Raw genomic sequence first — 144,179 nt, 5'->3', positions numbered from 1 at the left:
TGACTCACGTCAGTGGCAGCTGAATCAGGTTCAGGATCTGATGAGACAGATGATGCAGGGGAAGGAGGTGGGGGGGGGGGGGAGGTCACGCTTTTTGCTAGCCTGTCACCCGAAAACCACCTCCACCTGGGACACAAAGGACTCCAGGACCACCATCAGTGCATTGGGGAAATGTGCTTTAAAGACTCCATAGGTCACCAGAGGGACCCCACAAAAAGTGTATAACACTGCAGGGGACAACCCCCACCGCGCACAGGCACCTGCAGCCACCAGGATAATCTGCACTCCACGTGCGGCAATCGGGAATTTAAAGGATCCAGGAGTCAGCATCAGGGGATGAGGAGGGGCTCCCACTGCCGAAATCGCCACCCACAGGGCTTCACTGTCAAGGTTACCACTAATTTCAATGGCAAAACACCGCAAAATGGCTGCAAGACTACACAAACATGGCCGCTGTGTATAGAAACACACAGGCTACAACAAAATGGCGGCCCCATGCAGCACCACAAGACTTACAGGGACCCAGAAGGGAACTCAGGCCTCAAGGACAAACCCAGGCAGGATGGAGGGCCTTGGCAGGACTCCCCATCCATATAGTCGATCGTCCGGTCCCTGGCGGTGCACCCCCCTGCCCCCATCATCGCCAGCATATCACCCTGCCCCCACCCCAGTAAGTGGATCAGACCACCCAAGCATATGTGGAGGGGGGGTAGAATGGGGGACAGATGACAAGGGGGGGTTCCTGACGGGAAGAAGGGGAACCAAGAGGTCCAACTGTCCCAAGGAGGGGCCCATGCCCACCCCAAGGACAGCTACTCACCATACCAGGAAACTGGCAGGCACCACTCCAGACAGAACCCCTTATGGAAATGGAGGGCTGTCAGCCAGGAGGAACACTGAGATACGGGCCGAGACCCGGTCGTGTGTGACCTCGCAAGGCGTTTAACTGGCAGCCCAGCCCCCATCCAGCGGCGCTACGTCGCGGCCGACTTAGCACGGAGCTGAGGTCTGAGCGCGCTCGCTGGCCAGACTGGGGTGACCACTGGATCTAGATTATCAAGCCCGTCGCCGAGTCCGGCAAAATAAATTGCCAGGACCAAAGATCCCAGTAAGGAACTAGGTCCTTACTCCTAACTAGGCAGAAAAAACTGAGTGCCGATAGCAGAGAGAGTAAGTATACCTCCTGGGACTGCCCATGGGCGTAGCCAGACTTTTTTCTGCCTAGTTAAATAGTTAGTCAGGTTGAAAAAAGACACAAGTCCATCCGGTTCAACCATAAAAAAAAAAAAAAAAAAAAAAAAAACAGTATTGAAAACCCTACCATACAATCCCATATACACAATCCTATACCCGCTGTTGATCCAGAGGAAGGCGAAAATAAACCCCAGCAAAGCATGATCCAATTTGCTACAGCAGGGGGAAAAAATTCCTTCTTGATCCCCCAGAGAGGCAATAGGATATTCCCTGGATCAACTTTACCTAAAAAAATTTTAGTACCCATTTATATTATGTACACCTAGGAAAGAATCCAAGCCTTTTTTAAAGCAATCTAGTAGGGGGCAGTATAACCCAACAGTTATGAAGATCTGAAGCTGTGTCCATCAATGAACGAAAGAGAAAACTTGCTTTTTCATGCCCGCTGAGAGACAGAAATCCTAAAATGTATGACTAGCCTAATTCCCTGCAATTTCCAGGGATTTACTTTCACTTTCGGTTTATCTCTGGGACATGAAGTAAAGGGAAATCTCCCCAATGAGACACAAACTGCAAAATAACGGGAGGTTTTTAACCTTTCCTTACTCTATCAAAAATAAAAGTTTTAGCAATACATATATATTAGAGCATGTAAAGGCAAAAAACGTGTTAAAATCAATCAGGTTATTGCATTATCTGTATCCCGGTTGTTGTCTATATCTCAATTGGAAAGATTACCACTTTAATTTATTTTGGTGAACATTGTTTCCAGTACAAAAGTATTTGCACAGTAAGGGCTCTTTCACACAGCCGCTCCGTGTGAAAGCTCCGCTGCGGGACTTTTTTTTTTCACGGAGCGGATGACATTTGTGTCATCTGCTCCGTGTGCCCGCATATCATCCCATCCGTTTGTGGATGATATGCGGACATAATGTAAGTCTATGGGCATTGCGGATGTCAGCGGGTGACACCGCTGACATCCGATTTTCCTTCCTTTCTGTTTTTTGAACGGATGAAAAAATAGGGTTCTGTTCCGTTCTAAAAAACGGAACAGAACTGAAAGGAAGAAAATCGGATGTCAGCGGATGGTATTCCGCTGACATCCGCAATGCCATAGACTTATATTATGTCCGCAAAAAAATAGGATGATTTGCGGACACACGGAGCGGCCGTGTGAAAGAGCCCTAACAGAAGTGAGGAGAATTTCTCCTATGGGGACAAACGTCTAAGAGAGGATACTAATCTGCTTTAGAGAAAATTCCTTACTTTCTGTTGGGTTCTTTGGACAGAAAGTGAAGGCACATGTAAAGCAAAAACACAGCCTGACAGGGGGCTTTAAACATTCCCTACTCAATACATGCAAAAATAAAAGCTTTTTGCAGCTAGGGTCAATCGGCAAACCTACCAATCATTTTGCATTAATTGGCTGGATTGAGATTCTTTGTTTATAAATATGATCATATCACATTCGCTCAGATTATGAGATTACTTGGTGGAAACAGGAATGTAGTCAATAATTCATTAAGCAGAATTATGATCATATCTTAACTATCGATTGAAATCAACTTGCTTGTGTGTGGCATATTGATCGAATGGGTTGTAGCATATGCACTTATTATTCCTATCGGGGGGGGGGGGGTTATTATTCCTATCGGGGGGGGGGGGGGTTATCGCAGCATGTAGGGGCCATCTTAACATGCATGAACAGATAAACCACCCCAACCTACTTATATATAGAAGAACTAATGGCTAATATATATTTATAGAAGTTATGGCTGATATCTTCAGCCATAACCCTGGTACTTGCAAACCGCAACATACGGTATATACAGTGGGTATGGAAAGTATTCAGACCCCCTTAAATTTTTCACTCTTTGTTATATTGCAGCCATTTGCTAAAATCATTTAAGTTCATTCTTCTTCCTCATGAATGTACACATAGCACCCCATACTGACAGAAAAACACAGAATTGTTGACATTGTTGCAGATTTATTAAAAAAGAAAAACTGAAATATCACATGGTCCTAAGTATTCAGACCCTTTGCTGTGACACTCATATATTTAACTCAGGCGCTTTCCATTTCTTCTGATCATCCTTGAGATGGTTCTACACCTTCATTTGAGTCCAGCTGTGTTTGATTATACTGATTGGACTTGATTAGGAAAGCCACACTCCTGTCTATATAAGACCTTCCAGATCACAATGCATGTCAGAGCAAATGAGAATCATGAGGTCAAAGGAACTGCCTGAAGAGCTCAGAGACAGAATTGTGGCAAGGCACAGATATGGCCAATTTTACAAAAAGATTTCTGCTGCACTTAAGGTTCCTAAGAGCACAGTGGCCTCCATAATCCTCAAATGGAAGACGTTTGGGACGACCAGAACTCTTCCTAGAGCTGGCCGTCCGGCCAAACTGAGCTATCGGGGAGAAGAGCCTTGGTGAGAGAGGTAAAGAAGAACCCAAAGATCACTGTGGCTGAGCTCCAGAGATGCAGTCAGGAGATGGGAGAAAGTTGTAGAAAGTCAACCATCACTGCAGCCCTCCACCAGTCGGGGCTTAATGGCAGAGTGGCCCGACGGAAGCCTCTCCTCAGTGTTAGACACATGAAAGCCTGCATGGAGTTTGCTAAAAAACACCTGAAGGACTCCAAGATGGTGAGAAATAAGATTCTCTGGTCTGATGAGACCAAAATAGAACTTTTTGGCCTTAATTCTAAGCGGTATGTGTGGAGAAAACCAGGCACTGCTCATCACCTGTCCAATACAGTCCCAACAGTGAAGCATGGTGGTGGCAGCATCATGCTGTGGGGGTGTTTTTCAGCTGCAGGGACAGGACGACTGGTTGCAATCGAGGGAAAGATGAATGCGGCCAAGTACAGGGATATCCTGGACAAAAACCTTCTCCAGAGTGCTCTGGACCTCAGACTGGGCCGAAGGTTTACCTTCCAACAAGACAATGACCCTAAGCACACAGCTAAAATAACGAAGGAGTGGCTTCACAACAACTCTGTGACTGTTTTTGAATGGCCCAACAAGAGCCCTGACTTAAACCCAATTGAGCATCTCTGGAGAGACCTAAAAATGGCTGTCCACCAACGTTTACCATCCAACCTGACAGAACTGGAGAGGATCTGCAAGGAGGAATGGTAGAGGATCCCCAAATCCAGGTGTGAAAGACTTGTTGCATCTTTCCCAAAAAGACTCCTGGCTGTATTAGATCAAAAGGGGGCTTCTACTAAATACTGAGCAAAGGGTCTGAATACTTAGGACCATGTGATATTTCAGTTTTTCTTTTTTAATAAATCTGCAACAATGTCAACAATCCTGTGTTTTTCTGTCAGTATGGGGTGCTATGTGTACATTCATGAGGAAGAAGAATGAACTTAAATGATTTTAGCAAATGGCTGCAATATAACAAAGAGTGAAAAATTTAAGGGGGGTCTGAATACTTTCCGTACCCACTGTATGTATGGCAGTCGGCAAGTGGTTAAATCAGCTGCTCTGACTGCTTAAAGGGGAACGTTAGTCAGCCCTTTAGCAGGTATAGCTAATGTAACCTGGGGTAACTCTGCAATGACCGCCAGTCAGTTTAGTAAAAGCAAAATAGTTCATTTATTTGAATTGCAGCAAAACAAGACAGCTTACTTCAGCCAAAGTAAAAACAGTCCAGATCCTGGTATTGGTAATAAAGCAACAGGCTCACTGCTAGTCTTTGGTCCCATACAGGTGTCAGGCTCCTCCAAAGTCAGGGTGCCAGGCAGGCCACACTGGGGGGTAGCAGCCTGTGTCTCAGCTTGTCTAAGAGCTTCCGCTCACTACACAGCTTGACACGGGTGCTGATTTCCTTCTGCTGCCTTTCAAGCCTCCCTCATCTGGGACTTACCCCTGAGTACCACAAAAGCTCTGCAACGGTCCCCATTAAAGGGACCACAACTCACGTATCAGGGAAATGTACCTGCCATCCAGGACACATTCCGGGTGTCCTGTACACTAAGTAAAACATTAAAAATAAGTGCCTATGCTGTTTAAAATCCAGTAATACACTGTCTCGCCCTGCTTTGAACATGCTCCATTGCCCTTCATTTTTAGGCACTGCCATATTTGTAGAGGCCGATCTGCTGGCAGCCTTAAGGGGTAAATAAACCCTCCTATCCTTTAAAGCCAAGGAAGCTTCTTCTGTTTGATCTGCACATGTGATCAGTTATAACACCAGACTAAATCGATGGGTTTGGTTCCGCTTTATGATTTACTGCTGTTTGGGTGCTCTGGGCTTCAGTAAAATGGCAGCCTCCAGAAAGAAGAAACAAAAGCAATGCTGGAGGCAATTTACAGCTCACGCTAATTTTGGTACTATAATTATTAATGTGGAATGTGTGTTCCTGCTAATGAACATTATTTTTATCAAGTTGTTATGGGTAAAGTTCTGGTTTAAAAAAAAAAAAGTAAACCCAATATTTCCTATTCTTTATATGTGCCTGCTGTACCATGTACTTGTATGAAAAGTTTTCCTGTTCTCTTTGTATTGCTTCCTTTGTGTAAAACCCCTGGTGTTCTCCTGACAGTCCTCTGCTTTCCTAATAAAATCTCACCACACCAGACATGGGAGCACAGTGTGGTCAGTTTTCTAGCTATGCTAAGCCTGCTCTCCTCCAATGATTCTCCCTGCTGAGCCATTCACTGGGAAGACCAGTGTACTGCTATTTCTCCTCCCTTCCTCTTATGCTGCTAAGAACAGAGGGAATGCGATCACTTATTTATAGTATTTTTTTGTTTGTTTTAATGTATACAATTATGTAAATGTTTTCCTTTTATTTTAAACAGAATGGGTTGTTTTACCAGGTGAGGGTTTACATACACTTAAAAAAAAAAAAAAAAAGGAGGGTTTAATATGACTTTAATCCCTTGGAGCCTAAGCTTTTTCTGACACTTGTTGCTTACAATTTAAAATCAGTATTTTTTGCTAGAAAATTACTTAAAACCCCCAAACATTATATACACTGCTCAAAAAAAATTCAAGGAACACTTTTTATTCAGAGTATAGCATCAAGTCAATTAAACCCCTGGGATATTGATCTGATCAGTTAAGTAGCAGAAGGGGTTGTTAATCAGTTTCGGCTGCTTTGGTGTTGAAATTAACAACAGGTCCACTAGATGGGCAACTATGAGACAACCTACAAAACAGGAATAGTTTTAAAAGGTGTACATTTTTTTCCCTCCTCATCTCTTCTGACTGTTTTTCACTAGTTTTGCATTTGGCTAGGGTCAGTATCACTACTGGTAGCATGAGGAGATACCTGGACCCTATAGAGGTTGCACAGGCAGTCCAACTCCTCCAGGATGGCAAATCAATATGTGCCATTGCCAGAAGGTTTGCTGTGTCTCCTAGCACAGTCTCAAGAGCATGAAGGAGATTCCAGGAGACAGGCAGTTATTCTAGGAGAGCTGGACAGGACCGTAGAAGGTCCTTAACCCATCAGCAGGACCGGTATCTGCTCTTTTGTGCAAGGAGGAACAGGATGAGCACTGCCAGAGCCCTACAAAATTACCTCCAGCAGGCCACTGTTGTGAATATCTCTGACCAAACAATCAGAAAAAGACTTCATACGGGTGGCCTGAAGGCCGACTTCTTCTAGTGGGCCCTGTGCTCACTGCCCGGCACCGTGGAGTTCAATTGGCATTAGCCAGTGAACACCAGACTTGGCAGGTACACCACTATAGCACCATGTGCTTTTCACAAATGAGAGAAGGGTCACCCTGAGCACATGTGACAGACTTGAAAGGTTCTGGAGAAGCCGTGGAGAACAATATGCTGCCTGTAACATTGTTCAGCATGACCGGTTTGGCGGTGGGTCAGTGATAGTCTGGGGAGGCATATCCATGGAGGGATGCACAGACCTCTACAGGCTACACAATGGCACCCCGACTGCCATTAGGTACTGGGATGAAATCCTTGGACCCATCGTCAGACCCTACACTGGCACAGCGTGTCCTGGGTTCCTCCTGGTGCACAACAATGCCCGGCCTCATGTGGCGAGATTATGCAGCCAATTCCTGGAGGATGAGGGAATTGATAACATTTAATGGCCCCCATGCTTGCCTGACCTAAATCCAATAGAACAGCTCTGGGACATTGTTTTGGTCCATCCAATGCCACTAAGTTACACCTTAGTGTGTTCAGGAGCTCAGTGATGCCCTGGTCCATATCTTGGAGGAAATGCCCCAGGACACCATTCGTCCTCTCACTAGGAGCATGCCCAGATGTTGTCAGGCACGCATACAAGCACATGGGGCCATACAAACTACTGAGTACCATTTTGAGTTGCTGCAATGAAATTTCAGCAAAATTAACTAGCCTGCTGCATCCTTTTTCACTTTGATTTTCGGGGTGTCTTTGAATTTATCACTCAGTAGGTTGATAATTTTATTTCCATCAAAAAATGTGGCATCCTTTCATTCCTAACACATTACCCAGTCATTATCAGTATAGATATCCAGCGTGATATTTTTCCCCATTGAGATCTGATGCGTTTTCAAAGTGTTCCTTTAATTTTTTTTTAACATTGTATATATATCTTTAGCAGAGACCTTAGAGAATAAAATGGCAGTCGTTACACTGTATTTGCAAAGTGGTCTCTCAAACCCAATTTTTTTTTTTTTTAGAAGAAATACACTTTCATGAAATTAAAAAAAACACAAAACAGTAAAGTTAGCCCAATTTTTTTTATATAATGTGAAAGATGATGTTAACCGAGTAAATAGATACCAAACATATCATTCTTTAAAATTTTGCACACGCTTGTGGAATGTTGCCAAGTCAAAGTACTTACAAATCTCCATAGGCGACGCTTTCAATAATTTTGACGGTTACCAGTTTAGCGTTACAGAGGTCTTGTGCTAGAATTATTTCTCTCGCTCAAACGATCATCATGGTGATACCTCACATGTGTGGTTTGAACACTATTTATATTTCCTGGTGTGACTTACAAATGCTCCTGCTCACGTGAACGGAGGGATGGGGCGATTTACAGTTTTAATTCTTATTTATTTTTACACTGACTTTTTTAACACTTTTACTGCTGTCACAAGGAATGTCAACATCCCTTGTGACAGTAATAGGCAGTGACAGGTACTCTTTATGGGGTTATCTGGGATCTATAAGACCCCAAATCCCTCCTTTAATTTTAAAACAGGCCTTGACAAATTTTCTTTGAATCTCGGAGCCAGCTCAAAAGGTTAGAAGCCAGTTTTTCAAATCAGCTGCCTAGCGCCCATAAAAAAAAAAGAAAAGAGGAAAAAGAGGAGCGGGAGGTATAAGAAGAGGAGATAGAAGGGGGGGTTGGAGAATGGGAGAGCAAGAGGGGGATGAGAGAGAAGGAAAGAGAGGGATGGATGGGGGGAGAGGGAGGGAGATAGAGGGTGAGAGTCAAAGTCTTAGACTGATGTGTATATGTACAGTGAAGTCCCCTCAGTTCTATGATGTGTCCAGAGAAATCCTCCTGCCACTCTCCCACCTCCACCTTCCTCGCATACATCCATAAAATGGACTGATCTGCTCCACCACACACGTGTCTATGGGGGGGGGGGGGGGCAGAGCCCAGGCCCGTTGCACCATTCCCCCACCTCATGCACCGCTCAGCCGCGGACCTGGCATTCTTACCCAATGTCAGATAAATGTGTGCCAGGTAACCGCAACACGGAGGGCTTACAGTGGCAGAAGTCAAGCAGTGCATTCTATGGATGTGCTTAAAGTGGAGAAGAGGCAGCCAGTTCTGATTGGTCAGCACTGTCGATGTGACGGTGCTAACCAACTAGAACACCTCTTGTCCATACACTGAGAAGTATGGATAGGAGCCGCAGGGATTTCAAATCTCTGCATCAGTGAAGTAGCGTCCCGATGCCTGACAGCAGACGGCTGAGATCCTAGGCACACAGACTCAGTTTCTAGTCGCCAATGCGACCTGGCATTTGACAAGCCCTGACTAAAGCATTTAAAAAGCCAAGTTTGGCTGTTTTGTTGAATACTGTCATTTTTTTTCAAATCTAGCTCCTTTAAGGCTCCAATAAACAGGAAGTGATGTCATGACATTGCTTCCTGGTTACTAGATCAGAGACCCAATCAAAGCCGATTTCAGCTTTGTTCAGATCTCCGGCCACCCGGTGGACATGACAGCTGGTTGCTTGAGCCTCCAGGTGGGACGGGAGAGCCCAGGTGAGCCATTGAAGGTGGGGAGATTTTCCCTCCTGCTTTTTGAAATAACCACCAAGCAGCTGATTAGCCACATCGGTTGTTTTAAAAACAATGCCGACCATCAGCTCTTAAAAACGGTCCTGGGGTGATGCCTGCAGTTGCACCGGTACACCCCCTTGAAGCCGAAGGTCACATATTTGCGTTAGGTTGGTGTTAAGGGGTTAGATTCTGCTTTTATCACCACAGCAGATATAACCAGCGATAGAGAACAGTGCTCACAGCTCCCTCAGCCTAGGCTCACACTGATGTGGTTGGTGCATGCCATGTTTTCTCTGGAACAGCGACCCGTTCATTTGAAGGGGTTGCTGTACTAGCGTTTCCAGCAGCAAGAAAAATTCCCAGACCTTTTTTATTTTTCTAAATGTGGCCACACGGAAACCGCATGACACTTTTGCAACATGGGGGATCGCAAGATTTCCTATGTGTTGGTTGCCATTCAATCATGGAATCAATGGAACCCCTGAGCGTTTGCAAAAAAGCGGAGTGTTTTGGCTGTGGGTGCAGGGACAAATGAGATTTACATGCATTCTGCCCCCCCCCCAATAATGTGACCCTCGTCTAAGGCCTCATTCACACCTGGCGTAGGCAGAATGCATGTCGCTGCGCTTATTTGTCGCACAATGCGAATCGGGCCCCCTGTTTACTTAAAAGACACGGTGCAGTTCCCCTCAGGTGAAGCAGCCCTGGCCTCAGGTTGTACTAGGAGACCACCACACAATGCTGAGGCCTGCTCTGTCCCAGCTCCCGGCACTGACACACACCCCCCTCCCTCACCTCGCCGTACAGCACTTACCTGCAATTCCACAGGGGCCGTACTGCGGGGTACAGAGACTGGGGGTGTCAGGGGGCGCACCTGGGACTCCTCACCACAACAACCGCCGCCTCCTCCATCGAATACACTCCACTTCCGGGAACCGTACGTCACGGCGACGTCGCCTGGACGTAAAGAAACCCCGCCTCCTGTACGGGTCAATTCACTCACAGGGATTCCCTGACGTCACGTGGCGGGAAAGCGGCGTGGTTTTGGATTGCGGTGTACAGGCGGCGCTCCAATTGTTGTACAGCTCCAGGTCCCATGTGTGTAGCCAGAAAATGCTGGGACTTGTGGTTCCACAGCAGCTGGGGAGATACAGAATAACCTTTAGTGCCCGGGGACAGTGAGTGTAGTGACAACGTAGCGTAGTGACACTGAAATTAAAATTGCCATGCCAAGAACGAAACCGAAAGTTCACGATGTATTTAGCCGAAAACCGAAACGGACTGATTTTCAAAAATCGATTTAAATTTGATCTCGATTTAGATGTGGCTGGCTTTTTTACATTTAAGTCACTTGGGGGGTATTTTTGCATTGAAATCACTAGGGGGCGTTTTTTGCATAGAAGTCAATTGGGACGCGATTTTGCATTGAAGTCTATGTGATGCAATTATGCTTTGAAGTTATTAGGGGGCGTTTTTGCATTAAAGCGGTTGTAAACCCGAAAAAAAAAAACCTGCAAGACAAAGCCATAATGAGCTAGTATGCATCGCATACTAGCTTATTATGCATTACTTACCTTAGAACAAAGCCCTGACACGGACCCCCGGACATCGCTGCGGGCGCCGCCATGATCCCTCGGCGTCTCTTCCGGGTTCGGCGGCTCCGGCATGCGCGCGGGAGTTATTTTCTGGCAAGCTGCCGGCTAGGAAAACTGAAGGTCCCCCCGGACCTTCAGAGCGCATGCACCGCTCGCGTGAGCGGCTGCATGCACTGCAAATATCTCCTAAACCGCGCCGGTTTAGGAGATATTAATTATACCAACAGGTAAGCCTTATTATAGGGTTACCTGTAGGTAAAAGTGTCAAAAAGCGGGATACTACCGCTTTAAAGTTAAAATGGTTGTTAAAGTGGAGTTCCGCCCCCCCTTAAAAAATAAAAGTCAGCAGCTACAAATACTGTAGCTGCTGACATTGAAATAATAGAACTTACCTGTCCAGGGAGCCTGCGATGACGGCACCCGATGCCGATTTACATATCGGCTCTCGGCTGACGCTGCCACCATCCGGAGGAAGGGAACCCGGCTGGTTCCCTACTGCTCATGCGCAAAGCGCACTGCGGCGTAGGAAAAAGGAGGGGCCGAACTTTTGAGGGACAGCGCCGCGGTGCTGTCTCCCAGTAAGTGGGGAAGGGTACCTGACAAAAACACATACTCATTCCCCCCTGAAAAGTGCCAAATGGGGCACATAGGAAGCAGATTAGCGGAGTTCCACTTTTGAGTGGAATTCCGCTTTAAGTCACTGTGTTATCTTCACACCATCCCCTCTGTTAGATTTAGGGATGCACCGAAATGAAAATTTTGGGCCGAAACCGAAAATGCAGGATGCCATTGGCCGAAAACCGAAAATGACTTTCCCCCAAAAAAAATTAAAATAGATAGAAGAGGGGCATACACCAAAAAACAGGCAGCAACGTACACCTGTCGCTGCCACCCTGTCACAGTATATGTACTGTGACGGGTTGGCAAGAGGTTAATTTAATTACCAATAGTATTTCTATTATGCAGCATGAGGGGGTTAATGTATTGTCACTGATGCATTAGTGACCGACCAGTGGCAGGTAATTAACCCTTTTGTGCTGCATTAGTGCAACCAGTATCAGTGTTAATTAACACTGGTTGCACTGATACTGGTTGCACTAAATACCAATGGTAAGCTGCCTCAGCTATCACCCCTCCTCTCTCAGCCTCAGCGTCCCTCTCCAACTCACTCAGCTCCTCCAGTCACTGTGTCCATTATTTAAAAGTCCCGCCTCTGGCCGGCCGCCCGCCTCCCGGTGATGTCACTACTACTAGGATCTGTACATGAATGAACTGACACACCGGGCGGGCGAGCGGCCTCTAATAGCTGTCACTATGAGCCGTTCACTTCTCTTCAATTCCCTGACAGTCCGAGCGGCCGCTAATACATAGTACTATGTGATCCTTCCTGTCAGCTCAGCGGGATTATGACTATGTGTGAATGTGTGAATCGCTTCTCGGCCTTTTGGCTAAGATCAAGTGTAGTATCTGTTCTTATCAGTTGGTATGGGCCTTAGCTAGTACCAGTATGACCGAAACCCGGAGCGCTCTGAGTATTGAGGTATGGGGAGTAGGTCATCTGGGAAAGCATGTGGGGCCCGCCGCCTTCTGATTTGAATGGGTTGAACTGTCCTAACCAGTTTGAAGGGAGCAGGAAAGCCGGTCTGGAGGGTGAGCCCGGTGGAACTGCTCCTGGACGTAATGGGCTGAGGAACAGGATGGCGAGGGGAGGGCTTTCTCTCCTGGGTTTTGATCTGGCTTTGTGGCGAGCCTGTCCCCAGTTGTAGGTAAGCTCTCTCTAAGCTGTCCAGGTTCTGATGTCTGCTGGTGGGGATTGGCTACACTCGGTCTGGCCGGGGGCTGAGATTGAAAAAGCCCGTAGTGTAAGTGCCCCTGGGGTGGCAGCCCAGGGGTGCCTTAATTTCTCACTGGTGAGGGGCAGCTCGCTGTGAGTTCTTTTGGCACCTTGGTCACTGCACTATGCACACCTTTTTCACACCTGCCTCTTGGGACAGGCCTTTTGGCTTGCACCAGAGGAATTTTTTATTCCGGCTGGAAGGCCTGCCTTGGTCCCTCACATGGCACCATCGCACTTTCCCCACTTCCCTTTCCCCACTTTTATGTTTTGTCTGTCTTTTTATTTGGAGTCCGTCACCTGCACTTTCACCTTTTTTCTTTATTTGCACAGACTGGAGTGTGTGGGTCCTCGGGCCCAGCCTTAAGTCTTGGGAGGGGGTGGATATGGCCTTTTGGCTTAGTTCGCCCTCTCCCATGGGGTCTCCCTTCGGGGGAGCCCTACTTAGTACTCGGTGGGGGCTGTTTCGGCAGTCCCCCTGAAGAACGGGGTCGGTCTGGTTTCGGCCAGACAGACCATGAGTACCTTATGTCCCTGTCAGGAGCCTTGCGCCCCGGGGGATTGAGGTTTCGGGTCCTACCTCTTCGGAGGGAAGACCATACGTTGTCGCACACCCTGTGCTTTTTTGTGTTACTCACTTTGTGTGTGTGCACTTTTTTATGCACCGGGTGGAGTCTTTTGAGTGTGTTGCACACGCTACGGGCTTTAAAAAAAAATGACTATGTGTGAATGAGATCTGATCTGAGCTGACACCGGGCGGGGGGGCGGGTTGGAGCGGCCGCTATTAGCTGTAACTATGCAAGCGCTTCACTTCCTTGTCAGGCATGTATCTCCACTGACAAGGAAGTGAAAGGCTCACATAGTTACAGCTAATAGCGGCCGCTCCAACCCGCCCCCCCGCCCGGTGTCAGGTCAGATCAGATCTCATTCACACATAGTCATAGTCCCGCTGAGCTGACAGGAAGGATCACATAGTACTATGTATTAGCGGCCGCTCGCCCCGCCCTCCTGCCTGGTATGTCCATTCACTAATGCAGAGATCATAGTAACAGGGACGTCATTGAGAGGCGGACGGCCGGCCAGAGGCGGGACTTTTAAAACCTGTGCTGCGCTGCGCCCTCCTCCTTCCTCACGGCGGCCATATTAATTTTGGCACCGTTAACCCATTATCGGCCGAAATGAGAGAGGCTCATTTTCGGCCGATAATTTCAGTGGCCGAAATTTCGGTGAATCCCTAGTTAGATTACAACCTGTATCCTAGTTCCTGTGCTTTATTTTTAAAAAAGCTAATTTCTACCTGTTTTCACAGTGTCTACTATCGGCACTCACGTGACTCCCGACTCTCCCCATCTGACATCTCTAGCAGACAGGACCAAGAAATACCTCTGACGTCAGCTGGGGAGGCGGGGAAAGGAGAGAGTCACGTGAGCGCCGATACCGTGTTTCCCCGAAAATAAGACTGGCTCTTATATTTATTGTGGCTACAAAAAACACACTAGGGCTTATTTTCAGGGGATGTCTTTGTACGTATTTGTTGTACGTACAATAATTTTAATTTATTTAAAGCAATCATGTCACCAGGACGATCTTAAAGTGGTTAAAACCCTAACAAAAAAAAAATCCTGATCCTTTAGGGCATGATAGACAGCACAGTGCTTGTACTGTGTCATTTACCCCACTCTTTGTTCTAAAAAAAATCCTGGAATAAAACAATAAAAAAAATTTTAAAAACTTCCTGTGTCCCATGTCTTCTCTCCCCCTGTCAGGGGGAACATTCTGTAATCCCAAAAATAAATCTTGGTCAAAATTAGTTTTGTAAAAAGATTATAGAATGTGCAGTGTGTCTCCTTTTTGTAAGTTTATAGTGGAAAATACCTTATTTACAGCACCGTTGGGTGCTCACATGACCCACCGGCACTCTTCTTCCCAACTTTGAGCACTGCAGAGTAAGGGGGCGCTGACGTCAACCGGGAGGAGAGCAGAAGATCTACGGCGGGTCATGTGAGCACCCAGCGGCACTGTAAATAAGGTATATTCCACAATAAAGTTACAAAAGGAGACACACTGCACATTATATAATCTTTTTACAAAATGGATTGCATGTTTTTACGACTTTAGCTAGGGCTTATTTTCAGGGTAGGGCTTATATTGCAGCCATCCCCAAAATTAAAGCTAGGTCTTATTTTTCGGGGTAGGGCTTATTTTCAGGGAAACAGGGTAGGCGCTGTAAATACAGGTAGAAATCTGCTTTCTTTTTTTTTTTATAAAGCACAGGCATTAGGATACAGGTTTCTAACAGAAGGGATGGTGTAAAGATAACATACTTTTGTAGCAGCTGGGAGGGGAGCAGAGTGGTGCTAGTGAGAGCTGACAGGCAGGGAGGGTGACAGAGGAGAGCTGCAGATAGCAGCGGATGACGGAGACACATACACTCACCGGGGTGTCAGGTCTCAGCAGCCATGATATACCATGATCAGTGTACGGGGGAAGGTAGAAACTGGCAGGACCAGCCAGGTATTTTAGGTTATACGGGGGGCCAAATTACAAAAGCACAAGCACTGTGCTGTATATCATGCTGTATGTAAGGGAACAGGATCCATTTTTTTTTCAGGGTAAGAAATGCTTTAATAGGACTTCATTTTGCAATGAAGTTAATGGGATGCGATTTTGCATTAAAGTCACTAGGGGGCTTTTTGTATAGAAGTCAATGGGACATGATTTTGCATTGAAATCTATGTGATGCGATTTTGCATTGAAGTCACTGGGGGGGAGGGGGCGATTTTGCACTATGGGACATGGTTTTGCACTGAAGTTTATGGGATGCTATTTTGAAATCAAGTTTATGGGATGCAACTTTGCATTGAAGTCCGTGGGACGTGACTTTGCATTGAAGTCAATGGGACGTGACTTTGCATGAAGTCAATGGGACGTGACTTTGTATTTAAGTCTGTGGGACGTGACTTTGTATTGAAGTCTGTGGGTCGCCACTTTGCCATTAAGTCACTAGGGAGCGTTTTATATTGAAGTCTATAGGACGTGATTTTGAATTGAAGTCTATGGGACGCAGCATACCATCATCAGCACCATTTCTTTTATGTCAGCAAACTGCCAATAACCTTATTTGCAGATAAATCAGTGCATCCCTAATTTCTACCATCTCTTTGTTGTGCCCCAATGGGGAGATTTCACTTCATTTTCTCTCCTGGGGACAACAGGAAATAAGTAAAAAAATTCCCCTGAGGTAACAGGAATTTCCTCTTAGGCCTCTTACACCTAGGCATTTCGACAGTCCAGATTTGACCTATGATCATAGAGATGGAAGAGGGTCTGTAATATATTTCTATGTAGGGATGTGTCTGTCCATTTATATCATCCCACATCCAGCTCTGTTCAGGTTCAGTGGACAGAAGGCTGTGTCCAGGACCCACTTGATGTGAGTGGATATACTGTAGGTGGAGAGAATTATTTCCAACATAAGCGTTGCCGGAAATAGCTGCAAAGTAAGTGGGTGCTGCATTGTCCACCAACTGGAAACCAAGAACACCACAGAACAGGAGAAATGTTCTTATTGAACAATTACAGCAAAATACGATGACGTTTCAGGGCCACGCAGAACCTCTTCTTCATGCATGCTATACGTAACTGCAGAAGGGATTCTGCATGGACCTGAAACATTGCTATTTTATGCTGTGCTGTATTTGTTTAATAAAACCTTTCAATGCTTTTTTTTTTTTGGAAATCCTTGGTCTGCTAGCAAAATATTTTTGGTTTTGGATAAAGGACACACATCCGCCCACCTGCCCATAGGGGTTACATCGGGTCTCTTTTTCCTTCATCACATGATGGAAGAAAAATCAGGACAGGCACAAATCTCAAATATATTAACAAAAAGTGCAGCGCTAAATATAATTAATGATAAAAACAATGAATAAAAGTTCATTCAAAAAAACATTTAAAGGGACGTGAAGAAATAAGGAGTGACTAAGAATCTCAAAGAAAAGTCCAAAATAAAACAAATCCAGGAATATAAATGTGATAATAGTCCTTCCTTCCTGTGACACCCAGGGATTGTGCAGAGTGGGGACACCTCAGTGTACTAGTGTGAGAAGCAGCTTACCAAAAAGCCGTGGCTACTCAAATGAATGAGACAGCCTCGCCAGATACAGCATAAATCTCAGGAACTCCAAGAGACCATGGGTAGCGCCGTGGAATGATAAATTCCGCAAAGTAGCTCCATAATGATCAGATGGGAGTATGGAAAAGAATTGTATAAAAGACCATAGCGTAATCCCGTAAAATAACAATGGTGACGTTTATTCAAAAAACTACTCGCATGGATGAAGTACAAACAGGCACATAGAAATAGAAAATGGTGGCTGGAGATTCAATTGCGGCGTCCCGCATGTATCCAGTCAGCATAAAAGATAATAGCCGGCTCATAGAAGGGGCGTGTGGACGTTGCGTCTGGAGTCGCCAACTTTTCGTCATCAAAAGACGTTGTTTTGGTGTGGTTAATTATTAATAATTTTAGCGCAGAAATATCCCAGTTTTTTACAAATCTCACATATGCCACTTCTCCTGACTTCTCTGTCAGGATCGATGACACAACTGGTAACCTGTCCCCCATGTCAGGGTCCTCGGTGTAATCCTGGACTCTCAACCCTCCTTTTGGCCTCACATCTAATCACTGTCCAAAGCTTGCCGCCTCAACCTCTGCAACATCTCAAAAATATGCCCCTTTTTAACCAATGACACCACAAAACTGATTCACTCCCTGGTTATCTTTCGACTCGACTTCTGCAACTCCTTTCTCATAGGCTTACCTATACGCAGGCTATCCCCGATTTAGTCTAATCATGGATGCTGCTGCCAGACTCATTCACCTTAACCACTCAGTGTCTGCTACCCCTCTCTGCCAATTCCTATACTGGCTTCCTATTGCCCAAAGAATTACATTAAAAATACTAAAAACAACTACAAAGCCATCCACAACTCTGCCCCCAGCTACATTCCTAACCTAGTCTCAAAATACCAAGCCGGTTATTCTCTTCATTCCTCCCAAGACCTCCTGCTCTCTAGCTCTCTTGTCGTCTCTCCGATGCTCACCTCCTGGACTTTTTTGCAAACTTCTTCCATCCTGTGGAACTCCCTACCCCAATCTGTCCGATTATCTCAAACTCTCTTCACTTTTAGGCGATCCCTGAAAACCCTTTTCTTTAGAGAAGCCTATCCTCCCTCCACCTAACAACTGTACTTTTATTTTCTCCAACAGCTCATTCCCCACAGTTATTAACTTTTGTATCGCTTGACCCTCCCTTTTAGATTGTAAGCTCTAACGAGCAGGCCTCACTGATTCCTCCTGTATTGAATTGTACTGTAACTGTACTGCTTACTCTCATGTTGTAAAGTGCTGAATAAACAGTTTGGCGCTAAATAAATCCTGTATGATAATATGTGACATCCATTTCTGCTCTGAGTCGACCCAACAGGGGATAGAAGATGCCCATGTAAAAGGGGCTCCTTCCGGGTTTCCTCATTTGATGATTTTCCTCCTGTTCTGGTGACAACTGTAACGTTTTGGATTTCCAGTCACCCTATGTCCTGGTGACTGTTCGAAATAGACTTCTCAGCTGTCACAATACTTTAGGAAAGTTGTTTATTCTCTTAGACTCAGTTCACACTGGGGCGGCTTCAAAGTCGCCCGACTCTGAAGCCGCCCTGTGCAGCGCAACTTCACAGTGGCTTGCAAAGTCGCCCCCAAAGTATTGCAGGAACCTTTTTCTAAGTTGGAGCGACTTGAGTTGCTCCAATTAGAACAGTTCGAGTGCACTGAATGGAGCGCAACTTGTCAGGCGGCCAAGTAACCGGGACTTAAAGTAAAGCAAAACATACAATACAAAATAGAAGAGTTTTCACGCATCGAAAGGAGAGAAAGAGAGGTAATACGTGTCATCAGAGTGTAAGATGTCCTTTTGTCTTCTCTGTTTAATCTCAACTATATAAAAACGTATGAATTTTATTGAATAGGAGTTAAAAGAATTCTCCAATTGGTGGAGATTTTAAGTATAAGAACAATACACATCATAAAAGTCAAATGGAACAAATGAAGTAACCCGTTGTGCAGCCCCCCTCTTTCAAGAAATGTAGATAGGGGAAGCTTAGGGATACCACCTCGATGACCATCAACCACACGTGCAGATTATCTGAAGACTTTTGTCTGCAGACTTACCTTTTCTATGTAGTGCAAGGGCCTGCCGGATTGCATACAAATTGAAAGTGTTTAGGTTTGACCTCATATTATATGGTTTTGGTAAGTCTGCAGACAAAAGTCTGCAGATAATCTGCACGTGTGTATGGGGCATAAGGTTTATATATATTTCTCCTTTCATCCTTCCAGGACGGCCTACATATGAGAGATTGTGGCTCCGCCTCACAGGAAACACAACTAACTTGCAGCTGTTAAAAGGGTCCCACCCATCCTTGAGCTACAGTTCAGTTGTGTTTCCAACCTCACATCGGAACGTTTGTTTTTTTTTTACTAACCTAAGGCAAATGACTGTCTGAGAGGTACCCCTGGAAGGCAGCTTCGGTCGGCCTAATAGCAGGTTCCTCCCTAGCTGTGTCCTGGAAACAGCTTTCAGGTCGCCAAACATGCCAGGTAGTGCGGTTTGCCTTACAGAGAAGGTCCCTCATACCTGAAGTCCTGTTGTCTCTGCAGGAAAGTCTCCTCCATTGCTACATTGGCGGTAAGGATTTCGAAATTCCAACCAGTAGGTGAGCCTCAAGCCTCGCTATGGAGACCGGAAGTTCCGACGGAAAGGGCGGAGCGGGTGATACCCGGAAGAGGCGCAGCATGGAGGAGACGCCGGGTCCATGTGAGCTCAGCGCTTGTGACATGGCTGATTCTCCGGCTACGAGAGGGCTGAAGCCCCAGAAAGAGACACGAGTTTCCGCAATCCCTACAGAGGAAAAAGCGGCAACGCAGGTGGCGTCAGGAACGGGTAAGTGATACCGGCGGCGGGCCAACTCCTGTCTATTGCAACGACAGGCATGCCTTGCCATTTTCCTGAATGTTGGCCGTAGTGGTGGACAAGAAGGCTATTGTGTCACATTACGGTGTCTCTTTTTTCTTGTCTTCTTGTGTTTACACAGGTCTGCCACCGGCACAGGAAGCCCCTGCCAGACCCCCTTCCACTGTTAGCACTAGCATGTCTAGGAAATGTGGGAACTGTGGGGTCAGATTGTCTAAGTCTTACTTAAAGCCCTTATGCCATACTTGTATTAATAAGTTAGCAGGGCAAGAAGCATCATTCCTTATGAAAGATTTTCTTAAATCTATGCAAGAGGAAATGTTAGCTACTATTCAGTCATTCAGGACTACAGCAGCTATCCCTCAAGTCCCAGTAGAGGAAGTATCCAAAGATAGCTTATCCTCCCAGGACAGTGGGTGGTCAAGAGGACCCTCATCCCTCTGGTCAGAGTCTCAAACCATTCCCTCAACACAAGTTAGGGAACAAGAGAATCCAGGGGAAGGCACTAGTTACATAGGAGATCCTTCCAGTTCGGATAAGGACTCAGAAAGTAACAGTGAGGCGGAAAAAGGAAAAAAAAATCTTTTTTCCTTGGAATATATGCAGGGTCTACTTAAAGTGGTACATGACACTGAAGGAATCCCTACCCCAGTGAAGGAGTCTTCCTGTAAAGACAAGGTGTACAGAGGCTTGAAAAAAGCCCAGTACAGAACCATTCCCATTCACCAGTCATTAAAGGACATAATACACCAAGAATGGAAATTCCCTACACATGCCTTATCCAGACCAAAAAGCTGGAAGAGAAGGTATCCTTTTGAGCCTCAAGAATTGGAAATATTTACAAAAAATCCTAAACTTGATGCTCCCCTGGCACAACTATCAAAAGGAACAGACTTATCCTTTGAAAGTGCCGCATCCTACCTAGTAGACTCAGCTGTGGAGTCATTAGTAGCATCTGCAAAAACAGCAGCATTAGTAAATTCTGCTAGAAGGGCGCTTTGGGTCAAAGCTTGGGAAGGTGATATAACCTCCAAAGTAAGACTCTGTGCATTACCCTTTGAAGGTTCATTACTGTTCGGTTCAGGACTAGATGATACCTTGTCCAGATCTGCAGAGAAGGGGAAAAAATTTCCCACTAAGAAGGACAAAACAGGAAGATATTCCTTTCGGAACTTCAAGGACAAAAATCAAAAAAGGCCGTTCAAGGCCAGGAAAGGTGGTCCTGAAAAGGGAAAACAAGGAAACAAATTGTTGTTCCTTAAACCTGGACCTAAGTCCAAAGAATCCAACTGACGCCAGCATCAGGGTAGGGGGCAGACTGACCCATTTTGCTTCCCAATGGGAAAACATCTCTGCCAGCCCCTACATTCTTCAGATATTCTGGGAAGGGTACCGACTGGAGCTTGTCTCACAACCGGTACCGGATATAACAGTGACCTATCCCTCAAAAATAGTACAAAAGAGGAAGGCACTGTTAGACGGTATTCAGGAACCTGTACCAAAAAGTCAGGAATTACAAGGCTTTTATTCCCACATAATTGTGGTGCCAAAGCCCTCAGGGAAAAATCTGTACCAAAATGTCTTAAAGACAACGTTGGATTTAAGAGATGCTTACCTACATGTTCCAATTTATCCAGAACATCAAGCATTTCTCAGATTCGCCATTGTAACCGAAGAAGGTCCTGCACATTGGCAGTTCAGAGCTCTTCCTTTTGGCTTGGCAGCAAGTCCAAGGATCTTTACAAAAATCTTGGCCGAGGTAGTAGGCCATCTCCACCTACAAGGCCTAAAGTTGATCCTGTATCTGGACGACATGTTGATCTTTGCAAGATCAGAAAGACAGGCGATGGCAGACACCCAAAAGGTGATGTCAGTTCTGCAAGCGGTAGGATGGCTATTAAATTTGGAGAAATCCTCAATACAGCCAGCACAGGTCCAAGTGTATCTAGGGTACAAAATAGATACCAGACTCAAAAAACTCTTTCTCCCAAGGGAAAAGGTGGAAAAAGTGGTCTCGGCAGTAAGAAACATCTGCTCTCATCTCTGCTGCCCCAGGAGACAGATCATGCAGGTTTTAGGGCTAATGACAGCATGTATTCCGGCTGTAGAATGGGCCCAACTACATTTAAGAGACCTCCAATTCTTTCACCTGGCCTCTTGGAACAAGAGACAGGACTCCATAGACGAAAAAATTACATCGTCCCCACAAGTAATTGGGACACTAAAAAGAGTAATTTTCCAACGTCTAGTCCAAAAATTTGGTCAACCGGAAGTGGACATGTTTGCCACTCGGCAGAACCGAAAAGTGGAACAGTTCTTGTCTCTGACAAAACAGAAGGATATGCTGGGCTTGGATGCCCTAGCACAACCTTGGCCCTTCAGGCTAGCCTATGCCTTTCCCCCACAGAATCTAATATCGAGAATTCTGCAGAAACTCAGCAGATGGCCGCAACTACGCCACATCCTAGTCACACCTGGGTGGGCATAAAGAACGTGGTTTGCAACCCTGGTATCCCTATCAGTGACAGTACCATGGGAACTACCAAAAATTCCAGAACTGTTACTACAAGGACTTCTGATTCACCCCAGACTGCAGTTTTTTCAGTTAACAGCCTGGGTAGTGAACGCCAAATATTGAAAGAAAAAGGATGCTCAGACAAGGTCATTGAGACCCTGCTTTTAAGTAGAAAGCCAGTAACCAGAAAAATTTATTCCAAAATCTGGAAAACATTCTGTACTTGGCAGAGTCAGAAGAAGGATTCCTCTGCCTCAATCCCAAGGATCCTGGATTTTTTACAGGATGGGGTAGATAAGGGGGTGGCGGTGAACACCCTTAAAGTACAGGTAGCGGCACTTTCTGTTTTTTTAGACAAAAGTTTGGCCAAAGAACCTTTAATTAAGAGGTTTCTGTTAGCCCGGGGAAGAATATCTCCAATTAACAGAACCAATGTTCCTGCCTGGAACTTAACGCTAGTACTAGAGACGTTATCTAGTGAAGCATTTGAACCTTTAAACAAAATTAGTTTAAACATTTTGTCAATTAAGATAACATTTCTGTTGGCAATCACCACAGTCAGGAGAGTGGGAGATTTACAGAGCTTATCCATAAAAGAGCCTTTTATGCGGATTCTCCAAGACAGGGTGATTCTTAAACCAGATCCACTGTACCTACCCAAGGTGGTGTCATCTTTTCATAGGAATCAAGAGATGGTTCTCCCATCATTCTGTGAGAAGCCTAAATGTGCAAAAGAACAAAAATTCCATTGCTTAGATGTAAGAAGGTGCCTTCTAGCATATTTAGAAAGAACCAAGGGCTTTAGAAGATCTAGCCACCTATTGGTTCTACATTCTGGACCAAGGAGGGGATTACAAGCATCAAAACCCTCAATCTCTAGGTGGATTAAACAAGCCATTAGTATGTCATATAAGGTGTCAGGTACCCCCACACCGACAAGTCTAAAGGCACATTCCACAAGGGGCATGGCAACTTCCTGGGCCGAAAAAGCCGGAGCATCCTGGGAGCAGATCCGCCATGCCGCCACCTGGTCCAGCCAAGATACCTGCCTAAAGCACTATCGTGTGGAAGTACTGTCGCAACAAGACCTTGCCTTTGGCAGAAAGGTTTTACAGGCAGTGGTCCCGCCCTAAGGTAGGCCAGTATGGATTCCTTTATTATCCTCTCATATGTAGGCCGTCCTGGAAGGATGAAAGGAGAAAACTTACCGTTAGTATACTGGTAACGGCCTATCTCTTAATCCTTCCAGGACGGCCGGCCTACTTCCCGCCCCAGATGGTGGTGAGTTTTTAAAAATATGTATATATATATATATATATATATGTATATATGTGTAGCTGTATGTTATTGAATAACTATATTCCTTGAAAGTTCGGTTGGAAACTACTTTTCTATTACTGAAGCTCAAGGATGGGTGGGACCCTTTTAACAGCTGCAAATTAGTTGTGTTTCCTGTGAGGCGGAGCCACAATCTCTCATATGTAGGCCATCCTGGAAGGATTAAGAGAAAGGCCGTTACCAGTATACTAACGGTAAGTTTTTTTATATATATTTTTTTTCTCCGTCCCCCACTGGGTTCTTTTGGGGACCTGAGAAGTATTCCTCTGTGCCCTAGAACCTTTTTTAGTCATTAGATATGGCTGTGGTTGTCCTTACCTGCATGCAGTGATCTTTGTTTTCTTCGTGGCTGAACGCAATACTGTTTACACATTTGTAAGTTCCTTTTCTGTGTAATGTTTTCTTCATCAAATATTATCCAGTATGTGATATATCTATGTTAAAGAACTAGTTGATGATGATTTTTTTTCTTATATTTGTAGTAGTAACCTATGTGCAAATACACCTGAAAAAGCCACAAGGCGAAACGCGTCGTATGGAGTCCCGTCCCCTTGTATCCAGCCCCCATGGTTGATGGTAATCGGGGCAGTACCCCTAAGCTTCCCCTATGTATATTTCTTTAAAGAGGGGCTGCACAATGGGTTACTTAATTTGTTCTTATTGTGACTTTTATGATGTGTATTGTTCTTATACATAAAATCTCCACCAACTGGAGAAATCTTTTAACTTATATTCAATAAAATTCATAAGTTTTTATATAGTTGTGATTTATTAGTATCTGACGGGAGAGTTCAACACCTTCAAAATCCCGGCTTTCCTTCCTTTTATACATTTTTTTTAAATGACTCTTTTTGGGATGTAGTGTTGACAGAATAGGCTGTGGCATATTTTTTCTCTTCTCTGTTTAATCTATAGATATAGCTATCTTTTATACTTTATATAACGAAAATGTCAGCAAAAATTGTGTCCCAAGAAGGTAGTAGTTCTAAATATAAATGTAACACCCACTCTTGCATATATGGTTTTTACTCTATAGTTGACACATAACCCTTCCCAACATACTAACATAGAAACTCAGAATAGAAATACATACATAGCAAAATGGCTTTTCTGTCCTTGACAAAGGGACATATGAAATAACCCTCAAACAAACATCATTACATTATATATTTCAGAGACTTTTATCATTTAAACTCTAAATCTTTAACAGTGACAATCTCTCCAACAGGCACTCAGTCATTAAAGCAGATCTTCACTCAAAAATAATAGTTTTAAGCCTTCTAGTCCTCCCCCCTCCACTTTAAAAACATCTGATCTTTATTTAAACAATGACACACAGTTGAATGTCAGTCAGAGAAAGAAGGCCCCAGTCTTTAAAGTCAATGAACTGAAAGGTGTCATAGTGCTGATAGTGGGAGGAAAAATGCCACATAGTTTGTAGTCAGTGGGAGGAAGTATGCTTTAGAGTTGGTGGAAGGTGAGAGAAAAAAAAATACCTCAGCATAGGTTTCATTGGTCAGTGGGAGGAATAAAGCACCAGTGCTTGAAAAAAAGCGCTCCGCTGTTGATAGTCAGTGGGAGGAAGAATGCCCCAGTGTTGGTAGTCAGAGGGAAGAAAGGTGACTCAGAGTTGGTCTTCAGTGGGAGGAAAGTGTGCCTCAGATTTGGTGGTCAGTGGGAGGAAAATGCCCCAGTGTTGGTGGTCAGTGGGGAAAAAAGGTGCCACGGAGTTGACGGTCAGTGGGAGGTAAGTGTGCCCCAAAGTTAATGGTCATTGAGAGGAAGAATGCCCTAGTATTGGTATTCAGTGAGAAGTAAGGTGCCCCAGAATAGTCAGAGGGAGGAAAGGTGCCCTAATGTTGATAGTCAGTGGGAAGAAAGGTACCCCGGAGTTGGTGGTCAGTATGAAGAAGAATGCACAAGAGTTGGTGGGCAGTGGGAGGAAAAATGCCATAGAGTTTTGGTCAGTGGAAAAAAGAGTGTCCAAGAGATGTGGTTAGTGAGAGAAAAATATACCACAGCATTGGAGGTCATGTAAAGTACAAAACACCCTGGTATCAGGGTTCAGTGGGAGGAATAATACACCAGTGTTGGTGGTCAGTGGGAGGACGAATTCCCCAGTGTAGGTAGTCAGTGGGAGGAAAGTTGCCCCAAAGTTGGTGGTAAGTGGGAGGGAAGGTTCCCCAGTTTTGATAGTCAGTGGAAGGGAGAATGCCCCAGTATTCGTAGTCAGTGGGAGGAAAGATGTCCCAGAGTTAGTGATCATTGGGATGAAGAATTGTCCAGAGTTGGTAATCCTTGGGAGTAAGAATATTCCAAAGTTGGTGGTCAGTAAGAGAATGAAACAACCCAGCATTAGAGGTAAGTAAAATCACCCTGGTATTAGTGGTCAGTGGGAGGACTCGTGTAGATGATCAGTGTGACAAAAGATTCCCAAGAGTTGGTGGGCAGTGTGATGAAAAATCATTCAGAGTTAGTGGTCAGTGAGATAAAAATACCCCAGCATTAGAGATCCTATAAATTACAACATCTTCCCATGATACCCATAATAGGTATAGATGTAAACAAGAGAAACTTATTTGAAATAATTTTCCTGGCAACCAGTAAATTGTTGCATCAGTCTATTAAAGCACAGGGATGGATGAGAGGAGGAAAAACAAACATAACCGGTCCTCTATTTTCCCTTTATACAGGCATCACTGGCTTCTCCATTGTAGTTTCCGTCACAGCATCCACCCATGGACAGGTGTGAGTGACTGGCTGCCTTGTAGAGAATTTCTACCAACTGCCGCTGGCATAACTCATTGTTCCACTCCCAAAGATGCTTTGGCTTCCTCCTCTCTGGCAGTAGCGGTGGGAGTAGTGAATGCCTCGGGCATTGTTGTACTTAGATTAAGTCTGATGCCTCCGCACAGTAACTGGTGCTCCACTTCACCAGAAGGACACTGGGCAGCAGATCGAGCAGTGCCTCACCACAACGCTCATATTGTCTCCAAACTTTAATCACAGTGGTTAGCTTTCTGGCACCTTCCACACACAATCCCCAAGTACTCAGCTGCTCTCAGAGTACATAGAGCCAGATATTCATTGTGTGCCAATAAGCCCCCACTGGTAAATAGCTGGTTTTTACCTAAGCCCTGGTTCACACCAGTGCAATTTGTAATGTGATTTGACAGTGGGAAGAAAGGTTCAAAAACACATGACAAATCGCACCCCATTGCCAGCAATGGAAGCATTAAAATTGTTACGACTCAAGTCGCAGTTCCTTTGAAAAAGGTTCCTGCACTACTTTTTTTGTGATTTCATTGTGACTTGCATTGACTTCTGTTAAAGTGGTTGTATAGCCTTAAGGTTTCTCACCCCAATGCCTTCTAGGCTTTAAGATGAAAAACCTTCTTAGCTGCAGCTCCCCCAGACCCCGCCCCCCTTTTTTTCCTGAGCCCCGATCCAATCCAGTGATATGCACGAGCGCCATGACTCCGGCCACTGTTGCTTTCCTCATTGGACAGATTGATAGGAGCAGGAGCCTCTGGCTCCCCCTGCTGTCAAACTGTGATGCGGGGGAAGGCAATGTCAATGGACGCAGAAGCAGGACTAAGGAGCGAGCCCACAAGGATGCCCCAATGGAAAGCAGCTTTCCGTGGGGCCATCCACTGAAGAAGAGGGGCCTGGAGTGCTGGTGGGGAACCCCAGAAGAAGAGGATAGAGGCTGCTCTGTGCAAAACAATTGCACAGAGCAAATAAGAATAGGCATGTTTGTTATTTTTTTTAAAAATCGAAAGTTTACAACCACTTTAAATGAAGTCACAAGCCACATTGAAATCAGGGGTCCAAATTGCACTGATCTGTGGCTTTGAAATCACACTGAAGTAGCGCAATTTCAAAACTGCATTGGTGTGAACCAGGGCTTATAGTATAGAGACCCACCACCACAAGCACCAATCAACACACACTGGCTCCAGTAACTCAAGGTATAGTACAAGGCACAAGAATTTTTACATTCATGTCCTCAGCCCCCCTTAATAATTACCTGACATCATTGTGATCCAGCAATGTGCATAAGAGCCTCAGCCCTCCCCCTCCTCATTTGCTACGACAGCAGCGGAAGTCGTTAAATCACAGCCAGTGAGCCAATGAGGAGGGAGAGGGGGTGTATCCACTCACACACAGTGCCTGCTTGGGTTCCCTCATAGCAAGCTGCTTGCTCTGGGGGCACTTAGCAGGAGAGAGGGGCCAGGAGCACCGGCTAAGGTCCAAAGAAGAAGAGGATCAGGGCTTCTTTGTGCAAAACAATTACACAGAGCAGGTAAGTATACCATGTTTTTTATTTAAAACATATATACAGTATATCACTTTGAGACCAAGTGCATTAAAGCTAACTGTGGCATTTGATGAAAATGCATGTGTTTGAACTAATTTATTTTTAAATCATTTATCTTGGTAGGCATAAGTGAGGAAATTACATCTAGGCCCGTGTTTCCCAACCTTTTTTCAGTCAAGGCACGCTTTAAAATTATGAACAATCTCAAGGCATCCCATTCTAAAATGGAAAAAAAAATGATAGTTTTACATAATGCAGCATAAGGCAGGACATCCACACTCATAGGACACCCAACATTAGAGGCGGTTTATTCCTACAAAGAAAACATACCTTTGCACCCTGGTACTGACTAGTGTCCTAGGACTCCTAATATTTCTCTTCTCTCTCAGTTTCTCCCCCTCACTCAGCTAATGTGATCCCAGTGAGGATGGAGTGGGGCTGGGAAGTGGCAAACAAGGATACTGTGTACTGTGTAGGTGCCTAATATCTTCCTTATCAATAGGTGATGTCATTGGTTTTAAGAACCCTGGTGGCTAGAAGGTTGTAATGGTGCACATTGAAAACCTCTGGCTAGATCCATTGGCTGGCTTGTATAATATTTTTGGGTACATTTTAGGGATTTTATCAAGGCATCCCGGAAAAAAATCTGAAGGCACCCCAGGGTGAATGGGCACCCTAGTTGAAAAAGGCTGATCTAGGATCATCTAATATTTTAGGAATAATCATGCGTATGAAGTCTGGTTTAGTGACATACGCCAATAGACAATTCACCTTATTCCCAAATTCAAAAATATAATGTTCAGTCGAGAGCATTTTTGTGAGTTTGGCCCATAAGAAATAGTGCGCTCTCCTCAGCCCCATCCAGACCCAAAGAGCAGGGTCTTGTGAGACATATTGTTCTTTGCACACAACATAGTAGCCTTTGTAGTAGCACTGTTGCACAGTATGAATGCCACTAAATCAAGGGTGAGGAGACACACATATTGTCTACACAAAATTGATCAATGGCTATTTGACTCACATGGCAAACTCTAGAGTCCATTAACCACCCAGGAGCCAATCTCCAGGTTTGAAGACCCCTAGGGGAGAAAGTGTGGATAGACAGGAGGAGAGGCATATGGTCAGAAATCACATAGGGGGATATTTACCATCCACCAACAAAGATAACCTTCAGGGAGAACAGAGGGGAGAACTAAAACAATGGGGGAAAATGTGCCATGGGCATTTGAGTGGCATAAAATAGGCTCTAGAGTCTGGGTATTTTCAACTCCACACATCAGTCAGATCATGTTTATCCATCCATTATGATAGCTATACATTCTGTTTATATGTTCTCTCTACCCTAACCAGTACTACATTGGAGCAGTGGTAAAGTCACCCATACTTATACACTTACTTTCCAAGGCTATTGCTTTCAGAAGAACAGTTTCCAGCAACAAAATATGAAAAGGAGGTAAACTGTATAAGTTAAAGAAGTAAGGCCAAATTCCTTTTTGACCCTACTTCTTCTGTGGGTCACAGGAGTGCACTTTTTTGACTCATGTTCAGCCAACAGCAGGATAAATTCCTTTGTCAGATGACATCACTCAGACGGTCCAGGCTTTGGAGTTATCCCAACTTTAATGTCAGGATCCACCCAGATGCCTGGACCAACAGTTTATTCAGCCTCTCAGTGTGCTACTGAGAACAGGAGCCATCCGGTCCTGCCCCCTCCATAACCTGGCACTTCAGTGAGCACTGAAAGGGCACAGCACAGAGCCAGTTTCTGTCAGCTCACTGAAGACCAAGAACTGAGCGATCAGTGGTCTTTGATCTCGATCTTAAAGGCAATGGGGAACAGAAACACCATCGGACTGATGCTGCATCCACCTATTTGAAAAAAAAGTGTTTTTTTTTTTTAATTCCCATAATTCTTTTTAAACCAGAGCAAGTGTAGTATGATGCATGACTAATTTTAATATCATTATTGTGACCCTCCATGTCCATTTTTAATTCTAACCCCTTGGTAAAGATTTGGCATTCTAAACTAAAAACAACCCTTAAAGAGGAAGTAAACCCTCCTCTGCAAGTTGTACCTATAGGTAAGCCTATGATAAGGCTTACCTATAGGTACTGTAAATATCTCCTAAACATGCACCGTTTAGGATATATTTACCTTACATGCAGCCAGTGACATCACTGGCGCATGCGCTCTGAAGGAACGGCCGCTGGTGCCGTTCCTTCAGAGCCCCGTGCCGTGACCGTCGGCTCCCCCGCGCGTGCGCAGGAGTGACGTCACCGCGGCTCCGCCCAATCAGATGGCCGGATGCCGCGATCCCGGAAGACAGGCGACTGAACATGTCGCCCGTCATAGAGGTAAGCGGACGGCGCGGCGGGGGCTCCTTCTAAGGTAAGTATTTCATAATGAGCTAGTATGCGATGCATACTAGCTCATTATGGGTTTCTCTTTCAGGTTGAAAAAAAATAATTTGGGTTTACAACCTCTTTAAGTACTGTAGGAGGTAAAAGTAATTTATTTAAGAGCAACAATCTTAGCACCTGAAAAGTGGGTTTCCTGTAGACACACTATAGATTATGTGATCCAGGCAACTATGCCGCCACCCATTGATAAATCAAACATATATTTACACATATATATATATATATATATATTATTTACATATATTTGCCACAAAACTGTTTAAAAAATACACTAACAAGTCCCACCATTCCTTCCCCTCTGCTCAACACTTAAAACTGCGATGAGCTTAACTCCCTAAACAGATGAACTGCAAGAATATCAACAAGCGATAACTTGATATAGGGATCACATTGGCCGCCAACATGGCAAGATCACCAATCAGGGTCGCTCCTTAGCACATTCAGCAGGAATTAGAGAAAGGAACAGGTGGATTAAACATAGTGGCACACACATGTACAAATCAAAGGAGCCAGTCCTGCACACCAATAGATATCCACACAAACAAAATGTTCTGATACATTGAAAAAGGTGCAAATGTTAGTGCATCAGATAGTACTAAGATCATCAACTAGGGATTACAAGCTATTAACACCACAGGATGAAAGTAAATCTTTTCTGAAGAAAGTCTTTGAGGACAACCTAGCCCGCCACAACCAAGTGCAACAGTAGAGTGACATTAAGGCTTTGTCATAAGCAGAGTGGAGATCTGTAGTATACATTACGGGTGGCAGTGGCCTATTTGCAGAATATATAGTAGATATTGGATGACAGAAGACAGGGAATGCTCAGGGATTGACTGCACAGTGTCCCTAAAGTTGAAGCGATAGAAAAATGGCAGGAGTAGGATAATACTTATCTGTTCTGACAGTATGAAGCCTTACAGCCTGAATGAGCAGCCTGTCGCTGCTGCCATTCTGATGCCTCCAGAGGGGTTGCAAAGAAAATGTTTTTTTCTGCCATTAATAATGCAAAGCCTTGCTTGGTGTTGCATTAGAAGATGAAATCTGGAAGGGATCTGGAAACATCTACATACAAGCATCATTGTACTGCAGCTCCTCCACATTTCCTAGCTACACACAGGATTGTGACTTTGTCTCTTTAATATCTTCGCAAAAATTGATCCTGGGTTTGCACCAGGGATCGGAGGCTTGGATAAGGAACAACGTGCCATTTCAATAGTAAAACCAAGAGAAATATGCAAAGATTATCCTTTTTCCAGGTCCCAAAAAACAAAAATGGATGGGAATCCCTTAGCCCCTTATTGAAGCGGACATGAGGAGACCTCTGCCCTGGTGGTCAGGGGGGAACTCCATTTATAATATGCTGTTAATATAATCGGATTATTTAGAACATACACCTGGGAACTGCCTGCCTCATGAGGACAGTGGGCTATGTTAAGTAGGTTCCATCATTACTGATATAGAATGTTGAGAGGGACCTCCCCATTATAAGTGCATTAAGTTGCAGGTATATTGTGACACCTAAAGAACTGATTGGAACGCCTCTGGGATTTGCATGAATGTAGTTATTTTCAGCGTACGCCTCCCTGTTCTGTCACCTTTGGTGATCTGCCCTCAACGCATGTGTTCGTACTGGTCTCTGTCGCAGTGGGAAATATCGGTCTGTTTTGGTCTCTCTGGCCCTGAGGAGGCCTTGCTACGAAACACGTCGGCTTGCTGGGGACCCTTGACTGTGCTACAAAGAGACCGTACCATCCTTTGATACACAGTATAAGCATTCCCTAAGGGAATATATTTCTACACATGCATTTTTCTTTTTATATTCTTAATTGGATAAGTCTACATGATATATATATATATTTTTCTTACATGTGGTTTTTGTCTAATAAAGATGTATCTTTTACCATAATTGTGTGATACCTGTGATTCCCCTCTTCCCATTAGCCTACAAAGCCCCATCTTTTTCTTTGTTTTTTTTTGTTTCGATTCTCAAGTTCCTGACTTTTAGCAACTCAGGTGATTGTTGGGCTGCTCTGTAACTGCATCTTCTGATAATTGAGGGTCATGATCTTCCATATTCTAAACAGAAGAATAAAGGATCCAAATTACCATGGACACACTGCTGTCAATTTTAGGTGAGGATCACTGTGTGAGGACAAGCAGATGTGTGTCCATCTGATGTTCTTGGGAAAAAATCTGTTCATCGATAACCAGCATTTGGCTAGTGATACCTGGCTCAAATTTCACTGATTCCTGCTGAATCTGCAAAAATTCAAGCCATGGGTGTCCCTGTCCCATTCAATTTGGCAAACTTTAATTGAAAAATCAAAGGTGGAACATTGTTGGCTGAACAGTGACTGCATCCTATCAGATGCATTCAGTGTTTGGTAATTTAGAGAGCCGCTGGTTCTGTGGCTTTCTGACAACAGCCAACAGTACATATTCTAGTTGATTTCAAAATGAGTGATATTTCTCTTTCAGCCACATAAAAGTACATTTTGTGTCATTTCACAATGAGCTCATTCTGGCAGATCAACAGGTATGTTTCTGTATTTGTAGAGTCTTTAATCACTTCAGCTCCAGAAGGTTTTACCCCCTTAATTACCAGGCCATTTTTTGTGATTCAGTACTGCGTTATTTTAACGAACAATTGATGTAATTTTTTCCCACAAATAGAGCTTTCTTTTGGTGGTATTTGATCACCTCTTCGGTTTTTACATTTTGCGCTATAAACACATTTTGAAAAAAACACCATATTTTTTACTTTCTGCTATAAAACATTCCCAATAAAAAAATTAAAAAAAAAAAAAGTTTTATCAATTTAGGCCAATTTGTATTCTGCTACATGTTTTTGGTAAAAAAAAATCCCAAAAAGTCTATTTTAATTGGTTTGCAAAAAAGTTATAGCGTTTACAAACTACTGGATAGTATTTTGGACTTTTTTTTTTTGTTTGTTTTCTTTAGTAATGGCGGCGATCAGCGATTTTTAGTGGGACTGCGACATTGCAGCAGACAGATCTGACCCCTAACTGACATTTTTGACACTTTTTGGGGACCAGTGGCATTAATACAGTAATCCGTGCTAAATAATATGCACTGTCACTGTATAAATGACTCTGGCAGGGAAGGGATTAACACAGGGTGATCAAAGGGTTAAATGTATGCCTGTTTGTGCTTACTGACTGTGGGGGGGAAGGGCTCTGTGACAGGCACAGAGAGATCGGGGTTTCAGCTTAGCTGAAACTCATAATCTCTCTCTCTGCCTGTGTGACAGAAGACTTGTCTGCTTTGTTTACATAGGCAGGTGGGTGTTCTGTCAGTTTCTGTGAAGATCGCAGGAGGCCGGCGGTAAAGGCTCCCGCTGTGACTAATCGTGTGCCGTCGATTCCACGTGCACATAATCAAGTGATTATACGCAGCCGAGCAGTCCTGCCACAGTAATCTGTGTGGGGCGGTCAGCAAGTGGTTAAATGGATAAAACATGGGGTGCAAGTTTTGCAGATATGTAGTAAATTTTTTTACTTTGCCCTGACATGGAGATGCAACAGTTATGCCTCGTACACACGCACCGATTGTTGGCCGTGAATTTTCGGCCAACGTCCGATAGGCCGATTGTCGGCTTGTTAGTATGATGCTTCAGACAACCGACTGCGACTTTTCGGCCGAACAAAATCTGGTGTGCATGCTATAAAATTTTTGTTGGCCGTCACCAGAACGGCCGCTTGTTCTTCAGTCAGTACAGATTTCGGCAGACAAAAATGTGATGAGCAAGACTGGGCATGCTCAGAGAAGGAAAAACACACGAAAAGTTAACCAGCACATGACATCACTTCTGCAGTTGGTTGTTGTTGGCCGACAAAATTCGTGTGCAGTCTAGAGCACATTTCAACCAACACAACAACACTGGACAAAAATGAAAGCTGACCGCTGGCTGTAAACAAAATGATACCAGAAAGTGTGTGGTATGCTCACCATTAGACCTCCCAGCAGAGGCGTAACTAGAACCTTCAGGGCCCCGATGCAAGAAACCATGAAGGGCCCCCCAGTCCTCTGCCCGGGGCCCTTCCCTTCAAGCCCGGGGCTCGTCCCACTAATCCTGGGGCTCTTTACTCTCGTTGCATGGCCTTTTATTATGGTCCCGCAGCAGGATCCTTTCACAAGTTCTGCAGTGGGCCCCCTTCCTGCAATCTTGGGGCCTCCCCACAGTGGTGCAATGCCAGGGCCCGGTCGCAAGTGTGACCTTTGAGATCCTGGAAGTTCACCCACTGGTTTGCTACCGGGCCCCCTGGAGCATGGGGCCCGGTAGCAATTGCAACCCCTGCAACCCCTGTAGTTACGCCCCTGCCTCCCAGCATCCACCCACTTCTAATGATGTGCATACATGCAGTGCTCTTTTTTTTTTTTTTTCATGGACTGAAGGAAAAAAAAGGAACATAGCAGATTCCTCCATTCGCATCGATCAATGTGGATGAAGAAATCTCTGCCAAGAAAAGTGTTAAAAAAAAAAACATGGCGAAGCATGGGGGGGAGATCCACACTCTGTGTCCACCCCATCCTCTATGCTTCGCCATATATGCTCTTTTTTTAACTGCGATGGTGAAATCACCTCCCACAGTGCTACAATCATTGACAACATATATTGTGAGAGCAAACACTGTTGCTGTCAGAATAAACAAATCAGTGCTGCAGCTGATGGACGTACCTGACAAGCAAACAATGGTTAACAATAAAACATGACTTTATAACAGTATACAGTATTATAAAGTACGGTAAAAGTAGAAAAGTAGAGTAAGAACTGAAAATTTAATTAGGAAAACAACTGTTATGGCTTTATTTTTTATTTATTTTTTTACACTTTTTTTTATGTAACTGTTATGTAGTCAGGTTGAAAAAAAGACACAAGTCCATCTGGCTCAACCAATAAAAAACAAAAACAGTAAAAAAAACCCAATCATACAATCCCATATACACAATCCTATACCCGCAGTTGATCCAGAGGAAGGCGAAAAACCCCAGCAAAGCATGATCCAATTTGCTACAGCAGGGGAAAAAATTCCTTCCTGATCCCCCGAGAGGCAATCGGATATTCCCTGGATCAACTTTACATATAAATATTAGTACCCATTTATATTATGTACACCTAGGAAAGAAACCAGGACTTTTTTAAAGCAATTTAGTGAGCTAGCCAGAACCACCTCCTGGGGGGAATCTATTCTACATTTTCACAGCTCTTACAGTAAAGAACTCTTTCCGTATTTGGAGACTATATCTGTTTTCCTTTAGACGTAAAGAGTGCCCCCCTTGTCCTCTGTCCCCCTCTCTCTCTCCTCCCTCTCTCTCTCTACTCCCTCTCTCTCTCTCTCCCCCCCTCTTTCTCTCTCCCCTCCCCCCTCTCTCCTCCTCCCCGCTCTGTCCCTCTCTCCTCCCCCCTCTGTCCCCCTCCCCCCCTTCCCCTCCCTCCCTCCTCCCCCCCCTCCCTCGCTCTCCTCCCCCTCTCTTCCCCCCCACTCCCCCCCTCTCTCTCTCTCCTCCCCTCTCTCTCTCTCCTCCCCCTCTCTTTCTCTCTCTCCTCCCCCCTCTCTCTCCTCCCCCCTCTCTCTCTCCTCCCCCTCTCTCTCTCTCTCCCCCCCCTCTCTCTCTCTCCCCCCCTCTCTCTCTCTCCCCCCCTCTCTCTCTCCCCCCCCTCTCTCTCTCTCCCCCCCTCTCTCTCTCTCCCCCCCTCTCTCTCTCCCCCCCCTCTCTCTCTCTCCCCCCTTTCTCTCCTCTCCCTCTCCTCTCTCTCTCTCTATTCCTCCCCCTCTCCTCTCTCTCTCTATTCCTCCCCCCTCTCCTCTCTCTAACTCTATTCCTCCCCCTCTCCTCTCTCTCTATTCCTCCCCCCTCTCCTCTCTCTAACTCTATTCCTCCCCCTCTCCTCTCTCTATCTCTATTCCTCCCCCTCTCCTCTCTCTTTCTATTCCCCCCCCCCTTTCTCTGTGTCTCCCCTTGTCCCTCTTCCTTTTATCGCTCTTCTCCCCTCACATGCTCTTTGTACTTGATCCTCCATGGTCCCAGGGCTCAAATTAAGTTCTGTGCGAAAAATGTTGTATCACTGCTATATATATTTTTTTTTTGTCCTGGTTCTGGTCTTGCACTTAAATCGACAACCATCGTCAAGAATTGTTCCTACTAACATTTCATCCAGTGTTTCATGATTCAATTAGTTGTATATGGAGTTAGTGGCGCAAGTCTTTTGCTCCCCCTTTTTACGGATAGTTCTTATAGAAATTGCACACATCTCCCAATGCATTTGTTTTTTGTTGCTCCTCTTCCATCTCAATGTTTATGACGACACTGGGGCTGTACACAGGTGACTTCTGAGAAGCATCCTCTTGCCTTTTGCTTGTAGGTGATGCTGGATTTGGTTCCTCAGTCATGCAGGCAATTAACGCTTTGATCAGGGAATACATGATCAAAATGAGTAGAACTGTTCCCAGGATTACAGTTAGCGGAATCCAACCTCTCCGCAAGACACAGAAAAAAAACAGCCACATTAGGCAGAAGATTGGAGCTGCCATGGACAATCTCACTGCGGCTTCATGTACACTTCTGTCTTGTTTGGTTGGAAGATGCACATAATAGAGGTTGTTTGTGTCTATAAAATGCTTTACTAACATGTAAAGTAAACCACAGGGTACCACCAAGGGGGAAATGTTACTGTATGCCATTACAACTGTGATGACGCACAGTATCCTGGCATACATCTCTCCATATGAAAAATCCTTAGCCTGAGTCTGCATTTTGCGTAGCCTGTCTGGGGTGGATTTTGCAGAAGCCATGCGTGCGATATACCATAGGAATTCTGGAATTCGCACCAAGTCCATTGCATTGGCAATAAAAGTGGCAATGATCACATAATGGATAACAACGGCTCCTCGGCTAGGCCAAAATAGACATTCCAGTCTAATGGCGGCATTAGGATCTTGTATTCCTGCCGCCAGCCACTGGAAGAATGCATGTACGCTGTTGAGGCCCAGTGATGGTGATATGAGAACTATAAATAAAAGGTAGAAGAACATTTTGTACATCATCGCTTTGTTCTGCTCCGATTTAAACCAATGTGCCTCATATGGAGTGGAAAAATAAACCATGGCCCGAAGTATTACAGAAAATATCCACAGCGGCAAAGCTGGGAAATGTTTGAGAACCCTATTAAACAAATAGAATGGTTTTGTTATTTGCCACGTGTTCAGATTAGAGACAATCATTTCTGGAGTTGTCAGGTATAATAGCAGGGCAAAAAGTAATCCGTTAATACACCAGAATCGGGCCCACCACTTCCAGCCACAAACAGACATGTTTCTCCATAATATATCTTCTGGGTAGTGTGCATGAGAGACATACCAGCAGGAGATTTTTAGTTGGTCACTTACACTTGATTTGGGTCTTCTGTGACATAAAATGGCACTAAAGTCTGCGAGAATCAAGTTGGCCATTGATTTCTTAGAAAATGTCACATAGGCCGATCCAGTATGTGACTGGCAGGTGACTTTTAGTTCTTTTTTATATTCCCCCCCGCACAGATGAATTCTCTCCACTTTACAGGAAGGATAGGCTTCATTGAAGTGCTTCATGATTGTTTCCTCATCTGCATTATGTGGTAGTCCATGTATAAAAACAGTGTATTTTACTTCATCCTCATCCTGATAGTGTATGGTGGAGGAGTGTTTTCTTATGAAGCCTATCATACAAGCCGATAGAATGACCCCAATTATAAAATGGGGCCACAAGAATTCATCTTGATCACGTATATTTGACATTGTTGTCGTTATAAAAAGTACTTTTCCCGTGGATGCAGTCCCCGTCGTGTTGAGCGGTATCAGCACACATGGCGAGATGATACTTGCAACAACGAGAAAGTAAATCAGGTGTCTTTGAAAAGACAAATAATGTTGGGCGTCTTGACCACATCGCTTATAGATGTCGCTATTTTGCAACTGGAAGACAGCCGGGATCCATGAGTAAAAGCGCTTGTCTTCATGAGGTTCCTTGTTGACACTATAGGGCATTTGATATGTGCCGTTCAGAGAGCTGTCAGCATCATACACCCAGGCCACATAGCCGAAGTTCCACACCTTTCGGATCCATAAGAAAGCCAGCAGTAATAAAATGAAAATGGTGACTGATAGCATTGCCACAGCAACAATTCCTGGAAATCCCATATTATCCAGCTGCGAGCTGGTTATACGGTTAAAAGAACATTGCATAATGTTCTCCCTCACCCACTTGGGGTTATCAACAAAGCGATTAAAATAATCCTGAAGCAGCATGATTACTGTTTCTTGTCGTATTCAGAAGTAAACTGATCAAACACAGCTGAAAGCTAAGCTACAACTGCTCCCTGTAACTGCCAGAGGTAACTGACCATCGTCTGCTGGAAGCTCAGCTTTATATTTGTCAGTTGGGTCCTCCCTCAGACTAGAGCAACCAATCAGCTTCTAGCTTTTCAATAGGCTAGAATGTGATTGGTTACTCTGTACTCAGCTGATATTGTCTGTTCTATTTTTAGTAACTCCTTGTTTATCTTTAAGTGGAACTAAACCACCAATTCATTTTTTTTTAAAGTAAGCTTTAAATTGTTAATAAATCTTTAAACATACTATTTTCTGTAGCTGTTAAATTTACAAACACCATTCAAGGCATGTCTCTAGTGATACATGTGCTGATTTTCCCAGTTCTTAATGGGCTGCTTTCTTAGTTTGTAATTGTAAAGAGTAATATTTGAGGGCTAATGTAATATTAAATCTTTCAATGTTTGTTCCTACAATATGACCTTTTACTGATAACCAGAGCATTACTTCAAGTGGGGTAGATACTATACAGGGAGTACCCAGGTCAAGCGGATTGATAGAGGCAGCGCGCTAGACAATGGTTGCGCTAAATTATTCAACTTTTTGAGCTTTTCCATTAACTTGTATTTATTTTTATTATTATTATTTTTTTTTTTTTTTTCGTTAGGATTAGGAGTTGGGGTTAGGATTAGGGTTATATATTATTTATTTCTTGTTAGGTTGTTATTAATACTACTACTAATACTACTACTACTAATAACAATAATAAATACACATAAATGAAAATAATCATAATTAATGATGTACATTCAGTAAATGAGTACTAAGTAATAATACGTAAATAAATAACCCCCAATTTAAACCTCTAACCCTTAAAAAAAAAAAAAAATAATAGCAAAACACACTAACACAAAATAAAAAAATACATTATTATTATTATTATTTTTATTATAGTAAGTTTTTTTTCAATGGGTTAGGTGTTTATGTATAATTTTTTTACAATAGTTTTTTTTATAATTTTTTTAAGGTTAGGAGTTATTTATTAATTTATTTTATTATTTATAATTTTTGTTATTTCCGTATTTATTTTACAATTATTTATATATATATATATATATATATATATATATATATATATATATATATATATATATATAGATATATATATATATATATATATATTTTTTTTTTTTTTTTTTACATTTTTTCATTTAAGCAGAAAATCACGCACATACGCTTGTCAAAACACGCAATTGCACACAAAAACGCAGAACTTTTTGAGCTTCAGGTGAATTGGAGTGGAGATCAGAACCGTTTCCATAGAGAGTAATCGATTTTTTTCTCCTCCAGTATTTTGAAGCTTCAAGCTTCAAAACGCAGAGATGTGAATGGGGCCTTAGTTAAGGTAAGAAGAAGATGGTAATTACAGCAGAACTAAAGGCAAAACTTTTACATTTCTCTTTCGTTCATTGACTGACACAGCTCTTCATCTTGAACGTATGGTTATACTGCCGCCTACAGGAGTATGCAGAGAAAAAGATTGAACATGCCTATGGGGCAGTCCCTTGGGGTATACTCCCACTTCCTGCTATAGGTATTTCATTTTTTTTTTCTGCCTGGTGAGGAGGAAGGCCCTAGTTCCTTGCTGGGATCTCTGGTCCTGGCATTTTTTTTTCTTTTTACATGGATTTTGTTTTTCTTTTTATTATTTTGTACCTGTGAGAGGACAATCAAGTGCTGGACTAGGCGAAAAACTGAATAATGTAGATCCTTCAGGTCCCCCCAGTCTGGCCAGCGAGCGCATGCAGAGCGCATCTCTGCGCTAGGTCGGCTGCGACCTAGCCCCCCTAGATAGGGGCTGGCCTGCTAGTGAAACGTCTCACGAGGGAGCATACGAACTGGCTTTGGCTTGAGTCGCAACGTTTCATTCTGGTGGACAGCAGCCACATTACGATGGAACGGTGTTTTGTCCGGAAAGATTCTTTCCTTCCAACCTGCACTTATCCCCAGATCGCTTAAAGGATCTCTATGGGGCGGTGCAAGATTTGTTACTTCAAGGTGATTGTTCTGGCTCCAAAGTTGGAACGTTTTTTTACTCAAACCTGTTTACAGTTCCTAGGAAAGAGGTCAAGGTGCGCCCAATACTGAACCTCAAGGCACAAAACTGCTATGTGTGGTCACAGAAGTTCCACAGTGGAGTCAGTGCGCACGGTGGTGGCGTCCCTACATCAGCATATAGTGTTATTCCTGCGATCAAAAATTCGGGTCTATATAATGCAGCAGGCACACTACTCTCTCATAAGTGTAATGTAGGAAAAAAACAAAAAAAAAAAGTGTCGCGCAAAACAAATGGGGAAAATAAATGATGAACAATATTAATAAATCCAAAAAATGTGTGCAATAAATGCAATGCAAGTTGCAATAGTGCTTAATACAGCAAATGTGGATCAATGAAAAACATAAAGATATTAAACAATATTCACAATGATGAGAATAAGGTGCGAATCGTGCACGTATGAATAGTAACAGATATGACAATAAATCATGCACACCAAAATAAGTGAATAAAAATGTAAAACAATAATATTAAAAAGTGCTGTGTGTGCAGAAGTGAACACAATTAGATATAGCTGTATAAAACCAAGTGAGTAAATGGCGACTGTGACTAAGCAGATATAAACAACTATCGCTTATTAAAGTGCTGATGGCGTTTTCCCGTGGTATAAAAAATATTGCACTCTCCAGAGGTGCACTCTATCAAGTCCGCTGTGAGTGATCCAATGATATCCTTTGCAGTGAATAGTGCCTTCACCTCTCCACCCTATGTGACTGGGTACTCAACTCCGCTCCTGCGACCTAGCGGCTAAGCATAGGTCTAAAAGCGCGATATGCCCCTCAAGGGCCACCTTTCCTGGAGCCAGAGAGTATGCGTCAGCCCCTCAGTAAAGCGTCACTCTTCAGATAACACCCCTCATGGAAATCGCTAGTTGTAACATGAAAGAGGGACCTCCCCATTATAAGTGCATTAAGTTGCAGGTATATTGTGACACCTAAAGAACTGATTGGAACGCCTCTGGGATTTGCATGAATGTAGTTATTTTCAGCGTACGCCTCCCTGTTCTGTCACCTTTGGTGATCTGCCCTCAACGCATGTGTTCGTACTGGTCTCTGTCGCAGTGGGAAATATCGGTCTGTTTTGGTCTCTCTGGCCCTGAGGAGGCCTTGCTACGAAACACGCTGGGGACCCTTGACTGTGCTACAAAGAGACCGTACCATCCTTTGATACACAGTATAAGCATTCCCTAAGGGAATATATTTCTACACATGCATTTTTCTTTTTATATTCTTAATTGGATAAGTCTACATGATATATATATATTTTTTCTTACATGTGGTTTTTGTCTAATAAAGATGTATCTTTTACCATAATTGTGTGATACCTGTGATTCCCCTCTTCCCATTAGCCTACAAAGCCCCATCTTTTTCTTTGTTTTTTTTTGTTTCGATTCTCAAGTTCCTGACTTTTAGCAACTCAGGTGATTGTTGGGCTGCTCTGTAACTGCATCTTCTGATAATTGAGGGTCATGATCTTCCATATTCTAAACAGAAGAATAAAGGATCCAAATTACCATGGACACACTGCTGTCAATTTTAGGTGAGGATCACTGTGTGAGGACAAGCAGATGTGTGTCCATCTGATGTTCTTGGGAAAAAATCTGTTCATCGATAACCAGCATTTGGCTAGTGATACCTGGCTCAAATTTCACTGATTCCTGCTGAATCTGCAAAAATTCAAGCCATGGGTGTCCCTGTCCCATTCAATTTGGCAAACTTTAATTGAAAAATCAAAGGTGGAACATTGTTGGCTGAACAGTGACTGCATCCTATCAGATGCATTCAGTGTTTGGTAATTTAGAGAGCCGCTGGTTCTGTGGCTTTCTGACAACAGCCAACAGTACATATTCTAGTTGATTTCAAAATGAGTGATATTTCTCTTTCAGCCACATAAAAGTACATTTTGTGTCATTTCACAATGAGCTCATTCTGGCAGATCAACAGGTATGTTTCTGTATTTGTAGAGTCTTTAATCACTTCAGCTCCAGAAGGTTTTACCCCCTTAATTACCAGGCCATTTTTTGTGATTCAGTACTGCGTTATTTTAACGAACAATTGATGTAATTTTTTCCCACAAATAGAGCTTTCTTTTGGTGGTATTTGATCACCTCTTCGGTTTTTACATTTTGCGCTATAAACACATTTTGAAAAAAACACCATATTTTTTACTTTCTGCTATAAAACATTCCCAATAAAAAAATTAAAAAAAAAAAAAGTTTTATCAATTTAGGCCAATTTGTATTCTGCTACATGTTTTTGGTAAAAAAAAATCCCAAAAAGTCTATTTTAATTGGTTTGCAAAAAAGTTATAGCGTTTACAAACTACTGGATAGTATTTTGGACTTTTTTTTTTTGTTTGTTTTCTTTAGTAATGGCGGCGATCAGCGATTTTTAGTGGGACTGCGACATTGCAGCAGACAGATCTGACCCCTAACTGACATTTTTGACACTTTTTGGGGACCAGTGGCATTAATACAGTAATCCGTGCTAAATAATATGCACTGTCACTGTATAAATGACTCTGGCAGGGAAGGGATTAACACAGGGTGATCAAAGGGTTAAATGTATGCCTGTTTGTGCTTACTGACTGTGGGGGGGAAGGGCTCTGTGACAGGCACAGAGAGATCGGGGTTTCAGCTTAGCTGAAACTCATAATCTCTCTCTCTGCCTGTGTGACAGAAGACTTGTCTGCTTTGTTTACATAGGCAGGTGGGTGTTCTGTCAGTTTCTGTGAAGATCGCAGGAGGCCGGCGGTAAAGGCTCCCGCTGTGACTAATCGTGTGCCGTCGATTCCACGTGCACATAATCAAGTGATTATACGCAGCCGAGCAGTCCTGCCACAGTAATCTGTGTGGGGCGGTCAGCAAGTGGTTAAATGGATAAAACATGGGGTGCAAGTTTTGCAGATATGTAGTAAATTTTTTTACTTTGCCCTGACATGGAGATGCAACAGTTATGCCTCGTACACACGCACCGATTGTTGGCCGTGAATTTTCGGCCAACGTCCGATAGGCCGATTGTCGGCTTGTTAGTATGATGCTTCAGACAACCGACTGCGACTTTTCGGCCGAACAAAATCTGGTGTGCATGCTATAAAATTTTTGTTGGCCGTCACCAGAACGGCCGCTTGTTCTTCAGTCAGTACAGATTTCGGCAGACAAAAATGTGATGAGCAAGACTGGGCATGCTCAGAGAAGGAAAAACACACGAAAAGTTAACCAGCACATGACATCACTTCTGCAGTTGGTTGTTGTTGGCCGACAAAATTCGTGTGCAGTCTAGAGCACATTTCAACCAACACAACAACACTGGACAAAAATGAAAGCTGACCGCTGGCTGTAAACAAAATGATACCAGAAAGTGTGTGGTATGCTCACCATTAGACCTCCCAGCATCCACCCACTTCTAATGATGTGCATACATGCAGTGCTCTTTTTTTTTTTTTTTCATGGACTGAAGGAAAAAAAAGGAACATAGCAGATTCCTCCATTCGCATCGATCAATGTGGATGAAGAAATCTCTGCCAAGAAAAGTGTTAAAAAAAAAAACATGGCGAAGCATGGGGGGGAGATCCACACTCTGTGTCCACCCCATCCTCTATGCTTCGCCATATATGCTCTTTTTTTAACTGCGATGGTGAAATCACCTCCCACAGTGCTACAATCATTGACAACATATATTGTGAGAGCAAACACTGTTGCTGTCAGAATAAACAAATCAGTGCTGCAGCTGATGGACGTACCTGACAAGCAAACAATGGTTAACAATAAAACATGACTTTATAACAGTATACAGTATTATAAAGTACGGTAAAAGTAGAAAAGTAGAGTAAGAACTGAAAATTTAATTAGGAAAACAACTGTTATGGCTTTATTTTTTATTTATTTTTTTACACTTTTTTTTATGTAACTGTTATGTAGTCAGGTTGAAAAAAAGACACAAGTCCATCTGGCTCAACCAATAAAAAACAAAAACAGTAAAAAAAACCCAATCATACAATCCCATATACACAATCCTATACCCGCAGTTGATCCAGAGGAAGGCGAAAAACCCCAGCAAAGCATGATCCAATTTGCTACAGCAGGGGAAAAAATTCCTTCCTGATCCCCCGAGAGGCAATCGGATATTCCCTGGATCAACTTTACATATAAATATTAGTACCCATTTATATTATGTACACCTAGGAAAGAAACCAGGACTTTTTTAAAGCAATTTAGTGAGCTAGCCAGAACCACCTCCTGGGGGGAATCTATTCTACATTTTCACAGCTCTTACAGTAAAGAACTCTTTCCGTATTTGGAGACTATATCTGTTTTCCTTTAGACGTAAAGAGTGCCCCCCTTGTCCTCTGTCCCCCTCTCTCTCTCCTCCCTCTCTCTCTCTACTCCCTCTCTCTCTCTCTCCCCCCCCTCTCTCTCTCTCCCCTCCCCCCTCTCTCCTCCTCCCCGCTCTGTCCCTCTCTCCTCCCCCCTCTGTCCCCCTCTCCTCCCCCTCCCCCCCCTCCCTCTCTCTCCTCCCCCTCTCTTCCCCCCCACTCCCCCCCCCTCTCTCTCTCTCCTCCCCTCTCTCTCTCTCCTCCCCCTCTCTCTCTCTCCTCCCCCCTCTCTTTCTCTCTCTCACCCCCCCTCTCTTCTCTCCTCCCCCCTCTCTTCTCTCCTCCCCCCTCTCTCTCTCCTCCCCCCTCTCTCTCTCCTCTCCCTCTCTCTCTCCTCCCCCTCTCTCTCTCCCCCCCCTCTCTCTCTCCCCCCCCCTCTCTCTCTCCCCCCCCTCTCTCTCTCTCCCCCCTTTCTCTCCTCTCCCTCTCCTCTCTCTCTCTCTATTCCTCCCCCTCTCCTCTCTCTCTCTATTCCTCCCCCTCTCCTCTCTCTCTATTCCTCCCCCCTCTCCTCTCTCTAACTCTATTCCTCCCCCTCTCCTCTCTCTCTATTCCTCCCCCCTCTCCTCTCTCTAACTCTATTCCTCCCCCTCTCCTCTCTCTATCTCTATTCCTCCCCCTCTCCTCTCTCTTTCTATTCCCCCCCCCCCTTTCTCTGTGTCTCCCCTTGTCCCTCTTCCTTTTATCGCTCTTCTCCCCTCACATGCTCTTTGTACTTGATCCTCCATGGTCCCAGGGCTCAAATTAAGTTCTGTGCGAAAAATGTTGTATCACTGCAATATATATTTTTTTTTTGTCCTGGTTCTGGTCTTGCACTTAAATCGACAACCATCGTCAAGAATTGTTCCTACTAACATTTCATCCAGTGTTTCATGATTCAATTAGTTGTATATGGAGTTAGTGGCGCAAGTCTTTTGCTCCCCCTTTTTACGGATAGTTCTTATAGAAATTGCACACATCTCCCAATGCATTTGTTTTTTGTTGCTCCTCTTCCATCTCAATGTTTATGACGACACTGGGGCTGTACACAGGTGACTTCTGAGAAGCATCCTCTTGCCTTTTGCTTGTAGGTGATGCTGGATTTGGTTCCTCAGTCATGCAGGCAATTAACGCTTTGATCAGGGAATACATGATCAAAATGAGTAGAACTGTTCCCAGGATTACAGTTAGCGGAATCCAACCTCTCCGCAAGACACAGAAAAAAAACAGCCACATTAGGCAGAAGATTGGAGCTGCCATGGACAATCTCACTGCGGCTTCATGTACACTTCTGTCTTGTTTGGTTGGAAGATGCACATAATAGAGGTTGTTTGTGTCTATAAAATGCTTTACTAACATGTAAAGTAAACCACAGGGTACCACCAAGGGGGAAATGTTACTGTATGCCATTACAACTGTGATGACGCACAGTATCCTGGCATACATCTCTCCATATGAAAAATCCTTAGCCTGAGTCTGCATTTTGCGTAGCCTGTCTGGGGTGGATTTTGCAGAAGCCATGCGTGCGATATACCATAGGAATTCTGGAATTCGCACCAAGTCCATTGCATTGGCAATAAAAGTGGCAATGATCACATAATGGATAACAACGGCTCCTCGGCTAGGCCAAAATAGACATTCCAGTCTAATGGCGGCATTAGGATCTTGTATTCCTGCCGCCAGCCACTGGAAGAATGCATGTACGCTGTTGAGGCCCAGTGATGGTGATATGAGAACTATAAATAAAAGGTAGAAGAACATTTTGTACATCATCGCTTTGTTCTGCTCCGATTTAAACCAATGTGCCTCATATGGAGTGGAAAAATAAACCATGGCCCGAAGTATTACAGAAAATATCCACAGCGGCAAAGCTGGGAAATGTTTGAGAACCCTATTAAACAAATAGAATGGTTTTGTTATTTGCCACGTGTTCAGATTAGAGACAATCATTTCTGGAGTTGTCAGGTATAATAGCAGGGCAAAAAGTAATCCGTTAATACACCAGAATCGGGCCCACCACTTCCAGCCACAAACAGACATGTTTCTCCATAATATATCTTCTGGGTAGTGTGCATGAGAGACATACCAGCAGGAGATTTTTAGTTGGTCACTTACACTTGATTTGGGTCTTCTGTGACATAAAATGGCACTAAAGTCTGCGAGAATCAAGTTGGCCATTGATTTCTTAGAAAATGTCACATAGGCCGATCCAGTATGTGACTGGCAGGTGACTTTTAGTTCTTTTTTATATTCCCCCCCGCACAGATGAATTCTCTCCACTTTACAGGAAGGATAGGCTTCATTGAAGTGCTTCATGATTGTTTCCTCATCTGCATTATGTGGTAGTCCATGTATAAAAACAGTGTATTTTACTTCATCCTCATCCTGATAGTGTATGGTGGAGGAGTGTTTTCTTATGAAGCCTATCATACAAGCCGATAGAATGACCCCAATTATAAAATGGGGCCACAAGAATTCATCTTGATCACGTATATTTGACATTGTTGTCGTTATAAAAAGTACTTTTCCCGTGGATGCAGTCCCCGTCGTGTTGAGCGGTATCAGCACACATGGCGAGATGATACTTGCAACAACGAGAAAGTAAATCAGGTGTCTTTGAAAAGACAAATAATGTTGGGCGTCTTGACCACATCGCTTATAGATGTCGCTATTTTGCAACTGGAAGACAGCCGGGATCCATGAGTAAAAGCGCTTGTCTTCATGAGGTTCCTTGTTGACACTATAGGGCATTTGATATGTGCCGTTCAGAGAGCTGTCAGCATCATACACCCAGGCCACATAGCCGAAGTTCCACACCTTTCGGATCCATAAGAAAGCCAGCAGTAATAAAATGAAAATGGTGACTGATAGCATTGCCACAGCAACAATTCCTGGAAATCCCATATTATCCAGCTGCGAGCTGGTTATACGGTTAAAAGAACATTGCATAATGTTCTCCCTCACCCACTTGGGGTTATCAACAAAGCGATTAAAATAATCCTGAAGCAGCATGATTACTGTTTCTTGTCGTATTCAGAAGTAAACTGATCAAACACAGCTGAAAGCTAAGCTACAACTGCTCCCTGTAACTGCCAGAGGTAACTGACCATCGTCTGCTGGAAGCTCAGCTTTATATTTGTCAGTTGGGTCCTCCCTCAGACTAGAGCAACCAATCAGCTTCTAGCTTTTCAATAGGCTAGAATGTGATTGGTTACTCTGTACTCAGCTGATATTGTCTGTTCTATTTTTAGTAACTCCTTGTTTATCTTTAAGTGGAACTAAACCACCAATTCATTTTTTTTTAAAGTAAGCTTTAAATTGTTAATAAATCTTTAAACATACTATTTTCTGTAGCTGTTAAATTTACAAACACCATTCAAGGCATGTCTCTAGTGATATATGTGCTGATTTTCCCAGTTCTTAATGGGCTGCTTTCTTAGTTTGTAATTGTAAAGAGTAATATTTGAGGGCTAATGTAATATTAAATCTTTCAATGTTTGTTCCTACAATATGACCTTTTACTGATAACCAGAGCATTACTTCAAGTGGGGTAGATACTATACAGGGAGTACCCAGGTCAAGCGGATTGATAGAGGCAGCGCGCTAGACAATGGTTGCGCTAAATTATTCAACTTTTTGAGCTTTTCCATTAACTTGTATTTATTTTTATTATTATTATTTTTTTTTTTTTTTTCGTTAGGATTAGGAGTTGGGGTTAGGATTAGGGTTATATATTATTTATTTCTTGTTAGGTTGTTATTAATACTACTACTAATACTACTACTACTAATAACAATAATAAATACACATAAATGAAAATAATCATAATTAAAGATGTACATTCAGTAAATGAGTACTAAGTAATAATACGTAAATAAATAACCCCCAATTTAAACCTCTAACCCTTAAAAAAAATAAAAAATAATAGCAAAACACACTAACACAAAATAAAAAAATACATTATTATTATTATTATTTTTATTATAGTAAGTTTTTTTTCAATGGGTTAGGTGTTTATGTATAATTTTTTTACAATAGTTTTTTTTATAATTTTTTTAAGGTTAGGAGTTATTTATTAATTTATTTTATTATTTATAATTTTTGTTATTTCCGTATTTATTTTACAATTATTTATATATATATATATATATATATATATATATATCTATATATATATATATATATATATATATATATATATATATCTATCTATATATATAGATATATATATTTATATATATTTTTTTTTTTTTTACATTTTTTCATTTAAGCAGAAAATCACGCACATACGCTTGTCAAAACACGCAATTGCACACAAAAACGCAGAACTTTTTGAGCTTCAGGTGAATTGGAGTGGAGATCAGAACCGTTTCCATAGAGAGTAATCGTTTTTTTTCTCCTCCAGTATTTTGAAGCTTCAAGCTTCAAAACGCAGAGATGTGAATGGGGCCTTAGTTAAGGTAAGAAGAAGATGGTAATTACAGCAGAACTAAAGGCAAAACTTTTACATTTCTCTTTCGTTCATTGACTGACACAGCTCTTCATCTTGAACGTATGGTTATACTGCCGCCTACAGGAGTATGCAGAGAAAAAGCTTGAACATGCCTATGGGGCAGTCCCTTGGGGTATACTCCCACTTCCTGCTATAGGTATTTAATTTTTTTTTTTCTGCCTGGTGAGGAGGAAGGCCCTAGTTCCTTGCTGGGATCTCTGGTCCTGGCATTTTTTTTTCTTTTTACATGGATTTTGTTTTTCTTTTTATTATTTTGTTCCTGTGAGAGGACAATCAAGTGCTGGACTAGGCGACAAACTGAATAATGTAGATCCTTCAGGTTCCCCCAGTCTGGCCAGCGAGCGCATGCAGAGCGCATCTCTGCGCTAGGTCGGCTGCGACCTAGCCCCCCTAGATAGGGGCTGGCCTGCTAGTGAAACGTCTCACGAGGGAGCATACGAACTGGCTTTGGCTTGAGTCGCAACGTTTCATTCTGGTGGACAGCAGCCACATTACGATGGAACGGTGTTTTGTCCAGAAAGATTCTTTCCTTCCAACCTGCACTTATCCCCAGATCGCTTAAAGGATCTCTATGGGGCGGTGCAAGATTTGTTACTTCAAGGTGATTGTTCTGGCTCCAAAGTTGGAACGTTTTCTTACTCAAACCTGTTTACAGGTCCTAGGAAAGAGGTCAAGGTGCGCCCAATACTGATCCTCAAGGCACAAAACTGCTATGTGTGGTCACAGAAGTTCCACAGTGGAGTCAGTGCGCACGGTGGTGGCGTCCCTACATCAGCATATAGTGTTATTCCTGCGATCAAAAATTCGGGTCTATATAATGCAGCAGGCACACTACTCTCTCATAAGTGTAAAGTAGGAAAAAAACAAAAAAAAGTGTCGTGCAAAACAAATGGGGAAAATAAATGATGAACAATATTAATAAATCCAAAAAATGTGTGCAATAAATGCAATGCAAGGTGCAATAGTGCTTAATACAGCAAATGTGGATCAATGAAAAACATAAAGATATTAAACAATATTCACAATGATGAGAATAAGGTGCGAATCGTGCACGTATGAATAGTAACAGATATGACAATAAATCATGCACACCAAAATAAGTGAATAAAAATGTAAAACAATAATATTAAAAAGTGCTGTGTGTGCAGAAGTGAACACAATTAGATATAGCTGTATAAAACCAAGTGAGTAAATGGCGACTGTGACTAAGCAGATATAAACAACTATCGCTTATTAAAGTGCTGATGGCGTTTTCCCGTGGTATAAAAAATATTGCACTCTCCAGAGGTGCACTCTATCAAGTCCGCTGTGAGTGATCCAATGATATCCTTTGCAGTGAATAGTGCCTTCACCTCTCCACCCTATGTGACTGGGTACTCAACTCCGCTCCTGCGACCTAGCGGCTAAGCATAGGTCTAAAAGCGCGATATGCCCCTCAAGGGCCACCTTTCCTGGAGCCAGAGAGTATGCGTCAGCCCCTCAGTAAAGCGTCACTCTTCAGATAACACCCCTCATGGAAATCGCTAGTTGTAACATGAAAGGAAGGGGGACTCGAATAGTGCTTATACCTCTTTACATTTATTAAATCTTAAAAAACATGTAGACAGGTACTCGCATTTAAAAGGTGCTTACAGTGCAACAAACTAGAAATGATCTTTCTAATCAGCGTGTACGATGGTAACCAAGGCAGAAGTGGAAGATTTGTAAAAGCTGCTCCTGTACTTCTTGGATACAGCAGAGAACCGTCCGGGCCCCTCCCCTACGCGTGGTGACACCGGGTCACGTGTCTTCCTCAAAGGGCAATATGATTGGACAGTTCTGCTAAACTTCCTTATAAACCATAGGTAACTATAGCAACAGAAGCCGACTCCTTATTAGTCACGCTGCGTGCAGAGGACTGCATCAGTGCGCTGGATGCCGACACTCCCCCTATCCAATCATTGGAGAAAGTGGCTCTGATAGTTTATACTAGTTGCTATGTTACCACAGAGCAGAGACGCGCTATATGGAGAGGCGGGCACTCCCCCCTACAAAGCCGACATTCTCCCTATCCGGTCATTGGAGAAAATGGCTTGCTCTGTTTGTTTATACCAGTTGCTATGTAACCAGAGAGCAGAGGTGCGCTGTATGGAGAGGCGGACATTCTGACATTCTGACTGCTGATGCCAGAACATCAAGATTATAGAACTTTGAAAAGGTGTGCACAGACGACCAAGTCGCAGCCTTGCACACCTGGGCCACCGAAGCTTGATGCCGGAAGGCTCAGGACGCACTCACCGCTCTGGTGGAGTGCGCCTTGACAGGGAAGGGCGGTGCACATTCCTTAATCCAATAGGCCTGTACAATCGTCTGTCTGATCCATTTTGAAATGGTCGCCGCAGACGCAGCCATACCCTTCCGAGGTGCCTAGGGAAGGACAAAAAGAGAATCCGACTTCCGAAAGGATTCAGTGGACGACAGGTAAACCCTGATCGCCCTGACAACATCCAAGGAATACAAAGCAAACTCCTTAGGATGTTTGGGATTCACACAGAGCGAAGGCAAAACAATGTCCTCATTAAGGTGAAAGTCAGAAACCACCTTTGGAAGGAAAGACTGGTTTGGTCGCAAGACCACCTTATCCTTATGAACCACCAGGTAAATGGAGCGGCAGGACAAAGAGGCCAACTCCGACACTCTGCAAGCAGAAGTGATCGCCACTAGAAAGGCAACCTTCTTAGACAGCAGAGGCAAATAAATTTCCCTGATGTTTTCAAAAGGAGAACGTTGAAGTTCAAGTCCCATGGAGGTAGAGGCGCCCTCCGAGGAGGGGCCAAATGACGCACACCTTGAATAAAGGTGCGAATCAACGAGTTAGACGCCACGGAGCGCTGAAAAAGGACGGCCAGTGCAGATAACTGGCCCTTAATCGTGGTCAACGCAAGGCGCTGGTCCACACCAGTTTGTAGGAATTCCAACACCCTCGCCACCGAATAGGAATGAGGAGGGAAGCCCCTGGCTTCACACCAGGCAGAATAAGCCTTCCAGGTGCGGTAATAAACCTTACCAGACGAGGCCTTCCTTGCTTTGAGCAAGGTAGGAATGACCTCTGAGGAGAGACCCCTGTCTCTCAGGACCTGGCTTTCAACACCTGGGCCACCGAAGCCTGATGCCGGAAGGCCCAGGACGCACTCACCGCTCTGGTAGAGTGTGTCTTTACAGGGAAGGGCGGTGCCCGTTCCTTAATCGAATAGGCCTGTACAATCGTCTGTCTGATCTATTTTGAAATGGTCGCCGCAGACTCAGCCATACCCTTCCGGGGTCCCTCGGGAAGGATAAAAAGAGAATCCGACTTCCGAAAGGATTCAGTGGATGACAGGTAAACCCTGATCGCCCTGACAACATCCAAGGAATGCAAAGCAAACTCCTTAGGATGTTTGGGATTCGCACAGAGCGAAGGCAAAACAATGTCCTCATAAAGGTGAAAGTCAGAAACCATCTTTGGAAGGAAAGACTGGTTTGGTCGCAAGACCACCTTATCCCTATGAACCACCAGGTAAGGGGAGCGGCAGGACAAAACCGCCAACTCTGACACTCTGCGGGCAGAAGTGATCACCACTAGAAAGGCAAACTTCTTAGACAGCAAAGGCAAAGAAATTTCCCTGATGTTTTCAAAAGGAGAACGTTGTAGAACAGAAAGAACCAAGTTCAAGTCCCAAGGAGGTAGAGGCGCCCTCCGAGGAGGGGCCAAATGACGCACACCTTGAATAAAGGTGCGAATCAATGAGTTAGACGCCACGGGGCACTGAAAAAGGACGGCCAGTGCAGATAACTGGCCCTTAATCGTGGTCAACGCATGGCGCTGGTCCACACCAGTTTTTAGGAAGGCCAACACCCTTGCCACCGAGTAGGAACGAGGAGGGAAGCCCTTGGCTTCACACCAGGCAAAATAAGCCTTCCAGGTACGGTAATAAACCTTACCAGACGAGGCCTTCCGTGCTTTGAGCAAGGTAGGAATGACCTCTGGGGAGAGACCCCTGTGTCTCAGGACTTGCCTTTCAACAGCCATGCCGTTAAAGCCAGCGACTGTATAGCAGGATGGAAGATCGGTCCCTGAGACAGAAGATCGTCCCGTAACGGGAGCCGCCATGGAGGCTCGACGACTAGTTGAATGATGTCCGCGTACCAAGACCGGCGCGGCCAGTCCGGTGCCACCAGATTCACCAACGTTGGTTCCGAGACCAACCTGCGAAGGAACCTGGACAACAACTGAATCGGAGGAAAGGCACCACCAGCGCATCCGAGGAGTCTGCCAGAGGATCGCGCGTTCTTGCCACGAACCTTCCCACCTTGTTGTTTAACCGGGACGCGAACAGATCCACATCCGGGGATCCCCATTTCGCACACAGCATTTGAAACACCTCCGGGTGTAGGGACCATTTTCCCTGGTCCAGGGTCTGGCGGCTCAGATAATCGGCTTGCCAGTTCTCCACACCTGGAATGTGAACTGCCGAGATCGCCGGGACATGAGTCTCGGCCCAAGACAGAATGCTGGTCACTTCCTGGGCCGCCCGGGCACTCCTGGTGCCCCCTTGGTGGTTGATGTAAGCCACCGCAGTGACATTGTCCATCTGTACCCGTACAGGGCGGCCCTGAAGACGATCTGACCAATGGAGCAGGCACAGCCTGATCGCTCTCAATTCCAAGATGTTGATCGGAAGAGAGGACTCCTCCACCGATCAAGTGCCCTGGGCAGACAGGTTGCCCAGGACGCCACCCCAGCCCGACAGACTGGCATCCGTTGTAATAACTGTCCACAGCAACGGCCAGAAGGATTTCCCATCCGCTACGGCCGGAGACTGGAGACACCACAGAAGATCCAATCTGGTCTGGCGACTCAGAGACACCCTCAGGTCCAAGGACTGAGGAAGCCTGTCCCATCTGGCCAGTATCTCCGCTTGGAGAGACCGCGTGTGAAGCTGGGCAAACGGTATCGCCTCGAAGGCAGACACCATCAATCCCAGGGACCACATACAGGTCCTGAGTGACGAATATTCGTTGTCCCTGAGGGACCTGATCTCATTCTGCAGGGTCCGGAGCTTGTCCTCCGGCAGAAACACCTTCGCTTGGGCGGAGTCCAGGACCATTCCCAAGTATGGGAGACGAACCGAAGGAGACAAGGTCGACTTCTGAACGTTGATGGTCCATCCGAACTCCTGGAGTGTCTGAACCGTAGTGGACAGATCGCTCATCAGACTCTGACTGTTACTCGATCTTAACAGGAGACCGTCCAGCTATCCCAAGACCGCAATGCCCTGTGCCCGCAACAGGCCCAGAACAGGAGCCAGCACTTTGGTAAAGACCCGTGGAGCCGAAGCGAGACCGAAAGGTAACGCCACAAACTGATAGTGTTCCTCTGCGATAGCGAAGCGGAGGTACCTCTGATGACCCTCGAATATGGGGATGTGTAAATACGCATCCTTCAGATCGATGGAGGCCAGGAAATCTCTCGGACTCAAATAGGCCACCACCGAGCGGAGCGATTCCATGCAGAACTTTTGAACGCGCATGAAGTGGTTCAGAGCTTTTGAGTCCAGAATCGGACACACCTTGCCCTCCTTTCTGGGCACAGTGAACAGATTCGAATAAAACCCCCGAAATCTGTCTCGATGTGAGGGAAAGAATCTGTCCGCCGGCCGCGAATAGAATTTGATCTTGTAACCTCATCAAATGATTTCCTGAACCCACCTGTCTGGATACGGAGCAGCCAAGGTTGAAGGAAACTGCGCAGACGTCCCCCCACCCCTAAAAAGGGTGAGGGCGCCCCTTCAGGTGGTGGCGGACTGGGCCGCCGCACCAGCCTGGGCGGCTTTTGGTTTTCCCACCCAGGGCTTTCTCTGGCCACCCTGGCCCTTGAAGGGTTTCCCCTTGCCCTGCGCCTTGAAGGCACGAAAGGACCCCTGGTTCTGTTTAAAGGATGGGCCCCGCTTACCGCGGAAGAATTTACCCTTAGGATTCTGGGGCAACAGAGTACCTTTGCCCCCAGTGACAGCCTTAACTAGCTCATCCAGGGATTCCCCAAAAAGGCAAGACCCCGCATATGGGATGTCGCACACTGTCTTCCTAGAAGTCTGGTCAGCCGACCAACTTTTCAGCCAAATCAGGCGACGGTTAAGCACCGCGACACTGGATAGACGCGCAGCTAACGGGGCTTCATTTAAGGCCGCATCGCACAAGTACATGACCCCTTGATAAATCTGGTCCACCATCTCCAGAGTAGTAGGGGGAGCAGAATCAGCCACGAGGGTGCGTCTGAGCACCTTGGTCCCAGCCTTTCGGCTTAAGCCACCATTACAGAGGCGAAAATAGGTTTCAGCATGGAACCCACCACCATGTAAGCACGGCGGGCAAGTGATTCCAGCCTCCTATCCATAGGATCCCTAAACACCGGAGAATCCTCGGTGGGTACCAAAGTGGCCTTGTTTAACCTGGCCACTGTGCGATCCACAGTAGGGGCCACACACCAGCGCAAATCCATAGGAGATGCAAAGGGATAAAGAAGTTGAAACTTTTTGGGTACCACAAAAGTGCGCTTTAGAGTCAGAGCAGAGGATTCAGAGGACCCTGAACCATCCACCAAGGCTGGCCCTTTAAGCGCACCGCGATCCCCCTGTAACGCTCATGCGTTTTTTGTTAGTGAATGGATTTGCAGCTGCAGAATTATTATTACACTCAGTAGTCATGTTGAGAATGTGTTGAACAACATATCCAACTCTCAGGACTTCATCACTGTGTACAGCCTGTTATGCAAATATACATACACTCAATATGATGTTCCTGGAGTGATAGAATGTATATGATAGAATAGAGGTGAGAGACAGGCAATAGAATGGTGAGCACTTAGTAGTAGTATTCAGGAGAGTGGTAGGTGATGATAGTATGCAGATAGGTTTTAGCAATCATGTATAGTAACAGGTGGTAGGGGACAGCAGATGAAGTATGCAAGAGAGAGTAACCTAGTGCAATGATAGGTGATGGTAGTCCCAAGAGTTAGCAATCTATGCAGATGATAGAAATAGCTTAGATAGTAATAGTCCCTTTAGTATGCAGTTATGCAGAAAGTTAGGTTGAGGAAGGAATCCCCTGCGGGGTACTTATCACTAGATGGGTTAGTAGTAGCAAGGTCCAAGAGTAATGGAGTAATCCGGTAACGAGATACTGGATCGGTAGCGAGGTTCCGGTCTTGTTCAGGCAAGGGGAATAGCTTGAAGCTCCGGCAGCATTGGACAAGACAAGGCAACATGCGGTTTGAACGAGCAATGAGTGAGAGAAAGCCGGCGATTGAAATAGCCGCTCATAGCGGCGCCCGGCGATGACGTCATTGCCCTTAAAGGTGTATGCGTTCCATTTGGATAGCAAGATGGGACGCAATATTAAGAGAGAAATGTGGAAATAAGGGTACCAGAGGTACCAGAACATTACAGTACCCCCCCCCCTTAAGGCCGGCTCCGGAAGGCCTCTAGAACTGGTTTTTCCGGGTATTTCGAGTGGAAATTGCGAATCAGTCTAGGGGCATGTATATCGGAGGTATCCAGCCAGGTGTTGTCTTGGGGCCCATAGTTCTTCCATCGTACTAGATATTGGAGTCTTCTTCTATGGATACGAGAATCCAGAATCTCCTTTATCTCAAATTCTTCTCCGCCTTCAACTTGTACAGGAGGTGGAGGTGAGATGGTAGGCCTTATTCCTTGGTTAGGAACATGGGGCTTTAGTAGAGACACATGGAAGATGGGATGTATCTTGAGGTCTGTTGGTAATGTGAGTTGTACTGCAGCTTTTCCAATAAGCTTCTTTATTGGGAAAGGTCCCAGGAATAAAGGTCCAAGTTTTTTACTAGGGATCTTTAATCTCAAATTTTTTGTAGAAAGCCAAACAAGATCCCCAATGGCATATTGGGGAGAGGGTTTTCTACGAAGGTCGTAGTACCTCTTTTGTTGGCTATGGGCATGTGAGATGGTGGTGTTGAGTAAACCCAGGGAATCCTTTATTTGGGTAAGATAATCAGAGGCCACTGGATTACTTGATTGCAAGATACGTGGTGGAAGAAGTGTGGGATGAAACCCATAGTTTAAGTAGAATGGACTTTGTTTAGTAGTGCTGTGGGTCGCGTTGTTATAGGCGAATTCCGCCAGCGGGAGGAGGTCCACCCAATCGTCCTGTAGATATGAAGTATAGCAACGTAGATATTGCTCAATGCACTGGTTGACTCTTTCTGTCTGTCCGTTGGTCTGAGGGTGGTAAGGAGAAGTAAGTTTTCGCTCTATTCGTAGAATCTGACATAGAGCTTGCCAAAACTTTGAGATAAACTGTGAACCACGCTCAGACAGAAGTGTTTTTGGAATACCATGTAACTTAAAGACATGTTTCACAAGTAATTCCGCTGTTTGCTTGGATGAAGGTAGTCTTCGGATAGGAATGAAATGTGCCATCTTGGTCAGATGGTCCACTGACACTAAAATGGTGTTGAATCCTTTGGAAGGTGGTAGTTCTACTATAAAGTCTAAGGACACCACTTCCCATGGAACCTGGGGTATTGGTAAACTACAAAGTAGACCCGATGGTTTTGTAGTGTCAATTTTGGACCTTGCACAGATGTCACAAGATGAAACAAACTTTTGTACGGTCGTCTTCATGTCAGGCCACCAAAATTGCCTAGTAAGTAAATTGAATGTTTTAGTCATACCCATATGTCCTGCCATAGGTACATCATGCGACAATTCCAAGATCTTGGTTCGCATAGTAGGGGGTATGTATAGTTTATCGTTGTAATAGAGGAAGCCTTCTGCATCAGCATTTAGTTGTGGTGGAGGTGAATCCAGTCCTATGCTGTGCAAAATCTCTTCCTTCAGGGAACGGACAACACCGACAATACGTTCATAGGGTATTATAGGAACTGAGGGAACCTCGGCGTAGCTATCTTCGGTTAATCGTGAAAGCGCATCCGCTTTTTTATTTTTGTCTGCAGGTGTATAGGTCACTAGAAAATTAAATCTCAAAAAGAATAATGACCATCGTACCTGCCGGTGGGAAAGAGTTCTATTAGTCTGAAGGTATTGAAGGTTTTTGTGATCTGTGTATATAAGGATTGGCAATCGAGTACCCTCAAGTAGATGTCGCCAATTCTCTAATGCCAGTTTTATGGTTAGTAACTCTTTTTCACCCACTGGGTAATTCACCTCGGGGCTGCTTAGTGACTTTGAGAAGAAAGCAACTGGGTGAAGTGGTGAAGTGTTTGTTGGTCGTTGTGAGAGAACTGCTCCTACTGCCATATTTGACGCATCTACCTCCAAAATATATTGAAGGGATGGGTCTGGATGGCGTAGTATGGGAGCAGAAGTAAAGCTTGATTTCAACAAGCAGAAAGCTCCATTTGCTTCTTCTGACCATTTGAATTGTTTTTTTGTACTTGTGAGTTGTGTGAGAGGTCTCACAATAGCAGAGAAGTTCTTGATGAACTTTCTATAGTAGTTAGAGAATCCGAGGAATCTTTGTAATGCTTTGCGAGTTGTTTGCACAGGCCAATCTAGAATACAGGATATTTTGCTCATGTCCATTTTTGGATATAATGTATCCTAGGAATAGTACTTCCTCTTTATGAAATAAACATTTTTTTAATTTAACATATAAATTATGTGCAAGTAGTCTTGACAACACGAGTCTTACATGTTTTATGTGTTCAGATAAGGAATGAGAATAAATAAGTATATCGTCCAGATATACTACAACACAAACATCAAGCAAGTCTCTGAATATGTCATTTATAAATCGTTGGAAGGCTGCGGGAGCATTAGACAACCCAAATGGCATCACGATGTACTCAAACAGTCCGTATCTGGTTCTGAATGCTGTCTTCCATTCATCCCCGTCACGGATTGGAATTAAGTTGTATGCCCCTTTTAGGTCCAATTTCGAAAAGTAGGAAGCTCCGCGCACCTGTTCTATAAGTTCAGGAATAAGAGGTAAAGGATAACGATCCTTTATTGTAATGGTATTTAATTGTCTGAAATCAATAATAGGCCTGAGACTTGAATCTTTATTGCGGACAAAGAAGAGTCCTGCAGCAGTGGAGGAAGTAGAAGGTCTGATGAATCCTTTCGCCAAATTTTCATCCAAGTATTCCTTGAGATGAGAGAGTTCATCCTGTGAAAGAGGATAAACGTGACCGAAAGGCAATTTGCTATTAGGGAGTAGATCGATAAAACAATCATAGTCCCTATGGGGAGGCAACACTTGAGCGTTTTTCTCAAGGAAGACTTCCGACAAATCCTGATAACATATTGGTATAATCTCATCCGACACCACAGACAGGATCCTTCCATGTGATGAGAGATTACACGTGGTTTCGCAGTAGTGAGAAGAGAAGGTTAGAGTTCTTGTTTTCCAATCGATGATTGGTTGGTGTATGTGTAACCAGGGAAGTCCCAAAATAATGGGAAAATGTGGTGAGGTCAGTACATCAAAAGTGGTGGTCTCCACATGAGACCCGTCAGCAGTGACAAGGAGTGCCTGTGTCTGATTAGTGATGGGACCAGAGGATAACGGAATACCGTTAATGAAACTAACAAAGACAGGTTTAAGTTTTGAAATAATAGGTATTTTATTTAAGGTAACAAAACAAGTATCAATGTAGTTCCCACAAGATCCTGTGTCGACCATAGCCTTGGTGGTATTCCTAGTTTGGTCCCACTGTAGTGTCAAATGAATAAAAAGATAAGGATTAGAAAATGAAGTTGTTAGTCCCCCTAGCAAGACATTTGAACACTCACCCTCTTTTTTGCGGACAAGGGGACAGCCGTTTATCAAATGATCCGGGGATGCGCAGTACATGCAGAGATGTTCGGTTTTCCTCCTGGCATGTTCGGAAAAGGTCAAAGGTGGGCGTATCATTCCTACCTCCATAGGAGTAGGGTCAACAGGTGACATCCGAGAAGGACTGGACAATGGCAATCCCATCTTCTCAGCCTTTCTTTCTCGCAGTCGTCTGTCAATATTGATACTGGTCTGTATCAGGCCATCCAAGGGGTCAGGTAAATCCGCTCGGGCGAGCTCGTCTTTAACGGCTTCTGATAGGCCGAGTCTGAACTGCGTTCGCAAGGATGTGTCATTCCACCCTGAATCAAGGGACCATCTTTTGAAATCTGCCACGAAGTCCTCAACAGGTCTCCTTCCTTGTTTTAAAGCCCTCAATTGGGTATCAGCAGTACTCTGCCTATTGGGGTCTTCATATAAACTAGCGAGTTGCGCTAGGAATAAAGGATAGGAGTTAAGAAGTGGGTCATCTTTCTCAAAGAGAGAGTCTGCCCAGGCCCGGGGATCACCCGTCAGATAGGAAATAGTGGTACAGACTTTGATTTGGTCAGTGGGGTAGGTATGAGGTTTCAACAAGAATAGCAATCGACATGCGTTTTTAAATTCACGAAATTTACTCCGATCACCAGTAAACACTAGAGGAGGGTTTATCTTAGGCTCACGGGGCTGAGCAGCAGAGAGCTGCGCAAGACGGCCAACCTGCTGTCTTAAAGCCTGATTTTCGTTTTTTACCTCTGTAAGAGCAAGTATCAATGCATCTACTTGTTGTTTTAATTGCATTACTTGAGTGGGTAATTCTGCTGAATCCATATTTTTTCGGGCTCGTTCAATCTGTAACGCTCATGCGTTTTTTGTTAGTGAATGGATTTGCAGCTGCAGAATTATTATTACACTCAGTAGTCATGTAGAGAATGTGTTGAACAACATATCCAACTCTCAGGACTTCATCACTGTGTACAGCCTGTTATGCAAATATACATACACTCAATATGATGTTCCTGGAGTGATAGAATGTATATGATAGAATAGAGGTGAGAGACAGGCAATAGAATGGTGAGCACTTAGTAGTAGTATTCAGGAGAGTGGTAGGTGATGATAGTATGCAGATAGGTTTTAGCAATCATGTATAGTAACAGGTGGTAGGGGACAGCAGATGAAGTATGCAAGAGAGAGTAACCTAGTGCAATGATAGGTGATGGTAGTCCCAAGAGCTAGCAATCTATGCAGATGATAGAAATAGCTTAGATAGTAATAGTCCCTTTAGTATGCAGTAGTAGATAGTGAAAGTTAGGTTGAGGAAGGAATCCCCTGCGGGGTACTTATCACTAGATGGGTTAGTAGTAGCAAGGTCCAAGAGTAATGGAGTAATCCGGTAACGAGATACTAGATCGGTAGCGAGGTTCCGGTCTTGTTCAGGCAAGGGGAATAGCTTGAAGCTCCGGCAGCATTGGACAAGACAAGGCAACATGCGGTTTGAACGAGCAATGAGTGAGAGAAAGCCGGCGATTGAAATAGCCGCTCATAGCGGCACCCGGCGATGACGTCATTGCCTTTAAAGGTGTATGCGTTCCATTTGAATAGCAAGATGGGACGCAATATTAAGAGAGAAATGTGGAAATAAGGGTACCAGAGGTACCAGAACATTACACCCCCGCAGTACACCGCTATGAGGGACAATGCAAAACGACCCCCAAGCAGGAATAATCTGACAGCCAGAGGTATTCCCACAAAAAAGACAGCAAGACAGACCCCACAAGTGTTACGTACACGCCTGCCGATCTCCTCTGTGCAGAAAGAGGAAGTGATGTCACCGCAATAGGCTGAACTAGGATTTTAGACCAAGGAAAAATGGTTGCCCATAGAAAGTAATGGGAGGCTTCGGGAACATGGCCGCCGACATGTGCTCAGCAAAAAAACACATTGCCACACACAAGATGGCTCCGCAAGTCGCCGAAACACACTACACACACTGCTGTATAAGCGCCCACAGTGAAGCCAGCATGCTGCCCACGCCTAAAATGGCGGACAGGCATTTTTTTAACCCCGCAGCGGTCGCTGCACGTGTCTGCATCTCCAACAACACCATAAAGTGACATAGGAGAGGGACCCCCACAAACCCACATAGCGTACCCGCTGTGAGAGAGCCCCCGCAGGGACCGGGATCAGGGAGCCCAAAAAACGCACAGACATGAGGTGATAACACAGACACACAGGAATGCCAGCCCCAGACAGAGGCCCCACACAGAGTGTACTTACCGTACCCGATGGCGTGGGGTGCCTCTCATTGACGGGAAACCTCCCACCCTCAGATGGCGGGGGTGCCGTCAGCCAAAATGCAGGACGCTAGCAGTGCACGGAGAACCGTGGATGAGGAGTCCAGGCGAGGTAGCCACCTCGCAGGCTGCATCCCTGAGGACAGGGATGGGTCATTTGCGAAGCCAGGGTGAACACATAGCCTGCTAAACGCTCGATGGCGGGCTGGGATTCCAGAAGGCCCTCTGTCCTGGAACACCAGGACGACCAGTGCGACTCCCAGCTCCGCTACGCCATCATCATCTTGAAGAAGGGACTAACTAATGCTGATAAAATAAACAGCTAGTAATGCAAAGAAAAAACTAATTTTTCCGAAATAAAATCATAAGAACAGAAGAAAGGCTGGGACTGTAGCCCCAGCACAGGGAGAGCCTATCTCACTCCTAACTAGGCAGAAGACAAACTGAGTTGGGATGGCTGATAGCAGGGGGGGTATTGGACCAGTGGGACAGCCCCCATAGGTGTGTCTATGTAAATTACTTTGTTTTTAACAAGTCTTATGCCTAGCTTGCTCCTATGGATAAGAGGTCAATACCCATTGGTGAAGACTGTATGAGTGGGCGGCGACTGTCAGACGACGTAAGAGAAATAATCTTTTTATATTTTTTTTTAGGGTAACAAACGCTTTAAAAGTCAACAGCTACACTTTTTGTGCTACCTTCAGAGCGCATACGCCAATGATGTCATCGGTTACATTGCACTCTGAAAATCTCCTAAACTATGCAAGTTTAGGAGATATTCACAATACCTACAAAGGTAAGCCTTACTATAGGCTTGCCTGTACAGTGGATATAAAAAGTCTACACACCCCTGTTAAAATGTCAGGTTTCTGTGATGTAAAATAAATGAGACAAAGAAAAATAATTTCCGAACTTTTTCCCCCCCTAATGTGACCTGTAAACTGTACAACTCAATTGCAAAACAAACTGAAATCTTTTAAGGGGAGGGGGGGGTAAAACTAAAATAATGTGGTTTTATAAGTGTGCACACCCTCCTATAAGGGGGGGATGTAGCGGTGTTCAGAATTAAGCAATCACATTCAAACACGTCAGGTGTACTGCCATCATTTAAAGTGGCACTACTTAACGACAAATAAAGTTCATCTGTTCTAGTAGGTCTTTCCTGGTATTTACTTAGTTGAATCCTACAAAAAAAAACCAAGGTCTGCAGAGAGCTTCCAAAGCATCAGAGGGATCTCAATGATAAAAGGTATCAGTCAGGAGAAGGGTACAAAAGAATTTCCAAGGCATTAGATATACCATGGAATTAACCGGTTCTGGACTGCTCACCTCATATATACTGTGGCAGGCTGGCCCTCCTGCGCGAACCGAAGTAGGGCTACGTTGGTCGTGTGCTGGCAGCTGGGATTGGGGTGGGGGCGTTACCGCCCCCACTCGGCAGCGGGGACTCCGATGCACGGGGCAGGCATCTCTGATTGCCGTCTGACACCCGCGATTGCTCCCCGCTAAGAGAGAACGGTCAGCTGTTGTAAACACAGCTGAGCGTTCTTCTCTCTATATAGGATTACAGGTCTCTATGGTCATTCCATAAGCCCTGCACCCATATAGTTAGAAACATTCCCCCTAGGCTCACATCTAAACCACTGATCACCCACAGTGATGTTTAGCTCTGATTACTGTAGTAATATCACTGGTCCCCCCAGAAGTGTCAAAAATGTCAGTTAGGGGTCAAATCTGTCAGCCACAATGTCGCAGTCCCGCCAAAAAAAAAAAAAAAAATTGCAGATCGCCGCCATTACTAGTAAAAAAAAAAAAAGGACAAACAATAAAAGTAACATAAATCTTTCCTGTAGTTAGTAGAAGTGATAACTTTTGTGTAAACCAATCAAAATAGACAGCAGAATGTGAAAAAAAAAAAAAAAAATTATATATATATATATATAATTTCTTTTTTTTCAGAATTGTCGCTATTTTTTTGTTTATAGCGCAAAAAAAGAAAATTGCAGAGGTGATCAAATACCACCAAAAGAAAGCTCTATTTGTGGGGAAAAAAGGCAATTGTCCCTTAAAGTAACGCAGTGCTGAATCGCAAAATATGGCCTGGTCATTAAGGGGGAAAATCTTCCGGTCCAGAAGTGGTTAAAACAGTCATTTAAGTGGCACAACAGTGACATTACAAAGAACTGGACGTCCCTCTAAAATTGATGAAAAGAAGAGAAGAAAACTGGTCAGGGAACATTAAAGAAGCTGCAGGAAGATATGGCAAGTACTGGCTATGTGGTACATGTGACGATAATCTCCGTATTCTACAAATCTCTGGGCTATGGAATGGCGAGACGGAAGAAAAACATCCAAGCCCGGCTAAATTTTGCAAAAACACATCTGAAGTCTCCAAAAAGAATGTGGGAAAATGTGTTATGGTCTGATGAAACCAAGATTGAACTTTTTAGCCATAATTCCAAAAAGAAATGTTTGGTGCAAAAACATCATTGCACATTACCAAAAGAACACCATACCTACAGTGAAGCATGGTGGTGGCAGCATCATGCTTTGGGGCTTTTTTTCTTCAGCTGGAACAGGAGCCTTAGTCAAGGTAACAGAGTGTACAATCACTTTAAATGTTCCTTTGTTGAACCCCTTATTAACCCCTCCGTTTACTCTAATCAGCACCAACTTTGTATTCTGCTTCTCCATTCAATCAATGTTAATTTTCCTGGTGATTTTTTTTTCTACTTTGTTAACTAATAATTACAATTTTTTCAGTTTTGTTTGCTTTGTTCATCAATATTTGTATACCTTTTACATAAATAGTTACACATATCACAAAAAAAAGAGCAAAATTGAAAAAACCCACTTTTTTCATTTGTAAATAATTTTCCAATGCTTCGTACCAAAATCACAATTTTAGTGTTGTTTTAACCATGACAAATTACTGAATAAAATGCACACTTTTTTATATGCATTAACACCTTTTATGTTTAAACTAACACTGCTCATAAAGGAAAAAAATAGATTTTTGTCTTACCATAAAATCTTTTTCTCTGATGTTTATTGGCGGACAGAGCTCCTTATCTTCTTGACCCTTGGGGTTTATGCTGTCCCCTACAGGAGTAGGACACTAGGCGGAAAAAAGTTGACTTACACCTATAGGGCAGTCCAAGGGGGTATACTCCCACTTCCTGCTATAGGTCTTCAGTTTTGTAACAAGTAGTGTCAGAAGAACATATAACCCAACTCAATAGAGGGGTGGGTGCTGTGTCCGTCAATGAACATCAGAGAAGAGGATTTTACAGTAAGACAAAAATCCAGTTAACTCTTTCGTTCATTGAGGAAAACAGTTCCATATCTTCTTGACCCTTGGGATGTCCCCAAAGCAGTGTCAACATGGGGGGGGGGGGGGAGAACACAGCAATAACACACTTTCCAAAAGGCTAAACATAGCCAACCAGGTAAAACAGGAGCTCAACCAGGAACAACTGGAGCTCACCTGACAAAAAATGCACTCTCAAAGATGACTAATCCTCTCCAACAGCGGCCTGCAAAACCTTGCGGCCAAAGGCAACATCCGCAGATGCCAACACATCCACCCTATAAAATTTTGTAAAAGTGTGCACGGACGACCAGGTGGTCGCCTTGCAAACCTGCGCCACTGATGCCTGATGATGAAAGGCCCAAGAGGCACTAAGCGCCCTCGTAGAATGCACCTTAACAGAGAAAGGAGGATCCTGACCCTTAATGGAGTAGGCCGGCACCACCGTCTGCCTGATCCAACTGGAAATGGTCGCAGCAGATGCGGCCAGCCCGTTATGGGGTCCATCTGTAAGGACAAATAGAGAATCCGATTTTTGGAACGACTCCGTTGCCGCCAGATACACCCTGATAGCCCGAACTGCATCCAAAGAATGGAAGGCAATTTCTTTAGGGTGCTTAGGCTTAGGACACAAGGAAGGCAACACAAGGTCTTCATTTAAATGGAAACCAGAGACAACCTTAGGAAGGAATGACTGACAGGGACGAAGTACCACTTTGTTTCTATGAACCACCAGGTAAGGTGAACGACAAGACAACGCAGCCAACTCTGACACCCTGCGCGCAGAAGTAATAGCCACCAAAAGGCTAACTTCTGCAACAAAGTAAGCAGAGGAAGCACACAAATATTTTCAAAAGGCGGTTTCTGAAGAACTGACAGCACCAAATTAAGGTCCCACAGAGGTAACGGAGACGTCACCGGGGGGAGCCAGATGATGGACCATCCGAGCAAAGGTGTGAACCAAGGAATTTGTGGCCAACGGGCGCTGAAAGAAAATCGCTAGGGCCGAAATCAGGCCTTTGATGGCACCCAAGGCCAAAACACTGATCTATACCTACAAACCCCCCCCCCCCCCCCTCCGAGACTCACACCACGCAATGTACGCCTTCCAGACTCTATGATAAATCTTCCTAGAAGTAGATTTTCTAGCTTTTAAAAGTGTAGGAATCATTGATTCAGACACCCCTATATCCCTCAGCATCTGGCTTTCAATAGCCAAGCCGTTAAAGCCAGCAACTGTAAAGCAGGATAGAAGATTGGCTCTTGAGCTAAAAGATCTTCTCTGAGAGGGAGTCTCCAAGGGACATCAGCGATCAGCCTACTAGGATGCCACTAGGATGACTGGAATCCCTTCTGCCTTCATACTTCACAGGAGTCTCGGCAGAAGAGTTATCAGAAGAAATGCATATACCAGACGATATTAGCCTGAAGGGGCCACTAGAGCGTCTGTGGAGTTGGACAAAAATCCAGAGACCTTGCTATGAACCTCTGCACCTTCCTGTTGAGACGAGAGGCCAACAGGTCCACATCGGAAGCCCCCCACCGGAGACACGGCTGATGAAATACCTCTGGGTGGAGAGACCATTCTCCCTGATCCAACATCTGCCGACTAAGGTAGTCCGCCTGCCAGTTTTCCACCCCTGGAATATGCACAGCAGAGACGGCTGGAACAAAGCATTTTGCCCACCTTAGAATGCTGGATACTTCCCGGGCCGCTAGGGCACTTTTGGTGCCCCCTTGATGATTGATATATGAACACGACCATGGTATTGTCCGATTAAATCCTTACCAGCCGCCCCTGCAGACGATCTGTCCATTGGGTCAGGCAAAGCCTGATCGCCTAAATTTCAGGTGAAGGATGCAGGTAAGGATGCTTTTTGCTTGTCCTATTTTGGAGGGCCATATCTACCTTAGACACTAATGACTGCAGGACCATAGTCAAAGCAGACAAAGCGGACTGGGACCCGGAGGGCCCTGCAGCCTCTGAGAGGCGGTCAGGAGGTGACACGTGCTCCAGGGACTCTATGGGTTAACCTGGGGACCACCAACAAAAAAATTTGAAAATTGCTGTAAAGCCCCCACCATCTCTGCACCAGCGGCAACACAAGTCCAGCGGACCAAGTACCGCTATAGAAGAAGGAAGAAGCCATTTAGCACCCACAAGGTCTCACCAACCCCTACTCAGGTACAGGGACTGAGTGCCAGGCTGCACACTGTGCAGCGATCAGAAGGAAAGAAAAAGTTCAGGAACTGACACTAGAGGCCCACCACCAATTCACTGCTCCATAGGCTTCAAAAACATGGCCGCTGTGTGATAGCAATGAGAAACTACAAGAAAACTGCCGCCGAGCTACACAAACATGGCCTCCGATAGATAGAACAGCCATCCACGGCAAAATGGCGGGCCCATGTGGCTCCCGGGACCCCCCAGAGGACCCCAGCTACATTTGGACAGCAAGGGGGAGCTACGTTTTGCGCAGCCGACGCCCCCCCCCTCCCTGGGCCCCCAGCACCCACTTGACGTAGTGAAGGGGAGCATTATGTGGGAAGGAAGGGCGCTCGGGGGTCCGATCAACCCAGGGAGGGGCCCACGACCACCACGAAAAACCACCAAAAAAAGGCGGGGGGGGGGGTGGGTGGTTGTTTCGACACTACTCACGACACCATGGGACCAGGTGGGCATCACTACAGGCAGACCACCGCACCATCTTAGAATAGGGGTGAAACTCAGGTCGTGACCAGGGCTTTGCGACCTCGCGAGGTGTTTACTCCCGGTCAGCCCCAGTCCAGTGGAGCTATGTTGCGGCTGAACTAGCGCAGAGCTGAGGTCAGGTCGCGCTCGCTAGCCGGACTGGGGAGACCATAAGGATCTAGAATCTCCAGTCCGTCGCCCAGTCCAGCAGTTGATTGTAGTTCTCACAGGAACAGAAAATAATAAAATAGGAAAATGTGTAAAAAGCGTCTTGGATGTTAGCTTTGGACAAAATTAAGGACCATTCACATATAAGATCAATTTACATATAAGTGGGGTCAATAAAAAAATGCTGCTGGTTACCTGTAGCTAAACTACATAAAAAATATATAAAACAAGCGCAAATTCTATTTAGACCCAACTCAGGATAAAATAATTCTTTAGATGGACTAATTTGATCAGACTGTAATAATTTTAAAGTGCCAGTGTATCTATATTAGATGCGGAGATAAATAATAGAACCTAGAGACCACAACTCCAAGCTAGTTAACCTAGTTTGGTAAAATGTATAAAAATTGACAAAAATGTAAAAAGAGTCCTGCACGCTGGAAATTGTGTGATAAGGTTTAAAAAACGTGTATTTATAGTGCAAATGAATAATGTAAATCTGAATTCATATGGTAATAAACTTTCAATGGCATATATTATGAAAATAATATGTAATGGAGCGATTGTATTATTTAAAGTCTATTGTGCAAATGTAGCAAAATTGTAACTAAAAGTTAGAAAAATGTGCGGACAGCAAACAGCTAGCAGGACACCGGGGCTGGAGACGAGAATCCTAGTGTCAGGTTGACACATTGTCATGGGAGTGTAACTATTTATTTAAATAAACTTTGTTCTTTTGTAACGGAATTACGATATGTTGGATTTGTTTCTTCCCTCCTCCCTAACATAATCTCCCTATCTCTGGGAGCACTATCCCTGGTGGAGATATAATCAAGCAAGATTGCTACCAGATAGAGTCCTGTGGAGGTATTATACAACCAAAAGTGGAGTCTATCAAAAGTGAGATTGCTGGGTGTTTCCAGCTAAAGTCCATTAAGGTCCGGTTCACACTTATGCGAGTGCGGGAAGGCTGCGAATCCGCAGCCTGTTCCCGCATCGCTCACGCACCCCCGGCAGTTCACACTGCCATATGCGATACGCTGGGGGTGTCAATGTAATCTTAACGACACCCCCAGTTTGATCGCATATCGCAGTGCGACCGTGCAGTTCGCACAGGATCGGATCGCACAAGTGTGAACCGCTGTGCGATCCGATCCTGATGCGGCTTCCAAAAAGGGTCCCTGTGCGTGTTTGCTGCGGCTGCGGTGCGAATTTAGCCATACAAAGTGTATGGCTAAACTCGCACCTCACAGCCGATCGCATGTAATGAAGGAGCAGTGCACTCCGACATTACATGCGAACCCGGCACTCGCACAAGTGTGAACCGGGGCTTAGAGAGAAAGCCTGCACAGATGGTGGGATCTGCACGTGTGGACACAAAAAGCACTTTATAATTTATTGGCCCTTTTTGCACATTTCCACAAAAAATTTGCTTGAAGAATTAAATGGACTGTTTATGGGACTAGATTGATTTCTTTACAAACGATTTAATTTTTCATATATATTTTTGCATTATATATTTCGATAGTGGGTCTGTTTTAAGTTTTGTTGCACACATTGGTACAAGGTTATAGTAACACCAATATCCTTGTTTTATAAATTATTTCATAGATGTTTGCACTATAGTCACTTTATACTTATTTTGTCACACAACCGCCATCTAGTGGTCAGTTTATTTAACTAAGCTCATTTTTTGAATTTTTAGTTACAATTTTGCTACATTTGCACAATAGACTTTAATACAATTTTCATAATATATGCCATTGAAAGTTTATTACCATATGAATTTAGATTTACAGTATTAATTTGCACTATAAATACACGTTTTTTTACACCTTATCACATCATTTCCAGCGTGCAGGACTGTTTTTACATTTTTGTCAATTTTTATACATTTTACCAAACTAGGTTAACTAGCTGGGAGTTGTGGTCTCTAGGTTCTATTATTTATCTCCGCATCTAATATAGACGCACTGGCACTTTAAAATTATTACAGTCTGATCAAATTATTCCATCTAAAGAATTATTTTAGCCTGAGTTGGGTCTAAATAGAATTTGCGCTAGTTTTATATATTTTTTTAGAAAAGAATAAAAGCAGCAAAGAATTCCATTTAAAAAGGAAAAAATGCTAGAACCAGAGATGCCAGCAAGGAACTAGGTCCTCACTCCTGACTAGGCAGAAAAAAAAAAAATGAAGACCTATAGCAGCAAGTGGGAGTATACCCCCTGGGACTGCCCTATAGGCGTAATTTAAATTTTTTCCGCCTAGTGTTCTACTACTGTAGAGGGCAGCATAAACCCCAGTGGTCAAGAAGATATGGAGCTATGTCAGTCAATGAACGAACGAGAAAATGCCTTTTGTTTAGTTTTATTACAGTTGTCTAAGGATTGTGAAGAAAAAAAAAAAAAAAACAGAATTTTTGTAAAATCTTACCGTAAAATTTCTTTCTCTGAGTCCTCTGACAGTCGCCGCCCCTCATATAGTCTTCACCAATTGGTATTGACCTCTTATCCACAGGAGTAAGCTAGGCAGAAGATTTTGTTAAAAACACACCTACAGGGGGCTGTCCCTCTGGTCCAATAAACCCGGCTAGCCTCATTCCCAATTCAGTTTGGTAGCAAGCAGTAGATAGTCCATATAGATAGAACCCCAAAAGAGGGGTGGGGGCGGCGACTGTCAGAGGACTCAGAGAAAGGAATTTTACGGTAAGATTTTACAAAAATTCAGTTTTCTCTTACGTCCTCTGACAGTCGCCGCCCCTCATATAGTCTTCACCAATGGGATGTCCCAAAGCAGTGTAGACATGAGGGGTGGGAAACGCAACCGTCTCAAGGTAACGAAACACCCAAGGTCAGATAAAAGATCCGTATCTGAACCAAAAAGGTAACCCACTGGGTAACAGGAAAGCTCAACAGGAGCGAACACCCCAGGAAGGTAAAATAACCAAGGGGGAAAAAACCCCCACAGGAGGGGACAGGCTAAAAACACCATGTCTCCCCCAAGGTATTGCCGCACCCAGAACTTTGCGGCCAAAGGAGGCATCTGCCGATGCCGAAACATTAAGTTTGTAAACTTTGTAAAGGTGTGCAGGGACGACCATGTCGCCGCTTTGCACATCCGGGACACCGACGCCTGATGGCGAAAGGCCCAAAACACACCCTCCGCTCAGAAAAGTGCCCCGTGACAGGGAAGGGCAGAACCCGATCCCCAGGTGAATAAGCCTGTACAATCGTCCATCGGAACCAGACAGGAATGGTTGCCACAGACGCAGCCATACCCTTTCCAAGGCCCTCAGGAAGGACAAAAAAGAGAATCCGACTTTCTGAAGGATTCCGTAGACGACAGGTAACCCTGATAGCCCTGACAACATCCAAGGAATGCAAGGCAAAACTCCGTAGGATGCGTAGGATTCGCACACAGCGAAAGCAAAACAATGTCCTCATGGAGATGGACACCAGACACCACCTTCGGAGAGAAGGATTGCTGAGGTCGCAAGACCACCTTATCCCTATGAACCACCAGGTAGGGGAAGCGGCAAGATAGGACCGCCAACTCCGACACACTGCAAGCAGATGTGATCGTCACCAGAAAGGCAACTTTCTGTGACAGTGCAAGCAGAGGAATCTCCCAGATGTTCTCAAAGGGAAGACGTTGCAAAATGGACAGAACCAAATTCAAGTCCCAAGGGATTAAGGGCGCTCACCGAGGGGGGCCAAATGACGCACCCCTTAATAAAGGTGCGGATCAAGGAACTTGACGCCAAAGGGCGCTGGAAAGAATGGCCAGCGCAGAAAACTGACCCTCAGCAGTGGACAGTGCAAGACTTAGGTCCACACTGGATTGCAGGAAGGCTAACAACCTTGCCACCGAAAAGTAGTGAGGATGGAAACCCTGCGATTTGCACCAGGAGAAGCAAGCCTTCCAGGTACGATAAGAAATCTTACCGGACGAGGCCTCCCTAGCTCTAAGCAAGGTAGGAGTGATCTCAGACGAGAGACCCCGATCTCTCAAGATCTGACATTTAACAGCCACGCCGACAAGGCCAGCGATTGTAAAGGAGGATGGAAGAACAGCCCCTGAGACAACAGGTCGCCTCGTAAGGGGAGCCGCCAGGGAGGCTCAACAACCATTTGCATGACATCCGCGAATCAAGACCGGCGCGGCCAATCTGGGCCCCCAGGATCACCAACCTCGGTTCCGAGACCAATCTGCTTAGGAACCGTGACAACAACTGGATCAGGTGGAAGGCATAAATCAGGCGAAACTGATTCCAAGGCACCACCAGCGCATCCGAGGCAGCTGCCAGAGGATCGCGCGCACTTGCCACGAGCCTTCCCACCTGGTTGTTTAGCGGAGGCGCGCCATCGCGCACACAGGATCTGAAACACCTCCGGGTGCAAGGCCATTCCATACCCGGAAAGTCAACTGCCGGAAAGAGGCCCACGTCTCGGCCCAAGGCAAAATCTCGGCCACTTCCTTGGCCGCCCGGGCACTTCTGGTGCCCCTTTGGTGAGTGATGTACGCCACCGCAGTGGTGTTGTCCGCCTGCACCCACACAGGGTGGACCTGAAGACGATCCCACCAATGGAGCAAACAGAGTCTGATCGTGCTCAGTTCCAAGGCATGTATCGGTAGGAAGAAAGACTTCCCTTCCATCAGAGCCGGAGACCGGAGCCACCACAAAAAGATGCGCTCTGACCTGGTGACTCAAAGATATCCTCCTGTCCAAGGACTGAGGATATTCAATAAAAATAAAAATTCAGCGCTTAAAATCAAATGGATGGGTAAGCAGCTGTACACCAGGATAGGTCAAACCTACCAAAACCTATAATATGCAGTAAAAGAAAATAAATTGCAGCGCTATAAAATTACAAATAGTGCATAAAATCATTCACATTAAAATGTATAAAATGCACAATAAAAAGAATGTGGATCATAAATCATAAAGTCCTTAAAAGCTGATTTCCAAAGTGAAAAGCAGGAATAATTAAAACGACACTGCAAACGTGACTCCTCCACCACAGATAATACAGCCTCTCACCTCCTGTATTCGACCACTAGGGGTCACAACACTTTGTATCAGTATGGAGACAGCCAGAAGATCTGTATATCCAGGATCCAACAGGTTCTCAGAAACTCATGTATGGCAATCCGGAAAAGATAAATAAAACAATCTAATGCTCTCCGCTTAATTAAAGCGGAGTTCCGCCCAAAAATGGAACTTCCGCTTTAAGTATTCTAACCCCCTGACATGCCACATTTGGCATGTCATTTTTTTTGGGGGGGGTAGCAGGTACCTAGTTTGGACAGGTACCCGCTCCCACTTCCACTCGGAGCGCCGCGGTGCCCTGAACGGAAGTTCTCCTCTCCCCCTCCCTCCCTGCAATCTTCAGGGACATGTGAGAAGTCCCCGAAGATTGCCGGCCAATCAAGACGCGCAGTGCGACTCGTGCATGCGCAGTGGGTACCCGGCTGTGAAGCCGCAAACTGTCACAGCCGGGTGCCCACAGCAGTGATGCCGGCGCCGAGGGAGAGGATTGAAGCTTCGGGCGGCCGCATCGCTGGACAGGTGAGTGAAATGGCTGGAACTCCGCTTTAAGGACATTTATTAAAGTAAAAAATAAAGCATCACACTCACAAGCAAGGCACTGTCACAGTGCCAGATGAAGGCGAAAGTGCAGACATGTGTTCCAGGATCTCAGAGAGTTGCGGGTGACGTCAGACTCCTTTCCCCCTATGCAGCATTACGTCAATAGGCATGACTTCCTCAGCAGGGGTAAGGAGGGAGAACACACCCGCTCATTATAAAGGCATCTCATAGCAACCAGAAGGCAGGTCATTACAAAGCAGGAAGTGAAGGGGAATGGAAAAAACAAAAACAAAACCTATTAGGTGGAACGCACGCCGTCAACCCGGAAGTCGAGCCTGGAACGCAAACCGCTCTCCAAGCTACAGACAGATACCGGTGGACAGCTAGCAGTTTTTTTATCCATGTTTTGCTATTTACCTCAATAAATAATACTTTTAACGGTACTGCACCATCCGGAGCCTCTTTTTTCTTCTCCCTAATCCAAATTGGAGGACCTCGGGGACCCGATCCATTTACCTTGGAGAATCCCGGTCTAGGGGGACCAGAGCCCAGCAGTCACCTTTTCCCTGACCTCGATGGTCATAAAGCACTACTGGTCTCTTTGTCGTATGACATTTGAGACCCACCATATCTGGTGAGTTTACATCCTATTTCTCCCTCGAAAGTCACCTTTGTGATTGGATTTCCTGGAACATTGGAGGATCCAGCACCAAGCACTGGCACTTTTCCTGGCACTTTTTTTGGACTATTTATCACACAGTCACTTTTGAACTATTTTGGACTTCACTTGGCACTATTACCACACTTATTTATTTACTTTGTAATTTATTTATTTATACTGTCATACTGTGCATTTAAGGGCATATATTTTAGCCTTTTATGTTTTTAGATTGGTATTTTATCCCTATTTGCATTTTACTAGCAAGCGCTATATTATCCCTTTTAGCTTAGGGTTTTTTTTTTACTCATATAGAGAGATGGAAATACAGTATATAGAGAGATGGAAAAACAGTTTATAGAGAAAGATATAGAGAGAGGGAGATACAGAATATAAAGAGAGGAAGATACAGCATATAGAGAAAGGGAGATACAGTATATAGAGGGAAATACAGTATATAGAGAGGGAGATATAGTATATAGGAAGGGAGATATAGTATATAGAGAAAGGGAGATACAGTATAGAGAGGGAGATATAGTATATAGGAAGGGAGATACAGTATATATAGAGAGGGAGATATAGTATATAGGAAGGGAGATACAGTATATATAGAGAGGGAGATATAGTATATAGGAAGGGAGATACAGTATATATAGAGAGGGAGATATAGTATATAGGAAGGGAGATACAGTATATAGAGAAAGGGAGATACAGTATATAGAGGGAAATACAGTATATAGAGAGGGAGATATAGTATATAGGAAGGGAGATACAGTATATATAGAGAGGGAGATATAGTATATAGGAAGGGAGATACAGTATATAGAGAAAGGGAGATACAGTATATAGAGGGAAATACAGTATATAGAGAGGGAGATATAGTATATAGGAAGGGAGATACAGTATATATATATAGAGAGGGAGATATAGTATATAGGAAGGGAGATACAGTATATATATAGAGAGGGAGATATAGTATATAGGAAGGGAGATACAGTATATATAGAGAGGGAGATATAGTATATAGAAAGGGAGATACAGTATATAGAGGGAAATACAGTATATATAGAGAGGAAGATACAGTATAGAGGGAGTTTTTTCCCTATCTTTTCTTCTGAACATTTGGTAGTCCTATCCCAACCATAGGTGTGCGCAGCATATTGCATTAGGGTGTGCACCCCAAAGCTCAAACACATACTGTATGCGTGTGTATATATACTGACAGTGTCAGTAGAGCACTAGATGGTGTCATAGGGGCAGAGATTGGTGTCAGTAGGGCAGTGGACGGTGTCAGTAATTTTTAATTGAATATTTTTAGAAATTTTTTTTTTTTTATTTTTATATATATTTTTTTTTTTTTTAGAAAAAAGAAAAAAAAGGAGAAATTGTTTTTTATTTGGTGAAATATCAGGGGTCCAAAAAGGGAGAATATGCGCCACATGGGGTGATTAGGGTGTGCCCAGGCACACCCTGTGCGCACACGCCTATGATCCCAACAAATTCTAAGAATTATCAATTTATTTTTTTTATCTCATGGAGTAAATGTGAGAAATAACATGTATATCATACATGAATTCCATAAACACATACCCCATACACTGCATATATCATGTGTGAAAAAATAGTTTACATTTGCCAATAAAAAAAAAAATATGTCCTCGGATTTCACATTAAATCTGGTCACCTTACGTATGTTTACAGTCAGATATGATTCTCCAACACACGCTGACTATCCCCGGGCACTAAGGGTTATTCTGTATCTCCCCAGCTGCTGTGGAACCACATGCCCCAGCATTCTCTGTCTACACACATGGGAACTGGAGCTCTACAAAGGTTAGAGCGCCCCAGCGATCCTGTACACCGCAAACCAGAGCCGATCACGTGACTGACCCTCGCCGCTTTCCCGCCACGTGACGTCAGGGAAGCCCTGTGAGTGAATGGAACGCAAAGGGGGGCGGGTTGGTTTTGTCTTTTGGGTGACGTCGCCCGTGACGCACAGTTCCCGGAAGTGGAGTGCACTCGGTGGAGGTGGCTGTTGTTGTGGTGGTGAGGAGTCTCAGGTGCGCCCCCCTGACACCTCAAGTCTCTGTACCCCGCAGTACGGCCCCTGTGGCATTGCAGGTAAGCGCTGTACGGCGAGGTGAGGGAGGGAGGGAGGTGTGGGCACACTGAATGTCATGGAAGCCGGTGTGTGTGAGGCCAGTGCCGTGGGCTGGAACAGAGCAGGCCTCAGCGGTGTGTGGAGGCCTCATAGTACAACCTGCTGAGCCAGGGCTGCTTCACCTAAGGGGGAACTGCAAGTGTCAGCGTGTGCTGGACTGAGGGGTGAAGGCTGGGATTTGTAGTTGCACAGCTGTGATGAAATGACTGAGCTCCTGGTTAGGGGTTGTGTGTCAGCTGGTCCTGGTAGTAGATTAATGAGGATATGTGCTTGGTGATGGAGAACAGTCATGATTGGAGTAATAGGCCTCATGTGTATATAAAGGATTCTGGAGGGGAGGAAAAAGCAGCGTTAAAAGGCGCCCAAAGCCATGTTTTCAAATGCGCTTAGACGTATCGAGCATCTAAACGTTCATTCCATTGGCTGAAATATGACTTATTTTGGCCATTAGAATGAATTAATGAATGCTGTAGTGCTAATTGCAGCTGGTGTTTAGGCACATGGGGGTACGGAGATTTATTTTTGCGAAATGCGCAGGCACTGCTTTTTTTTTTTTCTGCCTCTGAATGCCTGTGTGTGGAAGGATACATAAGGGGGTGTTTAAAGAGGTTGTAAACCTTCTCTTGGAAGTTGTACCTATAGGTAAGCCTTTAATAAAGCCTACCTATAAGTACTGTAAATATCTCCTAAACTTGCACTGAGATATTTACTTTTAATGCAGCCAATTACATCATCGGCGCATGCGCTGTTTAGGAACGGCCACCCCTGCCGTTCCTTCAGAGCCCTGTGCCGTGAATATCGGCTCCTGCGCGCATGCACAGGAGTGCTGTAATCGCGCCTCAGGCCAATCAGATGACCGGAGGACGCGAAGCAGGACGATGCATACTAGCTCATTATGCCTTTTGTCTTACATGTTTTTATTTATTCTCATTTTTTTTTTGTGCAGGGTTTACTTCCTCTTTATGCTCCATGTACACGGGACGCTGGAAATGGCCGTTTAGGAGCAGTTGGGCGGTTTTTTTTTTTTTTTGAAGCCCCTGAACCCATCTACATTTTATCTTATCTGTCCATGTACACCAGGTCGTTTGCGGGCAGTTGCGTTCAGGGACTTTTTTTTAGAACGCAATTATTTGCGTTCGAACGTGTGTTTCCCGGCGTTTCAAACGCGACCGAACGCGATGACCTGCGTTTGGCGTTCGCGTTTTTGCATTTTAAAGGGGAATAATTTTTTTGACCTCTAGGAATGGTTCTAAACGCAAACGCCCGCTAAACGCGGGTACAAACGCGACCGAACGGACGTTTCAAACGTCCTAAAAATTCCATCATTCAAAGGGACTTTTAACAATGTCCCGTGTACATGGACCCTTAAAGGCAAAAAAAAAAAGTCAAAGGGTCTGCTGGTCAGCTCCTGATCCGAGCTCTCAGGCAATGGCTGAAAGCGGCCAACTTGAGTGTTCTGACAGGGAGAGTCCCCCTGTCAGAGCACAAACGAACTGGATCTCCCTCTCTCTAGATACTGTGTCTGCCTCGCTCTAGATACTGTATCTCTACAGCTGCACAATTCTGGATAAAATGAGAATCAAAATTTTTTTGCTTAGAAATAAAGATCACGATTCTAAACGGAACATCTTTTACATTATAAAAAAAAATTTGGGCTAAATTTACTGATTATTTTTAAAAAAAAAAATCATTAAAGTGTATTTTTTTTACCAAAAAACTGCATTTCAAAGACTTCTGCGACAGTGTGACAAAAGATTGCAACGATCACTATTTTATTCTCTAGTGTCTCTGCTTAAAAAATATTTATAATTAATCATGTTTGGGGGGTCTAAGTCATTTTCTAGCAAGAAATACTGATTTTAAAGCGGAGTAACGGCCTCAGGGGACAAATTTAGATAAAAATACCCCTGGACAGTCAGGGCTAGTGCGTTTCACAATGGATAGCCTCGGAACTGTCCCGGGTCGCACTTACCTGTAAGAAGAAATACTTACCTTGAAAAGTTCTTTTCCAGCACTGCCATATCGGGTGTGGGCAGCTGAAGCCAGCGCGTCCTCTTTTGCGGCCTCTTCGGTGACGTTGGAGTCCCACAGTGCACTGCACCGGCCCCGCTCGTCACTTCCGGTGCAGGCGCGTTATCCCTGCACATGCCCAGAAGCTGTTTAGCAGGGAATGCCGCACCTGCACCGGAAGTGACGAATGGGGCCGGTGCAGGCGCATTGACTCCTGAGAGCGATGCCATTCAGCTCCCAGGAGTCATCGCAAACCGGAAGTGACGAGAAATTGGGAGCATCCATTTCTTTTTCAGGTGGCCCTCAGCAAGCGGATGGCCCAAAATCTATTTTTTTCGATTTTGAGGCTGGAACTCTGCTTTAACATGTAAGCAAAAAGTGTCAGAAAAAGGCTGTGTCTATAAGAGGTTAAACTGCCCTTACTTACAGACAGAAGGTCATTCCTTTGACCTAAAAGAACAAAATGATATATTGTAAAACATTGTGTGTATAGTTATCTAGCAGCCTTAAAGTGGTTGTAAACCCACCTTGAGAACTTTTACCTACAGGTAGGCCTTGAAGAAGGCTTACCTATAGATACTGTAAATATCTCCTAAACTTGCACCGATTAAGGGAATAATTATATTGCATGCAGCCGATGATGTCATCGGCGCATGTGCGGGAGTGATGTCACATGGCTCCCGGCCAGTAACATAGCCAGAGTTCACAGACCTGGAAGCAAGACGGGTGAAGATGGATATGATGCATACTAGCACATAATGCATTCTTTTTGCAGTGGAAAAAGAAACAGGAAGAGTTTACTTCCTTTTTAACAATGTTGATAAACATTTTTTTTGACAGCTGTCAGTGATCAAAGAACAGCTCTGTATGAATTGAGAAAATACCATTTTAAGATCATGAGGGGGGCAAATCGATATTGCAATTTTTTTTTTAACAATTAATCGTGCAGCTCTATGTATCTCCCTTTTTCCATATACTGTATCTTCCTCTCTCTATATATACTTTATTTCCTCCTCTGTAAATACTCTATCTCCCTCTATATACAGTATTTCTATATATTGTATCTGCCACTCTATATTGTATTTCTTTCTATATATATATATATATATATATATATATATATGATTTCCTCTATATACTGTATCCCCCTCTATATGCTGTATTTCCCCCTCTATATATACTGTATTTCCTTCTCTCTCTCTCTCTATCTATATATATATATATATATATATATATATATATATATATATATATATATATATATACACACACACTGGGGAGATCGCTGTCAGGAGCTGTCAGATTTTTATGGTTCAGGCCGCTGGGTTGAACGAAAAAAAACTTCTAGTGTTTACGGGACTAAGGCTGGGTTCACAAAAAATGAATTGGATGCCTTTTACACTGCATTCAGTTCGCATAACATGTGACCGGCATTCAATGGAGCTGGTTCACACATGTCTCGGGACAGCTGCGGTCCAAATTTGAAAAAGGGCCTGTGCGTTTTTGGGTCCAGTTCGCACCTGAACCAGTAAACACAAACGCACGAGACACCAGACTGCAAACCACAGCCGAACCTGTGTGAACCCAGCCTTAAGGGAGCAGTGAGCTCTGATGTCTAGCATTGTTTACTTCTGATCTGCTAATAGAACCAGGATTAAAGTGATTTTGCTTTGTACAATGGTTTTGCACAGAGCAGCCCCATAGCAAGCCACAGGCAGTGATTGACAGTAGCAGGAGCCACCAATGGTTTTAGCTACTACCTCCATGGTCAATAAGGACACAGCCACTGCTGTGGGGTACAGTGTGCTGGATCAGGCTCAGGTAAGTATAAGTCGGCAGCTACAAATACTGTAGCTGCTTAATTTTAATAAAATTACACTTACCTGTCCAGAGATCTGTTATGTAAGCACCCCGAGCCAATTTCTCAATTAGTTTCAGGTGCAGACACCAGCATTATAAGTAAGGGAAACTGGCGGTGAAGCCTTCAGGCTTCACAGCTGGTTTCCTGCTGCACATGGGCGAGTCGCGCTGCTCTTTCTGAATGGTTCCGCTGTCTTGTGGGACCTGTGTGTGTCCCAAGATGCAGTGGGAGAAAAGGAGGATGTAGATCAGCAACCTTACCCAGAAGTGGGAGCGGGTAACTGTCAAAATGTGCTCTGCCGGTACTCCTGACTTCTCTTCTTCTGTGTGTGTCACCTTAGGAATCCACTTCCCGTCGCGGGCTTGATCCTAATCTGTGCTGCCTGAGTCCATAGATGAAAACAGCACAATTCGGCCCTGCCCTCCAACCCCTCATCACAGGTTTGGACTGAGAGCAATGGCAGCCAGTGAGGCAAAGCCTTTGAAATCGAGGAGAAGAGACAGGAGCTACAGATGGGCACAGTGCTGGATAAAGTGATGGCTTGGGTAAGGGGGGAGGGGCATACTGCTACCTAACATTTTTTACAATAAAGCGGTTATAAAGTCTAAAAATGTTTTACCTTTATATATTCTGTGCATTAAGGTAAAAAAATGTTTAGGCATCAGTATCCTCCTGATCCCCCCCCCCCTCCTTTTACTTAGCCAAACTCTCATTCAATCCAGCGCTGTGCACATTTGTAGCCCTTCCCTCCCCTCACTTCTTGATCTTACTGGCTTTGCTGAGGGAGCAGGAGACATTGGCATACATTGTCTTTATCTTTTATTCCTTTGCTTAGGTTGCCATGACTGCACCGCCAGTTTTACTGTTTCAGGGTGGCTACTTTCTCTTGCAGGATCATATAGAGCCACCTGTGCATGCAAAGGTCTATAGTGGTTGTGTGTTTCTATTGATGCACACAATGCAATCTCCATGTCCTAGGATGGCAGGATACTCCCTTCCTGTTTTATCTTGCAGGGTCTTATGGAGCCACCCTTGACTGTGCATTCCTTTTAAAGCTTAACTCTGGGCAGAAAATGTATCACCTGTCAGTATTGGTGCTTTCGTATCTAAAAGCAAACATCTATTAAGTTGGAGCTTAACAATTCTTAGATGTGGTGTGCCCAATCGTTTTCTTTTTAAAGCGGAACTTCACCGAAAAGGGGAAGGTCTGCTTTAAGGACTCGTCTTCTGCTTCTCTTGCACAATTTACACTTTTGAGGAGGGAGGCAGGTACCGGATTTTGACAGGTACCTGCTTCCCACTTCCACGCTGGGCAACCGAAGTTCTCCTTCCTGCCTCCCCCTGCAGTTTTCTGGGACACTGACAGGTCCCAGAAGACTGCATCCACCATTCACAATGTGCAGCGCAACGGGCACCTGGCTGTTAAGCCGCAAGCTGTCACAGCCGGGTGCCCGTAGTGAAGATGCCGGCGCCGCCAAGGGAGGACAGAGGATGAAGATGGCTGGGCTGAGTGCACCATGGGACAGGTGAATGGCTGTTTTTTAAGAATTCAGCAGCTTCACTTTTAGTAGCAGCTTTTTTTTTTTTTTTTTTTTTGACAGGTGGCTGGAACTTTGCTTTATGGTTTTCTTTCCTTTACTTTCATATAGTGATCTGACCAGATAGTCTGCTGTTTATAAACAGAAAAAGCTTTTCTCTAAATGTAGCAGTTAGGCTACATTTACACAGGATGTTTTAAAAAGTCATTTGAACGCTGGATTTTAACAGCTATGTAAAGGACATTTAAAACGTCCGTTGTGTCGTGTTTGCAGCCACGTTTAGCGGGCGTTTGCGCTCAGATCCGTTTTTAGAGGTCAAAAATTCATTCCCCTTTAAACAGTAAAAATGCAAGCGCTAAACGTGTGTGATCGCGTTCGGTCGCGTTTTGCGTTTGAAACACCGGTAAACACACGTTCTGAACATCCTGAACGCAAATAGTTGCTTTCCAAAAAACGACACTGAACTCAACTGCCTGTAAATGACTGTAAACGACTCAGTGTACATGGACAGATAAGATAACATGTAGGTGGGTTCAGGGGCTTCTGAAAAAAACGCCCAACTGCTCCTAAACGGCCATTTACAAGTAGCAGTGTACATGAGGCCTAAGAGTGCTAATGATCAGCTTTTATTTTTGTAAAACCTTTATTCCAAAGAGAAAAAAAAAAATTTCCTGTATATGAGTGCAAAGTATTAGCTGAAGTTTGGCCTCATTTTGATAGTGTATTTAAATCTACTAGTACATCTAACACTCCCCTCCCCCCAGACAACGCTGCAGTCAAAAGGTTCCCCTGTGCTCCTTCATCCAGAGTGTAGGCATTCTAATACTGGATTACTGGCTGAATCACCAGGTAAATATAAGATGAAAACGAGCCTAAATAAAAGAAAACAAATGCAGCCACCACATCTGATTGCTAAGCTGCAATATTTTAATTTCTTGGTTTTGGCTTAATACTACTTTAAAGTATTATGCTTATTGTTTCTTCCCCCGTCGTGTCCTCTCTGAGAAATTCAGGTTGTATTATTTGAGTCAGGGCTTTATGCCCTGTGACATCTGTGTTGTACGACTGGTAGGTGCAATGCTGTGCATCGCCCTGGCCTTCGGTCTTGTCTCCTCCCTGCTTTAGTTCTTTAGTTATTACGTCCCTGCTTGCTGTAGTGGGCAGATTCGGTGGTCTGAGCCACTGGCCAGGAAGGGGCATTCTTTTCCAAGGAATATCATGGTGTCACTGCGGCTTAAAATATTGGATTGCAAGAAAAGTAAGACTTTAAAATAATGGTGTCAGGGTTTTAACATAACTTAAAGGGTAACTCCACTTTTGTGGCAGATAAAGAAAAAACAATATAGTGTATACAATTGTGACACAAATCATATTGTAACTAAATGTTATTAAAAATTACCTTTCCTTTTTAATCTGCAGCTGTTGTCATTTTCTGGAAATGCAATGCAATCTGGCTACCTGGGGCTGTTCTGTACACAGAATGTATACTGACCACACCCCCAGAAACATAATTTCCTGCTTGTGTGATTGGCTCACCGATTTTTTCCCAGAAGTCTGCCTAAGATACAAGTCACATTTCTGGCATCCCCTGCAACAAAAATGTCATTTTTGGTGAGATTCCTCCAATAGGAACACCTCTAAAGGGATGCAGGCCCAGCAGCTTTCCTCATTAGAGCCCTGCAACTGCCACAGTTGAAAGATAATTATGAAACCACTCCTATTTTACCCACTTAGCACAGAGGAACAAACAATGATTTCTTCAGAATAACAAAAGGAAGGAATCTGCAACAAAGTTTGTTAAAATCCTGGTAATGTACAGAGATCACCCAGAGGGGAATGTTTTTTTTTTTTCTCAACAAAAGTGGAGTTACGCTTTAAGCCCCATACAAACGGGCCGAATATTGGGCGGTATTGGCCGGTTTAATAGAAACCGGCTGACATTCGGCCTGTGTGTACGGCAGCTATTCTGACAGAAGCCGGCTGAATGTCCGAATTCTGTCGAAGGGTTATGACTGGAGAAGGTCTGCCTATCGCCAAAGAAAATGTTTGCTGCTTTACAGTAACTATTACAGTATATAGGCAATGTATAATTATTTTGTTTTGTGGTTGTTTTCAGTAATAAAAGTCTTGTTAAAAAAAAAAAAAGAAAAATGCTCTTATATTTTCTAAAAATTTTTTTCCCCACAACAAAGAAAACCTATGAAAAAGGGACTTGTGTCAACCAGAAAAAAGGTGAAGATGTTGCCTGTACAACCAGTTTGATTCTCACATTTATTTAATCTGTGGTAGAAAGATGACAGCAGGAATCTTAATGTTTGCTACAGACATCATCTTTTCTTGAACTTTCTTCTATCATTTATAGGCAGGATATCAAGCTGTATTTGCCAATGTTTCTGTTCACTGCTGTGTTTTTCCTACATGAGTGCGTTGAACACATTTTGGACAGGCGCTGTGGTTCTGATTAAAGTGCCAGGATAGTAAACTGCAGAGGATAGGGTTTCTTAATATACAAGAAATCGGGTCTAGTCAGCGTTAAGCATTCAGTGAGTACCTGAACCCTGCATGATCTCTATGGTTGCTGTTAGCACAAGTCAAATACTGTAGTTAATTCACATTCACCATATAGAATTATCTCTAAAGTGACTCATTGTGAATACTTGCAAGTGCTAATTTACCCTGCAGGAGTTGCTATTTGAATGCCAGTCTGTATGTATACCAAATTGGCATTATCTTGCTTGTTTCTACATACTGTAAGTGCCCACAGATTTAGAGGAACCTATTTGGGATGTGAGAGCTGTCTTTGTTGGCTTAATTTTGAAATTGCAAGAAATCAGCCCTTGCTATCCTTTTTTAAATTTTGGAACAAGCTTGCTCCTATTATGTATGTACTTTGGCAGCTCCCATATCTCTGTATTAACAGTCTCTTTTAAAGAGGTTGTAAACCTCAGAATTTTCTTTTTTTTAAAAAACGAACACCTGAAAGGCAAACACATAATGAGCTAGTATGCATCGCATACTAGCTCATTATGAAATGATTACCTTAGAACGAAGCCCCAAAGTGCCGACCGTTCACCTCTCTCATGGGTGACGTGTTGTGTCGCCCTTCTTCCGGGTTTGCGGCATCCGGCCATCTGATTGGCTGGAGCCGCGGTAACATCACTCCCGCGCTTGCGCGCGGGAGCCGACGGTCACAGCACGGGGCTCTGAAGAAACGGCACGAGCGGCCGTTCTTTCAGAGCACATGCACCAGTTATGTCAATGGCTGTATGAAAGGTAAATATCTCCTAAACGGTACAAGTTTAGGAGATATTTACAGAACCTATAGGTAAGCCTTAATATAGGCTTACCTATAGGTACAAGTTGCAGAGGAGGGCTTACTTCCTCTTTAAGGCTTCATGCACACTAGAAAGCTATAAACGGTCAAAATAATGCTAATGTTTTAGCGTTTTTTGCCGGAATTTAGCAGTGTTTAGCCTAGTGTGTAAGCTATGTTTAGTAGCTTCAGCATTAATGCGCAGGGCCGCCCCCGTCCTTAAAAACCAGTGACTAGCTGGTTGTTGAGTGGGCTGGGGAGCTGGCTGCTGCGTCCTTCAAGTGATTGTAAAGTTTTGTTTTTTGTGTTTTTTCTTTTTTTTTTTTTAAAGTAACAAACAAGTTATACTTGCCTTCTCTGGGCAGCTGGTTTTGCACAGGGCAGCCCGGATCCTCCTGTTCTCTGGTCCCTCTTCGCTCCTCCTGGTCCCTCTTTCCTGTTGAATGTCCCCACAGCAAGCAGTTCGCTATGGGAGCAGCCCGAGCCAAGCTTCTGCTCCCTGTGTCCATTCAGACTGTGTCCATCCATCGTTCGCCCCCCCCCCCCTCTCTCTTGATTGGCTAACTGAGTTTAACACCTGTGGGAGCCAATGGTACAGCTGCTGTGTACCTCAGCCAATCAGGAGAGAGAGTCCCGAGCGGCCAAAGGTAAACATGGACATCGCTGGATAGAGAAATGAAGTAGGTAAGTATTAGGGGATGCTGGGACAGCTGCTACACACAGAAAGCTTTTTATCTTAATGCAAGAAATGCATTAGGAAGTAAAACCTGCTTTTAAGACTCCTTTAACAATGGAGTCATCAGCTGTCAGAAGGTTTCCCTGTTGACGCCTGAATGTGAAAAAAACAAAACAAAAAAACATTGCCGGCAATAAAAAAATATGAAAAGGAAAAAAAGGCGTGGGGTCCCCCCCCAGATCCATACCAGGCCATTTGGGTCTGGTATGCATTTAAAGGGTAACCCCACATCAAAATAAAAAATGGCGTTGGGTGCCCCCCCCCCCCCCCCAAAGAAAATCTATACCAGTCCCTTATCTGAGCTTGCAGCCTGGCAGGCCAGGAGTGGGGGGGCGAGCGAGCCCCATCCTGAACCATACCAGACCACATGCCCTTAACATGGGGGGAGGAGCTTTGCGCCCCCCCCCCAAAAGCACCTTGTCTCCACTTTGATGGACACAAGGGCCTCTTCCCACAACCCTGACCTGGGGTTGTGGATCTGCGGGCGGGTAGATCTATCGTCAATCACGCTGCCCGCTGCCACCTCTGACCCAAAAAAAAAACTTTGGTCCCGACGAAGGCTCCCGTCGTCTGACAGCTCTTAAATAACTAAGGGGCAGGGCCTTGTGACATCACCAACCTTGCATGCCATCGGTTGATGATGTCACAAGGGAGCAGTGCCACCCTGTAATGTCAACATATGGGCCCCCCCACCATCGTTAAGAGCTATCGGATGGCGAGAGTCTTTGTTGGGACTGGAGGTTTTTTCTTTTTTTGGGTGGGCAGTTGGCGGCTGGTGTTGTGATTAACGGTGGATCTGCACTGGGCGGCATTTTTTTGTTTTTTTTTTTAATAAAGGACTTGTCAAAAACTTATGTTGTGTTTTATATTTTCTGTGTGAATGGAAAAATCTAGACGGCCGCACTCCAATGCAATCACCTTTTATTAGATTTAAAAACAGTCCATGCAGTAACTGATGCATTTCACGCCCTTACTGGTGCTTAATCATAGCTGAAAATCCCACAAGCTAAGATCACAAATATGTGTATGTAAGTTAATGACTAATCAATTATTCATACCATCCTACCCATGATCATACCATGGTATAATTAACTGTGGGGGGGGGGGGGACTTTATAAGGTAGTTTTGAAATTGATGACAGCAACACGTCTTAAACAAAATTGGAGCAGGTTTATGTTTACCAGGGTGTAGCATCCCCTCTTCTTTTTACTATAACCTGTAAACATCGGGGAACGGAGTAGACCAATTGCTGGAGTTTTGGAAAAGGAATGTTGTCCCATTCTTGCCTAATAAAGTATTCTAATTGCTCAACTGTCCTGGGTCGTCTTTGTCATATTTTTTGTGTAAAATGCACCAAATACTTTCAATTGTTGAAAGGTCTAGACTGTAGGCAGGCCAGTTAGGCACCTGGACTCTTCTACTACGAACTCATGCTGTTGACAAAAATGCAGTATGCAATTTAGCATCCCGTTGAAAGATGCAAGGCTTTCCTTGAAAAAGACTACGTCTGGCTGGGAGCATGTAATGCTCTAAAACCCAGAAATCTTTGAGCATTGATGGTGCCTTCTATAGATGTGCAAGCTGCCCATTTCATACACATTAATGCACCCCTATACCATTAGCGATACAGGCCTTTGAACTGAGCGCTGATAATAAACTCTCCTCTCTAGTCCAGAAGACAGAGCGCCCATGGTTGCCAACAAAAATATGAAATTTCAATTCATCTGATCACAGAACAGTTTTCCACTTTGCAGCAGACCATTTTAAATGAGCTTTGGCCTAGAGAAGACGATGTTCCGTGAAAAAACCCTACCCGTGAAAATTCCCTACCCCCGTCACTTCCGGTGAGGGTACGTCGTACATCAGCTGAGCCGCTTGCCAGTGTGCATGCTCACAGCTGCGGAGGGTAGGGAATTTTCACTGGGTAGTGTTGTTTTTTTTTTTTTAAGGAACCCTGCGTCATCCATCGGATGTTGCTCCACAAAATAATCTCTGCTCCAGGAAAATTAAATCAGCAGCGGGTGAATGAAAATACACATCATGGCTACAGTGTTTTAGAATGTAACGGTCACTCATTTTGGACGCCGCACCTGCTGATGAAGGAAGTCTCCAAGATGATTTAATTTAGCGGCTGGGCATGCGCAGTCGGGCGCACTGCAACAGCTGATAAATGACGCGGGGTAAGGTTAAAAAACACTACCCCGTGCAAATTCCCTACCCGCCCCAGCTGTGAGCATGCGCACTGGGAAGCTGCTCAGCTGTTGAATGACGTACCCTCACAGGAAGTGACGAGGGTAGGGAATTTTCACGGGGTAGGGTTTTTTAACGTTACAACGGGCCTTTCTGGTTCATGTTCAGACACTGCTTCTTCTTCACATGGTACAGTTTTACCTTGCATTTTTGGATCGTATGGCTAACTGTGTTCAGACAGTAATTTTTGGAAGTATTCTCTAGAACTACAGGCGGTCCACTCTCATCCGATTCCCCATAGAGAGCAGCAGGGCTCTGACACCTCCCTCTCTGCACACAGTGTGGAGACGGAGCTGTCATCCGCCGGCTCAGCGGGGATTGGTGGATCGATCCCCGCTGAGCAGAGCACGGTCCGCAACGGAATGCGGACCGTGTGAAAGGGGCCTGACTTTAAAAATTGCATTTTGTAATCTCCTTGCAATGTGTTGATCTTTTGTTTTGCATTATAATCCCTTATTCACAATAAGAATCTATGGAAAAAAAAATATCATTGATTTTTTTATCATCTCCCTGCCCTGCCATGCCATGCCATGCCACACAGCCGATGGACCTTTTCACACTGGCTTTCTGATCAGGTCCGCCTGTCAGTTTTTCAGGCGGACCTGATCGGACCCTTCAGTCTCTATGGAGTGGCAAGCCGCCGCCATCCGATCCTGTCCGCCAAAAACAGACGGATGGTGGTTCTATTTACCATCCATCCAGTGAATTGGATTGGATGGCATCGGATGGAAACAGACGGTCCGGTTCCATCTGATTGCCCCATAGAGGAGAATGGGCTGTGTCTGCATAGCAGACAGGACCTGTCACCCGCCTGCTCAGCGGGGATCAGCAGAGAGATCCCCACTGAGAATGCAGATTCTGCTTATCGTAGGCGCCCGTGTGAAAGGGGCCTAAGGTGGCATATGTTACTCTTGGTCACTGGATCTCCTATCGCCTCAACCTTGCTGCACGGTTTAAATTTAAGATCGGTTATTTTCGTCATTGAAAATAAAGCTTTGTTGTTTAAAAAAAATAAATAAAAAATGGCTCCTAACTTTTTTAGCTGGCTCCTAGATTCCAAACAAATTTGTCATGGCCCTGCCTTAAGGGGTGCTTTCTAACTGTGTGGGGGATGGGCTTGCTGAGTTAACACAGAGACCTGTGTTCCTAAATAGGAGGAATACAGGATGCTCGTGTTCATTACTGACAGAATAACGGTCTACTGTGTTTACAACGCAGACCGCCGTTTTGCCTCCACGGGAAGCGATTGCGGGTTCCCCGCGGCGAATGGGCATGCGCACCCCCACTAGCTGTCCCGTGAAGCAATGTACTGTGCCGACCTGCTGCAGTATATGTACTGCTGGCGGTCGGCAAGTGGTTAAGTTGGCGATTAGTCAAGGGTTGAATCACCAAATCTTACTAGATCAGTGTGTGTAATTCTTTCCCAGTTGTCTGGCAGGCTTTCAGTGTGACCTGTAATTGTTAGTGGTCTTACAGTTGGTAGATATTTCCATACACTTGTTTGATATTGTAGTATGTTTTTGAGTTTTTTTTTACTTTGATGAAGTAAGACTAATTTTTTACAAATGTTTTTGTGTTTATGAATGTTCCTGTAGAGGTGTGGACTCTTGATGAGTCAGTTTTTAAAATACAAAGCTTAGTCACATTTTTGCACCACACCCATGCTTTTTCTTTGGGCTCAAAGTTGGCAGTGTAGGTGATTTGTATTTTTAAAGGTCATTTTGTTTTTGTTTTGTTATTGCTACTAATCCTGTTGTGCTAGGGGAAATATCATTATTATATTTCTGAATATTAATCAGAATATGGAAATCTGTGCTTTCATCAAAGTACACATGTTTGCAGTGAGGCAATTTGGAACATCAGTCACTGTAAGCCAGTTTCAGGAAATGTAGGGGGTTTGACAGATTCTTTGAGACTAAAGTGTAAAATACTAGCAGTAGAATCTGGTACTGTTTTAGCCATTAACCAATTCCCTACCGGCGTATAGGGAAATGACACCAGCAGGAACACACTCTCCCTCTGGGTTGGCGTCATATAACGTCCGCCCATTCCTGCTGCTCTCCCGCCCCCCCGGGGGCTCGCAACTTGTCTCTATCATGTGACCAGCTGTGTCCAATCACAGCAGGCCACACGCACTGTCCTCGTGCATGCCACTCGTGCTCGCCCCAGGGGCGGGCAGAGCGGCGATCGGGGATGGAGAGTGTCACTCTGACACAGTCCATCCCCGATCAGGGTAACGAGCCTGTCACCACCCCATCAGAGTACCTGTCACCAGACCATCAGAGTACCCAAGTACCTCTCTGCTGCCCATCAGAGTACCCGAGTACATGTCATCAGTGTACCCGGGTACCTGTCTTTAGCCCATCAGAGTGCCTGAGTACCTATCTACAGCCCATGCCTCCTAGATTATGTGTTATGGTGTTTGCTTTCCAAAATGGGGTAATTTTGTGGGTAATTCGATTGTCCTGGTGCTCCAGGGCCTTCAAAAGTGTGATTTGGATGTAATGAAATTATATGTGTAATTTATGCTCCTAGAACACCTGACGGTGCTCCTTGAATGTTGGGCCTCTGTATGTGGCCAGGCTGTGTAATGCCCCGTACACACGTGCAGATCGTCGGCCGAACGATGGGCCGTCTTTTGTCCCCGGGCTGTTGTGTCTGTTGCAAAAGACTGCACAAGAATTTTGTCCGCCGACTACAGCCGACTGCAGAAGTGATGTCATGTAATGGTTAACTTTCCCTGTGTTTTTTCTTTTCTGAGCATGCCCAGTCTTGCAAATCTGCTGTCTGCAACAATCGGCCGCTCTGGTGTCGGCATACAAAAATTTTAATGCTTGCATGACAGATTCTTTTCGGCCGAAAGTGCGCTGTCGGCTGTCGGAAGCATCATACTAACAAGCCGAAAATCGGCCGATCGGTCATCGGCCGAATCTTTTCGGCCGACAATCTGCACGTGTGTACGAGGCATAAAAGTCTCACATATGTGGTATTGCCATACTCAGGAGGAGTAGCAGAATGTATTTTGGGGTGTAATTCTTGCTATGTACATGCTATGTGTTAGAAATATCTTATAAATTGACAACTTTGTGTAAAAAAAAAAAAAAAAAAAAAAATATTTTTTTCCACGTTTTCAAAAAACTTGTGGAAAAAAAATGACATGTTCAAAAGACTCGTTATGCCTCATAGAATATACTTTGGGGTGTTTGCTTTCCAAAATGGGGTCATTTTGTGGGCATTTCCATTGTCCTGTTGCTCCAGGGCCTTCAAATTGTGATGGGTTGTTAGGAAATTAAATGTGTAACTTATGCTCCTAGAACACCTGACGGTGCTCCTTCCATGTTGGGCCTCTGTATGTGGCCAGGCTGTGTAAAAGTCTCACACATGTGGTTTTGCCATACTTGGGAGTAGCAGAATGTATTTTGGGGTGTAATTGCAAGTATGCATATACTCTGTGTGAGTAATAACCTGTTATTATGACAATTTTGTGTTCATTTTTTTATTTTTTTTTATTAATTTTCCCAAGAATTGTAAGAAAAAATTTACAACTTCAAAAAACTCACCATGCCTCTTACTTAATACCCTGGAATGTCTACTTTCCAAAAAGTGGTAATTTGGGGGGTATTTGTAATGTCCTGACATTTCAGGGCCTCAAATGAGATAGGCCGTCGGTACATCAGGTATGATTAGGTGTGATCAATTTTCAATGATTGACACCATAGCTTGTAGACTCTATAACTTTCACACAGACTAAATAATATCTACTAATTTGAGTTATTTTTACTAAGATATGTAGCAGTATAAATTTTGGCCCAAATTTTTTTGAAAACAAAATACCTTTTTTGCTAAATTTTTTAATAGAAACTAAAACAAAATTGTTTTTTTTTTTTCCCAAAATTTTCGCCCTTTTTTCACTTATATCGCAAAAAATAAAAAACACAGTGGTGATTAAATACCACCAAAAGAAAGCTCTTATTTTGTGTGAAAAAAATGTGTTTGGGTACAGCGTTGTATCATTCAAAGTGTGAGAGCGCTGACAGTTGGTCTGGGCAGGAAGGGGGTGTAACTGCCCTGTATGGAAGTGGTTAATTAGTGCTGAAAGTTTCAAAAAAAAAATTACTTTTTTTTTTTTTGCAGGTAAAAAAAATGTGCATTTATTTATTTTTTGGAGCCCTATAAAGGATTGCACCAGGGATCAGTAGTTCGCTGGTGCCATGCAGATCTTTCAGTGTATCTGTGTGCCTGTACATCCCTTACGGGCAAGCAGTTTTACTGACAGGATCCATGAACTACCATGGCGCCCTCACAGCGCCGTTGGAGTGTTGAGAACTACACTCCAACAGCCTCAAAGGATATCGAGGTATGTAGTTCATTCACTCACAGAGCTCTGTGAATGAATGACACAGCTGTGTGGGCGGGGCTAATTTCTCAAAGTTACAGCTAGTTTTGGGAACTTCTCCCTGTACTGCTGTCACAGGGAGGCAGATATAAGGCAGCGGCTGCAGCATCGGGAACATGTTACATGCTCCACCCTAGAAATGGGGCAAGTGCTGTTCCTGCTAGCTGTCCAAGCTGGGGGGGGGGGGGGTTAGCAGAAGGCCGGTCCGTTCAATCCATGTTACAGCCTGAATATGGGTGTAACATGTTATGAAAGGTGAATTTAGCCTTTAAAGCTGAACTAAAAACAGTTTATACATACCTTTGCTCTAACAGGCCCATCCCTCGCCAGCATCTTGTTCTTGTTGTAGGTTTTTGTCTATTTCTTTGGCTAATGTGGGATGACATCACTGCTGCGCATGTGCATGAGGCCGTAATTCCATTACACAGGAATCTGGCTGGCCACTGTAAGCACATGTGCAGCTCAGCTTACATGCAAAGGGATGCTGCGACCAGGCAGGTAAGTATATTTTATTGCATGTCTCTTCTGCAATAAAAACTCGACTGCTCGCAGCGAACAACAACTCCATGGTCCTGTTGTATGTAGCCGCACTGCTTTAATGATTGACTAGGAACTATGGAATATAGGGTTCCTTATTTTAAACAAACACAAGTAAGGAGGAAAAGGAGAGCTCATGGAGGAGATTACAGGGAGGCAGAAATACACTGCAGGAAACTATTCCATGAAAAAGAGATTACAGAGCCACTAAGTTGTGGATGTTTATGGATTTTTTTGGAGAATGAGGATATTGTTTCGTGTCCCTTTGCAAGTACAAAAAATACATTTTGATCTGCAAGTAATGTACTCAGCTCATAGGAGCTGTTTTTGGCTGACAACCAGTGTTAATTTTTACATAAAATTTTGATTTACTTTTAGTTATGGTCTTTTGACTAAAATGCCATTTTAGTTTTAGTCGCATTTTAGTTGACTAAAATCTCCAGTACACTGGAGTAAAAATCAAATAACATGTTTATTATTTATGGTTATAAGGTTTGAACATGCACTACAGACGCACAGATTTAGCTGTTGTGATAAATTCAATTTAGTTTTAGTCATGGTCTTTTAACTAAAATGCCATTTCTCTTTTGATCATTGACAGACACAGCTCCTGATTCTTCTTAACCATTGGGTTATACTGCCCCTTACAGGAGTAGGAAACTCAGCAGGAAAAGCTTGACTACGCCTATGGGCAGTCCCAAGGGGTATACACCCAAACTCAGCTATAGGCACAATTATGCTGCCATTTTGTACAGTTATCTCTTGTGGCCCGGCATAAAACAAAGATCAGCGATCTTTCCGGCATCAGCTCTGTAATGGTATTAAGGCTCAAATTGCTAATTTTTCATTATTGATTGCTTGACAATAACCGGATAAATAAAAAAGCAGTAATGGTTTCCATATCCATTTTATATATTATGCAACACTATAGTCTGAGTTTGCATGGGGCAGAGTTACTCCAAGTTTGACTGTAAATTTGAGCTTTAAAGAGGAAGTAAACCCTCCTCTGCAACTTGTACCTATATGTAAGCCTATATTAAGGCTTACCTATAGGTACTGTAAATATCTCCTAAACATGAACCGTTTAGGAGATATTTACTTTGCATGCAGCCAGTGACATCACTGGCGCATGCGCTCTGAAGGAACGGCCGCTCGTGCCGTTTCTTCAGTGCCCCGTGCCGTTACCGCGGCTCCAGCCAATCAGATGACTGGATGCCCGCAAACCCGGAAGAAGGGCGACACAACATGTCAACCATGAGAGAGGTGAGCGGTCGGCACTTTGGGGCTTCGTTCTTAGGTAAGTATTTCATAATGAGCTAGTATGCGATGCATTATGTGTTTTTTCTTTCAGGTGTTCGTTTTTAAAAAAATAAAAAATTGGGGACTTTTACAACCTCTTTAACCACTTGCCTTCTGTGCACTTAAACACCCTTCCCATCCAGGCCAATTTTCAGCTTTCAGCGCTGTCACACTTTGAATGACAATTGCGCGGTCATGCTACACTGTACCCATTTGAAATTTTTATCATTTTTTTCACACAAATAGAGCTTTCTTTTGGTGGTATTTAATCATCTCTGGGTTTTTTATTTTTTACAAAAAAAAAGAATAAAGACAAAAAATTTTGAAAAAAAAAAAAAAAGTTTTTCTTATTTTCTGCGAGTAAATTTTGAAAATAAATGTTTCTCCTTCACTGATGTGCGCTGATGAGGCGGCACTGATGGGCACTGATAGGCTGCACTGATGAGGTGGCACTTATGGGCACTGATGAGGTGGCACTTATGGGCACTGATGAGGAGGTACTAATATGCGGCACTGAGAGGCGGCACTGCTGGGCACTGATAGGCGGCACTGCTGGGCACTGATAGGTGGCACTGCTGGGCACTGAGAGGTGGCACTGCTGGGCACTGAGAGGCGGCACTGAGAGGCGGCACTGATGGGCACTGATAGGTGGCACTGATGGGCACTGGCGGATGGCACTGGACACCGGGTGGCACTGATGAGCGGCACTGATGGGCAGCACCATCAGTGCCCACACTCAGTGCCCATAGTGCTGCCAGTCAGTGCTCATCAGTGCCTAGATGAGCAGGCACTGATGGGCACTGACTAGCAGCACTATGGGCACTGATTGTGGGCATTGATGGGGGGCACTGATGGCGGGCACTGTGGGCACTGATGGGGGGGCACCGTGTGTGTGTTTTTTACCTTGTGTAATCAGGGCACTGGTGATCAGTGCCCTGATTACATGTCTCTGTGTCCACGGCGGCTAACGGCTCCCCCTCCTTCCTCACACTGCAGGCTCCGTGTGAGGAAGGAGCGCCGGCGATGAGAGTTGATCTCATATGTTTACATATGAGATCATCGCTCATTGGACGGCCAGATCACGTGGTGAATGGCCGCTGTGATTGGCCATTCACCACGATCTGTGATCGGCCGTGTCCAAGGGACACGGCCGACACAGATTTTCCCCGCAGCGCGCTCGCGGGAGCGCGCTGGGGGCGTGTCACTGGGAGGCCGTTTAAAAACGGCCTCCCGAAAATTCGAGTCCGCGCTGCAGCCGTATATAGGCTGTAGCGCGGACGGGGGGTGGGTAATTAGTTTGCAATTTTATAGACACTTTCTAATACAGTTATAACTGTGCATGTACCATAACTACTTTTGTTTAGTTTCAGAAATTATCTTTCTTGCCTTATTTACAAAGGTAAAGGGGGGGGGGGAGGTGTGCCAGAGGTTAATGACTAAGCACTCCTACATGTGAAACATGTGAACTGTAACCTATTCTACGCTATTGTTCCATGTTTGAAGAGCACAAAACATTTTTCTTGGATTACAACTAGAGCTGCACGATTAATCGTTAAAAAATCGTGATCTCAAATCACCCCCCTCAATCCTAATTCGGCATTTCCTCGATTCATACAGAGCTATGCTCTGCTCACTCAGCTGTCAAAAAAAAGAGAGAGCTTCCAGCAAATGTTTATCAACATGCCAAGTGCTGGGAGATGACTATTAACATGATTTACAATGTATCTTTTTGTATTCTAGATCAAAGGAATGAACTTCCCTCTGTAAATAAAAGCAGTTTAACCACTTTGGCTCCATTCACACCGGAGCGTGTCGTTTTTTCAGGCGTTTGGAGGCAGGCATTGACCTCTAACAAAGACGCTTGTAATCTGCCAAAAAATAAGCTCATGTACTTTTTTGAGCTTCAGGCGTTTTGCTTCAGGCGACAAAACACTCAGATGTGAACAGGGGCCATTGAAATGAATGGGGTTTTGCTTGTTGGTTGTTTTGAGACTTCAGAGATGAGCGTTTTACAAGCTGAAATACGCTCAGGTGTGTACAGGGCCTTAACCGGTTGCCGACCGCCGCAAGTACATATACTGTGGCGGTCAGCCCCGGCCAGGCAAAGTGACGTATGGGTACGTCACTTGCCGATCGCTTGTGAGCCAATAGCGGGCAAGCGCGTGCCCGCCCCGGCTCGTTCCCTGGGAAGTCCGTGCGTGTGACCGACGGACCCGATGTCCGCCGGTCACTCGCGATCGTCCGCCGTGAAGGGAGAAAGGCAGGCGGCTAATGTAAACAAGCCACCTGTCATTCTCCCCTGTGTAGGAATAGTGATCATACGGTTCTACTATGTAGGACCGTTGATCACTGTTCCTACACCAGTAGCCATGTCCAATCACAGTTAAAAGCACGCCCCTAGGGACACACTTAACCCCTCCGTCCCCAATAAAGTTAACCCCTTCCCTGCCAGTGTCATTTTGCAGTAACAGTGCATATATATATATAGCACTGATTACTGTAGTAATGTCACTGGTAACCTCAAAAGTGTCAAAAATGTCAGTCAAGGGTCCGATCTGTCCGCCGCAATGTCGCAGTACCGCAAAAAAAATCGCAGATCACTGCCATTACGCGTTAAAAAAAAAAAATGACAGAAATCTTTCCCTTAGTTAGTAAACGCAATAACTTTTGTGCAAACTAATCAAAATACGCTTTTTTTTTTTTTTTTTTTACCAAACATGTAGCATAAAAAAATTGGCCTAAAATGTTAAAAAATTTTGATTTTTACATTTTTTTTGGGAATTTCATATACAAAAATGTGAAAAATATGGTTATTTTTGCAAAATTTTTTGTTTATAGCGCAAAAAGTAAAAATCCCACAGGTAATCAAATACCACCAAAAGAAAGCTCTGTTTATGGGGGGAAAAAGGCCATCAAATTCGTTTAGGTACAGCGTCGCATGACCGCGCAATTGTCCGTAAAGTCACGCAGTGCCGAATCGCAAAATAACCCCTGGTCAGGAAGGGGGTAAAATCTTCCGGGGCTTAAGTGGTTAAAGACCAAGCCTTTTTCTGACACTTAAAAGTTACAATTTATATTTTTTGCTAGAAAATTACTTGGAACCCCCAAAAATTATAGCAGAGAATCTAGAGAATAAAATGGCAGTCATTGCAATATTTTATGTCACACTGTATTTGCGCAGTGGTCTTTGAAACGCATGATATAATGAATTCAATTGGGGTCAGCACCTGTGATTAATCCATTACATACCATACCTGAGTGTGGTTTGGGGTGTGTGTCAGAGGCAGTGATTGGTAGGGGAGGAAGGAACCTGAGGGCCACACATCTTCTTCCCTAGACTTCAGGGTAAGCCCAAGGACAAAAGTGAAAGTGACAAACAGTGGGAGAAAAATAATTGGAAAATAAAAAAGTGGCCGTGCCAAATGTGCAATGACCTAGGCCCTGAGGCCTGGTAAGCAAAAATTGCCCCCGGACTTAGCCAAAAGGCCAGGCCCTAAAAGGCGCAGTGCATAAGGGAAGCGTTTGTGACTGTGACCATGTGCCTTTTCACACCGTGGGGTCCCACACCCAAGTGTTACTCAGAGCACCCCTAGGGCAACCACTCCCAGGGGGCACAGACACCAAAAAGTGCCAAATGTGGCAGTGGAGGGGAGCAGGGTGTGAACAAGCGGAGTTTGCCCTTTTGGGTGGAGCTTCGCTTTAAGAACCAGATACTGTTAAGCTATAAACATAGTGTGACCGAATTGGTTAAAGTATGTAAGCCATGCCAGTACTTAGTGGTTGGATTTGTGTAGTCTTTAGAGAGAATGCCTGGCAATAGTATTTTATTGTCTCATTATCTTGTAACCTCTGGGTTACAAGATAATGCAGATTTAACAGTGTTCTGACCGAAAGTTTATATTCTCTGAATACCTCTATCTGAAGGCCTAATACTGCAGTATAAATGGTGCAGTGCCTTGTTGACTTAAAACTGTATTCCTTACTATCTCATTAATGTATTCAGAAAACTGGTTGGTACAGTAAATTTTGTGCAAATATTTTTCTTCTGCTTATGACTATTTAATTTACATCTACTTAATGTTTGGTCTTTGGGTGGATATTGGCATATTGAAGCATCTAGTGTCTCAAGACCTCCAAGCAACATTGGGGTCTGCAGCTTCATTGCCATTCAATGGTGTTTACATAGCTGGTGTCACCTATGAATGGAGATTGCAAAAGATCATGTGCTATATCCTGGTTGGTTTTGTAAAAGTGGGGGCAGTGCCACTTGTTGGCATTGAAATTTCAACTTGTGAATCCAAAACAGACTTAAAGAATTTCATTTGTCCAAAAGTGTCCATCCAAACATTTTTTTGGGAAAACAAAAAAAACTATTTTTTTTTTTACAACCTGCAAGAGAAAGACATAATGAGCTAGTATGCATCGCATACTAGCTCATTATGAAATACTTACCTTAGAACGAGCCCCTGCCGTGCCGCTCTCTTACCTGTATGACGAGCGACATGTTCAGTCTTCCGGGATCGTGGCATCCGGCCATCTGATTGGCCGGAGCCGCGGTGACGTCACTCCCGCGCACGCGCGGGAGCCGACGGTCACGGCACGGGGCTCTGAAGGAACGGCACGATCAGCCGTTCCTTCAGAGCGCATGTGCCAGTGACGTCACTGGCTGCATTAAAGGTAAATATCTCCTAAACGGTACATGTTTAGGAGATATTTACAGTACCTATAGGTAAGCCTTATCATAGGCTTACCTATAGGTACAACTTCCTGAGGAAGGTTTACTTCCTCTTTAATATGGAATGTATCTTCCATGCTGAAGAATTATTTTTTTTATAAAATTGTTATGGATAAAGTTTCACTTTAAACTAAAGTCCTGACACTTACCTTTCTCTAAATGATCAAATGCTCCTTACTGGTGGGATCTTCTTCCCGAATTCTTCCAAGTGCTGGGCTGCAACTATTTTCTCTTGCGGACACATGATCACATCACTCCAACCCATGTGCAGGAGTTGAGTTATCCCAGCACTTAGGCACTGTATCATTATGTAAACTGAGCTGCGTTTGGAGCGCTTACATTTCAAAGAAGACTGTGAGAAGGCAGGTAGGTTTATTTTATTACAGAAGAGGCATTGCATATCTCTTCTGGAGTAAAGAGCCTGTCCTTTTGGCAGTCTAATATTGGCCATTTAGTTCCCCTTCAAACTGCGTAAACAATGATTTATCATCATCATCATCATCATCATCATCATGCCCTTTGTACACCAGTATTTTGTTTTACTAAATGAGTAGTGTGTCAAAAATGAGTCTGTGGTAAATTATTTTAATGGCAATTGTTTTTTTTTTTTCATTTTGATTCTGTAACCAGATGGTTTATGTTCCTTGAGTTATTAAAGCTGTTATCTGTTTTAGGGAAGGTTAGCTAGCTGGTCCAAAACAAACTTTTACCTTCACTACTAGATGTGCCCACCATGTGTTTTTATGAACCGTACGTAGCCACAGCTACATACAGTTATACAATGCTGTATTCCAGAAGCTGCAGCAGTCTTGCTCCTGAAACAAAATTGAGTCGGGCTCAATGGTGCTTGGCCATTCACAGAGAGCTGTGTGTTCTATGAATGAATACCAAGTTTCCTCTGACTGACTGAGCCGGGCAGGGAGTTTATTCAGCACTCACAGCGGGCACATCTAGTAATGAAGGTAATAGTTTGTGTAGACCAGCTTGGTCCAAACAAACTGACCTTCACTAAAGCATGGAGATTAGCTTGGACCAAGGGAATTCATATCTGTGACAAGTTTGTTTAGCGCGGTGCTTATGAGGATGGTGGATATGTACTACAGTGTATTAAAGTCCTGACAGTTATACAACTTCTACATTTGCGTTGCGGCTTCCTGTACTGCAAAGGTTAAAGACTTATTTAACCACTTGCCTACTGGGCACATTCACCGCCTTTCTGCCCAGGCCATTTTTTCAGATTTAAGTGCTGTCACACTTTGACAAATGCGCGGTCATACAACACTGTACCCAAACTACATTTTTTCTTTTTTTTTTTTTTTTCTTTTTTGTTTTATATAAAATTTTCTAAACAAGTAATTTTTCTCCTTCACTGATGTGCGCTGATGAGGCTGCACTGACGGACATCAGTGATGGGCACACATTGGCAACACTTGTGGGCACTGTTGGGGCTGCACTGATAATCAGGACACTGATCAGTTCCCTGATTATCAGTGTAGATGTCACTTTATGTGGATTTGCCGGTTATCGACTCTCCTCACTCGCTGTCAGCGTGAGGAGAGGACTGCTGATAACCAGCAAATGCTGTTTACACTGTGATCAGCTGTTGTGGGACACAGCTTGTCACATGGTAAAGAGCCACTGTGATTGGCTCTTTACCCCGATCACAGATCAGTACCAATGCACGCCGCAGGGGGTGCATGGGAAGTGCGCTCATGGGAGGGCGTCTATGGACAATGACAATGTGAGCCCACGCCGTGGCCATCTTTCAGCTATAGCGCAGGTGGAAGGTGGTTAATCTGGCCATTATTTTTATTTATTTATTTTTTTTTTTTGCTTCTCCTAGTTCAGTTTCTTTGTTCAGTCAGCTGACAAATTCCTCCACCCATTCAAATAAGATGTTTATCAAGCGACCGACTTCGTTAAGCGACGGCAGTCACACACTGATGTAATCCAATTTTTGCTTCCTGAAAAACTTTTGGTGGTGATATAAAATTTTCAGAATGACTGTATCATGTAGGAATCTTTAGAAATTTGAAATGACCCTTTAACAACTATAATGTATTTAATCACGTTTCAGACTCACTGCATGAGCTCAACCGGGCTAAAAATGTTTTGCTGTTGATTTTCGTTTGTACTCTTTGTCCGGAGTATCTTACTGTAGTGTCCAATAATAGTCAGCCAGCATTGATGGATTCCAGTTGCCCTGATATTGTTTTTCCATTGTGACAATAACCTGGTGAAACCTTTCACCAATGGTGTTTACTGACTGCGCCAAATTTTTCAGAAAGCCCAAGTGTGAATGCAAAAAACGAATGTTCCATGATGTTTTGCTCTTCATGGTCTTGTATGCTGCAAGAAGTTTGTCAACCAGCTGAATATAGTTTGGTGCTCTGTATTTGCCGTGAGAGTTCTCCGCAACATCCTTGAGTGCTTTCTAGGATTTTTTTTTTTTTTTTCTAGCCCCACTAACAGATCTTGGAACCACTTGGGGACACTGTTAGCAGGAAGACCTGTTGCAAGATGCTATTTTCACTGACTTTCACTGTACTTTTGAATTTTGTTTGCACTTATAAATACGGTTTTTAACAGATTATTGGTGTAAAAATTTGGATTATTTTACACTATAATTGTTTGATATTGCACTTTTCGTACATTATGTTTTTTGCCTGTTTGTACACAGTATATTTGGGATTTAATTAAATTAGGATATGTATTTGGGAATTTATTGCTACCGTTGTTTGTTGGCTTTTGATATCATAATTGCAAGGTAGCATCTTTATTCAGGTGTTTGCAAGTACCTCAGGCCAGATTTTTTTTTTCGTTTTATTTTAACTCTGGCACGACTGTTCCATTTGCATATGTAACAACAATACTTGGTGTATCTGATTTGCATTCCAATCCACTACTTTTAGATCTCCACACTATTCCAGTTGTACTTGGTGTACTGCATGTGCTTTAATAATAGTTGCATGTTTTTGTATGTTTTTTATGTGTGCAGCATAGCCATCAGGTATTTGAAAGGCTTACCTTGCCATTGTTTAACAAGACAGCCCTGAGACTTAAACCTCATGTATGAATAAAGAAGTGCCATTCTAGCGGGTCATGCTTACAACCCAAAGCTGCAAACAAACCATTAATGTCCATATAAAAACAAGATTGTCTGTCAGTCTTGTGCACAAAAAAACATCTTGGTGGCATCGAAAGACAAACATTTCTATACTTAGTAATGGCAAACACCATCCTTGCAGTCTTGAACCCAGCGGTTTGGCTTTTGATTTTGACAAACCTAGATCCCTGACCAGAACTCTGAGTAGGTCCTGCTACAGGTGAAACACATTTGAGGCAACCTCAGATGGAAGGATGCAGTGTGTGCGGTCTGTTCAGTAAATCCAGTTGGATCTTTGACGTCATAGGTGCGTGGCCCTCTTTCTTTATTTTGAAAAGTTGTATGGAGTTAGATTGGAGTCGTGGGCTCTGGCACTTGGCAGTTTCACAAGGCTAAGAGGGGAACAGGCAGCTTAGGAGCATTGAGATGTGGAGTGATCGTCTAATCCCTGATCAGAGGTTCAACAGACACAGGTCAAAATCCTGATCATTGTCCCTGGCTGGTGCCTTGCAGCATCTTCATCTATTGTGTATAAGCTCCATTTCTCTGGTAGCTTCCGTACTGTCAGATTGGCATGTAGTAGTGGTCTCATTGCTGAAGGCAGATTGGTGTATTCAATTGATTTTTTATTTTTAGCAGAGAAACCAGCGACATTAGGCAGACAGAAGTAAGAGTCTGTCACGTGATTATTCTGTTCTCGCTATATCATCGGGATAGCATTGACTTCCGAGTTCTTTGAGCCAAGCTCCAAGATTGACCGCACATCATGCAGAACAAATGTGAGAAACTTAGGCTTTGTCTTTACTCTTGATCACCAATCTTACAACCGAAGTATAATTCATAGTTTCATACTTTCTTAAAGCAGATCTTCACTTTCTCCATAAACATTGACTATTTTTAATCCTTATGCTGCTTGCATTAATAAATAGATAGAAAAGTATATCTCAATTACTTGTTTTAATCGTGGAATTACAAGGGGGCTTCCAGATTCCGATTAGTCCCCTGCCTGCAGACCCCCACAACCACCGCCCACGATTATGGGTATGAGGCCTATCTCAAGTGGCCTGTTATGGTTCAGGAGAGGGGGGCCCGTGTGATACCGCCAGCAAAACCCCAGTGGTAATTATCGCATGCTTTTTTACTCTCTGGTTTGTGAAATGGGCTTGAGAGCTTTTTATGCAATATTTATTGGCACTTTTATTTATTCTGTAAATACCACATAATCCTTTTTTTTGTGAATTTGACTTAAATTATCTCATGTGACTCATGCAAATGAGTAACATGATACCCTTATTGCCTATGGTAAAGCTTAGTGAATTAACGCCTTTGAGGCTAAAGTGTGTGCTTGCTTGCCAAAATGTAGCAGAATGTATCATTGCTGTTCCAGTATTGGGAAGACATTTCTGCTGTCACCAGTCGTCGTATAGCAGGTCTCTAACTGGCTGGCTTGTTATGTAAATTCAAGGCATAGCATTGTCTATGTACATATAAACAATTGCACCAAAATACGTGGAAAATGATATAAATGAAATGAGAAGCATCTGTGCATGTGAGCTGCCTATATAGCCTTTCCAGGCAGCATCCATCCAGCTTAGGCGTGCCCAAACTGTACCAGTTCTACAAATGGTATACAGCAGGGATCCTCAAACTACGGCCCCCCAGCTTTTGCCAAACTACACATCCCATGAGGCATTGTAAAACTCTAACATACACAGACATGACTAGGCATGATGGGAATTGTAGTTCCCAAACAACTGGAGGGCCGTAGTTTGAAGACCCCTGGTATACAGTATGGCCCTGAGTGCATGAGCTGCACAAATCATCTTATACCACAAGCAAAAGTAATTTTAAATTATCCAAATAAATTGGAAAAACATAATATTGCTGTAAATGGACACGTGACGTTCAGTTACAGCTTATTTTTGTGATTAGCAGCCAAAGATCTAGAAGATTCACAAAAAAAAAAAAAAACAGGAAACAAAATCTTTGTTCATGGAAGTTGGCCAATCCCTGTGGAACCAGACAGATTTTGATTAGTGTATGAGCAGATTTATGCCCCATACACACACGCAGATTATCTGCAGACTTTTGTCTGCAGACTTACCAAAACCATATAATATGAGGTCAAACCTAAACACTTTCAATTTGTATGCAATCCGGCAGGCCCTTGCACTACATGGAAAAGGTAAGTCTGCAGACAAAAGTCTGCAGATAATCTGCACGTGTGTATGGGGCATAAGTCTAGGGATGCAGAGATAAGGTAAGGTGTATTACTCTATCCCACTCTCCAGCACTGCTCTCTTCAGCTCTCGTGTTTGGCTGATGGGCAGTCTCCCAGCGTCAACACATACAGTGCAACGCTGTAGTGTAAACCCTGATTTGTTTGCAAGGGGACAAGCTTGCATCCAGGGCCCAAAGCACCTCAGAGAGGCAGCAGCACTGGACAAGTTGCATAGATGGCGGGAGCCCGAAGCAGACCATAAATTACACCTTATTGCACCCCTAGACTAAACAAGCATTTATTTTTGCAGTGTGTGTGTGGGGCACTGCAAGGGTAGATTTTGTCTACTTCCTAGAGTTTGGCTTTAAATACTATCCCAGATCTATTGATAAGATTCAGTGTCTTATTCCTTCCTGAAAAGCTGACCAGATCAGACAGCTCGTGTGAAAGGGGCCTTCGGCTATGTGGCGGCTGTGGCATGGCAGGGAGAGAGTGCAAAACTGAAAATGAAAAAGAATAAAAAATGTATTTTAATGAAGAAAAATAAAAATTCATGAAAAACTGTTTCCATCTTTGTTGGGGAAGGGTGTAAATTATTGAACTTTGCCAATAATTATAAGCTTGCTGCAGCAAAAGAGGCATAGAAGGGAAATTACTGGAATATAGTGAAAAGATTTCATGTGGAAATACAGATGATTTCATCCAAAAAAGATTTTAGAGGGGGGATCCAGACAAATACACTAAATAACACAATCTAAAACACATATCAGTAAAAGGACAGTTTAGTAAAAAGAACTTAAAGCGGAGTTCCGGGCACAGAAATGATTTTTTGCTGAACATACCCCCGGGACAGTCAGGGCTAGCACATTCCACAATGGCTAGCCTCTGATCTGTCCCGGTTCGCACTTACCTTTTAGAAGAAATACTTACTTAGAAAATTTCTTCCACAGCGTTTCCATCTCTGTTGTGGGCAGCTGAAGCCGGCGCGGTCCTCTTCTCTGTCTTCTTCCGCATCTTCGTGTCCCAGAATGCACTGCACCGGCCCCTCTCGTCACTTCCGGTGCGGCGCCGCATTCCTAAACAGCTTCTGGGCATGCCCAGAAGCTGTTTAGCAGGGGAATGCGGCGTCGCCCGGAAATGACGAGCGGGGCCGGTGCCGTCGCATTGATTCCTGGGAGCTATGACGTTTAGCTCCCAGGAATCATCGCGAGGCAAGAAGTGACGGGGTGAGCCGCGGCTCCGAGGGAGGAAGCAGTCAGAGGTGAGTATTTACGATCTTCAACAAAAAGGTGAGTAAACAAAAAAAAATAAAAATAACTATCCAATTCCTTTTCAGGTGAGCTCTACCTAGCGGAGGGGCGCAAAAAAAAAAATCGTTTTTGTGCCCGGAACTCCGCTTTAAACCTAACTATAAATATTCCCCAACCAGCTGCCCCCACACTCCCTGTCCACTCATCCTTATGGAAAGGGTGCCAGATCAAGTCCTCAACACCTTTTAACCTCTTCCCAGCTGTCTTGTAGTGAGAACAGGCAGGGGAAGCCATCAGGGTCATCAGTGACTGCTTGTCGCAGCCCCGGCCACAAGAAGAGGGCGCCAGTTCCCCTGCCAATGTAAGCAATGTAAGGACAAAGCCCTCCATCAACAGAGTGAGCACTCCATCTCACTCCATCAGGCTGCAAAGCTGGCCGGCGTGATATCGCAGTCCACGCACCCATGGGTGCGGGGGGGGGGGGGGGGCTGCTTGGGGACAAGACACCTGCCACAGTCTAGCCCAGGTGCCAGGCCGCTAATTATAGATGCCAATGCAACCTGGTGCCTGGGGTTTGTTGAGCCCTGGTTTAAATGTCTTCATTTGCTTGATCTGATCATTCAAAAACCGAAGTTGGTATGCATGTTAAATCAGAGTCCTTGTGGCTTATCCTTGTAAATGTTGGGGTTCAATAACACAATCATCATCTTCACACATCCCTTCTAGATGATATAAATACTGAGTTTGCTTTGTAAGCGTTAACAGAGCCTCAGGCGCTCACTCAGAAGACCTTTTTCCTTGTAACTGCAAGGTACGAATACTTTGCCAGTCCTATTGTATCTAGTCCTATTACCTTCCCTTTCACTGCTGAGTGATGTAATAAGAGTCATCACTTCATACTACATATCATTTTCTCTTCAGTGTACAACTTCAGAAAGTGGACCTTCAACAGACAATTTCATAAACTCCCTTTATTTAAATGCTTCTGTGGCCAAACAACTTTTCAACAACAATTTACCTGGACTATGTGAATTTTGGAAATGTAATCTATGTAGGTTTTTAAGGCATTTTTCAGAACTGCCTTCCAGACCTGTGCCAAGCTATAATAACTGTAGGAAGAGAACACGTAGTCATGTGTTCTCATACTCCAATGAGCCAGCTGAATGTCAGGATGTGGTATCAGAAACTCTGACTAGTGCTGTTTCTATCACACTTAAACATGTAGGATGTGTTTATCACTAATATTACTGAACAGGAAAAAAGTCTGGCATTTAAACAGTTTTTATACATTATATTGCTTTAGCTTGTCAACCTGGCATCATAAACCACAATTTGCAAAACGGTATAAAGTGTAACGGAATATTTATAGTTAGGTTTAAGTTCTTTTCACTAAACTATCCGACTCCTTTACTGATATGTGTTTAGATTGTGTAATTTAGTGTATTTGTCTGGATCCCCCCCCCCCCCCCCTAAAATCTTTTTTGTATGAAATCATCTGTATTTCCACATGAAATCTTTTCACTATATTCCAGTATTTTCCCTTCTATGCCTCTTTTGCTGCAGCAAGCTTATAATTATTGGCAAAGTCCAGCAATGAGTCAGATGAGAAGTATGTCAGTGTTTCCTCCGAAGCTGTCAGAATTCCTCTTCCTAAATAAGTTGAATATCTCTTCTTATATCAGCTAATTGCACAGTATTGGGGTCCTCCAACCCCTTCCCCCCTCAATCTTAAGTGCCTAAAACTTCATCGCAATAAGAATTATGTTTGAAACTAGTACTATGAGCTTTTAATATTCTCCATTTCCATAGAGCACAAACCAGCAATAATTTTGCTTAGTTTGTCATTCTGCATTCATGTCCTGTGTTCAACAAGTAAGTGAACAGTGTATCAGACGTTTTTGAATATCTATTGTTTATAGATTAATTGCATCTGTGAACACAGTTTAAGCAAAAATTGTTATAGGCATGTGTATTTTTATTAGAATATTAGTGGACTTTGTATACTGTATTTATTCAATGCATATGCAGTTATCCAGCTTTAAACTTTTTTTCCTTTGTGTAGGAGCTTAAAGTGGTTATAAAGGCTTGAGCCCCGGTTCACACTTCTGCGAGTGCCGGGTTCGCATGTAATGTCGGAGCGCACTGCTCCAACATTACATGCGATCGGCTGTGCGGTGCGAGTTTAGCCATACAGTTTGTATGGCTAAATTCACATCGCACCCGGAGCAAACACGCATCAGGATCGGATCGCACAGCGGTTCACACTTGTGCGATCCGCTCCTGTGCGAACTGCACGATCGCACTGCGATATGCGATCAAACTGGGGGTGTCGTTAAGATTACATTGACACCCCCAGCGTATCGCATATGGCAGTGTGAACTGCCGGGGGTGCGTGTGCGATGCGGGAACAGGCTGGGAATTCGCAGCCTTCCCGCATCGCATAAATGTGAACCGAGCCTGAAGGAGTTAGTAAGTCAAAATGTTTTTATCTTAATGCATTCTATGCATTGGGATAAAAATCCTTCTGTGTGCAGCAGCCTCCCCAGCACCCCCTAATACTTACCTGAGCCCTATCTCTATCCAGCAATGTCCACGAGTTTCTCGGCCATGTGGAACTCTCCCTCCCGTTTGGCTGGGACACAGCCGCAGCGCTATTGGACAATCAGGAGAGAGGGGGCAGGGCCTGACCACAGCTTAGTGTCTGAGTAGACACAAAACTGCAGCTTGGCTCAGGTGTCCCCATAGCAAGCTGTTTGCTGTGGGGGCACTCGACAAGAGGGAGGGGCTAGAAGCAGCAAAGAGGGACCTGAGAAGAGGAGGATCCAGGCTGCCCTGTGCAAAACCAACTGCACAGAGGAGAGGAGTATAAAATGTTTGTTTTTTAAAAAAGAAAAAAAAAACGAGACTTTAAAATCACTTTAAGGGTTTTTTTTTTTTTTTTTTACCTCCATGCATTCTATGCATGAAGGTAAACGCCCTTCTGTGTGCAGTCCTGGTTCCCCATGTTAAACACACCTGAGCTGCCTCTCGATTCAGCAATGTGAACGAGAGCTGAGCTTCTCCTGGGTCTCACATTCCTCATTGGCTGAGACAGAAGTGGGAGCCATTGGCTCTTGTTTCTGTCAATCACAGCCAGTGAGCCAATGAGAGTGCAGGGGCGGGGTCGATCTGCAGCTGTGCGCCTTATGAAGGCATATATTGGGGCTCGGGAGCACGCACGCACCAGTGCCCTCAGGGCAAACGGAGCCAGAAGTGCCGGTGGGGGACCCAAAAAAGGAATACAGTAATCCCCCGCTACATCGCGGTTCAGTTTTTGCGGTCCCGGTAATTCGCGGTTTTTTTTGTAATGTTATTTTACTATATAAATCATTAAAAATGAAAGATTTTTGTGTTTTTCATAGCTCTTGCTATGTCTCTAAGTATCTTTTATGTGTTTAAATGAGTTTCTATTGTTTTAAAAGTGTGTTTAAAGACCTTAAAATGCTTCTACACGTACAGTGACAGTAAAATAAACATGCCTACAATGCATTTTAATAGGGTTTTTCTATTTCGCGGAATTTCACTTTTCGCGGCTGGGTCCGGAACGTAACCCCCGCAATGGAGGGGGGTTTACTGTAGAGGATTTTTTTTGTGGAGAAAAGTTTTTTCTCTTACGTCCTCCGACAGTCGCCGCCTCTTCATATTCGTCACATATGGGGGTATTAGACTTTTCTCCGAAGGAGTAGCTAGGCAACAGAATATGTTAACATTAAAGCTTTTAACATATCCCACCCTCAAGGGGTGGTCCCCTCAGTCAATACCCTCCTACTTCCTGCAACCATATCTCAGTTTTAATGTCTAGCTTGTCAGGAGTGGCTGGCTCTCTCTGTGCTGGGGCTTTGTGCCCCAGACTCTTTCTTCTTTTTTTGATTTTTTGTTTGAGTTTTTCTCTCTACCTTTACTTAGCTGTTCTTTTTGTCAGCATTAGTTAGTTCTTCGGATGAAGAGGATCATGCGGGCTGGGTCTCGGGCTGATCCCCCTGGTCGCAGGTCGTGGGTCAGTGGCTTCCCAGCCTGCCATCGAGCGTTCAGCCAGGTAACGCTCCTGGCACAGTGAACGACCCATCCCTGTTCGGTGCAGGGATGATTGGTGAGGTGGCTACCTCACTGGACGCTGTGCGGTTTCTTAACCCCCATTCTGTGCGTCTTGTATGCGACTCTCCCTGCCTCATGTGCAGCGGCTTGTTCGCCTGTGCGGGTCCCCCACGCCATTGAGAGGTAAGTGTATCTATGTGGGGACCTGTCTGTCTGGGGGGGTGTCAGTCTGGGACTGTGTAACCTGCCTCTATTCACACTGTTTGTCTCCCTATCTCTCGGCTGCATGCTGTGGGCTGCAGGGGGGGGGGGGGGAGCTGTGTGACACTGTGTGTGTCAGCCTTGTCAGTGTGAGAAGCTATGTGCTGTGGGGCATGTTTTGTGGCATGTTTGGGCATTATACAGCGATCGCTGCGGCGATCTGACATGTTTTTTTATATGGAGACATGTGTGCATTACTGTACTGTGGAGCGGCGGTTTCGAGCGCCAAACGGCGCCATTTTGCCTACACTCGCTCCGGCCGCATGTTCTACATGCATGGCGGCCATTTTCTTGTAGCCTCCCATAGGCTTTCATAGAGCGCCCTGGCAGCATCACTTCCTCTTCTCCAGGAACACCGATCGAGGCAGCAGCAGCGGCAAGGGTCTCCTCAGGTTTTATCCTTCCTATCCATTGCCTGTGTCATTTTGATTGTCCCTGTGGGGGTCTCATTGTGCTTGTGTTGTGGTGCGGTGGGCTGCACTCGCCGCGCGTGTTAAAGGGGCAGTTAACCCTTTATTATCCGGCATTTGTTGTAGGGGCAATGGATTCTCAGGAGGGCAAATTTCCTACCGCCTTGGTGGAAAGCCAGGGGACCGCTGTTTCCCCCCCAGGGGGGGATTTAGCCACTATTGTGGCTGGCCTTGCTGCTCAGGTGCAGATGCTGGTGGCTGCTCAATCTACTAAAAGACCCAGAGTTGCTCTTTCCTCTGATTCTGAGGGTGAAGGTGATGGGGTTGTTATGGCGGGGGCCTCCTTATCGGGGTCCCGCTCCTCCCTGGATCTAGTGGGGTCCGAGGTGGAGGCTGAAGTTGAAGGGGTTGATAATTTTCCCCCTGGCTCGCCTGAAGAGCTTGCAATCATGGATGAATTGATTGCTTCCATAAAACAAACGCTGCGTTTGCAGGATGAAGTGTGTCCCCCCGCTGCCTTGGCGGCTTATGGGACGCAGAGAAAACGCAGGACGCCGCAGGTTTTTCCCTGCAATGATGATTTTCAGCGCGCTGTTAAGGAACAATGGCGCAATCTGCGCAAACCTTTTGCTGTGCCAAGTAGGTTCAAGCTGCGTTATCCTTTCTCGCCTTCCACTGATGAAAGGTGGTGTGTGCCACCCCCAGTGGATCACGCAATTGCGGTTTTAAACAAATCCACTGCGATTCCTGCAGAGGATTCCCCGGTGTTCTGTGATGCCACGGATAGGAGATTGGAGTCTCTTGCCCGTCATACTTATTCTGTTACGGGTTCTATGCTTAAGGCTCTGTTTGCCTCTCTCATGGCGGCCCAGGCGGTCGCAAGTTGGACGCAGATGCTTCGGCGCGTCCTAGTGGCCGATTCGGCCTCGCCGGCGACCCTGGATATGGTGGATCAAATCCACCAGGGTGTCATGTATCTGTGTGATGCGGACTTGGACTTAGTCCCGTTGGCTGCACGTGTACACAGCGTGGCGGTGTTGTCTCGCCGCCTGGTTTGGTTGAAATGTTGGTCGGTGGACCAGTCTTCACGTAAGACCTTAGCCAATCTGCCTTATGATGGGTCTCGCCTTTTTGGGGAGTCCTTGGATGTGTTGATTAAGGGGATCACCGGAGGTAAGAGCACTCTCTTGCCCCATTTCCCCAAGGCTAAGGGGGCTTCTGGGAAGAATCATGCTAATTTTCGGCCCCCTCAGGGGTCCTTTCGTGCCTTTCGGTCGCACTACAAGGGCAAACCGTTCAAAGGTCAAGGCTCTCAGAAGAAGCCCTGGTCTGGAAAACAGAAGTCCGGTCAATCCGGATCCGCAGCCCATAACAGTGCGGCCTGAAGGGGCGCCCTCACCCAGTTTTGGGGTGGGGGGACGCTTGCTCGGTTTTCTTCAGCCCTGGTTGGCCCGCGTGCGGGACAGATGGGTTCAGGAGATCGTTCGATCTGGTTACAAGATCGAGTTTCTCTCTCGGCCGGAGAGCAGATTTTTTCCCTCAAATCTTCAGCTGTCTCCAGAGCGTTTACGGGACCTGCACCTGGCGGTGCGGGACCTGAGGGCTCAGGGAGTGGTGGTTCCGGTGCCTCATCGGGACAGATTTCGGGGGTTTTATTCCAATCTGTTCACCGTGCCCAGAAAGGAGGGCAAGGTTCGTCCAATTCTGGACTTGAAGGCTCTGAACCGCTCTGTGCGGGTTCGCAAGTTCCGCATGGAATCCCTGCGGTCGGTGGTGGCTGCCCTGGTTCCGGGGGAATTCATGGCCTCCATCGATTTGAAGGATGCGTATCTTCACATCCCCATTTTCGAGGGTCACCAGAGGTACCTTCGATTTGCCATTGCGGAGGATCACTACCAGTTCGTGGCGTTGCCTTTTGGTCTCGCCTCGGCTCCGCGGGTCTTCACCAAGGTGCTTGCACCGGTTCTGGCATTATTGAGGGCCCAGGGCATTTCTGTCCTGGGGTATCTGGACGACATTCTGGTTTGGTCTGCGACCGGCCAGGGTCTGGAGAAGGACCTGTCTGTCACGATGCAAACTCTGCAGGAGTTTGGTTGGACGATAAATTTTCCAAAGTCGACACTGAGTCCGTCGGTTCGTCTTCCCTACCTGGGAATGATTCTGGACTCGGTGCAGGCGAAGGTCTTCCTGCCGGAAGACAAACTCAGAACTCTTCAGGAGGATGTCAGGTCCCTCAGGGACGTTCCACACTCGTCTCTGCGGACGTGCATGAGATGTCTGGGATTGATGGTCTCGGCCTTCGAGGCGATTCCCTTCGCCCAGTTTCACACGCGGGGTCTCCAAGCGGAGATCCTGTCCAGGTGGGACGGGCGACCTCAATCTCTGGATCTTCAAATCTCGTTGAGTCATCGCACCAGAAGAGACCTTCTGTGGTGGGTCCAGTCCCCGATGGTGTCCGGGGGCAAGTCGTTTCGTCCTATCTCGTGGAAGGTGATCACCACGGATGCCAGCCTGTCGGGCTGGGGTGGTGTTCTGGGCGTTCTGTCCGCCCAGGGAACTTGGTCGGAGAGGGAGTCTTCCCTTCCGATCAACATTCTGGAATTGCGTGCGATAAATCTCTGTCTTCATCGCTGGACGGACCGGCTGCAGGGCTGCCCGGTTCGGGTGCAGACGGACAATGCCACGGCGGTGGCCTACATCAACCACCAAGGGGGCACCAGGAGTGCCCGAGCGGCTCGAGAAGTGGCCGACATTCTGTCTTGGGCCGAGACTCATGTCCCGGCGATAACGGCGGGTCACATTCCGGGGGTGGAGAACTGGCAGGCGGACTATCTGAGTCGCCAGACCCTGGATCAGGGGGAATGGTCTCTCCACCCGACTGTCTTCCAGATGTTGTGCGCGAAGTGGGGTCTTCCAGATGTGGACCTGTTCGCGTCTCGTCTCAACTACAAGGTGAGAAGGTTCGTGGCAAGGACGCGCGACCCTCGGGCAGACGCGTCGGACGCGTTAGTGGCCCCGTGGCATCAGTACAGGCTGATGTACGCGTTTCCACCGATTCAGTTGCTGTCCAGGTTCCTTCGCAGGTTACACTCGGAACGCAGCACGGTGATTCTTGTGGCACCGGACTGGCCTCGCCGGTCCTGGTACGCAGACCTCGTGAATCTGGCGGTCGACGCCCCGTGGCGTCTGCCTCTTCGAGACGATCTCCTGTCTCAAGGACCGATATACCATGCTGCTTTACAGTCTCTGGCTTTGACGGCCTGGCTGTTGAGACCGAGGTCCTGAAGGAGAAGGGTCTCTCCCCAGAGGTCGTTCATACTTTGATCAACGCGAGGAAGTCTTCCTCGGGGAAGGTTTATTACCGTACTTGGAAGGCCTATTTTGCCTGGTGTGAGTCCAGGGGGTTTTCACCCCGCACGTACTCGGTTTCCCGAGTGCTGTCCTTCCTTCAAACGGGTGTCGATCAGCGTTTGGCGCTGGCTACGATTAAGGGTCAGGTGTCTGCGCTGGCCGTTCTGTTTCAACGTCCCGTGGCTTCCAACTCCTTGGTTGGCACTTTTGTTCAGGGTGTGCGGCATCTGGTTCCTCCTAGGAGGGATCCTTTGCCCCCTTGGGACTTGAATCTCGTTCTGTCTGTGTTGCAACGTGCTCCTTTTGAACAGATCAGGGAGATCTCGTTGTCTCTGTTGTCCAAAAAGGTCGCCTTTTTGGTGGCGATCACTTTGGCTCGCAGAGTGTCGGAGCTGGCAGCTTTGTCCTGCAAGTCTCCGTATCTGGTTTTTCATTTGGATAAGGTGGTCTTGCGACCTAATCCTTCTTTTCTGCCGAAAAGAGTTTCGGAATTCCATCTTAATGAGGATATTGTCTTGCCTTCGCTGTGCGCGAAGCCTAAACATCCAAAGGAGGTGAGATTACACTCTCTGGATGTTGTTCGGGCGATAAGGGTTTAACTTAAATCGACTGAGTCTTTTCGAAAGACTGACTCCTTGTTTGTTCTTCCAGAGGGTCCTCGGAAGGGCATGGCGGCGTCGGCCTCTACCATCGCCAAATGGATCAGGCAGACCATTGAACAGGCCTATGCCTTGCAGGGGAAGGTTCCCCCTGTGCCTGTGAAGGCGCACTCTACTAGAACTCTGAGTACGTCTTGGGCCTGTCGTCATGGGGCTTCTGTAGCCCAGGTGTGTAAGGCGGCGACTTGGTCGACCGTACACACTTTCACGAAATTCTACAAAGTAGATGTTCAGGCATCGGCGGATGCTTCCTTTGGCCGCAAGGTTCTTAGTGCGGCAATTCCCTAGGGTCCCTTGTTGGGGACCTCTGGCTGTTGGGATAAGTTTTTTTTATCCCATGGTTATTTGTCTTTTCCTGGGTTGTTGCTCCTGTTGAGCACTTGTTTTTTTCCTGTTGCCCAGCTGGTTTCCTTCCTTTGGTAAGGTTCCTTTCTTTGATGCGGAGACTGCGTTGCCTTTTCGGCGCGGATGCGTTTCCCACCCCTCATGTTTGCACTGCTTTGGGACGTCCCCATATGTGACGAATATGAAGAGGCGGCGACTGTCGGAGGACGTAAGAGAAAACGGAATTTTTGTAAAATCTTACCTGTAAAATTCCTTTCTCTGAGTCCTCCGACAGTCGCCGCCCCCGCCCCTCTTTTGGGGTTTGGTTGTATACTCTACTGCTATTCCACTAAAACTGAGATATGGTTGCAGGAAGTAGGAGGGTATTGACTGAGGGGACCACCCCTTGAGGGTGGGATATGTTAAAAGCTTTAATGTTAACATATTCTGTTGCCTAGCTACTCCTTCGGAGCAAAGTCTAATACCCCCATATGTGACGAATATGAAGAGGCGGCGACTGTCGGAGGACTCAGAGAAAGGAATTTTACAGGTAGGATTTTACAAAAATTCCGTTTTTTTCTAGCCATACATACATAACTGAAGCATAGTGGAAGGGGTTATACCTGTCTGGCCAATGGCCTTTTTTTTTTTTTTTTTTTTTTTTGCAAGTTCCTCATGAAGTTGTCTTTTTGTGCACTTCAAAAAACTAATTATCTGGAAAGCACAAAAATTCTGTATATATATTTGTTAGTGAGGTCTTGCATCAAGTGTAGAGCCTTAAGGGCACTGCCACTCGCTGTTTCTTCTTTAAGGGCTTTCCTCGCCCATTTTTCTGAAAAGAAAAGTTCATTGACCAAGATACTGAGGTATTGCATGTTTACTGCATGGAAAATTTTCTAATATTGCAATGGGGGATCGCTCGTCTCTTGGTGAACAGTATGTTCCCAGAGGGGTTCCTGGCAGGTGGGACCGCCCCAGTGCTAAAGAGTTTATCACTTGGCTCTATGGTATATAGGATTTCCACGGATTGTTATGCCTTACATATATATATCGCATTGCCTTATGAAGATGCTGTACTAAAAGGAAATAGTCTTGTAATGTTTGGAAATGGTGCGTATGTATTCCTACTGTTATCAATCTTGAATAAAAATTATTGAACCAAAAAAAGAAAACAAAATGTGTTTCCCTCGCAGGGGTTTTAAGCATTCCTTTGCTCATCAACACAAACATCATTCAGCCCTTTTGCACTGCTGCTCTGGCCTTTCACTTCAGGCCCTTGTTCGTCTCCTATAGACTGTTTGCTCACCCAACAGGGTGCACACGGATAGCAGCCTTGTGCTGCACTGACTCCCACATGGAGTCCTCCTGACTCCTGGGCCAGACCTCCTGTCTCTCGGGGTGGAGCCAGAACCTTGGTCCGGTCTTTCCTAAAAGATCCAGCCACACCTGCACCATCAGTGTCCTGGCAAGTCCTAAATCCTGGTCCCAGGATTGGAGATTTCCTCTCACCCAGATCGCTGCGAAATCTCCAGGCTGCAGGTCCCCAACTGGACTTTACAAAACAATGAGGAAACTTCAAAGGCAGTTAAAACAATCCTCCTGGAGCATCTCAACCTGCCTGATTGACAATCCTGGGTGACATACGTGCTCATCCTGCCCCCCCCCCCCTTAAAAGCGACACCTTTTCTTTGGGACCACACTAATCACCTCGCCACTAGGAGACTGACCAAGGACTTTTCCTCTAAATAGGTCACATTTTTAAACACCTTTTTTGCCACAAGTGTGGGCACTTTTATATGGGTTACATTAGTCCCTCTCTGCCTTCAATGTACGGGCACTCTTACTGTCCTGAGTCTTTAGGGGGCCTATTTCTATGGTGTTCGTAAGGGGACCACCCCACTTATTTCTGGTACCTGACTCAGCGGTCAAGAATTGTTTCCCAGGTTTACATGTACCTTTGACACCATATTATCATGTACCAGTAACACATTACTCGGTTCATCAGAAAGACAGACATATTCAGACCAACATTACACCTCTCAATGTTGCAATTGTCCAATTGTCCTTAACTAATTTGTTAGGGCAGAGTATGCACAGGGTATACACAGCGGAGGGCGGCCATCGCCGACAGAAACTCCACAGGATGCCGCCTCCCCTGGTGTCACCCGCTCAGCAGGCAGCTGTTCTACCACCTGACCTTTTCTAATATTACCTGAATTTCTATCCCAAACCTGAACAGGCGAGCTCTCGTATTCTCCACATACAGCTTTTACCACAATTCTTATCCATTCCCCTGTTTCAGGGACCCTATCTGGTTTGTCACATGAACCTATTGTTGAACTGGTGTCCCCAGTCTCTTTAATCACATCCGTCTGAGCCCTGGTCAAGATCTCTGCTGTTTTCTGTTCCACACTTGGCCCTTCCAGCTCATGTGATTTGGCCACTGATGCAGTATACTCACCCTTCACCGGCAGCACCCTGGACCATAGCAGCAGAAATGTTTTCCACCTGGCTATTAGGTGGTGAAACCTTGGACACCTTTTTCTTTTCTCCAAAGCTGCTCCCATATATCACATCTTCAGAAAGCAGTCCAGCAGCATACCCAGATGCAACTTTTAACAAAAGTAATAAATTCAGAAATAAACACTTTCTGTCTTGTCTTTCTTGGTGCTGTACATCCTGCCACTCGGTGCTCCACCTAGTGGTACTCCGCAGTACCAGACCGTCAGACTGTGGAGGAGACAACCCACTATAGATTGGCTGTACATCCCAAAGTTCAAGCATCTCCTTTAATACTTTTGTTGTGAACCAGACCCTTGGTTCCAGACCCAAGTCCTTCCTGGGGACTTCTATGACTCTGGGAATGCAGAGAGACTTCCTTGCTGAGAATTGTTGTTGTAAAGATTAACAAAACCACCTCCCAGCTGGAGGTTACCATAGCCTGGTGCTCTACCAGAGCGCTGCCAGGTGCTGGACTCATACTCCACTTCCCAAGCTCAGCATTAGTGAACTGCTTCAGATCATTACCAGGGACAACATCACTTTGATAATCCATGCCTACATAACTTTTGTGGTTCACGGACAAAGTCTCTGCTGTGTGCTCGTCCTTATCTGGCCCTCCTATCTGGTGAGTGATATCATCTGCAGCAGCAAGTGCACCCTTGCATAGAAGTTGCTCTGCAGGTCCTTCAAGTGGCACTGCAGAAATCATGTCCGTTCCCCTGTTACCAACGGAGGCTTTTACCAATAAAGCCGACAGTCTGTCACCTCTGTGCTCCCTTTAGAGGTACCCTGCAGTACCGTTCCAACTGCCCAAGGAGACCCAGAAGGGAAAGAGTGGTTCAGCAACAGACTCATTGCACATGTCACTTTTGTTCAACTTAGACTGTTGCAATACATTTACTATAGCAGGCTGCAATACCACACATCCACCACCCTGCTCAGGTGGCGCTTTACAAACCTCACACATCTTTGCATTTTCCACAGGTTGTTTTAACTCACTATTTCCCTCTGGAAAACTACACACAGGCGCAGGCTTGACTTTAACCCCTGCCTCCCCACTGTACAGGGCACTGCACAGGGAAAAGTCACTCTCAAGGGCACAGTCATTGGTCCCACTAACTGTGGTCACTCTCACCATCATGGACAGTCTCATAACCAGTTCTTTTCAACATGAAATCAGTGGTTCGCCATCATTTCATTAAAGACAGTCTTACCCGATACAGTAGTAGGGGGTCACCATCTTCATTTGAGTACAACATCTCACAAACGTGTCCTCTGCTGCACTTTCACTGGCCCACTCCCTCTGGTGGCCACGGGACGAAATTACAGTGGGTATCTCCTGAAATCTCCAGGCTCCAGGTCCCCAACTGGACTTTACAAAACAATGAGGAAATTTAAAAGCCAGTTTCCTCCAAATAAAACAATCCTCCTGGAGCCTCTCAACCTGCCTGGCTGACAATCCTGGGCGACATACCCGCTCACAGCTAACTGCACTGTCACAATATATATATCTCTATCTATCCTATACAATCCTTTACCCACAGTTAATCCAGAGGAAGGCAAAAACAATACCTGCATGGAGTTTGCATGTTCTCCGTGAGCTTGTGTGGGTTTCCTCCAGCTACTCTGATTTCCTCCCTCACTACAAAGACATGCTGGTAGGTTAATTGGCTCCTGCTTAAATTGGTCCTAGTATTTTTATGTATAAGTGTGAGCTTAGATTGTGAACTCCTTGAGGGCAGAGACTGATGTAAATGTACAATATTCTGAATTTGAAGTGATGTGTAAAATGCCAGTACTGTATTTCTGTATTTTATAAAATGCATTAATAAAAAGGAGCCACAAAGGATTTTGTTTTATATTTTATTTATTACGGGTATTTATGTAGCGCAGCAATTTACATATATATATATATTGTACATTTCCATCAGTGCCTGCATTCAAAGAGCTTACTATCAAATGTCTCTAACTCACATTAATACATAAACATATTCTTTATATTCCTCATTACCATTTTGAACATGTGAGTCTTTTTAAGACAAAAACCTTGTTTAGTTGGATTTATTTGTTTCCATAGAAGAACATAAGGAAACATGACTTGCAAAATTTCACTATGTGGTTTCTCATGTATCTACCAAATGCTAAAATTCCCCAAAGTTAGGCATGCTTGGAATGTACCAATTTTTATACAAATGTTTCCAAAACCTCAGTGGTTTTTTGGTTGCAGCGTGGGATCTCAATTTTGTTTTGAAGGGAGCGTACAGTTAAAGTAACGCTCTACTTTTTTGTTGGTTATTTTATTTACAATGTGTGTGTGTGTGTGTGTGTGTGTATGTGTGTGTGTGTGTATGTATATATATATATATATATATATATATATATATATATATATATATATACACACAGGGAGTGCAGAATTATTAGGCAAATTAGTATTTTTGAGGATTAATTTTATTATTGAACAACAACCATGTTCTCAATGAACCCAAAAAACTCATTAATATCAAAGCTGACTATTTTTGGAAGTAGTTTTTAGTTTGTTTTTAGTTTTAGCTATTTTAGGGGGATATCTGTGTGTGCAGGTGACTATTACTGTGCATAATTATTAGGCAACTTAACAAAAATCAAATATGCAGTATACCCATTTCAGTTATTTATTTTTACCAGTGAAACCAATATAACATCTCAACATTCACAAATATACATTTCTGACATTCAAAAACAAAACAAATCACTGACCAATATAGCCACCTTTCTTTGCAAGGACACTCAAAAGCCTGCCATCCATGGATTCTGTCAGTGTTTTGATCTGTTCACCATCAACATTGCGTGCAGCAGCAACCACAGCCTCCCAGACACTGTTCAGAGAGGTGTACTGTTTTCCCTCCTTGTAAATCTCACATTTGATGATGGACCACAGGTTCTCAATGGGGTTCAGATCAGGTGAACAAGGAGACCATGTCATTAGCTTTTCTTCTTTTATACCCTTTCTTGCCAGCCACGCTGTGGAGTACTTGGACGCGTGTGATGGAGCATTGTCCTGCATGAAAATCATGTTTTTCTTGAAGGATGCAGACTTCTTCCTGTACCACTGCTTGAAGAAGGTGTCTTCCAGAAACTGGCAGTAGGACTGGGAGTTGAGCTTGACTCCATCCTCAACCCGAAAAGGCCCCACAAGCTCATCTTTGAGGATACCAGCCCAAACCAGTACTCCACCTCCACCTTGCTGGCGTCTGAGTCGGACTGGAGCTCTCTGCCCTTTACCAATCCAGCCACGGGCCCATCCATCTGGCCCATCAAGACTCACTCTCATTTCATCAGTCCATAAAACCTTTGAAAAATCAGTCTTGAGATATTTCTTGGCCCAGTCTTGACGTTTCAGCTTGTGTGTCTTGTTCAGTGGTGGTCGTCTTTCAGCCTTTCTTACCTTGGCCATGTCTCTGAGTATTGCACACCTTGTGCTTTTGGGCACTCCAGTGATGTTGCAGCTCTGAAATATGGCCAAACTGGTGGCAAGTGGCATCTTGGCAGCTGCACGCTTGACTTTTCTCAGTTCATGGGCTGTTATTTTGCACCTTGGTTTTTCCACACGCTTCTTGCGACCCTGTTGACTATTTTGAATGAAATGCTTGATTGTTCGATGATCACGCTTCAGAAGCTTTGCAATTTTAAGAGTGCTGCATCCCTCTGCAAGATATCTCACTATTTTTTACTTTTCTGAGCCTGTCAAGTCCTTCTTTTGACCCATTTTGCCCAAGGAAAGGAAGTTGCCTAATAATTATGCACACCTGATATAGGGTGTTGATGTCATTAGACCACACCCCTTCTCATTACAGAGATGCACATCACCTAATATGCTTAATTGGTAGTAGCTTTTCGAGCCTATACAGCTTGGAGTAAGACAACATGCATAAAGAGCATAAAGAGGATGATGTGGTCAAAATACTCATTTGCCTAATAATTCTGCACTCCCTGTATGTGTGTATGTGTGTATGTGTGTGTGTGTGTGTATGTGTGTATATATATATATATATATATATATATATATATATATATATATATATATATATATATATATATATATATATATATATATATATATATATATATAATGTGTATGTGTGTGTGTATATATATAGTGTGTGTGTGTGTTTAATATTATATACATTTCTATATTACTTTTCCCGCTGACAAGTAAAGTGAATAACATTGATTATCTTGTTACAGTGGTGTTTGAAAGTTGGTGGGATATATTAGGCAGCAAGTGGACGACCTGTCCCAAATGATGTGTTGGAAGCATAAAAAATTATTTTCAGTTTGCTGTGCATGGGATTGTGTAGCTGCAGACTGGTCAGGGTGCCTATGATGACCCTAGTCCACAGCCAAAAGTGCCTACAATGAGCATTAGAACGGGACCATGGAGCAATGGAAGAAGGTGGCGTGATGGGCTGAATTACATTGTCTTTTACATCATGTGGATGGTCAAGTGCATATGCATTGCTTACCTGGGGAAGAGATGGCACTAGGTTGCCATATGGGAAGAAGGCAAGCCGGTAGAGGCAGTGTGATGCTTTCAGCAATTTTCTGCTGGAAAACCTTGGGTCCTGCCATTCATGTGGATGTAACTCGATACATACCACCTACCTAAATATTGTTGCTGACCCAGTACAGATGGTATTCCTTGATAGCAGGCTAATAAGCCCTGCCGCACTGCAAAAATTGGTTCAAGAATATCTTGAGGAACACAACAACGAGTTTGAGGTATTGACTTGGCCTTCAAATTCTCCAGATCTCAATCTAATCGTGCACCTATGAGATCTGCTAGAAAAAATCGAATCCATGCCCCACCTCACAACTTACAGGACTTGAAGGATCTGCTACCGAAGGCTTAGTGCCAGATACCACAGCATACCAGAGGTCTAGTGGAGTTCATGCCTCAATGGGTCAAGGCTGCATCGGGGGCAAAAGGGGGACCTACTCAATATTAAGTGGGTGGTCATAAAGTTGTGGTTGATCAGTGTGTGTGTATGTATCCATACACTGATCAACCATAACTTTATGGCCACCCACTTAATTTTGAGTATGATTCTTGTATGTAATGGTGTGTGTGTGTGTGTGTGTGTGTGTGTGTGTATGTGTATATAATATATATAGTAGAAGCTGCACGATTATGTATAAAATGAGAATCACAATTTTTTTGCTTAGAATAAAGATCACGATTCTCGGCGTAACATCATCTTTTAAATTCTACAGAAAAATTGGGCTAACTTTACTGTTTCGTTTTTTAAAATTCATTAAAGTGTATTTTTTCCTAAAAAAAAAAAAAAAAAAACTGCATTTGAAAGATTTCTGTGCAAATAGTGTGACAAAAAAGATTGCAACGATTACCATTTTATTCTCTAGGGTCTCTGCTAAAAGAAATATATATAATGTTTCTGGGGTTCGAAGTATTTGTTAGCAAAAAATACTGATTTTGACTTGTAAGTCATAAGTGTCAGAAAAAGACTTAGTCTTTTAGAGGTTAAACTGCCTTCACTTACAAATGGAAGTTCATTCCTTTGATCTAAAAGAACAAAATGATGCATTGTGTTTTATAGTTATCTAGCAGGCTTAACAATGTTGGTAAACATTTGCCAGAGGCTCTTTTTTTTTTTTGATAGCTGTGAGTGAGTAGAGAACAGCTCTGTATGAATCGAGAAAATGCCGTTTTTAAGATCATGAGGGGGGTATATCGAGATCGCAATTTTTTTTAACGATTAATCATGCAGCTCTAATATATGGGACACGTAAATACAGCTATAGTGAGAAATAAGGGCCGTATATGTCCAAAGGACACAAAAACCATGGGGAGCACCAGCCCGATAAACGTGAAGAAAAGGGGGAAATAAGGAAATGGGCTTTTTAGACAGTGGGTGTACCATAGCATATTACACCATATACTGTATATAAAAGACACGTGTGTGTGTGCGTCATACAAACACAGATCATACAGTACCATAAATCATAAAGAAACTGTCATAGATTACACAAAACTTGCCAACATGTAAACACAAGCGGGTGGATCTCCGAAGTGACAGGCAGGGTCAGATTGCAGGGTTCAGCATAGCTGAACCTGCGATCTGTCCTTGTGTCACATAGTCCCCTCCCCCCACACACGTCAGTAAGCACCAGGCATACATTAACCCCTCCCTCTCCAATAAAATTAACCCCTTCACTGCCAGTGTCATTTTTACAGTAACAGTGCATATATATAGCACTGATTACTGCAGTAATGTCACTGGTACCCCCAAAAGTGTCAAATGTCAGTCAAGGGTCCGATCTGTCCGCCGCAATGTCGCAGTCCCGCAAAAAAAATCGCAGATCGCCGCCATTACTCGTTAAAATAAAAAACATCAAAAATGACAGAAATCTTTCCCTTAGTTAGTAAACACAATAACTTTTGCGCAAACCAATCAAAATACGCTTATTGTGATTTTTTTTTTTACCAAACATAGGTAGCAGAAAACAAATTGGCCAAAAATTAAAAAAAAATTTATTTACATTTTTTTGGGGGGGAATTTCATATAAAAAAAATGTGAAAAATATTGTTGTTTTTTCAAAATTTACGCTCTTTTTTTGTTTATAGCGCAAAAAGTAAAAATCGCACAGGTGATCAAATACCACCAAAAGAAAGCTCTGTTTGTGGGAAAAAAGGACATCAATTTCATTTGGGTACGGCGTCGCACGACCGCGCAAATGTCAATTAAAGTCGCACAGTGGCGAATCTCAAAAAGTGGCCCAGACGTAAGACAGCAAAATCGATCCGGTGGTAAAGTGGTTAATGTGTAATGTTTTCGTATGATTATTGTATGAGGAAAATCTGATATGAAAGACTACACATGATCAGAAACTATAAATAAAAAAATAGCCTTTGTCGTACGAGAATTTTCGTTCATTATTTCCTTCCTCGGTTCCGACTTGTGGTGAATCATCGATGAATAACCAGGCGATTGTTTGCCCAATTTTCACCTAACTGTAAATGTACGTCATTACAGTTAAATACCAGGGTTATGGCTGCAGCTAGCCGCTCTAACCTCAGTATCTTTTTTTTTTTTATTATTTATTTATTTTATTTTCCTAAGGCGGTCAGCTTTCTGATAAAAGTAATTACAGCAGCAGATTCGCCACAAGATCACTTTTATAGATGGGGCAGAGGTTAAAAGCAAAATGTAACTTTATTTATTTTTATTTTTTTTTGCTTTTAAGGGAAATGAGAGATCTGGGATCTTTTTGCCCCCCCCCCCCCCCCCCCCAGATCTCTCAATAAAGAGGTCTTGTCATTGTCATGCTTATTTCTATTACAAAGGAGGTTTATATTCCTTGTAATAGGAATAAAAGTGATAAAAAAAAGAAGCACCCCATCCCTCTGAGCTGGTGTGCGGAAGCGCGCGCCTATGTACACGAAGTTCAAACCACACGTGAGTTATCGCCATGATCGTTGGAGTAAAAGCAGTAATATTTAAAGCGCCGCCTATGGCGATTTTTAGGTACCGTATCGTGTTACTGTTCAATGAGCATGCACAATTTTAAAGCATGACATGTTGGGTCTATTTACTCAGCATAACATCTTTCACATTATACAAAAAAATTGTGCTGACTTTACAGGTTTTTTTTTTTTTTTTATTAGTGTACTTTTTCCAAACAAATTGCATTTGAAAGACAGCTGCACAAATACAGTGTGACCTAAAATAATGAAATGACCGCCATTTTATTCGCTAGAGTCTCTGTTACATAGATATATAATGTTTGGGGTTTCTAAGTACAAAATAGCACAAAATAGTAGGGGATTTTTACTTAAAAAAAAAAAAAAAAGCCAGGGTCAGCAAGTAGCTAACAAAACAGGATTTGTGCTTGCATGTGATTGGATGACCGAAGTGAACACAGATCCTTAGTTGCTAAGCTAAGGGGGATTTGTTTTGCCAAATGAACAGTCTCTACTCCTTTACTAAATCATTGGCATTATTTTCAGTTCACCTTGCAGATCCTGCTGTTACTGGATGTCTTATGAAAATGCTTGTTCCTTGCTGTCTGTGGCTTCTATACTGTAAGAAAGTGGCCACACTTGCATATCAGTGAGAGTGAAATCATATGACCTAAACTGCATCCATGTTCTATGTCAGTGACTTTGCAAAGCAATAGACCACTGATTGCTGACCCTCCTTGTGGTGCTGTTGTACAGGGGATTACAGGAGGCTGAGATCTCAGCAGGCTGAGGATTTTATGCAACTTAAGATCGTTGTGTTTTTTATTTTGTTATAGATAGCTTGATTAAATGGTGTCTTTATATTTGCAAAAAGGAAATAATATTACTGCACAGGTGATAATAAAAAATGATTCCTAATAGATCCCTTATCGCCTTCCCCTCTTGTCCCTACCCTCCCCTCTCCCCCCTTTATCCCCCATTTTTTATTTTTTTTTATTTTTTCGTCTGTTTGTTTGTCATGTCTCGTTTAGTTTTGTTATATTAAGTCTGTCTTTATGATTTGATGTGAATTTTGTTCCATATATAAAAGAAAAATGGAGGCCATAGCGTATTCAGATATAAACAATCATCTAGGATAAAAAAATGGTTGAGATAGAACAGATCCAAGTAGATGAAATGGTAATTTGTATTATAATTTTTTTTCCTTGTTGATGATAAATGTGGTGATGATTGTAAATTTTGTAATTATAATAAAGAAAGTAAATATAAAAAAAAAATAAAAATAAAATGAAGCTGCCTGTGTTGGGATGGGTGCATAGGGAGATTGGGAGAGAGCTGGACGGGGGGGGGGGGGGGGGGGTTGTTTTTTCTTTCAATCAGGTTTCACACACTGTATGCCAAGACCAAACTCCCACAGCTGAAACCGGAAGAAAAAATTAAATCTAGTAAATCTAGCACAATGTATACTTTCTGAAAAGTATATAAATCTTAAGACCACAGATATACCAATAAACATACGTATGTAAGGAGATTTTTTTTTATCTCTGTTTATCATCTGAGGCTGTTCACTTCACTGGGTAAAGAAGAGGGTTTACATCCACTTAAAGAAAGACGTTTCATTATACTAATGAAGATATTTTTTACTCAGTGCACAAATAATGTCAAAGTAAGTTTTGGTAGTAGAATAGTAGTGAGCCAGTCTCAGACAGGAAGTTTTGGGGGCGTTTGGTACACAAACTGCTTACATCTCCAGAACCCCACCAAACACCTGCTGCTTACCAGTCCTTAGATGTGGTGGCTGTGTTTGTTTTCTTTTTTCAGGCTAAATAAAGTTGCTTTTAACCCCTTGACGCTGACCCAACACAGATATGCAGCCCCACTGTACTGGGCTTTTTTCTGTGCGGCCCCATATTTTTGTATCTCCCTTTGTCACACAGCGCACTTCCAGCACAGAAATCTTGGCCATTCATGGAAGTTTATGTGCAACGTGTTGGCATTAAAGGCCACTCTGTTTGTTGCTGCACATATACGGGCAACTTGAAGTTAAGGGAGATGTACAGCGGAAGCTCATTTTGGCTGTATATCGCTTATGGATCACAGGAGTGAAGTTCATTCTGCACTCCTGTAACCTGTTTTCTGAAGTCCGCTCTCTGCTGACGTCAAAGATGTCGGTCCAGGCACCGCGTCATGATTACGGAGTCGGGACCTGCCAGGTGCCTGGACCGACACCTGGCTCAGCCTCTCAGCGAGCAGCTGAGAGCCTGAGCCCGGCTTCTCCCCGCCCCTCCGCAGTTCAGCGCTCCAATGAACAAAGAGGAGGCCAAGCGGAGAGCTGCTGACTCAGTCGGTGTTCGATCGCTCGGTTCTCAGTGTAGAGGCACCAGGGGACAGGTGCAGCATCGGATCGATGCTGCGTCCACCTAGGTACGTATAAATGGGCAATAACCCCATACTTCTCTTTTAAGTACAGAAAAATACCTGTTGATTATGTCAGAAGTCAAGTGTGCTTGTCGTTTCCGGTATACAATGTGTCCATCTCAAACAATCTTATCTGCTTATTCTGTAAACTGCAGAAGCCGGCCCCACAATGTAATGTAGACAGGGGAGGTGTTCGTAGTTCTATTGGGGAGCAGCCTAGGGTAAGAATGCAACGCCTTTACAGATACAGTGCAGTGATTGAGTGTTGTCACCCTAGGACAGTGTTACTGGCATGAATACCAGGTTAATATAAATGGGGGTAAAAAAGACAGAAAAGGGGAACGAATACTGCCACTACCACCAGGGTCTGGTAAGCTGCAGTATTTAACTTTTTTTTTTTTTTTTTTGTCCTTGAGTTTAAATACACTTTAAATAAAATGTATATTTTCACTGCAATGTTAGGAATATCCTCACTGTCCGTAGGTTGAAATAAAAAGCCATTTCAATGAATTAATGACTTGTGTAGCAATATAATATGTTGTATCATTTTGTAACAAGAGTAAAGTTTTCCTTTTAGGCTGGGTTCACACTTATGGGAATTGGATGCAGGGATTGGGACCGGCTCTTGGTTCAAACCTCTCCAGAACGGCTGTGGAGCGCATTGGTTCTTTGCATCTTTGGCTCTATTTCAGGCAAAAATTTGGACTTGATTCGTCCCTGAAATGGAGAACAGGGACGCATCAGACTCCTGCTGTGAGCCGCATCAGTATTAGATATAATTTTTTATTTTTTTTTATCTTGTTGAGAAGCAAAAATAACTCTCGGTGCCCATTCACACTACCGCGACTTGTCAGGCGACTGGTCAGCCTGACAAGTCGTGGTCCATGCAGTGCTACGGGAACCGTTCTAATAGGAGCAACTCAAGTTGCTCCGACTTGGAAAATAGTTCCTGTACTACTTCGGGGCGACATCGGAGCGCCTTGCATTGACATTCATTATATGGCACTTAGCGATATTGCATGATATAACGGAGGGGATTCTACTAAGGGCAGATAATGTTTTAAACAACCACTTTAACTCAACCCTCCCCCCTAGACTGATAATGCTGCTGTCTAAAGGTGCCTCTATTGCTCCTTCATCCAGAGCTGGGGCACTCTAATATAGGAGGTGTGTTATTGGCTATATTACCAGGTAAAAACAAGGAGATTGCACAGGAACATGTGCCATATTGCTTTGCAGTCCCCCATGGTGTTACTTTGCAGCCTATTCATTTGAATGGTCTGAGTGCGCTGAAACTGCGGTACCGTGTGATTTGGTGCCTGCAAACGCACTCCGTTTGGGATCTGTGTTTGGGGTGCCTTTACCATTACACTGGCATCCACATGCAGATCACAAGGGCAGTATGTTTGAATGTGATGCAGGAATTGTCCACAGAATGCGCCTTTCCCAGACTGCGTTCTGGTGTGAAGCAGCCCTGAAAAAAAAAACAAATGCTGCCACCACATCTAAAGATTATTCTGCTTTAGGGCCTCCTCCCCAGGCTCCTCTTTATTAAATGGCACTTGGGTGGAGGGGGTACCTGATTTTGACCGGTACCCACTCCCACTTCCGCTCCGACCTCCTAGACGATCACAGAGAAGGTTCTCCTCTCCCTCCCCTCAGTCGTCTTTGACAAGTCACAGATCCCAGAAGACTGGCACAATGCACATGGTGGCTCATGGATGCGCAGTAGGCACCCAGCTGTGAAGCTGCAAGCTGTCACAGCCAGGTGCCCACAGTTAAGATGCCGGAAATGGAAGACGGGAGATGAACATGGCTGGGGTGTGCACAGTGCTGGATTGTGGGACAGGTGAGTATCTGTTAGGTCAGCAGCTACATTTTTCCTAGCTGCTGACTTTTCATTTGTACACAGGAGACTGGAGCTCCTCTTTAATCTGCAATATATATTACGTTTCTGGTTTAATGCCACTTTAAATAATTTTGCACACAGGACTATAGCTATGCACGTATTTTCAGTATGCTTCATTTGAAGCCAAGTTTTCATAAATGGAGGGGGTTGAACTTCCTTATGTATTACTATAGTTTGCAGCCGTAAGCACGTGGGAAGACGGGGAGTGTTGCTCTGCTCTGTGGGAATGTGAGCTCTGCAAAGCCTGTAAACAGCCGATGAGTCACAGCATTGCTATGTCACAGTGATTGGAGGGCCTCCCTCAGTGTGGCTTCCTTCTGTGTAAGCGAGTGGGTGTACTCAGGCAATGTCTTTACAGGGAACAGGGCCTCCTCCAGCGTATTTACGCTTTAAGCGTCGTTCCAGGTCGCTGTCTCTGCACCAGGTGAGGACCCCAAACTACTGCAGGGTTAGGGGTGTCTTGTGGATTTTTAACTTGCTAAAAATTGTCTTCTTTTTCATAGCATTAATGGAGGGGGTCAGAAGAAAGGGATCACAACCATGGGCCTTCTGTTTTGTAGTGTTTTTATGCTTTTTGTTTTTTTTTTTTTTTTTGGGGACTGCAGCCTATTTGATTTGTTTTTAGGTGAACATTTATTTTTGCTTTTAGTCCAGTCATATAGAAAGTTATGGGGAAATATTCAGACATCTTTCTTTTAGATTTGTGGAAATAGTCCACGTTTTTGGGATAAGCTTTTGAGAAATCTATCCTTTTTTATTAGGTCAAGTATGACATAAGTGCTGCTTGACCTGGTAAAGTGTTTTTAGATCTTTCCAAAGCTTACCCTTGAAATGTGCTGCTGCTCCTAAAAAAGAAATATGCTGCATCTGGCAGTGCCCCTCTTCTCGTCTCATCTGAAGTTGCCTAGACATCCTTAATGCTTATCCAAACCCTTTTTCTCTTATTCCAGTGATCCATTCAAAATGAAATGCAGATTTATGGTAACTATCATCCTGTGATGTGTGGCTGACTGGAGAGAATCATACAGAGGTTGCAGCTTCTATTTCCATTGTCATTATGGGCAGAAATGCTTGTTTATATTTAGAAGCGAGATTGCTTGAAGATTTGTGTTTGGTCAGCAAATTAAATGTGAACATTGACTGCAAATTTAGCAGATTCTGGGAAATTGCTGATTATCTGTGTGATGCAAGCCTTTCATGTGACTGTGCTACTGTAATCATCACACAGAATAATGAAAATGTGCAAATGTCACCTTTCATCGTCTTATTGCGATTCTTGTGATTCGGAATCCTTATGTTTACCTTTTTTTTCTGATATTGGCAGTGCATGTGTCTTTTTTCTTATATTCCTTGGTAGGAATATAGGTTTGTCTATTATTACCGCTTTACACAAGTTCCATTTACCTTCTTACAGGTTTCAGTTTCAGGATTTCCCTTCTTGGAAAGAGTTGTGGTATTTATTTAAATCAATCCACACTAATTAGATCACTCTTGGTTTAGCAAAACATTCTGGAAGTTAGAGACCCGAGGACATGACTGTTTTGATCTGAAAAGCCAAACTTTTTTTTTTTTTTGTAGAATAAAAGGAATTTGTTTATTCCAGCCTAATATTTGATGAGGATGAGGTTGCAGTGAATGTAGGAGATTAGCTAGATGAGATGTCTTCCTTTGCTAGTAGAAAGCATGTTAATCCTGCCATTAATTAAAGTGAGCACGGTTTGTTATGATCATGCTTGTGGCACTTTTCCTTTCATTATAAGAGCTCAGCGGCTAGCCAGCTGAGAACATTGCGAGTGCTTAGTAATGACTTTTCTTCATCTGTTTTTTTTTCTTTGTGAATTTCTACTATAGCCAAGGAAATCAACACTTAAAATTCTGTTTAGAGCTAATCCTTAGGATTTAACACATTACAGCTGACATAAAATAGCAGTACCTTTTTAATCTGCAAAATAGTAACCACATTCTGATTTTTTATTTTTTCTTGCTTTCTCCTATGATCTGTTTCTGACCCACTCTGATCTTTATTTCCATATCACAAGCATGCGGGAGTCATCTTTTCATCTTACGAGGGCTTTGCTTCCCAAAACACCCCACTCTTTGCCATCAATGAGGCGGTTTGCGCTTTTTCTTGCCTTCCTTTGTTGGACTTGCCCTCAAGTCATTCGCACACTTGGACCCCCTTTTTTTTTTTTTTTTCCTCCTCCTTTTGTCTCCATGGTTACAGTCTCCAAGTTGGCTGGTTTTTGATGGTTTCCATGGTGACCATCCTTGGGAAATCTGTAGTGTTTCAGCTACATTTTCTTTTCATCAATGATTTAAATGCCGGGTTTGTAATATGCCGTGTGTGACATTGTCATATTGTGAACACGCATGAACCAGTTTCCGGTGTGTGTTTTTCATATTGCCGGGTGGTGTTTCTCGGCCAGTCATTTCTTCATCTCTATAGGTTCTCTTTGGCATTTACGCTAATCAGCTTCTGGCTTTAATTTAATATTTTGCTTAGTGACCAGTTTAGCTGAATTTCAGTTGCAGCTTTTGGTTGACAATCATTTTCCCAAGGTCTGTTCTTACTGTGTATATTCCAGTTATATTTTGGGTACTTTCATGGTAAGTTCCCCTAACTCTGATATTGGATTCACTTTAGACTGTTTTGTCATAGCAGGTTGCTGCTGTATATCTGTACAGTGTTTTGGGGAATGCAAAGAATTCAGTGAATCTGAAACTCTTGTTTTCTTTTACAGTTGCTTTTTCTGCACCGTTCTGTCCTGGTGATTGTTTACAGGTTATGACGACTAATCTTAAACCAAACAAGGCATTAAAGGTAAGATGCTACTCCCATCTGGTTCATAATTGTGGTGCGTTTGGTGAACATTGGAAAAGTGTAGATCTCGTTCGGAGAGGATCATTTTTTATTTATTTTTGTCATGAAAACTGAAAAGTGTTTATATTTTGACCAAGAATAATCAGATTATTAGCTGTTACATGCTCAGTCATGGGATCATTTCCTTTTTGTAATCATGTGTTTATGAGGTAGCTGGCAGAAACTCTGTGTGTTCTTCATAGGGCTATAGACACAGTATTAAAAGGAAAACGTTTTATATTTTTAAAAAAGCAAGCATGCCATACTTACCTGCTCTGTGCACTCTTTTGCACAGAGCAGTCCCTATCCTCCTCTTCTTGTGTTCCCCCATGTGTGCTCCTGGTCCCCTGCTGAGTGCCTCCATAGCAAGCCGCTTGCTTATGGGGGACACTCGTGTGTGCTCACTCCCGAGACCACTGTGTCCATTAGGGCTCTTTCACACAAGGGGGTTCAGATCCGCCTGTCCGTTTTTTTTTTGGCAGATCTGAATGGTCCCCCCATGCATCCCTATGGGGCATCAGATGTCAGTGGAGACATGTCAGCTGACATCCGATCCGATCCGTCAAATCTAGATGGATGGAAACCCTATTTTCCATCCGTCCAGCGGATGGGATCGGTCCGTTCCCATCCGATTCCCCCATAGAGGTGTATGGGGAACTGACAGCTGTCATCCTCCTGCTCAGCGGGCTCCGTCTGTATGAATGGCCGGGGCCATGATGACATCACTTCCCCGCATGCTGCACAGCGCTCTGAAGGTACCTGTGCTGTACCTTCTGCCTTTAGAACCACTTTAAAGGATTAGTATGTTAAAATGTTTGTTTTGGGTATGTAACTGCAAAGTGAGTCACTGAGCATCTTCAGATTTATTTTAGGATTTTGGCGTCAAGATCTAAGCACTCAGATTTCCAAGTCCACCATCTTGTTGCAGCCAGTTGTGATAGAGCAAAGATTTTGAAAAAATAAAAATGGGTAAATCAGAGCAGCACATTCAAACTATTATAAAAAAAAAAAATTGCAAGTAAAAAATAATTTGTAGTTACTATATTACAGAATGTGTGCAGAAAGACAACCTTGAACTTATTTGACACTTGGCTTTGCCCAGTACTTTCATACAACCCTCACCAGCTAGCTGCAAATACTTAGCTCACCTTTGCTGCAACGCTGTTTTGTTCAACTGTGGAGAGTGAACGGATGCCCTTTGTATGCTACAAGTTGCTGGAGTTCTAGCAAGAGTGCTGTGGTCTGCAAATTATATTCTGCACTGTAACATGGTGTGAGTCCTCCATACCCAGAAGAAATGGATATTTTCAGGGCCGTGGAGGGTGGATACCACCTGAGGCAGCCTTTTTATTTGCTCTCCTCCTGCACCATAAAGACCAGTATTGCTGTGCAGCTTGGAGACTGGACATACATGGGGCTGAACTTGCAGTGAGGACAAAGTATCCTGAATGAACAATCAAGCCTTTGTGCCAACATGAGGCCGCCTCAGTTTACCTTATTGGTGGCACAGCCCTACGTATTTCCTTTTGGCTACTGATGCTGCCCTCCTCATTGCGGGAGCATGTGAAATTTTAATATGCTGGATAGGGGGACGGGGTGGTATGGCAGATTAAAGCATACCATTTGCTTTGCATGAGGTGGAGATTGTGACATAATTGCCCACCTTTCCACCTCATACATTTAAAGAATGCTATACATTCATTGAAAAAGTGCAAAGTATTCTCTGAGTGGTGCTCATGCAGAAAGACCAACTTTCTGTGTTCACTAAGCAGACCAAGGTGGACCAATGTAACTATGTAAAAATATCCATAGCTGGAATTCATCTTTAAAGTGTATTTGCACTTTTACAGTCAAACTTTAGGGAAAAAAAAAAAGATGGATGTCTCAGGTTTCCCTCGTAAACACACAATGCAGAAGCCCAGCTTCTAGCTCTTTAAACTGGTTCTAAAGCCTTAAATATTTTTTTTTAACTAAACGCATTCTATGCATTAAGGTAAAAAACCTTCTGTGCTGCAGGATGCCCCCAGCACCCCCTATATTTTCCTGTGACTGATCACTTCCTCTCTGAGCAGATTGATAGCAGCAGGAGCCATTGGCCTTTGTTGCTGTTATTGAAATGCTCTGACAGGGGGACATGGCCAAGCTGCCTGGTCTGTGTCTGTAAAAGCAGACTGGGCGGCTTGGCAGTGCCCACATAGGGAAATGCTTTCTTTGGTGGCACTCGCATTACAGGAGGAGCCAAGAGTGCCAACGGGGCACCTCAGATGAAGAGGATCAGGACTGCTCTGTGCAAAACCATTACACAGAGCAGGTAAGGATGACATGTTTGTTATTTTAATAAAAAAAAAACTGTAGCTAATGTCACTTTAACGCTTTAAGACAGATACGCCACAGACAGGGCTAATTATGGTAAACAAGAACTTCCCAACCCCTCTGGATAGCAGGGGAAAACTTCAGTTTTGGAGTTTTCAGAAAATGGCAATTAAAAGTAATTCATGCACTCTGTTTTTTTCTGTAATGTAGGAAAGGGAGAAACCACTTGTCAGTTCTTCCACTGTCAGCCTCCGTTTCCCTTTGGGGATATTAGCTTTACTTTCTACCCTGTTGACCTAACAGAATAGTCTCTCCAAAGTCTGGGAAATTCATTCTCAGGCAGTTGTCACCGTAACCGTTTTCCCCAATAAAAGATTGGGCTTCTGTTCCTTTAATGGTGGCAACTCTGAATTTAGGACAAATATGGTAACTCTCCCTAGGGATGACGTACACAGCAAAAACTTAAACAGGATATCTAATCCTTCTCTACTCCTATGAAAAATAAAAACATTTTAGCTTTATATGTGTTTAAAATGAAAGTTCAGCCTAACACTAAAATCTCTAAATCTACTTGCAGCCACAATCTAAGACTTAACCTATCCCTTTAAAGAATAAATCACTATACATACCTTTTCTGAAGGCACTTCAGTCCGGTTTCCAATGGTGGAAGCTTTGTGCCGGAGACAGCCGACAACAGCTGGAAAGTGCCGTCACCCCTAGAGTTACTATGGGGCTTCCGTTGTCAGCTGCCTCTCCTGCACACGCTTACACAGAGAAGCCGCCGCTGAAAGCTCAGCGTGGGACCGGACCGGCTTCAGAAAAGGTATGTATAGCGACTTTTGCTTTACCGGGCTAGATAGGTTAGTCTTAGATAATGGGTGCAAGTAGATTTAGAGAATTTAGTTTTAGGCTGAACTTCTACTTTAAGCTCTGATTCACATTGAACGTGGCTTTGAAATGCTGCGACTTCATGATTTAAAAGCCGCATTTCAGTCCAACTTTTAGGGTAACTTGAAAGATTCATGCACAGATGTCTATTGAAGTCGCCAAAAGTAGTGCAGGAACTAATTTTGGAAATTGGTGCAGCGCCACAAAGCCGGCGTCACACAGTTTAGGACGGTGCCATTGCTGGCGATGGGCTGCGATTTGACATGTTACAACGTGCCGATGTGAACGGGGGCTAATTGTATTTTCTTGTTTGTTCAATGAAAGACACAGCTGAATCAACTGGGCTGCACACCGGGTCCACTAAAAAGCAATCTAGGGTTAGTACCACCCTTTTTTTTCCGAGCTTCCATTGAGGAAAGATGCTTCTGCCTCCGCTTCTTGATTTGAGACTTTATGAGATTTAAAGCTTTTGCCCTCATGTTGTAAAGTGTTGCGCAAACTGTTGGCACCATATAAATCCTGTATAATAGTAATAGCTTTGTTCCTGTTTTGGTGACAGGCGTAATATCCTAGAACCTTTCAGGTCTGGCCATCTAGCAAATGTGGACCTCTGATAGCCGAGTTCAGTCTCCACTCTGACAGCCCTGCTTAAAACTTGTCCGAGGCATGAATAACAGCCGTTCACTGGGGAAGGTATATGACGGTGCTCGAGTGGTCCTTGAATAATCACAGTGGTCATTTAGATCCCACATAATAAAAGCAGGAAATTTTTAGTTATTTTTCTTGTAAAGGTTTTATTTTTGGCCATGGCCAATGGGCTGAATCAAGGCAGATAAATAAAATCAATTCATACAGTCCTTTGCAGTCCCCTTTACAGCAGAGCACAGACAGTTTTCAGCTTCTCCTTTCATTGTCCATTCACCGGCTGGGGGGTGATTAGGAGATGATCTTTGAGATTGGTCTTGTGGCCTTCTGTTACCTGTGAGTCTGTGACGTATCCCAGAATGGTGCGGGCAAAAAAAACCAGGAGGCTGAACGTCTGCTCAAATCACCATGGGAGAAGGTACCTATCAAAACTAGGTACCCGCTGCCCCCAAAAAATGATAATGTGCCAAATGTGTTAGAGGAGTGTGGTGGGTGGGGGGGGGATATAAAGTGGAATTTCTCCTTTTTGGGTGAAGTTCCACTTTAAGTCCCAGAACTGGATGGGCAATAATATAAATCCTTTAGCAGGTAACACTTGTATGTATTTTATTTGAGTGTTTCAATGTTTGCCTGGAGTTGAGCTTTAATATTCTTCTAATTGTTCTGTATTGGCAAATCCTTTTTTCAATGTGCAATGTAAAATGTTATAACGTGTTTAATACTTTCTTGGCCTTGGTAAGAATAACATATTTTCCAAATGATCTGTTTCCACCAGTCAGGAAATGAAACCCATGAAATGAACTTTTCTTGAACTTTGTCTTTATAATTTTGCTCTTAGTGTATTGTGGAGTATTAGTCATTGTGGCATCTTTCTTTTTTTTATGTTCAATTCATTCTAAATGCTTAGATTTTCATAACCATAAAATAAATATTAAACATGTCATACTTACCTGCTCTGTGGAATGATTTTGCACAGAGCGACCCCAAACCTTCTCTTCTGGGTCCCCCGCCGGTGCTGTGTGCCCCCATATCAAACTTCTTGCTATGGGGGCAAACCTGTAGGCTTGCTACCGAGCCATGCTGTGTACCTCCTGTAGACACACGGTGCGTCTCTGCTCTCCCCCCCCCCCCCCCGATCCTGTCTCACAGTCCCCCACCGGTGCTGTGTGCCCCCATATCAAACTGCTTGCTATGGGGGCAAACCTGTAGGCTTGCTCCCGAGCCATGCTGTGTACCTCCTGTAGACACACGGTGCGTCTCTGCTCTTCCCCCCCAATCCTGCCTCACAGTCCCCAGCCAGTGCTGTGTGCCCCCATATAAAACTGCTTGCTATGGGGGCAAACCTGTAGGCTTGCTCCCGAGCCATGCTGTGTACCTCCTGTAGACACACGGTGCCTCTCTGCTCTTCCCCCCAATCCTGCCTCACAGTCCCCAGCCAGTGCTGTGTGCCCCCATATCAAACTGCTTGCTATGGGGGCATACCTGTAGGCTTGCTCCCGAGCCATACTGTGTACCTCCTGTCGACACACGGTGCGGCTCTGCTCTCTCACCCCATCCTGCCTCACAGTATTTGATTGACAGCAGCCAATGGCTCCTGCTGTACCTGGGTCCCTGTGAGAGGAGGAAGAGGAGGCCAGAAGCTGGGACAACACTGACAGGCTCAGGTAAGTATTTAGGGAGGGGGAGGAGAATAGTGCAGTGTTTTTTTTTTACCCTATGCAGGGAATGATTGAAGGTAAAAAAAAAAAACAGTGCTTTAAAACCACTTTAATTTTGTCACTAGAAGAAACCGCATGTTGCTTGTTCTACTACACAGGAGCCAAACATGACAATAGGGCTCATTGCAGAGTTAGAGTGAGAACTACAAGGGTTATTTTGATAAAAAAAGATAACTGATTTGAACCTCTGTAAGGATGCCTAACTGTTAAAGTACTGTGGGATTGGAATTGAGTCCATGACATAATTGCCAGTTGTCCCATATTTGACAATAAAGTCAGTATCTTCAATAATATATGGACATTGTGATAACCGTTGGTCTACCTTTTGCAGGTAAAGAAGGAGGCGGGAGAGAACGCCCCAGCACTGAGTGATGATGAACTCGTGTCAATGTCTGTACGGGAGCTAAACCAGCACCTACGTGGTCTCTCAAAAGAAGATATCATCCGCCTAAAGCAGCGTAGGCGCACCTTAAAAAACCGTGGCTACGCTGCCAGCTGTCGAGTAAAACGTGTCACTCAGAAAGAGGAGTTAGAGAGGCAGCGAGTCGAATTGCAGCAAGAAGTGGATAAGCTAGCGCGGGAGAACTCCAGTATGAAGCTTGAGTTGGATGCTCTACGTTCTAAGTACGAAGCCCTCCAGACCTTCGCCCGCACAGTTGCCAGGGGACCTATCACCCCAACTAAGGTTGCCACCACCAGTGTCATCACCATTGTGAAGTCTGCTGACATATCAGCATCCATACCATTTTCTGCAGCATCCTAGTATCTACAAAAGGAGAGAACTAGCTGCCTGTTCTAAAAGGGACTTAATGGGATTCACTTGCTTTGTTTCTCGGTTTCTTCCCCGCCTATCCACACGTTAGGCGTTGCCTTTTATTCCTTTGCCCATCCCAACATGATAACAGCGCTAAGGCCTTGATGTTATTGTGCCAGGGAATTTGGCTCGTTGCATTGGATAAGGTTAACTGTCTTAATTTTAATTCATAGGACTTTCATGTGCATGTTTATTGGACCTTCACAGACCCTTCATAAACAAGCTTAGGAAAGCAGTGGAGATTTCACCCAACCATAATTTATTTATTTATATTTACGTATTTAGAAATCTGCTGACTGCCTCTTAACGCAAAAATATATGTAGTACTCCATCTGTAGAACCATCACATTTTTGATGGTACACTTTGTATCAGTATGTCGCCTAGCGCTATTTGGAGCAGTTTAGACTGCGATAAAGTGGTTTCAAAATGGCCTTTCAAATCAAACTCAGGATTTCTTTAATGGTAAAATGCATTGTGCTACTCTACTATTTAGTACCCGTCAGTACAATTCTCAATTGGTATAAATGCATATCTTACAGGCGCAGTGAAGAGCACCTGTATGAAAGAGTTGATTATGGAGTTATGTGATTGACTAGTTAAAGGTGGTCAAATGCAATAGATCATCTTATCATTCAACTGTTAGGCCAGTGAGACTATTTTATACAGTTTATTTAAATTTACATTTCTTGCAGAAGAAGGTTTTGGGCTTCCCATGTGGCTTTCAGTTATGCTGTTTTTACTGACTGCTCAACTTTTGGCCTGGTTCAGAAGAAAACAGTATTATGGCTGGGAAATTGGGAAGGAAAGTTAGTTTTTATAACTTAAGGTCTTGTTGGTTTAGGTATGTATGGAATTGCCTATTGTAGAGAATGCTAAGGAAGGTTTTATGGTGGTCCCCGTACGTGTTTGACAAATATTTTTAAGTTTTAAGGTATGTAGCCTTCTGTAGGTTGACCTGTAGTTTTATACTTTTTTATAAGCTTTGTATTGAATAATGAAATATTGTTTCATTTGAGTATCAATGAAGGTTATTGGTAAAAATGTGTGTCAAAGAAGATTTGAAAACAGAAAGTTCTCGAAGGTATTATGGGCTGGTTTCCGAAGCAAAAGATCCTTTTTGGGATTCTTTGACTTGGCACTTAGTAGGTGGCGGTAAACTTATTTTTATTGTGGCATGTCTTGACTTGGATTGACCACTGCTGTACTGGCAGAGCAGAGCTGATCAAATCTTTTTTCCAAATGACCAAGGCTATTTTTTTGCAAATTTTGTAACCTAGCAATGTTTAAAAGGTATGTTAAGGCTGGCTTCACACCTATGCATTTTTCCTGTCCTTTTTATATTGCTTTGGGCAGGTGAATTGACATGCTTTGCAATACCCATGAAAAGCCCTTATAACGCATGATACCATATCCGATAACGGGCATGAATTTTTTGGGCTAACTCACGTCAACTGCACAGATGTGATTTGGCACCAATTAAAACAAAGGCTAACCTATGCAAATGCATTTATGTTCACTAAAAGGTACAAATTAAAACGCATAGGTGTGAAATAGGCCCTTGATAACTTAAACATTTAGGTTTCAAAACAATCTTTAAAAGATCTATCTTGTTTTGATGTGAGAACGTGAAATAGATTTTTGGATTAGAGGTCGCTCATCTGATTATTCCTTCCCCCTTTACAGTGATAAATAACAATAGAGAAATCAACGGAATGAAGAGGGTAGAGGATTTGAGAAAAGCTTAGAAATCTATTGAAAGGAAGACTTGTACAGGGAAGTATTACAGAAAAAAAAGTCAACATTTAGTCCCAGGGTTATAATTTACCTTTTAAAAGAAACCCTCTTACAGAACACCTTTATTAACTCTGAAAGCTGTAACCCCCCCCCCCCCCAAAAAAAAAAAAGCAGGGAGAGAGGGCAAAGAACTAGTCACCAGTATTGCCTATATCCCCTTTATAGTTGATATTTGGCGATTACAGTCTACCGTGTCTAGTAGTGCAGTATTTCTCTGTATGAAGATTGCCTTGTTGGTAGACCACAGGGCCCAGCTTCCTCATGTCAGGGCCTGGATCCAGCATGGAAAACAGTACAGTAGTGATGTCACCAAATCTTTCTAGATTTCTCCTAAAACTAGCAGTCAGCAGTGCCTTAGATCTCACACTGCAGATATACATCTATGAGTCTACAGAACAGAAGTGCCGAGGCACCCTTGTGTACCAAGGTGGGCACTGCTTTATTTCAGGAGGAATTCCAGACAACAGATACCCTTTTTCAGGGTACCACGTAGGCACACATAATGTTTGTAGATGTTCCCTTTGACATAGGAGATCTTCGCTTTTAGTGTTCAGTACCAATTAAGCAGAAAGGTTTGCTGCGGTTGATTTAGTTACAGGTAAATTCCCAGATTGCTTTTCAAGTCTCTTTAATATGTTGATGTTCTGTTTTGTGGAAGGGCTTAGCATCTGACTAAAGGGCTGTTGAACAGACAAGTCAAATCGAAGTTCCAGAATGTGTTTAAACCATGTGGCAGTGTTTTTGTGCTTTGATTGCTATGAATTTGGTGACGTACTAGGTGTAAGGAGTCTGTGCTCGTTTTGTAGAGTATCCAACAGGTAATAAAAAAAAAAAAGCCAATCATTTTTAGCATTAAACTTCAGATCCACCAGCAAAACCTGTTTGTGGTCATCTTGCTGTTCATTAATGACCATTTCATATCTCATCTATCCAACCTTGTACACTGAAGGTTATTAGGCTGGCAAATGATCTTGCTGATTCCTCTGGAGAAAGAACAATGCTGAGCTGACTTTCAGTTTCTTCTCTGCAGTATTCATGTCCTACATACAGAAACTGAACATTCTAGACCTTTTTTCTGTTTAACGCTCAAAGCTTGTCTTTTAAATTTGTGATTGAACCTCTAAGGCTCAGTAAGGCAAAGTGCAGTAACTCATAGCAACCAATGAGGTATGGTTTTTGGTCTGACTGGCCTGCTGCTGAAGTCTCAATAGCATCAGCTGGGTATGATGCTATTACATAAGCTTGTTAACTTATCTTTTGCAGCAGTTATTACTTTTGTCCCTTGTAATCATTCATCTGATATGAGAGTTACTGAATTTACATCAGACCATTAATTGCAGTCATCGCAGCATCTGTACTGTAAGGCCTCATGCACACTGATTTCTTGTAAATGCTGTTTATCCTGACAGGAGAAAATCAGCGCTATGCACCTAAGCTACATTAATTCTAAACCATGGGAAGAAAATTCATCCCTATTCCTCCAATCAGGGAACCAGGGATGAATAATGAGGGATTTCAATGGTATCTGGCATAAATAAACATATCAACTATCAATAAAAATATTGTCTTTTATTATTATCAAAAAAGCATAAAAACAAGACAAATAGCTATAGCATAGAATGCATCATGTCATATAGTATATCTCGCTACACGTGTAGTGAGATATACTATATGACCCAAATGGCTATACCATAGAACAGGAGTTCCCAAACTGTGGGTCGCGAGCTGTGTTTGAGAGGGTCGCGCTGAGACGGAAATCACTGATAGCGGGACCACTTAAATTGTGCTGTGCAAGCCAGCACAAATTACAAAGAGCCAGAGCAGTCAAATCGCGATGGATTCAGGACCCCTCCCACGCAGTTTACGGAGGCTGGTCTGCATTCTAGCGAGGAGGATACTTGCATCAGTGAATACTTATCTGGGCTGTTATGCAGGTTGTAGGATATGTTCATGGGTTGCAGAGCCAGCTCCTCGGTCATGCTGGCAGGAGAGGTGGTGACTAGACTAGAGGCAGGATTCTCTCAGCTATAGCGGGCAGAGACGACAGCCTCGGTGTAATAGGTGGACCAGGTGGTGTGTCAGGAGTTCATGGCAGCTTCTATTTTTAATTTAACATCCCCCTCCCTTTAAAATATGCATTATTACTATTATTGCATTTATATAGCGCCAACAATTTCTTTAGTGCTTTACAATATTCAATTACAAGCAAGTGGGTCATGAAAAATAACTGTATTCAGAAGTGGGTCTCGGCCCAAAAAAGTTTGGGAAGCCCTGCCATAGAATGCATCATGTCATATAGTATATCTCGCTACACGTGTAGTGAGATATACTATATGACATGATGCATTCTATGCTATAGCTAACTGTCTTGCTTTTATGCTTTTTTGATGCTAAATAAAAGCCTATATTTTTATTGATAGTTGATATGTTTATTTATGTCAGACACCATCAAAATCCCTCATTATTCATCCCTGGTTCTCCGATTGGAGTAATACGGATGAATTTTCTTCCCACTGTTTGTTTGCACACCTTCCCTTTATTAATTCTAAACCAGTTTAGGTGAGTTTAGCAGTTTATTTAATTGGCCAGAACTTTGAATTATTCTGACCATTGAAAAAAATAAATGCTGAAGTGCTAAAGGCGCCTAGCATTTTGCGCGTTTAACAGCGTTCAGTGTTTTTTGTGCTCAAAATTCCCTCTCCTGAATAGGATTTCAGAGCGTTCAGAAAACAACCTTTAAACTCCCCTGCTAATAAACTGCTAAAGCCTAAAGATGTCCATGTGTGCATGGACACAGGATAGATAAAATAGTTCAAGGAAGAAAAGGGGGAAGTTCAAGGAAGAAAAAAAACATTTAAACGCACAAAAACGTGACCGCAGCAGTGTGCATGACGCCTAAGTGACTGTTAAACTGCTGCATGTTCTTTAACCAGAGTGAAGAGTGATTGTCAGCTCCTGATCACAAATTAAATGAGGTACTTGACATAAAATCTGCAGTAAGGTTTCAGTGGTTGTGCATACTGCTGTTCAGAT

At 44.0% G+C, this 144,179-nt stretch overlaps 4 protein-coding genes across 7 annotated transcripts in view; 1 reads left to right on the top strand and 3 right to left on the bottom strand.

The window, feature by feature from the left end:
- The window catches only part of INTS1 (integrator complex subunit 1), a 385,650-nt gene extending 375,374 nt beyond the window's left edge, over positions 1 to 10,276 (bottom strand). Inside the window, exon 1 of the mRNA XM_082260644.1 lies at positions 10,238 to 10,276. The gene's annotated coding sequence lies outside the window, so the exon portion shown is untranslated. The remainder of the gene's footprint in view (positions 1 to 10,237) is intronic.
- A 26,447-nt stretch (positions 10,277 to 36,723) lies between these two features.
- Positions 36,724 to 38,787, bottom strand: LOC309558630 (CSC1-like protein 1; the record flags this gene model as incomplete). Its single annotated transcript, XM_082261696.1, has 1 exon — positions 36,724 to 38,787. The coding sequence occupies one exon, from the start codon at positions 38,785 to 38,787 to the stop codon at positions 36,724 to 36,726; it is 2,064 nt and encodes a 687-aa protein (XP_082117822.1).
- A 7,438-nt stretch (positions 38,788 to 46,225) lies between these two features.
- LOC309558629 (CSC1-like protein 1) lies at positions 46,226 to 48,289 on the bottom strand (the record flags this gene model as incomplete). The annotated part of the gene is made up of 1 exon (XM_082261695.1): positions 46,226 to 48,289. The coding sequence occupies one exon, from the start codon at positions 48,287 to 48,289 to the stop codon at positions 46,226 to 46,228; it is 2,064 nt and encodes a 687-aa protein (XP_082117821.1).
- A 29,068-nt stretch (positions 48,290 to 77,357) lies between these two features.
- On the top strand, positions 77,358 to 141,089 carry MAFK (MAF bZIP transcription factor K). Of its 4 annotated transcripts, XM_082262425.1 has the most exons (4): positions 130,447 to 130,537; positions 131,064 to 131,094; positions 132,855 to 132,934; positions 138,869 to 141,089. In XM_082262425.1, exons 2-4 carry the CDS (start codon positions 131,082 to 131,084, stop codon positions 139,298 to 139,300), a joined length of 525 nt encoding a protein of 174 aa, XP_082118551.1. In that variant the 5' UTR covers positions 130,447 to 130,537; positions 131,064 to 131,081; the 3' UTR covers positions 139,301 to 141,089. The 4 variants fall into 4 exon arrangements, with proteins under 4 accessions (XP_082118553.1, XP_082118552.1, XP_082118554.1 ...); XM_082262427.1 differs by lacking the exons at positions 130,447 to 130,537; positions 131,064 to 131,094 and adding an exon at positions 77,358 to 77,451; XM_082262428.1 differs by lacking the exon at positions 131,064 to 131,094 and having other exon boundaries at positions 130,438 to 130,537.
- Positions 141,090 to 144,179: the final 3,090 nt, after the last annotated feature.

Source organism: Pelophylax lessonae (assembly GCF_965119305.1).
Source record: "Pelophylax lessonae genome assembly, chromosome: 6".
NCBI classification, from domain to species: domain Eukaryota; kingdom Metazoa; phylum Chordata; class Amphibia; order Anura; family Ranidae; genus Pelophylax; species Pelophylax lessonae.
The sequence above is the reverse complement of the archived record's forward strand: the minus strand, read 5'-3'. Positions and strand labels throughout refer to the sequence as shown.

Bases quoted from the DNA above. Each gene is read 5' to 3' on its own strand.
- MAFK (XM_082262425.1), top strand. The intron at 132,935-138,868 runs GTAAGATGCTAC...TACCTTTTGCAG, and splicing joins AACCAAACAAGGCATTAAAG to GTAAAGAAGGAGGCGGGAGA.